Source organism: Colius striatus, chromosome 4, assembly GCF_028858725.1.
Source record: "Colius striatus isolate bColStr4 chromosome 4, bColStr4.1.hap1, whole genome shotgun sequence".
Classification (NCBI taxonomy): Eukaryota; Metazoa; Chordata; class Aves; order Coliiformes; family Coliidae; genus Colius; species Colius striatus.
Genome location: NC_084762.1, coordinates 45,211,889 through 45,356,067, shown reverse-complemented (window position 1 = coordinate 45,356,067; position 144,179 = coordinate 45,211,889). Strand labels below are relative to the sequence as shown.

At 41.6% G+C, this 144,179-nt stretch overlaps 2 protein-coding genes across 4 annotated transcripts in view; both read right to left on the bottom strand.

The window, feature by feature from the left end:
* ZBTB14 (zinc finger and BTB domain containing 14) overlaps positions 1–3,393 on the bottom strand; it is a 6,236-nt gene extending 2,843 nt beyond the window's left edge. The window contains exons 1-3 of one of the 2 annotated variants that reach the window (XM_061995130.1): positions 3,309–3,393; positions 679–762; positions 1–236 (exon numbers count right to left, since the gene is read on the bottom strand). The exon at positions 1–236 is cut by the window's left edge and continues 2,843 nt beyond it. In XM_061995130.1, the coding sequence (XP_061851114.1) occupies positions 1–236; positions 679–681 (239 nt within the window). In that variant the 5' untranslated portion in view covers positions 682–762; positions 3,309–3,393. Of the gene's footprint in view, positions 237–678; positions 763–2,841; positions 2,867–3,308 lie in introns of those variants that run through there. The other variant, XM_061995131.1, reaches the window with a different exon arrangement.
* A 27,711-nt stretch (positions 3,394–31,104) lies between these two features.
* Positions 31,105–130,358, bottom strand: EPB41L3 (erythrocyte membrane protein band 4.1 like 3). Of its 2 annotated transcripts, XM_061996103.1 has the most exons (27): positions 130,307–130,358; positions 99,184–99,383; positions 93,503–93,700; positions 72,260–72,364; positions 69,965–70,007; positions 66,420–66,495; positions 64,800–65,018; positions 64,435–64,522; positions 61,311–61,463; positions 59,159–59,256; positions 56,901–57,076; positions 54,472–54,692; positions 50,381–50,947; positions 46,216–46,269; positions 44,322–44,357; positions 44,089–44,154; positions 43,414–43,605; positions 40,018–40,092; positions 39,503–39,604; positions 38,029–38,757; positions 37,374–37,496; positions 36,477–36,863; positions 35,338–35,469; positions 34,814–34,912; positions 33,726–33,806; positions 33,345–33,461; positions 31,105–32,084 (listed from the first exon to the last, which is right to left on the bottom strand). In XM_061996103.1, exons 2-26 carry the CDS (start codon positions 99,370–99,372, stop codon positions 33,351–33,353), a joined length of 4,320 nt encoding a protein of 1,439 aa, XP_061852087.1. In that variant the 5' UTR covers positions 99,373–99,383; positions 130,307–130,358; the 3' UTR covers positions 31,105–32,084; positions 33,345–33,350. The 2 variants fall into 2 exon arrangements, with proteins under 2 accessions (XP_061852087.1, XP_061852088.1); XM_061996104.1 differs by lacking the exons at positions 37,374–37,496; positions 38,029–38,757; positions 39,503–39,604; ... (5 more) ...; positions 50,381–50,947; positions 130,307–130,358 and adding an exon at positions 127,911–127,947 and having other exon boundaries at positions 54,472–54,638.
* Between the last annotated feature and the right edge of the window lie 13,821 nt (positions 130,359–144,179).

The window sequence follows — 144,179 nt, the reverse complement described above, 5'->3', positions numbered from 1 at the left end:
AAATCTATTTCTATTACTGACGAACTATCAACTTCCAGTTTTTTGAAAAGCTTTTTGAAGTAAGTACTGCAGGCAGCAAGCACGCACCTATGGGCTCTGAATTTAACATCTTCAACCACAATAGCTATGTCACAAAATTCTCCTTCCAAACGTTGTTCATTTAACGTTTTCAAGAACACAGTTTTGTGATCATCATCATTATACTTAATGGTTTCAGACATACTGATGAAAAACTCCTGTAAAATAAGATGTGAAACTTTTGTAATTTATATCGACTAAGTCAGAAAACTCCAACAGCCAATGTCATCTACCCACTAAAAGAATTTCCCTATAATTTTTGTTTAATATGACCAGAAAAAGTTCAGATTATAAAGGCATTACTCATAAACTTTTTTTAAAATCGTGGCTCCGTAAAGGTCTTTCCCTAGGTTATGTACTTTACAGGACACATCATGATTCATAGAAGATATTTTTTTGTACCAGTACATTAATTTATTCAAGTATTTATTGATTCAGTTACCTAAAATTAAAAAAAAAATCCCCATGAAAAATCCCAGTAAACATATCAAGTAATTCTAAAAGCTAAAGGAAATGTTAATATTAAAAGCTACAGAAGAAGTACTCTAAAAGTGTCAGCATAACTATAGCTAAATGTGAAATATCAAATACAAGCCTTACCATGAACAATGCAGGAAATTTTCTGAACGAATGATTATTAAATATTTGACAGATGGTTAACCCTCACAATGGGCCACCTTCAGCCTGAAAGACAGGAGGATAACAACATTTTAAGAAATAATAAAATCCACTACAAAAATTGTTTTAAATTTGTGTGTTAAACACCGCATTATGAATTATTTAAAATTATACAAATGCATTGTTAAAATACCCAGTTGTTTTGACTGGTTCTACAAATGATTGCACAAATTGTTCTGATGGTGCTGCTGTCATAAATTGCATGTTTACTTTCCCCTGGCTGCTTCACTTTCTTGAGTCCACTTTCCTGCTACTTTGCACTGTATCTAAAAGTCTGATAAACCTCTACAAGAATCAATAGCATTAAACCAGCAACCAACTCATCAAAAAGGTGATCAGTCTTCTGCTGAATTAAGTGTGCTGAGCAAGCCTAGCAGATGGTCTGGTAAGCAGAGCAAGCATGCCAGAAGACAGCAGACTGGGTTGTGGGTGAGTGTGCAGATCCAAGGAGATAAATCCAAGGACACTAGATCTCCAAACAACAGAGATACTTGAACAGCAGACAGATAATATGGGTACAAGCTGCAACATAAGAGGTTCCAAAGAAATACAAGGAAAGACTTCTTCACTGTGAGGGTGATGAAGGACTGGAACAGGCTGCCCAGATGGGTTGTGGAGTCTCCTTCTCTGTGGATATTAAAAACCCACCTGAATGAGTTCCTGTGTGACCTGCTCTAAGTGGTCCTGCAGAGGGGTTGGACTAGATGACCTTTTGAGGTCCCTTCCAGCCCTTGAGATTCTGTGATAATGCAAATCGCGTAACTTAAATTATTCACTTCCAATCTCTCACAGGCATCTAATTGTGACAGAAGCAGGAAACATAGCAGAGATGAGGGAAACAATATTTGGTTCTTTACCAGGCACAGAGCTACTGGGAACTCCTTTCTTAAATTCTAGTTTGTCTTTGTCTATAAACTAAACAGAAGCGGATAGTAGGTATCCAACTGTCACTCTTGGCATTGGGTGTTTAATGTGATACATAAACACTCAGTTCCCTACAACAGGTCTGGTATCTCAGCATATAGCACCAGTGGCTACACAAGAAATGAGGAAGGCCAACATTCTTTTCTAAGTCTTAAATAACCAGATGTTAAGATAGCATGTTAGGAAGTGCATAAATAATGTGAAATACACACACACACAATACCCACCCCACCAAAACCAAAACTCCCAAGAAACACCACGCGTATTTTTCCAGGGCTATCTGGGACTACTGTCCCAGGAAAATGTATCAATCCAGCACTGAAGAGAGCAGGACAAACAACTATTTCCACAGGATCTGTTTAGGGTTCTCTGCAAACTGGGAAAAATGCTGCTTTCATTTTTAAGCAAACACCAAAACACCACTGCTAACAGTCTAGCAGCAATCCCATCCTGTTTTGTTAAACAATATGCAATTTTGCTGCAATTCTGTTGAGACCTACTAAGCAAGAACCAATTATAGATGTAATTGGAAGAAGAGAGTGTTGCTGAGTATGCAGGTGTGTGTAACTGACGAACGAAAAAAAGTTACCAGCCTGCCAGTGTTGCAGGGTCGGCATTTGACCAGAGTAACTCCAGCACTGAGTGCAGGGAGAAACTCACGTTGCCACTGAGTTACGTATTCTGCAAACTATGCCTACACACAGTCGTTACGCTGCCGTTACCACCACAGGAACAAGGAGACGTTATGTCTGGAGTTTTAACTGTCGGTGCAGCAGCCGCGGCCGCCACGCTGGGCGCCCCGCCACGTTAGCTCTCCCGGCTCTGAAGGCGCGCTGTCGCGGCGCTGGCTGCCGTGCCCGTGCCCGCAGAGGCAGCCAGGCGCACGCCCGCTCCATGCACCCGCCGGCGAGGACGCGGCGCGGGCGGGTTCCCGGCGGAGCCCGGCGCTGTCGGGCCGCCACGGGAACCCGCGCCGCCACCGCCGGGGGCCCGCGGCTGCCTGCGCGGCCCTGATGCCGGGAGACACCCCCCGGCCCGCGCTCCCGGCCCGCCGTCGTCAGGGGCGCCCGCGAGCAGCAGACGGCCTCTCTCCGGAGCGAGCCTGGCGCTTCCCCGGACCCGTGCCGCCTCACGGGGCTGCGCGGGGACGGCGCCCCTTACCCGCGCGCCCCAAAGGTTCTCGCGCGGCGCCCGCCCCGCCAGCGGCGGCGGCTGGGACAACGCCAGGTTCCCGCCGCCGGGCCGCGGCCGCGCGCCCCTTTGTTGCAGCCGCCGCCGCGCGGAGCCCGCGCGCCCCAACGTGCGCATCCGTCGCTGGACGCGTCCTCCGCCCTGCCCTCCTCCTCCTCCTCCTCCTCCTTCCCCCGCCCGCCCGCCCGCCGCGCGCGCAGGAGGCAGGCGCGCGACGGCGCCGAGCTGCTGACGGTGGCGGCGGGCGCGCCCGCGGCGCCTCCATCTCACCCAGCGCGAGCCGCCTGGGCAGGGAGGGCTGCTGGAGGCGACGGCGAGGGAGGGGGAAGGGGGGGGAGGAGGAGGCGGGAGGGGGGCGCGCGAGGGAGAGCGCGCGCGCGCAGCGCAGCGGCGGCCCTGCCGTTGGGGGAGGGCATGGGGAGAGGGCTCGCGCTTACCTGCCGCCCGCGCGCGCGCGCGGAACCGCACTTCCCGGGGAGCGCGGGGGGCTGCCGGTGCCGCCGCTGCCGGCGCGCGGGAGGGGGCCGGGGGGGGGGGGGGGAAGGGAGGGAGGGAGGGAGGAGGGGGAATTTGGGGAGGGGGGCTGGGGGGGGGTCTGCGCGCGTCTCTCCGGCCGTCGCCGCCGACTCCTGCACGAGCACCCAGTGCGCGCGCGCGCGCCGGGGGCGGGGGTACGTGCATGCGCGGTGCGGGCAGGGCGCGCCTGTGCCGGCGAGCGTGGAGGAGGGGAAGAGAGCTGGGGGAGCGCGCCGGCTCCATCGCCCCTTTTTAGGGAGGCCTTCGCGCGCCGGCAACATCCAGGCGGGAGAGGAGGGCGGCGGCGCGGCTCTCGGGAGCGACTTCTGCTGAACGGGCGAGCGAGCGGGAGGACGGGGAGCCGCTCCCGCCGCGCCGCGGGCACCCGCCCCGCCTGCGCCCGCGCCCGCGTGAGCGAGCCCGGCAGTGCCAGCTCCCTGCCGCCAGGCGGCGCAGGCGGCGAGCCAGCGCGGGCTCGGCCCCGAGCCGGATGCCGGCCGGGAGAAGGGAGGCGGGAGACCGCGGCCGTTGTGGGGTGGGGCCGCGCGCCGGGCAGGCGGCGCTGGCGCGCGGCGGCAGCTTTTAGGCGTTGCGGCGCTTTCGGGGCCCGCGACCGCGGTGTCGCGGCTGCCGCGCAGTCAGCGGTAGGGCCGCGGGCGGTGTGTCCTTTAAGCGGGATTTTTCAAAAGCAGATATTGGGCCGGTGCCGGTTTACGTCGGCGGAGCTGGCGTGCACGCGCTCGCTGTCGCCGTGGGGTGACTGCTGTGCCAGCGCGCGGGGTCCTGCTTAAAGGATGGGGAGGAGACGCGTTGCTGCCCCTCTACGTTTGTGCTGCCCTCTGCGTGTCACAGGGAGGGGAACGCGACTGCCGACCAAAATCGGTTGCAGGCGGTCACTCGTTTTCCGTGGTTTAGCGTAAAGAGAAATAACGCCATCTGTACAAAGAAAGAAAGAAAAACTGTTGTTGCACTACTCCTTTTCCGCCTCCCGTTTTTCTTTTCAAAACCAGTTTATGAGATTCTAGCCTGATGGCACAGCGTTCGCTGAAATAATCTGTGGATAAATAGAACTTTTGAAATGGTGTTGGTGGTGTAAAATGCAGCAGTTCTTCTAGAAAAGAAGAATCAATATAATAACTACTTATGTTGAACATTACAGCCATGTTAACCATGTTACTGGAATAGTGGAATCATCCTCTGGTAGAAACATAATGACTTTTGCCATCACGTTGATAATTTCTGCCCCTTCTTGAGTTCTTCTTTGTGATGTTTTTGTGTAATGTATTCATATATGTAGTGAATGGCTCTCCAGCTGGATCACTCTGTCTTTTATTAAAAGTTAACGAAAAGATTATTTTTTTCTGCCCACTTTTAGATATAATAAATTAAGTTTCTATTTTACCTAGGCAGTCAAAACTGCTAAGATTGTAGTAACATCAGTGACTTGCATTCAGAAGACATAACAAACTGTCTTAAATCTTGAAGTGTTCTAAACCCTGTACAAGAATTCCCTCCAGTGTGGAAGGAACTTCCTTTTTACTATTTTATGGCATACTGGTTCTTTCTTCAACAGGATCAGCCCACCAAATTAGGCCTCTTCGCTTTGTTGTGCGCTCTGTTTCTGCTCCATCTGCACAGCGCCTGGCACAGTATGGATATGTTTAATATCTCAGGCCACGTACCGCTGGCCATAGTGCAGCTAATCAGAATTAAACTCCTGGTGGAAAAAAAGTATGATGCTCTCCATTTTATTCTTCTGCTTTTCTGTGTTACAGGCTACTTCTGGATGGTTATTGCCTGTTTCAAATCTTATAATTAATAGCTCTCACTGAGATACTAAAATAGAGGAAGTGTGTGTTAAGTATCTGGACTAAATAACTAAGAATTCTGGAGAAGAAAAAATAAAGCATTGTTACTGTCTGTTTGTGGTGGGTTGACCCTGGCTGGGCAGCAAGTGCCCACCAAAGCTGCTCCATCACTCCTCACCTCAGCTGAACAGGGGAGAGATATAAAAAAGGGCTCATGGATTGAAATAAGGACAGGAAGATCACTCGGCAAATACTGTCATAGGCAAAACAGACTCAACTTGGGGAAAATTAAGTTATTACAAATCAAGTCAGAGTAAGGTAGTGAGAAATAAAATCTTAAACCAGATTCCCACACCCTTCCTTTCTTCCTGGGCTTAACTTAACCCCTGGTTTCTCTACTTCCTGCCCTCCAACAGCACAGGGGGATGGGAGATGGGGAATGGAGTTGTGATCAGTTCATCACACATTGCCTCTGCTACTACTTCTTTGTCAGGGAAGGACTTCTCACACTCTTCCCACAGGAAACTCCACAAATGTGAGTTCTTCCCATGGGCCACAGTTCTTCACAAAGTGCTCCAGTGTGTGTCCCTTCCATGGGATGCAGAGTTGTTCTCACATTCTCACTCCTCTCCATTTGCAGTTGCAGAGGGGTTTTTTTCCCCTTCTTAAATCTCTTGTTCCACAGGCACTGGTTCCACCACTGATGGACTCAGCCTTGGCCAACAGTGGATCCCTCTCGGAGCCTTCTGGCATTGGCTCTGTCAGACACAGGGGAAGCAGAGCAGCTTCTCACAGAAGCCACCCCTGTAGCCTCTCTTGCTACCAAAACCTTGCCAGGCAAGCCCCATGCACTACTGTCATATTTTTCATTACATGTAACATCCCAGGTATTTGCTGTGTTGTCTGTGCTGTTTAGTGAGTTTGCAGACTGAGAGAAAGACTTCCTCATTTCTGTGTGGAAGTGCTGGAACGCTGTAGGATTGTAAATGCTATAGATCATACTATAAAGCACATATAGTGAACAGCAGGAGTAAAAGCTGTTAAAATGTAGCAGTAGCAAGTTATAAAATTGCAGGTGCAGTTCAAGCAGGGTAGGCTTATTTAAACTGTTACATGTGAGAATTATGCATTTCCGGTGACTACTTTTGCTGAGTAATTGAAGTGAACAAGAAAAAGAAACCAGCGTCATGTGAGAATGCAAGTTTCTGAGGAAACCTGCTCATCTAAAGTGCACTTGTGAACATGTACCATATACACTTCCTGAACACCTTGTGCTGAAGTGTAAAAGAGAAGCCAACAAGTCATCTCAAGTGCTGGTGTGTGGAAAGTACAGGTAGGATCACTGCACATATAAAACTGAAGCATCATAACAGGTCTAAATCTGAGCGTGTTGCCTTAGGGTTTGGAAATAAAAGGTAAAAGTCACAGAAATTTCCACTGAAAAGACCAGGAATTGAAAAGATGTATTATTGAAGGTGAAGCATAAGAATAAGAAAACATGTCTCCACTAGTATGTCTATGGGTTAATACATGTAGTCATATCTGTTGCCAAAAGCAAATGTGTTTTTCAAATCTACTGGAAAGTTCTCTCTGCAGAAAAAGTGTATAACCAGGAGGAAAAATTGTCCTGATCATGTACCTGACTGAAACATTCTTCCTATGAAGCTAGCCTGTACTCAGCTAACATGAATTAACACTCAGACCTTGAAGTAGTTTTGCTGATTTCCTATTGGATGAACCAGACTGTGGATACTGTGGAACTGTTGAACTAACAGGCAGTTTCCAGACTGTTTGGATTGCAGGGATATCTGTAGAGGAAAAAGAGTCCTTTGTAGGATGGGCTTGTTTGTTTAGAAACTTGTGTTACAGGAGTGAAGAGTGACAAGTGCCACTTTCTCCAGCCCTGTGTGAGGCATGGGCGATGGCAGGCAGAAAAGGCTGAAGGTTTGCATCTAACAAGTTCTCAGTGGTGGTGTTTAAAAATGGAAATTGCTAGTGGGTTCTTGTGTGTTTGTGATGGTTAGGTTTATAAAGTCAATTACAAGTGATGATACAAATTTCACAATATTATGGCCAGTGTTGATGTATTCAAAATGTATCATGATCTCGCAGAGGCAATCCTCATACAAGGACATAGATTTTCCATGTTTGCCTTGCATGGATCAGATTTCACTGGACAGGCCAAGTGAGCAGAAGATAGTGAAGATACAAAACGTACAGTATTTGTGAAGGGGAATCATAGACCCTATTAGCATATTTCCCTGTGTCAGCAAGGACCATCTATAAGCCTCCTGAGAGTGTAAGTGAATGTGCTAGGACAGAGGAGGACAGTCAGGGAGCAGATGCGCCTTGCTGTGTATGCTTCCCATGGCAACCTGGCAAATTTCCCAGTAGAAATTTGCGTTTGAGTTAGTCATGAGTTTGCATCACTTACTCCTCTATTTTCAAGCATCCCCACAAAAGTGAGAAGAGTAAAAACAAGTGAGGAGTTCCACACGAACTGCTCCAGCATGGGGTCATCCCCTGGGAGAACAGTCCTTCAGGGACAGACTGCTCCAGCCTGGATCCCTCATGGGATCACAAGTCCTGACAGCAAACCTGCTCTGACATGGGCACCTCCCTCACGGACTCCCAGGTCCTGCCAGGAACTTGCTCCAGGATGAACTTCTTACAGAATCACAGCCTCCTTCAGGCATCCACCCACTCCGGCGTGGGCTCCTCCACGGGCTGTGAGTGGACCTCTGCTTTCCGGTGGCCTCCATCGACTGCAGGGGGGCAACCTACTTCATCATAGTCCTCACCACGTATCACAGGGGAGCTTTTTCAGTGCCTAAGCACCCTCCTCCCCCTCCTTCTCCATTGACTTTGGTGTCTGCGGAGGTGTTTTCACATTCTCACTCCCTGTTGCTGCTGCAGTTTAGCAACTGCACAACAACTTCTTCTTCTTCTCAAATATGTTATTCAGAGAGGCATTACCTCCATCACTAATTGGCCAGGCCTACCTCCATCACTAATTGGCCAGGCCTGGGTCAGGTGCAGGGTCCAGCTTAGAACTGTCTGTCCCTAACCCTGCGGGCTAAAGGGGAAGCTTCTGGCAACTCTTTGTGTAAAGAAGCCACCCCTGTAGCACCCTGCTACCAAAAACCTGGTCCAGGCAAAACCACTGCACATGTGAACACCAGTTCTCACTCTATGTGTGCACAAGGCACTCTCTATTCTTTTTGTTTCTAAGCAAAACAGGAAGGTCTAGCTGCAACTTGCATAATTTAACACATTTTATTACTATCCCTGTTGGATGGCCTTTGTTCCCTAGCCCCATTTCTGAGGTATATTTCTTCATGGTTTGGGGCTTGTACTCTGTTTCTGTACCGATTCTCTATTTCTTCCCTATATCCACACCATCCTGTCATTTTTTCTTTTTCTGTTACACTGTCAACAATTACCTTACTCTAGACCAAATTCCTGACTTGATGTGACATCCTTACTTGATTTGAACCATATGGACAGTAAGAAGGATGGATGCCACTTTCCAATGCCAGGTGCAAGAGGAATATCATGAAACTTCACTCTTCCATCCACAGCGGTCTATATGCTTCTTGTGTCATTATCTTTCTGCCTTAGTTGTGATCCTGTACACTGGGGCTGAAGCTAAGTAGTGCCAGAGGGGAAGGCTTTAGGGAGCAGCAATGTGTCCCGTCTTCCACAGCACCCAGTGGAAAGGGGACACCAGGCAGATGTGAAATGTCCTAGAGGAGAAAGAGCTATGTGTATTTGGATCTTTCATCCTAGGTTAAGAGGGTATCAAATGGACAAAAGCCTAAAACCACATATTCAGTCTTAACCTAGATATTTCTTGACTTTTAGGTGTGTAATAGATAGGAGGAACAAGACTTTTGCTAAGTTAGTATTCACAAGGTGAGAGCTGTTTCTGTGCTTGAGTCCCATTTGTATTGCAGACCTGCTGATGTTATGAACACACCCCTAAGAAACAATTGGTCCACAAAAGTACAACACCTTCCTCATGCCTGATCTATCAAAAAGGACAGATTTCTCATTCACAGGTGAAGTATATTTTTTTTTATTTTCAGAGCATATATATGATCTGGTCCTATAAGATTAGCACAGTGTTTAATTTTCAGCCATGCTTCATGTTCAAGGCAGAGTCTTTCAGTATGCAGTTAACAGAAGAGACTGCCATTCTGTGAATTATTTACATGATGTCCAGTTTGTTTGTGTAAGTAGGGCAGACAAATTTTTTTGGATGAATAATCTGCTTGTGTAAGAATGGACAGAGAAGAACAATTTAACTCTCCTTTGAGACGGAGTTTTGTTTACCAAGTTATCGTGGATCTTGTCATGGCAAAATAATTTTTATTCAAATGTGACTTTTTGGACATGGCATTTTCTGCATTGTCTGAAAGGACTCAACCTTGCCAAATGTAAACAGGCACTGTTAGCCATGATGTATTTATTTTGTCAAAAAGCCGAGCTTTTGTCTTGTGTCTGAATATTGGAAGCTACTCTTCATAATTATGGATAAGCTGTAATTGAAAAATCAGACATCTTACAGCTACAGCCTTCAGTCTCCAACCTCATTCTTTGTCAACCTCACATTTTGTTATTCCTGAAAGTCAGACGTTTATTGTTTACAGCAAGAATAACTCATTACATTCTCCACTGCTGTTTTTGTTATTTAATGCTCTACAAATAAACTAAAAGCAATGTCTATTTTGGTAATTTCACATCAGTCAGAGTATAACAGCAGAAGAAAACGGAGCCTTGTCCACAAAATGCTTGAAATTCTGTAGCTGAGACTGAATGACCTGGATTCTTGCTTTTATAAACCTCTCACAAAATGCCATCAATAGAGAGGAATAACCCACTCCTCCCCCGCCCCCCGCCCCCCCCCCCCCCCTTCCCCTGTAGACAGCTTGACTGCTTCCAGGTGATACAACTACTGCTGGTTGCAGGTGCTTAGTTGTGGACATTGTTCTAAGCAGTCGAGTGTGTTTCAACAGTCATGTACTTAAAGAGATGTAGAATGCTTCATACAATGAACAAATTGTGTGGCTTCATGCATTATTTTTAATTAAAAGTTAATTGAGCTTCCTGCACATTTGCTAATAACCATAAGCTTTCAGTTTTTAGTAAATTTTAGAATGGAGAGCATTTTGGCTGACTATTCTAGTTTGCATAGCCTTCATCAGTGTTTTCTCCCAAGGAGATCAGAAATATTTCAGCCAATTCACACCTGCATTTTTGATATTGGTATTGAATCTGAATATTTGTAGAAAGCATGGTAACAATTTTATGATAATGAAAGTAGAATTCAAAACTGAGCTCCTCTAACAGTGATGTCATTAAAGATCACTGGAAAACACATCACTTAAAAAAAACAGAGACGAACATTTGAACTGAGCCGAATCCAGGCTAGAGGCAAAAAAACCCTCAGTGCTTTGTCAGAACTGTTAAATATCATTGATTGTAACCTGTTCAAGAATAAGAAAGATTTAGATAATGGGAGAAGTGTTTGATTCATTTTGAGGGAATAAAAGGGCCTAGAAAACTCAAATAGTTATCCTGATGTCATACAAGATTAAGGAGTTAAGATTTGGCTGTTCAGCTTTGTCAGTCCCATGGACAAACACACAACCTTCCTTATCAGTCATTAAAAGTGCACAAAAGTATCCACTTTCCTCCCTGAACTGGCAGACTTTTGGTAGTACTAAAGGTGGCATTAACTGTCGTAGAGTCATAGAATGTTTGGAATGGTTGGAAGAGACCTTAAAGATCACTTAGCTCCAACCCCCCTGCCACGGGCAGGAACACCTTCTGCCAGACTGGGATGCTCAAAGCCCCATCCAGCCTGGCCTTGAACACTTCCAGGGATGGGGCATCCACAATATCTCTGAGCAATGTGTTCCAATGTCTTGCCACCCTCACAGTAAAGACTTTCTTTCTATTATCTAAGCCACATCTACCCTCTCTCAGTTTAAAGCCATTACCCCTTGTCCTATCCCCTTATGCCCTTCTGTCCTGGAGAAAGAATTAATTCTAATGGTTTGCAATATTTCTAATGTTTGTAATTCAAACTTACTTCATTCTATTTGCCTTCTAATGGCAAGGCATGCATAAAATAACAGCAAATATAAAAACAGAAATTGAAGTTCTCCTGGTGCTTACTCTTGCTTAGAACCTTTCCCTTTCAGAAGAACAAGCCTCACACATTGTGGTCAGGCAAGTCTGAGACACAGCTCATTTGCACCAACACTAAAGCTCTTTAAAATATCACTTGATATTTATGTTTTTGGCCACATGGTTGTACGAGCACTGCAGAAGATGGAGTCTTATCTGGCAGCCCCAAATGCTTCTCAAGCAGAGGAGAAACAGGAAGAGAAACAAAAGGGGAAAAACTAAGGTACAGATTGAAAATAATACAGAAGTAGGAAGGTGAAATCTAAGGTTGTACTGGCACGGGTCTGGTAAAGGCAGCAGTATCCATGAGGTCCCCTTGGCTTAGGCTAGTCCAAACATCCTTGCATCCAGGAACAGTGTTTCCACAATGGATCATGGTAAAGCATTTCCCTTACCACCTGCTTCTGCTTATTCTATTGGTGGCTGCAGGTTGTGTCGCTGGATGAATTTGGTTTTCTGTAATGTTTTGCAGAAGGGGATGTAACAGATATAAACCAAATCTCATCAGTCTGATAGGTCTGTACTTGTTACAAAGAAGCAGCATAATTTTGTCCTAAGAATATACATACATATATGCATATATCTATATACATACGCAAGGGTAAGCTGAGATAAGGAAGTGGTGTGCATAGTTTCAGTTGGTGGGCTTGTGACAGATATCAGTCTCTCATTTGCTATTGAAATACAGCACAGTTTTGGTTCCCATATTCTGAAAAGGATGCAAAGAAAAAACAGGGATTGGAAAAAGGTTCAACTTTATTTGGAGGGGTGCAGGAAGTCTCTTGCTGTCAGAGACTTTAAAAGCACAAGCTATTTATCTTCCTCAGCAAGAATGTATTAGAATGATTTCATTAAAGCAACTAAGATACTTAATGGAGAGAAAATACTGAGTGAATAAAGATATCTTTAGTCTAAGGACAAAAGACCTGGATTGCCCATAGCTGGAAGCTGAGACCATGAAAACATTCAGGTAGGCAATGAAGCGTGCATTTTTTAAACTAAGGGAGTGATTAACTGTTGGAACAAGCCAGCAAGGAAACTAATAGACTCTCCATCTCTTGAAATCTCCAAACGACAAAATGAATGGCTTTGAAAGTTATGCTTAGCCACGTGCTAGTTAATTGGCTCAAAGTAAAAGCAACAAGTGACACTGTAGCCTGTTTTATGTATGAGGTCGAATGAGATGGTTATCGTAGCTCTCTTTGGCTTGCCAGCCTATGAAATACTGCAGCTGCCAAAGGCCTACATTAAAGAAAAATAATGCTTTGAAGTTAAGCGCTCCAAGGGTAAAGGCAGCAGAATTAAGGTTACTCTAGTAATTTTTACTATGATCCTCTGTGCATTTACACTATGATGCACTTTTAACTGCCCAGCCACTCAGATTCTCCCCTCAACATGGGCCATTACCAAAGTTATAATCCCAAATTTTCAGAAATTACTCTTCTATTGCTTGATCTTAAGAAACAACTCCTTCATTACCTTTTTTATGTGGGTCAGCCCTTAGTGGGGGGTCCAATTAACAATTGTGTAAAGGACTGACAAAAAGCACTTTGTATCAATGTCAAGTTAATGAAAATGTGGGAAATCTGGATCTTCAAGGAGGAAAGATATCCCATTGGGACATTTGTCCTGCTTATTCTGAAAGGCAGCAAAGCTATGGAGAGAGCGTGATCTTGTCATATTAAGAACCAATATTCATAAATAGAGGTACAGGACATCGGTCAGAGCCCAGTTGAAGAATACAATGTATTTGTGCAGGGAGGATTTTCTTTCTCAGATTTATGTGTGTAACTTGAGATGTAGACAGATATCATGAGACTGTCATATGCATGTTAAGAAAAGGAATGAGACAAGGGAAATTTGCTGCCCAGCGGTTTGCTTGCATCAATTCTTATTACAGCCAGTGGGAAATTTGGTGCTCATAAAGGAAGTAGGTGTGAACCCATAATTTACAATCCAGTGTATAGATAGCTTATCAACTAATATGAATTTTTTAACACATCAGTTTGTATTTAGTAAAAAATACCAAGTTTTAATGGAGAAAAATGTATAGAGTTATGCAATTATCTTTTAAACCCATAATAAAAAATATCCCTTTCTATGGCTCTGTACATAACAAAGTATTTAGGAAACAGATTTACTATTTTAAAGTAAAAATAATGGTGTAAGTACTCTTTTTGGGGCAGAGGGTTTAAATGGATAATATTTTCAACCTTTGTTTCTTGGCAGTCTTTACAGGACATGAAAAATTTGTATGTTGGAGTGGATGGTCTTTTGAAGACCCTTCCAACCCTTAAGATTCTGTGATTCTGTGAAAGAAAAACCTAAACCTACATTTTGTTTATTTCTAGTGTGCCTCTGTTTTTTAGGCCCTTCCCAAAGGTCATCATTTCCAGAGATCTCATCCAATATCCACTAAAGTATCTGGAGTGGCTCCCATTGAGTTCCACAGAAGACAGAGTCAAGCTGTGTAAAGGGTAGGACTGAGCATATCCCATTGCCCTTCAGATGTAGTGGAGTTTTATGCTCATCAATCCAAAGCTATTACTGCAAATTATCGATTTGCTGTAAGATGGAAAAAAGCCTACCTCTCCATTTGGTTTGATGAGAAACTGGAAAAATAAAAATGTTCTGTTAGAATCAATATAAGTATCATTAATTCTTTTGTTTTCTCAGGTCTGGATTTTTCAAAACCTGAATTTTTTTACGTGACTACTTGTATTAACTGGATTGAAGCTACTTGTGTCCTCTGTGTTACTTGATGTGATCAAAGTTTGTGGAATAATACAATGACTATGCTGAATCCCATTAGATTTACTGTCTAAAATGGAAGCAATCCCCTGTCAACTAGTCTGGATCTCCTCCAGTGTTCATTATTAGTATATGCTTCATCCTTGCATCATATGGCTACTTGTCTTGCCTCAAAGAAATACGGTATGAATTGCTTGGTGGTTTTGGCTCCAGCCCTCCATTAAAGTTTACGGACTGCAAGAATTCCCAAATACTTTTCTTTTAAAATCACTACCATGTCAGAATTTTGGAGCTTGCTTTTAGTAATGTAGGATTAGTAATGTAGTTAGAAAGTATCTTCCTTCCCTCAATTATTAACAGGCATTAAAGAGTAACAGAAAAAGAAAAGTTGGGTGGGCTTTTTTTGTGATTAATTGGGAACTTCTCTGGGAATCAGAAAGCTGCATTCTGTCCTTGATTCTTCTCTAAGAGCTCATGATCTTGGTCACTTCACTCATTTCCTTCTCTTTCTTCCCTTAAGTTGTGCCCATTTTTATGCTTAGGTTATAAAGGATACCAGAAGAGGCATTGGCTCAAACTACATTGCCTTCCACACTGAAAAAAAATTCCTGTGATCATTTTTGGACTTTGTTGTGATATTTGAATATGAACAGAGAACTTGGTTGTGGGATTTTGTGGGTATAGAGAAATCCTTGCTAATGCTTAAGTATATATACTGTAGATAAGAGTGGTTTTCATCATCTCAGAAAGACTGAAAAAGCTTTACGTAAGATGAGAATTTAGTGACATCCTAATTGAAAACTGCAGGTAGGATAGCTAAGGGAAAATCGTTGTCAATCATGTTGTGTATACCAACCATTCCTCCTATAATCCCTTTGAACAATGTCCTGAATACATCCAAATTAAGAGTTCTGACTTCTAATCAAAAGCATATCAGAAAGGAGAAGGAGTGCCAGCCGGGGATAATTGATTTGAACCATGATCAATACTTCTTTTGTTGTACATTCTTCAACAAATTGCTTTGCTACAGTTTTCTGATTTGTTAAGAATCCAAAGATAAGTATATCAAAGTGATGATGTGCAGAACATACTGACTTAAGGTAACACAACTTAAGCATCTCACCCCTTTTCTCTCCCTTCAGTTTCTTCAATATCTTCCATAGGCTTGTTAAAGAAACCTCAATATTTGCTGGACTGCAAAGATACGCAGTTATGAGCAAATAATATTTGGTCAACAAAATTCTTTGCTGTCAGTATGGACCGTAGTGAGTGACAGGTATAACAGCGATTTCAAGGGATCATACTATCCAATAGCTTCCATTCCCCTCACTTTGTAGAGACCTATTCATTTTACTTTTATATGACTACATATGTGTCAATTCACTGAAGGACTACCAGAGTAAAATATTGCTAGTAAAGCAACTAGGGTTTTGTGGAGGTTTTTTGTTGGTTGGTTGGTTGTTTTGCCTATTGTTACCAGAGCTAGATCCAGAGCATTCAGCACTGCTTCTTTCCCCCCTCTCCCCAACTACTTTCCTATGAAGTCTAATGTCAAAAACCCTAATGCAGTGGCTTTCTGAAGCTCAGATCTACCTGTATTTTGCTCTTTACTTTATTAAGAGCACTATTCCACAGTGTTTCAGGGCACCCTGGTAGCTGTAGGTTGGTTTTGCTACCAGAAGCTTGAAAATATCACTGTAGCAAAATAATCTGACTTCGACCTCAGAGACAATATTTTAGATGCATCCAACTGATGTACAACAGTCCCCAGGGATAAGCTGTATCCTTTTGCTGGTAAACACAGTTATCAAAATGAGAAATGCAATGTCTACAACATAAAAAAGGTATAGTGCAACAGGTACAGCAAATGATTCAATTTTCAATTGGTCTGCTGCAGCAACAAGTTACAGCACTGCTGAGGGCTTCTTGCTGAGGCAGAAAACCTATGAATTTTCCAGATCTGAAGAAATTGCATAGAACTAAGCTGTAGCTGCAATGTGCTAGAATGATAACTGGCTGAGCTGTGCCACTACTCCTAGTGTGATGTTGCTGACGTTGGACTCAGTCTGAGAACAGTGTTGGTTGTCCATCAACAAGCTTGTCAAAATTTCTTCCAAAACAGACTGTTTTTACCAGCTGTTTGACTAAAGTTCTTTCAGCTGTTTGTGTCCCTGGTATATGTGTGTGTATATTTCAAACTGATACACTGATGTGTCAAATGCACGTGGGCTTTGCAGTCACAATCAGGTCCTTTGGTTCAGTACTGCACAAGTTGTATGAAATACAGGAAATATAATTTGCCATAAGTTAAAGGCTTGTGTGAATTATTAGTCCCATGGAAAGAAGCAGAAGTTACAATTATTTGGTTTGAACATTTTATGCTTTATAACCACAGTTCATTATGAGTCTTTTCCACAGAACACAAAAAATTTCCAGGAACTGTGAGTGCCAAATTACTTGGAGCAAGAGAGCACTGCTCAGACTCTGTAAGTACAAAGAGATTCATAACAATCATACCTTATGCTCATCCCGGACATCACTCATTCTGCTTTACCTGATGCAGTACTTTGGACTTAAATGCCCACCAACATCTCAGGCAAAGTTGTTAGTGGTACAACTACAGCCTGTGATGGTAATATAACAAGCTGTTTTGCTTTGGTATGTGCTATCATTTCAAAATAAGGCAGTTACATCAATCACTTACATCTGCAGCAGAATTTGCAGACTTACAGTCTGAATATTTGATGCATTGGCAACTAAACTAATCTATATATAGTGTTTAATCCAAATTTATTATTCATGGAATTCAAGGTGGATGGCTAAGTGTCACTCTCTGCTTTCTAGCTTCTTCACTTTTCTTTCCTATTTTATTTTGACACAAATGCTGAGAGATGATCTCAGAAATGTGGAAAAGCAATACATGCTGAAAAAGTACCTCTTTTTGTAAAACTCTAAAGGAGCTCCACAACTAAGTCACCAGTTATTCAACTGTGATACTGAAGAAGATACAGAGCATAAATAACACAAGATACTTACACAGGTCAGGAATTACAGCACCTTCTCTGTCCTGGTATTTGTATGTAACAAAGGTCAAAGGAGGAATGGAAGGGGAAGATAGAGGAGAACAATTTTCATAATTGCTCTGGCTACTGTCTGTCAAGTAGTTCAGTTTACAAAAAGCAATTCTTCCGGTCTGGATCATCCCTGAACGGTGGTCTCCTGAAGGTAAAGTCAATGGAAAGTCTACAGAGTGCTTTAAGAGAGGTTCCATCCCTTCTTAGGCTTTTCCACCTGAAGCATTATTTCTCACTAAATCAAATGCAACTGGCCATAGTGGATGTTCATACTCGTTCGGTGGAGATACATACAAATAAAGTAGGTGTGTGGTACACTGCAATTGCATATTGACTATCGTTCTCTGAGCTTATCAGAGTCAAAACACATGCTGGCCAGCACTGTCCATAATGGTAGCACTCACTGAAATGATAATCAGGGTTATTTATACACTTTTTTAGTTAGAGATAGTTTCTAACCACAGCAATTTCCAGATTTGCTCTGGTATTAATAAAGTATATGGTTAGTGACGTGTGTAAACCAAATTTCATTGTGTCAGCTTCATCTTCTTGTAATTATACGTTTCCATAGCTGATAAAATAACAAGAAGAAAGTTTCCCCATACATTTAAGCAACTCAAAGCGCTAGGATAATTCTCACTTCAGGTATGTCTGTATGAGGGAATGTGGTTGTTGTTAGACTGTCCTGTTAATTTCTCCCATCAGTGCCCATGAGACTATTCCTAGCGTGTGCTGAAAGCAGCTTATACCATATGATTGGTATCTTAAGAGTACAAGCCCTGATTTCAGAGAAGTCTTTGAAACAGACTTGGTGGAAGCAATAGTGAAATGACAAAAGATAGAAATACCACCTCTTATATTGATATAGGTTCTGATGTCATTCATTTCAGTAATAGAGGCCTCTCTTTTCAGGTACATGATGTCCATAAAGCATTTCAGAAACTATCATAAGTTCATTTTTATCCTGTGACGTTCTGTCATAGCCTTTGGCACTTGGCAGGGCATTTGTCAGGTGATGGACCACACAGAATCCACTCTTAGCTATGTTGTAACTCTCTCCAAAGCCAAATTTAGAGATGTGTAGCAGGTGTTTTTTGTTTGATCATTGTAAGATTGCCAAATATAAGTGTGCATTCTTCAAGATTCTAATTTGCTGACATAATTGTGATCCTGTTTCAGGAGAACCCAAGATAGCCTTTATTAGCCCACTAGCGTGGAAAGCTCAGATGCAGCTGAAAAGCAAACAGCTTGACAAGTTCATGCCACATTTTTCCTTTTTATTTTTCTTTAAATTTAACCAGTGACCATGCTCACAATATTTAAGTATTTCTTGCACCACACAAGTCAGGAACACCCGTTAAAACTTTGGATTGCTATGCTATTAGCCTGCTACACTGTTAACATTGTATGTTTGTGTGTTTTGCTGTAATAGTTACAAGATCAACAGGGTTATGTATGATCAACCCAGAGGCTAAATATATCATAACAGCATTAGATGTTACAGATTGCTTCAATTCAGCAATATTCTTTTGCAGTTCTCTAACATGCCATTACTATCTTTTCCTTATTTTGCAGGAGCAATTTAACCATGAATTCTGATCAGCCCATTCCCTGCTTTTCATGAAACATCCAGTATGTTGCTCACAGGAGTTTCTCATAAGCAATAACTCAAGGATGACTTTCCTCCTCAAAAGAGCAGTACTTCAGAGTGAGGATGTGACAACATTCCCTTTCCATTCTTATTTTCAAATAGTCTTGCCTCTTCTGACTTTCAGAGCATTTGATCTCACCTGACTTATTATCTCCTGGGTACTGGGACCCTGTAGGTCACTGTCTCTAATTTTTACTTACTGCTGTCTGTTTAATGTCTTTCTCCTCTTCTTAAGGCCTCTCATGCTCAGATGTCAGTCATCTCCTTGTTGACAGCCTACCTTAGGTACCTATTTCCTCATCCTCACCTCTGCTCAACTTACAAGCTTAGCTTAAAGCTATCCACAAGGATAATAACCCAATTTGTGTCTTCACTCTACGATCTTTGTCTCCTTTCCACCTTGGTACACTTCAGTTTCTTGTGTCATTGTCTCTCATCATCATGTCTTGTCACCAGTCCAGCCATCAAAATTCATGTCTTAATTTCTCTTAGTTTACCTTAGATATTCTCCCAGGCAATCTATTGTGGGACTATTTTGGATGCTTTTGGGAATCACCTATAAACACGCATAAAGTATTCCTCAAGCCCTACTTAAAATTTCCCCCTTCAAACTCTTGATAGCAGATAAGCCACGTGTGCTGGGATCCTTTATCCCTAAAACCCCTTTGTATTCACCTCTGCATGTTTATCGAGGTATCTCTTGCATTACTGTTTGACTGTAAGCTGTTTGGCGGATGAATCCACATTCATGTTCTGTAAGTGTGTTGTATCTTGCAAAATAGAGTCCTGATCCACAAATGGGGCTTGAAGACAATATGGTGAAGCAAACCATATACTATAATGATGATGAACCTCATTTGTTATTAGGTCCTCTCTTTATACTGTGTTTTGATATGAAGTCAGGAAACATCATGCCAGACATACAACTTCTGTTCAATACATTGGCTCCAACCTGGTGACAGGGTGAGGAAGTTAAAGATTGTGTATTTGTATTGTTTCTCATGAATGAAAAAATATTAACATGGTTAAAAGCATAAACACATGTACTTTATGAACTACCTTCACATGGTAAAATCAACTTCACCACTTGAGGCCCTCAAATATCTATGATCTTCACAGACCTTGGCTTTCACGTGAAATCTCTGTTGCAATCATAAGGCTGTTCTGATATTGTAGTTCAAGTGATTTGCTTTGGGTTACTGTCAGATATTAGATGGAAAAATCCCTTTAAAGGAATATTGGTCTTTTGAAATACAATTGTGAGGCAAAACCGTACTTTAAAGAAATATTACACAAGTAGTTTCATGAAAAATCCGGAGACCTATAGTTTTTAAAGGCAAGAAGCCCTTAATAGACATAATTATAGTTGCTGCTAACAGTGCAATGTATACATTCCGTATAAATTTTACCAAATACCCAAAATATTGTATCTTGAAGTTGGTGGACCTTGCAGAATCCTGTTTGTTGCCCAAATGAAACTCAACACAGCAGAATTCCTTTCTTCTTTTCTCATTCAGTTTCAAGTCAGGCTCCAAGTGTTTTTCATTAATAACACAAATAAATAAACATATAAACAAAGAAATAAACATCTCTTTCAAGTTCTGTTCAAAACTTTGTTTCTTACAGCACAAACACATAGTAAAACTCCAGTTCCAAATTACTTTTCCTGGTTTCAGTACAACCTGGTGTATATGCTATACATCTGTTGTATGCTATAGACTTCTTTTAAGGTTATATCCCTCGGACTCACTTGTTAAGGCTGGTTTGAATCCCAGAATTCGGGGCCTACAGTCTTCCTTTTCCAAACTAAATCTCTTTTTAGAGACAAATGTCTTTGTTTAGCTATGCAATATAAACAGATGCTGTATTTTCTTCTAGATCTGTCGTAACTCTTTCCTTGTCTGGCACTGTAGAAAGGAATATGCATTCTGTAATACTCACGAAATGCATTGCTGTGTCTTGATACAACATGTCCGTAGTGAGATTCCCTCACCACCTGCCCTGCATGTTTGAAGCCCTGCCTCCCAACTCCCACTGCTGTACTTAATTCATTTGTATTTGGAGTGGGACAAAGACACAGTAAATAATATCAAATCAAAATGACAGATTTTCCAACCAGCTGATAGGTCTTTGTCACAGGATACTTCTGCCTGCCTGTGATGAGACCACAGAGAACATATTGTATGGCCTGTAAGGCACATTTATCCACACTCTGATCTCCTGTGTTTACTCTTGCAGGACACAGATAACTCTCTGTCTGAATCACAGATTTTAGAGCTGTGTCCCCAAACTTTACCACCTCTGTTAAAAAAAACAAATCCATCCAAGCAGTTGAAGCCACTGAGTAGGTCCAAGACAGTGACACTGTTGTCATTCAAAGTGCAAATTTAATTGAATAAGTTTTTACTCTCTTTTGTTTGCATATCAGATCAAAATAGTAATTAACCAAGAAAACTGAGATCTAATCCTCATTGCTGAGCTTCCAGCAGTGCTGCACTTTGCTGTACCATTAGCAGCCATTCAAGTGTTGCAGAGAAATTATGACAGAGTCAACAAAAGCGATATCTAGAAAGAGAAATTGCTTCAGATTCAGTATTCTGGGAGACCTGAGAGCTGTCAATTGCCTCTCAAATGCATTTTAGGCTTAGAATAAGGTTTTTTAAAGTCTGAGCTGATAACTATGTAGTCATTTTATTTAAAATGCGATGTATAACAATAAAGAGAAGGAAGAAGCAAAGGTTGCTCTTACTATTTTGTTAGTTCTGGGATCTGCAAAAGCAAGACCCAGACAAACCATGCTGTTGAACAGCGTTAACATACCACATGGGCCTGTGGAGGAATCTACCCCTGGATGACACCAGGTAGGTATTGTGAACTGAATGGGCATCTCTTTGCAAGTGAAGCAAAATTACATTCAGACACATACAATATATTTGTGAGGTTGGCACCTCTCACTGCTGAACAGTGCCAATTCTCATTGTTCCTGAGAGTTTTAGAATTCATGAGTTGCTACAACTTTCTGGGGAAAGGTATTAACCTTTTTGCCTTTGCTGTGTTTGAGCTGGGCATATGCTTTTAAGTCACCTATATGTGAATTTGACAGCTGGCTGTTTCTGCACACCATGGGTATTTATAATGAAGAAAGAGTCTAGTTCTGCTTTCCATCCTACTATCTTTGTCTAATTTTTCCTCCCCTGGAGGTGAAATAGATGCAGAAGACAAGACTTAGACCTAACTATTGTCTCAAAAGATCAGTATTTCTCCCTCCAGGCAACAAAACACTTCTGGAGGCAGGAAGGACATGGAGAAGTTTTAATTGCTGATGCCAACACAGTACACATCAGTTTTGGCAAGTACTGTTTATTTTACTAATTGACACATAACAAATCTACTTGCCAGCATCGGTGAGTACATAGAGGTCTTCTTTGACCAAGGAAAAATTTTAAGATCAATATCATCAGTCAAGGATGTACAGCTGGAATCAGATCACTTTGTGGTCTTGGCAATAGCTGCTTAGAATGATTCCATGTAAGGATGGAGATATTATTAGTTTAGCATAGAAATTTGTGGTTTCTTGGCTATTGATGTAGGGGCACATGCTAATGAGCATATTCCTGTGTCATCAATCTAGACACCAGTTGACATTTGTGCTAATGACTCAGTTATCATCAGTAGCCTTGCTAAGATAGCAACTGGAGCTGTGCAGGCATTGGATTTAGACAGTCTTTCCCCCACCATCTCCCTTGTCTGTGTTAAAAATATCATCAAATAATAAGTTGTCAGTATCTAAAGATGTGACTAGAAATACGGTTTAGTACTATATACACTAAAAATGTGCTTTGGAAGTTAGCAACACTAATGGGGATAGCCTTTTCTATTCTTATCTCTGTTCATCAAGAATTTAAAGTAGTAGCCTGTGAAGCCGAAACAGACGTGTTTCAGAGGTGGATGGATATAACTCCATCACTATTTTTACTCTTATTTTGAGACAGCAACACTAGTGATTTATGACTGCAATGAGCACTAAGAGCACATCAAGCTATTTTTATAGGATTCATGCCAACAGAAGAGATATGTTATTTTATTACTCCTGCAGTACATTTTGTCTCATTTAGAATTTTACCAAGTGCCACTTAGACAAATAGGTTGTGTTCTCTCTACAGAAGTCCTGAATAAACACTGTAACTTATACCTTATTGTCCCAAAAACAAAAAGAATTTTACAAAACCCATTAATTAGCTATTATTAGCTCTGCACCACCCTGAAGTACCCCATATTGCAACACTGCTCCCTTCCTTTACTTGCGCTTATCTGGAGGTTTTATTTTTTTCAACATGATAGACCTTTACGAATGGCCACAGGATTTTTCTAACTCTCTGCCACCATTGTTTTTCATCTTCAAGAAGCCCAAAATTAATACTGTAGATACAGCACAGTTTGACATTGTAGCAAAGTCTTTTTACTGAGACTCAGTTTGATCCTGAAATATTATCACCTATCTTATCTTTCAGTGACATCATCTTCCTCAGGCTTACAAATAAGCTTATTTGTAAGCCTGAGGAAGCTCCATTATATACAGCAAAAGAACAGATTTGCCCATCATAACCTGTGAACAATACTGCTGCTATTGGAGGAATTTCATTAGTGCAGAGTTAGCTTTTTACTCACATCACTAGCATTTTTTTTAGTTTGTGTTAGCTAAATTAAGTTTCTGTAATAAAACCCTGGTTGCAAGTCAGTAGAGCAGTGTGCTCTGGCCTGCTACAGCACCAGGTGGCTTTTTCTAACACTGCAGGGTTAGTTGTTAGTAGATTAACCTACTTCACAAGAGAAACTGGAATCAGCTCTCCACAACGTACTTAAATTTGTGGCCAAACAAGGACATACAATGACAAAATTTGGGTAGAGAGCCAAGTAGTGTCACTGTTGTCCCAACATCCATTAGCCTTAATTGCCAGAGTGATTGAAGTAGTTGACAACACAGATGGAACATGCAGGGTGTCAGCCAACGTTTTTGTCATCTACAGGGCTCTGTCAGAGCTTTTGCTCTGCCTGGCTCTGTCCTGCTGTTCTTCCTTCTCCTAAAACCACGCAGAGTTACATGTGAGCACAGCATTAAATGCACTGAAGGAGAACTTAATGGCATGACTGAATAAATAACGCTGATGCATTACTTCAGTACCAATGCACTGACATATAATCAGTGAGCTGATACCTGACTTGTTCAGGCTGTGTCATGGCAGCCTGTCTCACATGGGTACTATCACTTCAGTGTGTTCCTAGCGTTTTTGGAAAGGTCATGTGTGTAAGAACAGGAGAATGCAGTCCCATTCCTCAGCCCTCACTCTGAGCAGATCAGACAGAAACTAGCTCCAGTTCAGAGGCTGTGCAATGCTAGGCCCTAGTGAAGATGCCCTTTTGGCTGAGGGCCTTCTTTATGGGCTGAAATAAAACCGACTGCTTATTCCAGAACAGTTTAGGTGTCAACTCAGCAATGCTACTTTTTTATTCTCATATAGTAATAAATACCACATTTTCTGGCATTGCTTCCATTTTGCCTTCACACAGGAGTTGGAATGTGGTGAGTGACAGAGCCACTTCTGCTAAATAGTGCTGCAGCTGTAAATACACACCAATTGATTGGGAAAGAAGCAATGCTAACTGTACTTTTAACAAATGAGATGGAAATATGGGCTGAGACTGCATTCATTGGGAAATGGCACTGAGGCAGTATAAAACTGGACTGGATGCACACCATGAGCTCTGAAGATTCCTACAGAAAAGGGGAGTTGAAAGAAGGGGATCGTGTTGCTAAACACGTGGTTGGAGAGTCAGAAGGACTTAACTGAGCAAAGAGAGGAAGACACATAGAAAAACAGGGTATGTGTCTACAAAGAGGACATAACATGGAGGATAACAATAACAGTACTGGTCCTGAGCCTGAAGAAGACAGAGATGCTGTGATAGTTGCGAGGAAAACCACGCTGCCCTGCAGAGTGGGAGAGAACAACTCTAGATACTGCTGACAACATGGTCCTGGATATGAAATTGGGGTGGTGGAGACCAGCATGGACATTTTTAGAATAAGAAAAACTAAAGACTTAGGAAATAAACCTGATATTGTGAAGAGAAAGATCCTTTGGCATGCAATTGTGAGGATGTTTTGAGGCAGTCAGAAGTCAAAGCAGGCAAGAAACTTCTGTATCTGTGAAAAGGGCAAGTCGAAGCTGAGGATGAAAAAAGACAGAAGTTGAGATAGTGATGAAAGTAATTATGCTTTTAAAATATGTTCTCCTTGGAAGTTATAAGCAGAAGCCCATGCAGAAAGAGGTAAAGACAAAGGCAATGCGTGTATTGTCTGCTTGGGGGCACTTATTTAAACACAAGAGTGTTGTTTAACATTGTTGAGAGATTAATATTTACTGTACTGAAGGAAAACTATCTATGGAATTCACATAATGCATGCTTTTCAGTGATGGGTCAGAAAGGGGAGCAGAGAAACTAGAAATGGAGTTTGAAAGGTCTGGAGGCAGACAACAACCCATCAAAGCTAATGGACCAAGAAACATGAAAGGACCAAGTGTCAGCGTGAAAGAAAATGGGCTGATGCTGAAAGAGATTAGATGATGGCTGAAGATGGAGAAAGAGGCTATAAATCAAAAAGAAATCAGAGTATTGCTTGATAAAATCAGTCACGGGAGACATCAGTGATAAGAATGAACCAAGGCTGACATTTGAAAAGAGATATGAAAGCAAAGAAATATGCACTTCAGGGTTGTATGTGTTGTTGTAGGGTTGAAATTGTTAAGGATGAGTGGGGAAGACTGCAGGACAGAGAGAAACAGCAAGACTTTAAAGTTAGGATAGGATGTAACAGCAGAATGAATGGAAAGACTGGCAGCAGATGCAGTCTTCTCAAAAGACAGGAGAAAAGTTAGAAAGAAGATGCAGCAAAGAGGAGCCTAATAGATCCAACACGGATGGGTTAAGTTGGAGTACAGGAAAGAAAGCAAGAGGGGACAAAGAGAATTGTAAATAACTGAAGTGGTGCGATAAGTTGCTATTACAGGCTGTTCACAGAAGCTTCCTTGTCACAGGACCACCTCATGCAGATATTCAAGACAGTCCTTTATTTCTCTGAAGGCAGGCCACACATTGCAGTGTTTTCATGTTACATATTCACTTTTATAGACTGATATGACATAAAAAGTATTTGCACTGACACACTGCATCTGACTGCAGGAAAAAAAAATGATCTCATGACACGTCAATCACCAGATGGCATTTAGAATGGAAAACCAAAATATACTTGTCTAATGCATATTCAAGGATGATTTCATAGAAATGATGTTAGAGTAAATAGTACTCTGTGGGAATGTGTGTGTGTATTTGTCCAGTATCTTGGTATTTAGCAGCAATAAGGGTGCCAGTATGTCTGAGAAACCACCTCGTAAATTCATCAACGAAGGATATCTGTACTAGCAGCACTCTTGATTTAAGGAACAACTGAGCATCATATTAGCTGGACTCTTCCTATGGAAGAGGCTTTGAAGGTTTATTAATAGTTTGGTCTTCTACTTTCAGATCTATTTCTTTCATTTTTTATTTTGTTGTATCATTTATGATATGTTCATCCCTGAGCCCTTTAATGTGCTTTATCTAATCTTCTATCTTTTACACTATAGTCACCCAAGATTATCCAGCAAAGAACAAATGCACAGTACTTAAGAGCAACACTTGCACTGTAAAGCAGGACTCATGTGGGAGCACACTGCTTTGGATTATAATTGAGGCCGCTCCAAAGCTCCACAGGTGTTGGGAGCTGTGTTTGGCAGTTCAGATTAGTTGATATCACGCCTGAGCTTTGGTTGTGTCAAGAAAAGTCATGGTACACCTTGCTGCAGAAGCACACAGCTAAGATACTGCTGGAAAATGGAAAAGAAATGTCAATTAAACCCTGGACAAAAGAAAACAAGAATGAAAGGTTATTTATGCTTTGAACTGGAGAAAACAGAGCTGGTAGACTGTGCAGATAAAAAGTCTAATGTCAGTATTTTTTTTTCCTCCTTTTTTTGTTTTCCCCTCTATGTCACCCTAGTCATTCTCAAAGACAGCACATTAATCCTACTTACAGTGAGCGATGGTCATTTCAGCTGCAAAAGTGAGGTCATTGATTTATGGAGGTTATAGCTGCCTTTGGGAGTGAGATGAAGGAAGAGTTGGCTGAGAATTTTTGTGTAATTTAAGCATACTGGTTCTCCTTTAAACAAGGATTTTCAAAATCCTGCTCCTAACAGTCTTTATAGCAGCCATTAGTTCTAGTGAGAAACTGCCCTGATGTTGAATGGGAGACAGAAAAAAAGGCTGGAGGAGGAATAAAATATAAACATGGCATAAAACAGGACAATTTACAGTATGAACAAGAGCTATTAGTAATTCCAAAGCAACAGGATAATCTGGTTTCAGTTAATGAATACAGGAATTTGTGGATAACATCTTTTATATAAAAACTAACAGAAATACGCCTCATTGCTTATTTAAACCTAAATCCCTATTTGAGACAGAACTAAAAGATGCATACTAGAAACAGTCTTTTTAAGTGCATGACCAAAATTTTATTGGGAAGACTAGTATTTCTTGGGAAGACTGTTCTGAGGCAACCTGGAACAACCCTGGACAACCTCTTTCCTGATGTGACATAAGACTATTGACAAAACACACTGCAAACTATCATTCGCAGTGACGTAGCTTTTGGAATCTATGGATTTAAGACAAGTGCTTCCTTTCCTCTGTCTTTAAAAAATATCCCACATGCAGCAGTTAAGCATTTCTCATAGTCATCTCACAGTCCATCCACAGTACCTCAAACCAGGACTGTATCTTGGGATCTACACAGGCCTTCAGGAGGTCCAGTTCAGCTCCTGTTGTCACAGAAAGCATTTCTTCATGTTGCTCCAGCCTCGGATCCTCTTTGAGAGGACTTTGGTCTTACTTCCCTCGATGGGGAATTTGTTTGCTGTCATTTCATTAACCCACAGAAATAGAAAACATCAACATTCAAAACTCACCTGGACGAGTTCCTGTGTGACCTACTCTAGGTGGTTCTGCTCTGACAGGGTGGTTGGACTAGACGATCTCTTGAGTTCCCTTCCAGCCCTTGAGATTCTGTGATTCTGTGAACATGGAAAGTCCTTAACTAGAGATGGTGAGTTTCAGGAGCAAAAGAAATTACAAAGACATCTTGAGAGATTAGGTCAGTAAAGTCAACTGAAGGAAGTTCACTGCCAACAGAAAACATTTGAAAACCAGTATCTGCTTCTTTACATAATGGAGATGAAGGGAAAGAAAAGAATCTAGCAATAATCTCATTAGCCAAGTGTTACTTTTTTATGTAATTCAGAGGATCTAAGAATTGGGAATGGGAAATTGCCCAATTAAGGATTTTCTTAACAGTTAACAACAGATCAATTTTCAAAACAGTGAACTGTAGTTTGGGACATACATACCTTGAAAAAGACCACTTTGCTTTGTAACAGCTGAAGTCAAATGGAAATGAAATTTCCTTGGTGTTAGTTTGAACTTTGTTCGAGATTTTTTTTTTGTGTAGAGTGTCTGACTTTATGGTAACTAGCAATATATGAATGATGCCAGCCAGTTTGACTGAACATGTGGTGGACTTAAAAGGATTTTTTTGGCAGTTAAGTGAATACAGTATGTGCTGCTGGTGTGCTAAACAAACATAGAATCATAAAATGGTAGGAGTTGGAAGGGACCTTTAGAGATCACCTAGTCCAACCCCCCTGCAGAAGCAGGTTCACCCATGAACAAGTATCTCAGCATTGCCTTGGGCATGTCACAGACTTTCAAAAGACTAGACTAGGAAAATTTGATTCCCAGCTCTGCAGAACTGGCACCATTATTGCTCCTGTATAAAAAATGGGAACACATTTCTTTATCTCACCCTTGATACTTGTGAAGAAGCAAGACGTAAAGGTGAAGTTTGTAAATGGATCTTGTGGTCTTAACTGACTGAAGTATTTTTGGTTAAGGCAAAGAATCTCCAGCAAGATCTACCAGGCCATTTGCCAAACTGAAGACAAGACTCAATGTCAAATATACTTGCCATGAAGAACTATTTATAAGCAACTGCAATTTCAGCAGATACAAATTGTACAGGTGACCCACATCATCTTACCAGCTGCCTGAATCTGCTCTGGGAAGAAATAAGGCTAAGCTGTTAAACCTTTGCTTTCATCTCCTACCTGAATTTAGAAAACCTTTTTTTTTTTCATATATATTTCATATATATTACTTGCCATTTGTGATGTATTAATTTATTCTTTCTCTATCTGCAATGGTCAGAACTGCTGTGATTGTTTGCTCTAGCTGTTCTTGCCTAGTGTGCAAAGCCCTTCCTGGCCATTCTGGTCCCCCACTTCTACGGTTGCAGAGCAGCCAGCTCTCACAGGACTGAAGCCATGACTCCAGCTGTAACAAGCAGCGCTGCCTCCTGTGCTGGTGTCTGCCTTGGCAATGGTGCCTTCAAGTAACACAATCTGTTGACAGTTTGTTTTCTAAGCTGTTTTATGTTGAAAAGCCAGGCAAAGACCAACAATAAATGAGAGAGACAGAGACAAAAGATATTTGGTAGAAACAGGCAGGTGTTCTTTATTTCATGTGGCACAGCATTAGGCAGACAACCCAATAAACAGTTTCTAACAAAAGCCAAAGCTATCACTTCCAGGAACCATCCCCCACACAAAGGTCTACTGCCGAAAGCGGCACTGAGGTGTCCTTGCCTGTCCATTCTCATCTCCTCACCGTTTGTATACACCTAGGCGGTATCTGAGCTGTGAGTGTCCTTTCCAAGGAGACTAATGTCCTGTGGTACAATAACTCTAGCCAGCGTACAGACTAAGCAGTGTCACCACCATACAATCTCCTCAAGCCATGCTAAAATACGCTAGCTCTGGAGAGAAGGCCGTGTGAGCCTTGTCTCTCTGAGGTAATATAATGCTGTTTCTTAGCTGACAACACGAGGGACACCTGAGGGAAGATCAATATGGCTTCAGAGTCTATTTTTAAACTCCTGATGCAGCAGTGAGAACCTGGCACGCCGTCTGCCCAGTCATCGGGTGAGCACCTCCTCGACCCCAGCTGCTGCCAGCAGCACTGGAGCTGAGCCCATCGTCACCGAGAGGGATGAGAAGACTGATGCCCTTGGACTAAGGAAGGGAGGAGGAGGAGAGGTCAATCACAGATCATGATGGAGCGACCGCGATCTGTGCGTTGGCCATTTGGCGAGAGGTAAGCAGTGACGGCGGCTACGGGAGTTACGTAGTTAGCACTCTGGGTTAAAGGCATGAAGAATGGCTGGGGAAAGGAAGACGCTGTGTAGACTAAGGGCAAAGCTTTAAAAGCCTTGAGATATTACTTTTAATTATTATCTACAGGTTATTCTCTCTATATATACTATTTTTCTTTCTAAATTAAGAAAATAAACATTTATTAACAAGTCACTGGGTCAATTCCTGCTCACCACTGAAGCCAAATCCATTGACTTCAATGTGAGGGAGCCCCGTGTAAACAACGAAGGTCAAATTTGGCCCTTTATGTCCTGAAAAGTCTGCTTGTACCCATCTCTTTCAATCCTGCAAGGAAATACAGAATGAAGGGTGAACTAATTGTTACAGATTTCTCTTGAACTACCAGGGGAGCGTCAACAAGATGAGGAAAAGGAGCAAGAAAACGAAACAGGTAAGTACTGCTTTTAAAGGGAATTTTTATCCATGTTTCAGAGCAAAATGTACAAAAAGAGAGTGGTTCTGGATCAAGTGTTACCGGCCTTTACTTTCTAAGCAACAACAGAATCCTTCATTGAGCTTCAGTGAAATGGTACACAGCCAGAGAAAACAGAAGAAACCAAATATCGCACGCCCAGAGGTGAACACTGTCATCTCTTTGGATGTTCTGCTAAGTCCAACTGTCTGCACACTGCAGCGTCAGCCACTGAAGACAAAACACATCTACTGCGCAGATGAGTAAAACCTGTGGTGCCTTACAAATGTAACATTTTGAAGTACTGAAAAACACTAGGTGCTTTTAGACACAGAACGATACGATTTCGGATGCATTTACCACTTTTATTTCACTATGCAGAAACATACATTCACCATGTGCTGTGATGCAGCTGACAGTGTAATGGATGCTATCCCTTCACGGGGTATTATAGCTGGACACTAACGAGTTTTCAGTGGACGTTCTGTACAGGTTAAGGCTTGACTCTGAACTAGACAGTAAATGCTGACCAGATTCTCAAACAGAGTTGATTTTGTTTGTGGGTTTTTTCCTCTGAGAATAAAAGGGAAATCAATAGAAAAACCATCATGGTTATTTCAGATTAATAATTTTCTAATGCTGCAAACTAAGTAAAATACAGATTTTTAAACTTTTTTTTTTCCCCTCCAAAATAACTACATATAATTTACAAGGTTAGGATCTGTGAAGGGTGACTGGAAGCTGACTCTGAACAATGCTGACAAAAATCGTTCAAGTTAATATACTAAAATCATTACTACCTCATAAGGTATTCAGTCAGGTATACAAAGCACACTTTGTAAGCATTTAAATACGCTGATAAGAGTAGAGATTCGTCATCATTTATCGGGCAGTAATAAAACGAGATGAAACAAACGTAAGATTCAAGTTGTTTACTGAATAAACCGTGTTATTGGCACATCTAATGTGTGGTAAAACAATATACACAGTACCTATACAGCTTCTAGCATTTGGGGGATAATCTTCATTTACAATATCAGTAAACAAAAGGCTGCCACCTAACAAGTTTTAATTTGTTTAGACTTTCATAAACTGTGAAAGGCATGAACTGTTTATGTGTTACATGAGATCACTGTTTATATTGTTTATGAACGTGCAGGTATAGCTGAAAACTTAGACATTTTAAGAAAATTAAAAATGCTGCTTTTCTGTAATTTTATCGTTGCTTCATGCAATATTGTTTAACTGCTGCTGATTCGGATTGCTTTCTATGGGAAAGTATCTCTGCCAGTTTCTTTATTAACGGTCAAGATCGATTCTTCAGTACTGAAATTTTCCATAGACAGATACAAGTCAGTCAGGTTGGAACTGAGACTCCGTCCAGGCTCTCGTATTCCTACTGGTGTGCATGTCTGGATTCATGTGCAATCCAAGTTATTCCTGCAGGAAAGAAAACTGAGTTAATGATTTGAAGCAACCGCTCTCTCCCTAAAGAGATTTTGTTAATTTGTTTGTGGAACAACGCTGCCTGAAAATGGCATTGTCCCAGTGCAAGCAACTTGACCCAAATCCAAAGTCCACCAATGCCAATGGAAAGAATTGGTGATATTGTTAGACTTCTAACAAGCCACGTTGCGTTGTCTCTAAAACAAGTAGCAGAATACCACACGCGTCACAGCTACTCACTCCTCGGTGACTGGTTCCATCTTCCAAATAAACAACAGATACTGAAATTCAGTTTTTTTTAGGATCTGTACATCCAAAAGCAGGAGAGCAAAAGAGCTTCAAAGGTGCTGTGTGTTACACTCTGTTACACACACTGAGTGCTAGGGAATATATATCGTTTTAAAAATAAAATGCTGCTATTGAATTAACAAATCAGGTAAGCAGCTTTTTTTTCCCCCTTCCCCTTGTGCATTCAGCATTCAAAGCAACTTGTGCAACGGTGCTGGCAGTAACGGCTTTGGCATGGCAGGTTAGTATGCATGACATGTTTCTGCACACAGAATAAATAAATAAGAGTAATATTAAAGACGTCTGTTTAGCCAGCCACAGTTGGAGAGCATGCCTTTACGGAAAGAAAGCTTGACATGAGAAAAGCTGCATTATCATCTCATCCTGATAAACAATGCTGCTTTAAAACATACAACATTCTTTCAAATACAAGGAAGCCAAGACATCCAGATACCAACACTAGTTCACTGGTTTGAAAGAAAAACTGAATGTTGGACCATATCTTTGCAAGTTAGGAATTAAAGCTTAACTTGTCACATATCTGCACAGGACATTTCAAAAGCAGCTGCAGGTTTTTCCCTTGGCATTTTTAAACAAAACACACTCCTTTAAGAACAAATTATTTTTGTTCTTAAATGACATAAAAGCAGACAACAGATTTTTTTTATTGCCTTTGGAATTATAAAACCAAGACTGCATCAAAGCATGAACAATGAGGACTTCCCAGAGAGCCAACAAAAGCAAACAAGTAGTTTCTCTTTCTCCAGCTGGCACCATTAAACGAAGAAAGATGTTCAGGGCTGAATGAAGTTTGCATTTAAATACCAAAACTGATAACCAGCACAAATGCAACTTACAAATGCCAGTGGGAGAAAGCAAAGAGTTAGAGGTGAGTTATGGTAGGAAAACAACATTCGCAACATGCCAGCCCAGTAAATGCCTAGGAAAATCGTCTAGTCCTCTTACCTGTGGTCAATCCTCCCCATCTTCTGGTGTGATTTCTGTCTCTTTATGTACCACTACTTTGGTCACTGACATGTCAGGGTGCTGCTCTTTGGCTTCTTTAATTGCCTGAGCCAGCGCCTATCCCAAGGAAACCACAGAAGGGCAAAAACAAAAAGGAGGTGGAACATGCATGATCAGTAGCAAGGTGGAGAGATTCATGAGATATTACACAATTTACAAATGAGGAAAATGACTAAAATATGAAATATACCACCACTGATTTAACTACTAATCTAGTTTAACTTAAGGTAGGCCGGTATGAACAGTATCTTTTAAAGCAATGTTTAGAAACACTCTCTTTGGCAGTCTTCAAGGTAGCTTTTAGCAGTTTACAGATCTTACCTGATCGTGATCAATATCTGCATCTCCTGTGATGACTATTCGCTTTTCAATTCGTGTCTCTGAGATGCCTCCTTTCACAGTCTAGACAGGAGGGACAAACGCATGTCAGTAACTTCCTTTAAAGAGTTTTAACTACTCACCTGGACAACCCCATCAGTGCAGGAACCCAGACTGTACTACCTCAAACAACATGCAGAGGAGACAACCCTGAACTGCAACCAGAGCAGTTCTGAAGTTGGTCTGCTCTGAATGGGGGGACAACAACCAGAGGTCCTTCCGACACAGATAATTTTATGATTCCAGTCCATCTGCATACATGTTTGTTTGTCAAAAATGACAGATACTTATGGTAAATTCATCCCACAATAAAAAGAACAGACATACAGACACAGCTCATACAAAGACCTAGTCAAGTCCATCTGCAGGCTTTGGAAGGACATACAGGTGATATGACCTTATTATAGTTCATCTACTCAAGGGCACATTTCACTGCACAGTCAGTAGGAAAGCTCTCATGGCACAAAGAGGGTTTCTGCTGAGGGAGGAACTGTTATTTAGATGCTATCTTGGAACTTGGAAGACCCAACACTGTCTGTGCAGTCACCAGCTCCCAGTGTGGCTGTGGGTAAATTCCTCAGGTATTACCCAGCCACATGACCATGACCTCTGAGTTGACTGAGCATCCTGTTACGGCTACATGATACAAATTTACTACATGCTCTCAACACTGTGCAGAGACTATAGCTCAGGACTCAAAAGGTAGTACAGATACATCAATGGAGCCTTGTGCTCGGGCAAACGATTCCTTCCAGGCTACTATATGATGACAACATGGCTGCACCACTTCCAGTTCCAGACAATACCTGCAGCTGACTCACATGTCTCTGCACAGCAAGGTTTTGTGCTTGAGCAGACATACCCAGAGGGTTCATGACTCTTGTCAAGTCCTTGGATGATGTGTTAATGAAACCAGTATAGCCAAAGACAGGTGAATGGAGACAGGTACACCAAACAGACAGGATTGTCTCCAGAAAGTCTAAGCACGTGTCCACATTTTAAAAAAGCTTCCCTGTTTTCCGAAGACTCACTTTGGTGATATGTGTAGTGGTTGTAGTGCTGGTGGTTTCAGATGTGATAGTTTGTGCACTCATCAGTACACCTGGTTCTGAGTCAGCACTGCAATCCACCTAAGGAACCAGAAGAGAAAAGGAGTCATCAAAAATATGCTCCTGAGCACAGAGAGGCAAGAACTTCTCTATTTCCACAGTTCTCATAAAGTGAGTATCTAATAGTAGGGAAGTAACTGCTATTAGGGTGATCATGTGTCAGTATTTCTTTCTGCATCTTGGTACTCTTCTTTGCTTTTGGAAAGACAGATGAGAAGCTGGCACTCTGAAATCTGTAGTTTCATCACTGTTCTCAAGAGGCCCTTACACCAGGACATTAGAGTCATCCTCAAATAAACTATTCTCACGTACATCCTTCCTGTCCTAATATTTAATACGTGAACAACTTAGAACAGTTTACATTAAGGCACTTAAAGAAGGGTGAAGAAACACATGTTCCTAAAGGGCATGTTGCATTAGACCCTGGCTTTTGTGGAACTTCTTACCTGAGAAGACTCATACGTAATGGTTTTTGTCTCTGTATGGACTACTGGCACTTCCTTTGTTGAAATTTCGAGGTTTTCCCCACCAGCAGAAACACTGCTGAAACTGATAGTCTCAGTCTTCACAACTGGTGACTGCGTGAACAACAACAACAAAAAGGAACTGGAACGTTTAGCAAAGCTGATGGATTTCTCAGAACATTTACTTTTCCTTGGGAAAATGAGGGCTAACAACTAAAAAGTGCTCTGCTTCTACCAAAAAAAGGAGAAAATTGTCTTCATTACAGTGGTACATACATATGCATATAACATTCACAACAATTAGCACTATCCTGGATTTCATGAAAACAAACTCCACAAAAGATCCAAACACTACATGAGGGAATGGGCACATCCTGAAACATAAGAAGCTCTCCCTGAACAACAGGGAAAACCTTTTCACTGTGACGGTGAGGGGGCACTGACACAGACTGTCCAGAGAGGTTGTGGAGTCCCTCTCCTTGGAGATATTTAAAAGTCATCTGGACATGGTCCTGGGCAACTCTGGTTGAGCAGATGACTTCTAGGTCTCTCCTAATCCCAACTATTCTAAGATTCTGTCATTTTCTTAAAATGACAAGAAAACAAATGCTGTCCAGGCTTAGAACAGAAGAGGACAAACAAAGTTTTTTTAACCTCCCTGCAGAACAGTTGTTGAAACTCTGGTAATGAGGCTAAGATAAGGAACCTAAGCTGGTTAAGACACAGTACACTCCTTTACAGTTGTATCAAGCCTGGAAAAAAACAATGTACCTTCTGTCTTTGAGGACATATTAACTTTGCCAAACTTAGCGGACTTTCCCAAAGAGAATGGCAGCTGCATTCTTTTCACCCATTGCATAAAATGCCACCCAATTAGGTATTTCTCTGTTGCATGGAAAGCACTTCTAGGTAAAACATGCATGGCATTTTGCCAATGCTGGAAATCTGCAACAAGCCTTGCAGGTGCCATGCAAGGAGGAAATAAGAGGAGAAACAAACTGCCTACTTTGAAGATGCAACCATTCAAGCTTGGTACACTTTAGTTTCCATGGCAAGAATTAGTGCCCTATTGCCTACATTCACCAATCAGCACAGACATGACTGATCTAATAATGAGTTACCTCAAAATGAGGTTTTCTTTCCAAAGACTCGGACAGGTGAACTGTTGTACTGTGTTCCTCCACTTGCTTAGCAGAAGTAGCAACAGCAGCAGCAACTCCTTCCTGTTTGGTTAGGGCTTTCCCAGCCTCCTCCCTTTTTGTCTCCTCAGTCCCAGCAGAGCCCTCCTTCCCTTTCAGGCCAGCAGCTACTGCCAACGCTGCCTCAGCCTGGGTATCCAGCCCAACTCTGGCCACTTTCGCAGGATCGCCGCTTGCGTGCACATCCATCCCATGTCTCTCTTCGATAACTACAGTCTCCCGTACAACCTTCGTCGTTTCCTGATGAGGCTGAACTGCTTGCTTCATTTCACTGGAAGTTATCTCCTGAGATGTCATTGTGTCTACTCTCTGCAGGGAAGGAGGAAAAAAGAAAAACTCCTTGGTGTCAGAAGCAGTTAACACTCCTAGCAATAGCTCCTCAGCTTAATGTACTGTGAACACAAATTAAAACGTGGGTGTTACATTTTGCCAATTTATTTCTCTCATGTTGCATGGATTTTTGTTCTCAGGACGTTATTGAAATAGCAGAAATGAAAAAAAAAAGCAAGAATTACAATTTTTAAAAGCAAAGAGAAACATCAAGTGTTTTTCTTGCCAACATTTTTGAGTGAGTTTTATAAAGGCAAAATACAGCACCCTGCAAAATGACCAAAATAAAGTGAAATGAGAGAAAATCTGCTTTCGCTTGTTTTTCTTTTTGGTGAAGTTTCTACTGTGGTGTACCATAACGAAGGAAAAGGCACACGGACACATGCATTAGTCATATGGATTCTGAGTTATGCATAAAAACAAGAAAAAAAAAGAAAAGCAAAAGCAATTGTCGTGCAGTCGTGTTGATGGAGGGAATCAAACAGCCACCTGAGCCCAGCTATGGGAAGTGGAAGTAACCCCTCCTATGAACTCGGTCGGTTTTCTGGCGGACTCTATTAAACTGAAGATATCTGAACCATCCAAGGTTTTTTCACTGGTGGACTGTTTAGTCTAAATAGACAAAGAAATGTAGAGTCATACACAGAAGAAAAGCAGACCCACATGCACAGGCACATTAATTGCCAAAACCGGAGGCAGAGACGGACGAAAGGGAGAGAAGGCTGCGGGGGCACAGGGAGGTTGGAAACAGGAAAAGAATGGGAAAATAAATCAGAGCAGATTTGTAATGGCTGTAGTAAGCAATAGTTACAAAGCATAGTTGCTAGCATTGGCGTTGTGCTGCTTCAAGCAAACCTTTCTTTTTTTTTCCTCCCTTTTAGTAAAAAGCCACAGCAGCAATACTACATTTCAGTAACGTGGATCTTTAAACAAACCAGAAAGGTTGAAAGCCTTAAATAATGTCTGCTTCAGATCATGGGACAGATTCAAAGTATGAAGGGTAAAAAATAAGCTGGGTTGGCTGCTGTCAACAAAAAAGCCAGGCAGCAAGAGAACCAAAAGGTAGGGTGGTGTGAGGGGATTGCCTAAAAGAAGTCATGCTTTAATCTTTAAACCGTGGCACGAAGTCAAAGCCACTCGTTACCACTACTTTTGACGCCGATGACTCGGTAACATAGTGAGCAGTAGCAATGGTAAATGGCCGTTCTCTGGAGTATCGCCACTCAGACAGGCTCTTATCTCTCCGGGCAAATGCCCCTGCTTTTGCAGCTTCACTGCCAAGGTGTTTTTCTGCTTTGCCAAGCTGCAAGCTTCCCAGTGTACCATGTAACTGCAAATCCTGGTCCATCTTTAGTGTCTTTTGCAAACTCTCCTCTTCGGGACTCTGCAACTGAGATTCTGCTTCTTTTATGGGTGTCAGAGAGTCGGACAGCTTTCTTTTCGTGCTCTGCATGTCGGATCCCCACCTGGCTTTTTCATCAGTGACAGGCTCGAGGATTTCAAACTCGGCCACTACTGGAATGATTTTCACAGATTCTCGCACTTCCCTCTCCATTTTTTGCAAAGCTTCTACTGAAGGCTGTACTGCTTTCTCGCCCTCTTTAGCTTTACTTGTCATGGTTACAATTTTCCCGGATACAGTATCATAGGACTTTCCTAGGGTGAACATTTTCTGCTTATTCTCCTCTTTGGATTGCATTTCACTTTCCAAGTCCTCAAAGCTCTGCGTCAGAATGGTACTGGATTTTAATAGCTCAGGTGGAAAGGCAGTTTTACTGCTCACAGTCACTATTTTGTATGCCAGATTTTTTTTCGATTCACCATCAACTATCTCAGAGGGTATTTTGTCTATAATAACCCAATCCTCAGTGCCCTATATTTGAGATATAAAAGCTAAATTAGAATATCTGAAGGTTTATCTGTACTTCAGGAGCACTAATGCATGAAGACTTTTAAGAAATCAACACTACGTCTTCTAAAAGCACATAATAACTTTTACTATTGTAGGTCTTAGAGTACTTATCAAACAAACAGAATCACCTTAGGCAAAGTATGATCTCTCTGCATATTCCCCTCCCCTTGGAGGCCCAGATAAAGTGGACACAAAAATTACTTTTGCCCCACTATTTCTGTATGAATTTGAAGTGGAATAGTGTTTTAGCACATCATTTAAAATGATGGCTGGAACCGTCCCGAGGTTAGAAATTGTACACCCCAATGGTTCACAATGCTACAGTCAAACACAAATTACAAAAAAACAGGGCAAATAAGCCCATCTGACCATTCCCCGGTTGTCACAAACACACTGATAATGAGGTTTTATAATACTGTGCATTTCGACGGAGCTGGAGTCTGCACTGATTTTCTCTGTTTTCATTAGAATAAGATCAACTCCCTTCAGGACTGTTTAAATTGAGCGGTACAACACAGTAAATGCCATACTCCTACAGATTCTGAATGGAACTTAAAGCAGCATCCTTTTTCCTCCTTACGCAAACAGGTTACACGATTTGCTTTGACTATGCCATCAGCATCCACTTATTTGACCGTAAGACCGCAACTTCTGCATTTAACTAAGCAAACGTAGAAGCTTAAAAAGTGAATGAATTAAAAATAACCTCTATGGATGATGGGATACTTTTCTGGATAATGATTTGATGAGAAGTAACCAAAGTGCCAGCAGATTCTCCTTCCTGCAGCTTCTTCTCTATCACACTTGGCTAATAGAAAAACCAATAAGAACACAAAGTTCACCATCACTCGGCATCATCTGAATTCACTCGAGAGAATAAAGGAAATTCATTCTAGTGACAAAAGTGCCCCGTTCACCGGAACGTTCTCAGTGAGGCTTATGCTGGAAATGCATGCACTACTGCAAACAACACCCACGAACAGCACCGTGCAAGTAGATTTCCAACTAGCAAAGAAATAAATCTCAATTAGGAAGCTGTAAGCTCGGGAGCAGACTATTTCTTCAGAATGTGGCCCCCAGATTACCTCTCCCTCTGGAAGTTATAAAACATTTAAAAAAAGAGAAAGGTGGGGCTTGGAAAGCAAAAAAAAAGGATAATAAAAGAGTAAATAATTGCAAGCCTATCTGACTGCATTTCAAAAAGGTATTATTTGTTTTTACCTGCAATTCAAGGAATGTAGTACCTCCCTTCTGCAAAAATATGAGTTTTTCTGATTTTTCTTTTTCTTCTTTGGTCTAATGTCAGGGGAATAAATGGTTTTAGTAAATGGAGGGTATAAATTCCACTGCACTTCACAATAGCTCATCATATTTCTCTACAAATTATTAATTGCATGGTAAATTGGGAAACAGAACTAAACAGAATTACTTTACAGCACCGAGTTTTCCAATAAGAAGTGTCTCTGTGATAAATGTAAAGTAGAGACGCAAGCATACCATTTGTGTAGCAGGAAAAATGGAGTAACATCTGGGTGTGAGTGCACTTGCATCATCATGTTATTTCATCTTACATTATTCATTAACTATGTCCGGTGCCAATTTACGTGGCTTCTATCAGCAGCCTAGAACCATTCCCTCTCCCCCCTTCACCCTGGACAAAGCTCTTTCCTGAGGCTGCAGCCTTCCCTGCTGAAGCAGGCAGAACGTGTGCCCTGCAAAGACTTCAGATCTGCCCTTCTCCTTACAGGTATAAGAGCCCTCAAAGTTGTTTTCCTACACACAGGAAGCATTGTGTTCAACTGTGTTCAATTCAGAGTGTGACACTGAAATCCTCCTCACTCTTGCCCCATCAATGCCTTCCCAGTGCTGAGAGAACAGTCAGTGTATCTCTGCAACTTGACCAATCGAGAAAGCTTTACATGTTGGTAAGACTCAATTTCCTAAGCCTTTTGAGCCCAGTCTCTGGGCTAGCCATCTTTTTAATTTGGCTAGTGCAAGCAAGCCTCTGGAGAGTAAATCCTGCAGCTACTGTATTTATTAGACATGCCAGTGGAAGTACTATGACTGTCATGATAAAAGGATACTGTTTTAAATATGCATACTCTATGTACTCGAGAAGAGAGGCAGATATATAAAGAAAGATTTAAAATTTGAAAGTGGAGGAAGGGAGAAATGGCTCATCTCCCTGACTGCCACATGCCTAACCTCTTCTACTCCTGAAGTACTGGTTTAATCCAATACAGGCCAGACTAAACATTCTCAAGGTGTCTGCGTTGTGGCTTTTATGTGCTGCAGCTATCTGGCCACATCACAGCAGATATTTAAAATGGTATTTTTCATACCTAAAGAAAAGCTAAGTATTTCCCCTATTATTGTAAGAAACCAACTGGTGACTAGATAGGCTTGAAGTCAAACTGACCAAATGCACACAGGTGCCAAATCCTCAAGGCACATGTTTTGAAAAGATATATTTTCCTTTCTATTCTTATGTTTTTATATTATAAGGAGCTACAGGTAACAGCTCTGAATACATTTTTAAGCAGATGTGCTAAATTAAACTTGTTTGAATAGAAGTGACCACGTAATGCATGCCCTATCCTGACTGTCTCCACATTTCTTAGTAGAGACTAAGGTGCTGATTTTGACCTAAGATGGATTTAATTTTTTCCTGAAGAACCCCTCTCACCAGGACACATGAACTGAAACCATTCTGCTTAGCGGGACCAAAAACGATGGACAGATGTTCCCTACAGCAGGGGACCCTTTGTGCAAGAGGTTACTTCAGAGTTAGGATCTGATAGCTCAAAATCCATTCAATTTTTTCCACAGAAATGCCTTCACTTGGGTTATACTCTGTGGGACAGCTGTAGTTTACTCAGATGCATGTAAGATATCATAACTAGACATTGCTTTTGAGCAGTTTTTTTTCTTGCAGGAAGACAAGAGATACCAGATAAGGGTAACTCTTGCCTTTTTCCTTTCCAAATGAATGGTTGAATTCAGATGTGCTTCATCAGGGTGAAGCCTACATAGCTGTAATGGTGCTGCTTTGCTACCACTTGTGCATTTTAATTAAAAATTGTTATTAATTTTCTAAAGTAATAAGGACATGAAATGAACGGGAGTGGGGGTGGTACAGGTTATAAGTTTGCTTCACCTGCACTCCTCTGATTCAGGCTCTGCTAGACAGCTGCTCCCTTTTTAACAGTTTCTTACATCTTTTATATATTATATTTATATATAACACGTTTCTATGTTCATTATATCTACAATTTAACTTTTAAGAAAGAAAACATGTATTTTCAACTACAACTGTACTAACATGGTTGTAGGATCTGTTATGATTCCTGAAGAAGACGGTAGGAGCAATATCAAGACAACTCAGTGCTCCCTCCAAACAGTAAGCTTTGGCCACACTGAGCTTCTGCAAAGGTAGTTTAATCTAACTCGATGACCACTCCCTAAAGCATGTCTGATGCTTGTATCAGCCACTGTTTCGATGCATATCGAAACTTTCTGTAAGAGAAGAAGCTGCCATTGTGCTATCTGCACATCTCGAGGGATTTCCTTACTCAGAGAGCCGTGGGTCTGCAAAACAATCTCTAAGGTGGCAAAGCAGAAGACTTTTGAATTACACTTTCCAGTCAATTTTTTATGACATCCTTACAACATTACACTGGTGTTGGTGGGGGGAGCAGAAGCAAATTTATGACCATTTATTGGCCTGTAATACTAAAAACAAAGAGTAACTATAAAGATGATTCCTGGGAGGCAGAAACAAGATATCTATTTGGAACACAATAGAAAACTTAACCTTCATGTGGATCACACCACCACATTCGCTTTTGGTCTGCTGGATTTATGCCAAGACTCTCTGCTTTTTTAGAAGATCTTATGGATTTTATGACCACGTGAATGTTACATTGTTACCTCTACATCTCCTTATCTACCCACAAACTACATAAAAGGCAGCTTTTAAATAGGCAAATCTCTTGGAAGCAGTACAAGACTGCACAGTGAGCAAGATTTTTTTGGGCATGCACACTGCATGAAAATGTACATACAAAGCAATCTGCATCAGGTTTACAAAACAGTATCCAGCAGACTGCAGCAACCATCAGTTCCCTATGGAGCTGGCCAAGCAAGTCTAATTATCATCATTATTTCTTCCACCTCTTCAAAGACTAAGAGAGTTCTACCCTTTGCCCTGTATTTTCCTGTCATGCTTGGTACTGTACTCCTATCTGTCCTGCTACACTGCTGCTCCCAACCAGTCACCATCAGTTAAGTTTTCTCTCCATCACCTTCACGGTTTCTTTCATGCATGGCTGGACTTCCTCAAGCTCATTGAACCTGTAGCGAAGCCTGTGTTCCACACCCTCAGAAAGACCCAATTCTGCCATGCGGCTTGCAGTGAATTTCATACTCCAAATGCATATACCAAAAAAAAGGTATCTGCTCTTCCTTGCATCTTTGCTCTAGAACCTGAGCCCTGAGAAAAGGCAGCACTTAAAAAGTGGTGAATGGTCTCTAACTACGGCCTCTGACTGGGTGAGAGCTATTACATATAAAAATGAGTAAACAAATATATAATGAAGCCTTTCAGCTCATGCTGACCTCTTCAGGCACTAGTGGTTCAATCATAGGAGCTTCCTCCTGCCTTGCTGCAAGCCGAACGGGAGATGTGGAAAGCCTCTTCTCCCACTCATTAGACACAGCCGTTTCTGTGGAGGTTTCCAAGAAGGTGCGTTTCAGCTCGCTTATATTGGTCTGATGTTTCATCAGATCTTCCTGTGTTTTGTCTAGGTCCTGGACAGTTTTAAAAGAATAGAGCAGTTTGTAATACATCCTAAAGCCAACCAAATTTTGAAGAGCCAAAACACACAACTTGGTTAGTAAAGTAGAAAGTAACATCTCAGGGAGCTGGGGAACACAGCACTGACACAACACTCTGTGAAAATGTGGCATTTTGAAAGATAACAGCATAGCATATCTCATACAAGTGAGTAGAAACGTACTCTTAAAGAGCTTGTCTGTATCGCTACAATTTACACCTGATAAAGAGGCTTCAAACAAACATATATATATATGCGCGTGGATGCACACACACATATGCACACGCGTATATCTATAGTACAAGTTAGAGGAGTCATCATAATCTGAGAAAGAAATATCTATTTAATTTATTAGCAGGTGGGAATACACAGTTCATGCATCATAGTGCGGATTCACAGTTTACCACTAAAACTAACACACATGTACGTACATGCACTGGTATATACCAATACCAACCTCTAACATAAGATTACTATGTTTGACATACACATTTTCACCCTGTATTCGCTTAATCAGACTATTCTGAAAGAAGTGAAAAAGAAAGGGAAAGGTAAGGGACACAGTATTGAAAGGATACAAAATGCTGTTTCTACACATTTCTTCACAGAGAACCAACAATAACATGCTGAGAGAGGTGAACACCTCCAACATTGATACTTGAGCAACATCTGGGCCTTTTGTTTCTGTACCTGTGCCTTTAGATCTCCATCCTCCTCTTGATCCGACTGGCAGCATGAGAAAGATTGGAAAACAACACCTTACCCACTTGTATGACCAAAGCCTTTACAGAAATTGGTGAGAGGAACACACTAGGTTAAAATCATGTTTTCTCTAAGTTAAGGGATTAAGGAGGGGTAGACACACTAGCTGACTTGGCATGGTTCTCTCAACTCAGAGCGAGCCTCCCCTTTCAAATCTGTTACTTGTGAGCGAAGGAGTATTAAACATCGCCCTTTTGTAAATATTGGTGCACTCCACATCCATAGATCTCTACTTTAGGGAGCAGCAGTTTGATCATCTAACCAAGACTGCAGCTTGTTTAGGACTGAATGGCAACAGCAAATTCTTTGGAAATCTGTAATCCCAGAACTGAAATCTCCTGGGCCGCAGGCAAAGCTTTGCATAAACTCACCACAGGTAAACAACCCGTAGCGCCTTCTACAGAATGAAGTACATTTTGTTTGCTTAAAACACTATTTACATAACCACAGTTCCTTTCTGTGTTTAGATAATTTTATTTCATATTTAGTTGATATATAATCTTTCAGGATCTATCTGCAATGGTGGTCTTCTGGAGTGGCAGATGCAGCACATTCACTTCAGCTCATGTGTTCAAAAGCAGTGCAATAACGACTGCCCAAGCAGGCCCGTTTCTGAGGGCTGACTTTTCAGATAGCAAGTACAACACCATGTTTTGAAAATCAAGTATCCCTAAGGAAAACTGAGGTTTGAAAATTCTTCTTTCCTAAAGTAAAGATGTCAGCTAGGGAGATTATCACACATTTCTGAGTAACAAACAACATTTAAAATATGTCATGGTTTTAACATTATGTTTTGCTTTCTGTAAGGCTCAAGGCCTGAAGCTATAGAAGTGCAGGACGCCCTTCAAAGCATTTTGTACTCCTGATGTGACTCAACAGACTTTATGTTGTTGTCCCATTCGGATTCTTTCAATTCTCATGCCGAAATTTTGTTGTTAATTTTTCATACAGTCCCAATTAGTTGAATGACCCACGGGAAGATTTGTCAATTACTTTGTGATTCAGTTCAAATCTATCCTATTTAAAGCCAAAGCTGAATTGTCCTGATGTATCATACAGAGAATTTTCCCTTGATGATAATTTTAACAGTCTGAAATATTAATGACTACAGTAGTATCTGTGGTAAGACTTTGTCTCCTACCAGATGTCAGACCAAATTCAGCTCATCTTTGCAGCTGCAACCATATTAATTATGAAAGCTTTATATGTACTTCACTGGAGACACATAGCATTGAATTTGCCTGCACAGTCTATATACCATGTTGTGGATATAAGGCTTCTCAGGGTAAAGAAAATGTAATTTTTTTACATTCCTTCCCTCAAAACAATACTGGGACTACTGGTGGCAATATGTGAAGATGACTCGTGAAATTACTTTCAAGAAAAACTGTAGATATTTATAATGTGAAAACACCTTCACCTGGAAAACCTGAAAGCTGCTTTTTACTGTCTTTTCCCTCACACAGGCTGCAGAGGCTTGCAAAAAAGCAAACAGGAAAACCCCAGGGCACCATCTGGTCAGCACAACCATCCCATCATGGTGGGTGGTGTTGGTATGGGTGCCACTGTTACCGCTCCTCGATGTGAATGATCAAGGGCCTCGCAGCTTCCAGCCAACACAGAAAGAAGAGGAACACATTGGGAGCACTGGAAACTCCATTCCTCGAGCAAAACTCTCCTGCTCACACATGCACACGCGCACAGAGGGGGATCCTGAACTGCCGTAGGAGTCATGTGGTTCAGCCCTTGTGCCCAGGGTCAGGAAGAGATGAGGCAAAATGCTCTCCCCCTGCCAAAACTGAGTGCCGGCGACTGTACAAACCTCGGTGGCAGTGGTCTCACCATCAGCCGCAGTATCCGTCTGCTCGCTGTCAGTCTATTTGGTTAGACAAGTAAGCGGGTCCCGAGAGAGGAAAGCAGGAATAAAGAATAAACCCAGCTCATCAGTACACATGGCTCACATGAGGAACTGCTAAATTCAACATCCCTGTGAACTGCATTAGCATTGCTTTTCAAACCACGCACAAGTCAAAGAAGCAAAATAAAAATGCTATATTAGTAAACAGAACAGACTCAGAGGAAGACTCGAGGCGTACTGTACATAGTATATGGCTTTACTGGAACAAATTTATTAGCCAAAACAAAACATTACTGGAAAATTGTTATTTGAATAGCAAATTTTTTTTTCCCTCTCAAGAAAGCCAGGTGGCTTTAAAAAAAAAGGGGGGAAAAAAAAAGGCTAATATTTGCTAAACAAACTTTTCCTCCCATAATGCTTATTAAAGAAAATTAATCTTCAGATTTTTGTTCTAGCCAATATGATAATTAACATTTTATTCCAGAGGGGGAAAAGATAATACAAAAAAGAAGAAAAGGCTACTTTAACAGTCACCTGACTTTCAGCCCCTCATTTGTACAGAAGTTGTTCTTGTCTCCGCATTTATACACCATGAGGCTGTCTGCATTACCAAGGAGTTCAAATAACCAAACCCCCAGCTCATCTACTGTCTGTCTGTCTGTGGAGTAATGGTAAGGCTCAGATCCCTCTCGGTTCCAATAAAGAGCAGCCGATATTGTTAACAACAGTAAAAAGAAAGAAAACTGACATCGAAAGAATAAAAAATACTTCTCATTCCATTTAAGAATATGGATGAAAGCAGAAGAAAAATAAAAGTAACTCCCTCTACCCAAAACAAACCACTTACTAGGTACAAGTGATAAAAATGAAACAAAGCACAGCATTGCACATACTGATCTATCCCTGCTTTGCTTGACACCATGAAGAACATTTTAGTGGAGAATGCAAGTGTCAAGATTTAATAAAGAGAGAGGGTCGAGTGTAGGTTCCTACAGGCTGAGAAGAGAGTTCAAATGGCTATTTTTTATTTTATGTAAGCTTATAGAAAATCTAGTAAGAAATGAAAGCGCTCCCCTACTGCCCCAGATTGCCACACCCAAGTTGTTTTAACATTGGTGAAAGCTCTGATTCTGTGGTCCTTAGATAAATCTAAAGCAACCCTGGCAGGTAAGTTAACACTGGGCCAATATGTATCATGCTAAAATCACATCAGTATGAAACAAGACCAAAAAAAATCAACCTACTGGTGGACGGAGTTATCAGTCTTAACTTTAAGTCTTCTATCTTCTCCCATTTTCTGACAACTCTGATGTTTCATAAAGTTGTTTTTTGGTATCTTTTCATGACTTTGTTTTTATCATTCCTTCCTTTGAGTAACTTTTATTGCTCATATGACAGAAAAACAAGCAGGTATTTTACAACACACATGCTAAATGCATGAATGTAAGTTACACATAATTTTTTAAGCAATAACTATCCACTAGATAGACCGCTTTTACTTTTAAATGTAACTCAATGCCAAAATCATCTACCTAGCCGGTCAAATTACTTTTACTGAAGTGTTAGAAAATTGCTTCTTGATTAGTGAGGGACCTCACATCTTTGTAACAGTATAAGCAATTGTAAAAATATGGCAATATAAAAATATCTATGCATGGTCACTCCTACTTCAAAAAAAAAAAACCAAACAAGAAAGAGGAATTAATGAATCCAGACGTCCAAAAGGAATTAAAGCATTTGTGTCAAGGCATTGTAACTCTTAAGTCTGCCACACAGGGTTCATTTAAGAACTTGAAATTGGAAACATCAGAGAAAAGTCAATTGAAACATTAGCTGCCAAGATACAAACACACAAGCTAGTGAAATCTAAGATGTGAAATTCTGACTGCACAAATTGCCTGCAGATGCACTGCTCAACAGAAAACAGAGCTCGACATGGTAAGAAGCTGGTTCAGGATACTGGCTTTAGCCTTCTACATCACTGTGTGTAGACTTTTGTGGATTAGGGGAGGGCAAGAAAAATGTTTTGGTTTCTATTACCGTAACAGCAATGAAATCCTAAATAAGGCATAAAATTTGCTTTATTGCAACACATGTGTCTGCTTAAGCCAATCTACAGCCATGGAGTTGAAGTCAGCATTACTGAGTTACTCGAAATAAAGATCTAGCATTATCGCAGAGCAAGGGATGGTAAATTAAGGCTGAGCAAGACGGATCTCCTCCAGAGTGGAGACTGAGAAAGGTTGGGCTCAACTCTGAGATGGGCTGTAGTGCAGCTGCTTGTGGGGCTCACGGGCAGGCAAGAGATCAAGCAGGAAGGGAATGCAGCTATGTCCTGAGATGCTGCAGCTGCACCTCCTCTAACTTGTGACTGTAATTGCTGTGATTTGTTTTGCCAATGTAATGCAGACATGCCCGAGTTTAAAACATATTCACTTTCATGCAATATTTTGAACAAGAAATACCCCCTGGATTAGGCACAAGTCTGTGTTGTCTGCCAGGAAGCACTGCCAGAGTAATCATCCTCATAAAAGAGCGACACTGAAAAGCCTATTTTATATGGTTTTATGCTCAATACTTCCTAACTTTGCAAACAAAAAGAAGTGCTGGTTTCTGAAAGAGGAACAGACCAATGCATTACGTAAATACTGCTTCATTATTGCCTCTGGTGCTGGCACTGTACTAATGTTGTTATTGCTATTAAATTAATCCATGTGCAGAGCTAATGCAAATTGAGATCTAAATGGCATCTCAAAATGAGGACACACAATGAGACAGAAATATTCTGGATGTCTTTTATCGGAAATTGCACATTATTATTTAGTTGTTAGCCATCACAGAGCCAAAAGGAACTACGGAAAATATTTTTGTAAGATAAATTGATGCAACTTCTGGCTTTCCATAGAAAGGAAATGAAATCCTGCACCCAGCCTTACAAAACCAACAGCAGCAGATTACACAAATGTTGAGATGTGCAAGCTGGTTTATTAAAGACAGTCACTGCTATGGCATTGACAAGTGGCCAAGACAGCTTTTTACAAATGGCCAACTGGTCTGCAATTAAATGATCTGGTTCTTTTTTTTTTTAAACATACAAAGAAAAACTACAATTTTTCATTTGCCGATGGAAGGGAAAAAGGAAAAATGAGGGAAAAATGAACTCATCATCTTATTCTGTCAAAGAATAACTAAGCACTATAAAAACTGAGACGCCAGTTACTCTGTTCCTTAAACAAGCAGATCCCTTTCCTTCATCTGGATGTATTATCTCACAGTGCTTCCCATAAGCACTGTGCACTTCTACTGCAGTTGGTTTATCTGCCTATGTCAACCCTGGTGGCTTGAGGCACAGGTTTTGGCAGTGCTAACTGAACCCTGCAAATGGCAAGGCAGCCCACATGGCATATTCTCCCAACAGCTGCAGAGCAGCTGTCCCAATCTGACCTCTCATTGATATGTTGGATTTAAGCACAGGAAAACAAATTAATCTGCCGCAGAGATGCGATCAAAGCTGAAAATCCAGGCTTCACTGGATGAGAAAGCCTTTTCTGGGCTCGGGCTGACAGCCTCTTGCAAAAAGCCTAGTCCACTTGAATTTTGAACATGCTGAACTTGGTGAGGGTGCCCCCCACTACTGGATAGCTAGTTATATAAATGTAATGTACATACATACGCATATAGATATGCATACATATGTCATTACGTAGCAAGTTACACTTAATAGCCATTATTTAGATAACTATTCTGACCCTAGTATAAAACTGACAGGGCAAAGAAAAAGGTCTCAGTGGGTTCAGATACAATACTTCAGAGCTGATAGGTGGCAATTTGATTAGTGCAAGTCACTTTGCATCAGCTGACACAGTTCAAACCAAGCCACTTCCACACAGTGTTGTGCCTAACCCTGGGCCCCAAGCTACACTCCCAACACAAGAAAAAACTAAGGAAGAAAAAAAAAGAAAATCAATCCCCAAACCAAAAAAGAAAACCAAACCCACCCCTTCTAATAGATCAGCACAGACAGAAATGAGGCTCTGAAAGTAGGACCACTATTGCAGCAATCTAACACTGGTTAGGACTGAAGCACTGAACACAAAAAAAAGAGTGTGTTCGATGCCGAGGTACACACCTCTTCCTCTGAACTGTCACTCAGGTCATTGGCAAGTGAGGCACTCAAGGAGGCCGCCTTGGGCTCCAGGTAGCAGAGGCACATAGCCAGAGGAAAGGAGAGAGTGAGGGCGTATGGCACTGAGAAAGAGGCAGAGAGCAGAAAGAAAAAAATGAAGAGGAAGCAAGGCACCAGGGAAGGGGAGCGGATGGGAAGGTAGTGCTGCACACTGGCAGGCAGGAGGTTGGTTTCGGAGAGGTTAGGGAGGGACAGGTAGCCATCGTCATCCAAGAGGGAGGGAAATGACTCCGGAAGTTGCAAGGAGAAGGAGAACAGCGTTCCGCCTTTGCCGGCTTTTTGCTTATAGCCGAAAGCCACATCTTGCTCGGCGGCACAAACTCGGCCCTTTCTGTCCGAATCTGCCTCTGAGTCGCTGCGCTTTGCAGTGCTCTCTTTGGGCGTCTCACAGCCCGAGGGCTTTGCACGAGCGTTCTCCTTGCACCTCCTGCGAAGCTTTGCTGAAGACACATGGGGGCAAGGCTGCGAGGACGGCGAGGGGTGGTGGGAGTCAGTGCCAAGCGAAGATGGCTGGGGACAGAGAAAGAGCAGCAAACGAGGCGCAAAAGCAAAAGGACAAAAAGAAAACTGTAATTAGTTAATTTTCTTCCGTGATTATAAATAAGAATATATATCAGATTATAAACAGTATTTTAACAGCACAGCTTTCCCCTGAGTTAAATGGTCTGTGTTCCCATGCCGCACACCACAGGTATTAGTGAATCAGGGTTACAGCTTACAAAAGGCAACTTCTTGGTTCAGCATTTGTCTACCCATCTGCAGTACAGGATTTACATAAAAACCTTTGCAGTCATATGTGCAGTTTCAGGTGTTGCCAGTCTCCATCTAATGTAAATCTGGCTTCAGATCAGAAGAAGCTTTCAAACATGAAGTACACGGAGAGCAATAAAGAAACGAGGAAATGAATTTCCAATACCAATGCTGCTTGTGACAGCGCTCCTGCAGTCACCAGCAGAACCACTGAGGGCCAGATGTTTCCCACCTATGCTTTTGCAGAATCACAGAATGGGTAGGGGTTGGACAACCTCAGCAGTAATAATTAAAACACCAAGATTTTTAAAACTCTATATGCTCGATTTCCTCCATTACAATATTATAACCAAAACTAAATAAAACACATTCCAGTTTGAGGGGGCATAAATCCATGCATCAGCTGTCACCAATGGAAAAAACTGTACTATCTGGATACCTACCCCAGCAGTCACCTCCTCAGCATGGCTTCTGTCACTGCCCCTGCTGGCCTCCTCCTGGCCATGCACCCTACCACTTCATCAGCACACAGAAAAAAAGCAGCGGAGGAGGGTTTTGGTGAGGCAGACCCTGTGCTCTCTCACTGGGGATCTGAAGAGGAGCTGACCAGAGAGAGGTCTGTGCCCCACACAGCCACATCTCCTCATAGTCAAAAAGTGACTCTTCACATATAGTGAAGAAGTAAAAATGAACCCAATGTTTTTCTTACAAATTTTACCACAACATAAAGACTAGAAGCTACCAACAAACAGGACTTGCTTTAGTGTGCCTTTTGTAGGGTATTCAACTAGTCTTTAAGGCCATTCAAGGACAAAAAATTAGCAGTAGGAAGAAGGTGATTCAGCAGGAGGGATGCCTATCACCTAACATGCTTCCTGTGGGCAGCCAAAACTGCTCTTTAGAAGGTCAACAACCACCATTGCCACTGAAATACCTTAATACAACACATGATGCTGACGGATTGAGACACTTCAGTCAAAGTCTACTAGGCACTCTTAGCTCAAGTGGGACACTGGGTCCATGACTAAATCCTAAGTGCCTGAGCTGTTCCATCCACCATGCACTTTCCCGAGGAGATATAAAAGGCATTCCCAAGAGTAAAATACTTCAAGGCCAAAACAGCATTTGCCTGTACTAGCTGGTACCAAATCCAAGCCAACAAGCAGGATCCAAGTTTTAGACACAGGCTCCATCAATTCTAGCTACTAAGCCTGCCTCTATCAGGTATATTAACGGTAGGAATGGCATCTAAGCCCAACACTTACATGCAAGAGCTCCTTCCTCTCCTCTTAATATTTTTCATCTCTCTCTTTTCTAACCAGAACAGTTAAAAAGACTATCTATCAGTTCAGGCAATCTGCATTTCTGAATTAGGCAACCAAAACCAAGCCCAACTGCAAGCCACTTACAAATGTCTTCTTTATGGGCTTAACGCTGTAAGTTCAAGTCAAGATTTAACGCTGATGGGCTCACAGGACTTTATGTGAGCTAAATACACTGAACTTTTCTTTAGATTCTAAAGGTTAAAAAAAAAGTAAATTTGTTCTTTGCTAATACAGACAATTCACTCACTGACATCTTTGCCGTGTTAGTATTTAGAATAAACACTGGTACTTAAATACATATGGATAAAACAAAGGAAAAATGTCTTAGTGGAAAAGCTGAAAACCTACCGATAAAATTTATATACCCTTACATGGGAATTTGATTTCAAACTTGTCCTGCGTTTCTTGAGATCCCATTCTCTTTCTCTGATGAATGGCAAAGCTATTGGCAGGTCCAGTAGAAGCAGGACTGAGATTTCTACAGGCTTACAGACCTGAAGCTGTATTAACAGAGGGTTTAAACTGAATCCATCTCTTGAGTCATGGGTAAAAGTCATTCAATTGTGTATAAGTACCATCAAAATATTCTACTAAAAATGTGTTTGACTGTTTCTAGTCATACATAAGGAAGAGATGATCTTTGAAATGTATTTATCTCTCCACTGACCTAAATTAATAAACATTTGGAACAAAATTAGAGTATTTCCTATGTATTTGATTGTCATTAATATTTCTGCACGTAATGGGAGATTTGAGAAGACCCCATTTAAATGTTACAGATTTTTTTTTTAATGCTACAACTTGAGCGCACACCTTTAAAAGAAAATATTTTCTCACCTGCAATTTTCAGTAATTCAGTTTGTTTCTGAGTTTTGGTACCTTAACTGTGACTCTTATTGAGGACTCAATCCTCTAGCTATGTAACTCATTGTGGTCTTATATCATAAGGCTAAAAAGTCAGGTCATTTGCATGCATGAGAGGTTTTGCAGGTCTAAATGTGAGCATCAAAGTTTTGCTTCATAAATAAAGAGGGTAAATCTTACTTGTTTAGCAAGTACATTCCATAGTACACTTTTTGAATTGATATCCTAGATTTATAGTTCATATATTGTTGTCTTCTTCTCGATGTAAAAGAAACAGAGGACATTTCACAACCAGTCTTTTCTGATTCACCTGATTTCTCTTAACTGTCAAGCCCTGAAATTCAGTATTTTCTCTGCAACCCTGTTTGATTTATCTCACCGTAATAACCCAGTAGATGTAACGAACAGTCGTGTGCGTATGTGTATGCAGTGGTGGTGGGACTGGAGACAGTGACAGATGAACTGAATTTATGTGATGAATCACTGAGCAGACAATCATCAACAAAAACAGTTTTCTTCAATGCAAAACTTCAAATGAGGAAAGCAAATGCTTTTGTAAGCCAAAAGAAAGTTTGGAATAGTATATTAACACCCTAAAGTTATTAGGGAAAAATGCTAATTGAAATACATGCAAGGAAATGGAGCGTTACGAGAAGTACATGAGAAAAATACAGTAGTTGAAAGCACAGAGCTACATAGAAAACCACAGAACTATTTTGTTGCCTTGCCAAAAAAATTCAAATCATGATGCCCATACTGAAGTCAAAATACGACTGAAAACCGAAGGAGCAAAATGTGCACTGCCAGGCTGTTTTCGGGTATTTCCTAAAGAGATCTTGAATGTTATGTAAAAAACACTCTGTTGACTGTTAAACACATTTCTAGAACCAGTTTGAGGCAGGAACTAACTTCTACAACATCATATAAAATGTGGAAGGACTGTGAAAATATCGATTTAAGACATGTATATACACGTACATGCTACCATGCATATTCTAGTTTCCTTTCACAGAGCTAGGTATGTCTTTCCTTCTCCCACTAATAACTCCACATTTCTAGGCAGGTTGGTTTAATACAAAAACCTCAAAACTCTACCTTGGTGTCATGGCGTGTTGCTGAGACTGGGGTGATTTCCTCTGCTCTCTTCTTTTTGCCCTCTTCGTCATCTTTCTCCTCTTCTGCCTTTTTCTCTGGAGTCACAGTGGTTATCAAGTTGGTCTGAGAGATGCCCTTTGTTGTGGCGTACTGGCCAGTACCAACCTCTGCAGCAGACACAGAATCCTTCATGTACATTTCATGGTTTTCATTCACTGATGCTAAAAGCAAATATTTAAAGAGGGAAAGTCTGAAATAGCTTTTGCTGAGAAGCTGCATAAAATTAAAAAGCTGGGTTAGTAAAACATTTGAGACACTGCTGAAAACACAACTATGTCATGTTTCAGGAAAAAGGAAGCATGTGCATACATTTAGAAAAAAAAAACCTGTTTACTTGAAATAAAGCTGGTAGCTTTTATATGCATAAACATAATTATAGAAGTGTATACACACATTACTGTAGCTAATGTGTGTATTACACAGTTGTTAAATATTAGCAAGGCATTAACAGTGCTACTGTAGTAAAACATCAAAAAAAGAGATGGATGCGTTGCCACAGTAACCAGGCAGGAAACATAAGGAGAATCAGCTATGACATCAGCCATGGGGGTGGAAAAGATTTTTTTTTTCCTCAGATCTGTCAGAATAATTCAGATGAAATGCATGCTATGGAATGTGGTGAGTTACAGGAAACAACAATATTGACGTAACACAGGCAAAATATCTGAGAATCAAGAAATGGGATCTTCATATTATTGAGTATTAAAGTCTGCCAGTTAAGTGAGCTCATTATTCTAAAAAAAGCTGGGAAGTGATGGCACTTGATTCAGCAGACCAAACCAGACTATTTCAGGATGCCATCAAGCTTAAACATAGAATGCTAGAATGGTAGGGGTTGGAAGGGATCTTTAGAGATCATCTAGTCCAATCCCCCTGCAGAAGCAGGTTCACCTAGATCAGGTCGCATAGGAACATGTCCAGGCGGGTCTTGAAGACCTCCAAGGAAGGAGACTCCACAACCCCTCTGGGCAGCCTGTGCCAGGGCTCCATCACCCTCACAGTGAAATAGTTTTTTCTTATGTTTAAGTGGAACTTTTTGTGTTCTAGCTTCATCCCATTACCCCTTGTCCTGTTGCTAGCTACTACAGAAGAAAGGGATGTCCCAACCTCCTGACACCCACCCTTTAGATATTTCATAGAATTTGTAAATATTAAATCATAAGCATTAATTAGTAAACATCTTTTCCATATTCTCTTATGCAAATTAAGGTCATAAAACCTTGTAGAATCTAACAAATACTGGGGAAATGTGTTTCAGATATCATGCCTCTTGGGAATGAGCTAAGGAGGCAGAAAGCAAAGGGAGTAGGGGGAGACATCTTGTTTAGATGTTACAAACAAAATAACATAGAAGGATCGTTTCTGCTTTGAGACACATGCACAGCAATCAGGTCAACAGTTGCTTGGTAACGGGTAAGAAGCACATCAGAATTAGAAGATTCCAAAACAATTAATGACAAGCAGCACCTTTAGGGGTGAAAAAGAAAGCTTATCACTTGTACTTTAAAATCAAAGCTTCTTCCCCTTCCTACCATCAGCTACAGTCCTTGCGATCAGTTTGTGATATGCTGCAGGAGAACTTCCCTTTTTCTTTTTACACTATAGCAATTCTGAATTTATTCTTTTTTTTTCCTACGAAAATAAACTACAAACTCTTTTTACTCAACAGCTGACAACAGTAACAGTTGATGAAGTAGCTGAAATTCTGAATCACACAGTGGTTTAATCTAAGGGAACAGCAGAACTGTGACCTCCACAAACCATGAAGAAAGAGAGGAGGAAGAAGGACGCACTATTAACCTGCATATCCAACTCTCCATCTCACGCCCTCAAAAGTAATGTATGGAAAAGGCCTGTCAGTGCTCATTCTGCTGGGACGCAAGATCATTGTAAGCAAGTGTTAGTGCTCAATCAAGGAACATAATTCATTTATGAACCATTATGTGTACTTAAATGAAAAGCTTACATAGGAAAAAAAAAGCCAAATTAAACCAAACCCCATAGTGTTACTCATGCAAGCTCTGAAAAAGCACTGAAGCCTGACTCGCTCAAGTAGGCAGGCCCAGGCTGGCAGGTCCAGCTGCCCAGTCCTTCCCCAAAGCAAGGAAATACTTTGCAGGTGTGAGGCCAAAGAGAGAGGTTCCATGAAGAGAGGGCTCCCAAGGACCTCCTCTCCAAGCAAATGCTGAAGTAGTATGTTTAGCACAGCATTTCTCTGCATCCTCCCCTACCACTGCAATGAACGTGCATGTACTCACAGCCTCCACTCAGCCGAAGTTCAAGATGAGCTGACAAGAGGTTTACACCTCATCTAAAGCAGTGACTGCCATGACGACAGCTTTTGACAAAGTCAACTGAGAGGACCTTACCCCCATCTAAGCTGCGAGACATCGTGTAACGTTTACTAGAGGACCGCTCAAAGTAAGGTGCAGGACGGTCTATGAGGGCGCTGGCTCTTCTTGTTTGGGCCTGTGTCCTGCCGCTGTAGCGAAACTTGGAGCCAAGCGTGAGGAACTTCTTTGGAGGTGCTTCTGGCAGCAGGAGCCTAAAACACACCAAGCAGTGCGCCAATTACTCTCCCTCCTCCAAAAATCAGTCTGCTACTTCTGCAGAGGAGAGAAGATGACTGTTGGGTATCACTCTCCATCATAAGCTGTGCCTCATGGGTCTGTGGCTAAAAGGGAATTAAAGGATGCTCCTCATACAGTCCAACAAAGCTGCTTAGCTAATGCCTTTGAAGAGCTGGGTTCTTCCAAACAAGACTCACTCAGTCCCTTCCTGCTGGAAAACCAGATTTCTTATTTTCTAATCACCAAACTAAAAATGAGGTGTTCTTTGTATCACAGACTCTGATCTGGGCTGAAACAGAGATATCCTTCAAATTTAACATACTGCTATGCTGAGGACAGTGTCAGAACAAATTTCCAGTGAATGCTGGACAGCATTCATTCACAGGAACGCAGGTATTTTCAGGTTAGAGCCTTCCTACTCTCTGTATTTTGGCCACGGGACTTTGATGAAGAAGCCTTTCTCCTGCTATGGAGTTTACGCTTTAGACAGGTGCCAAATTAAAAATCAGAAAACACACAAAACATACATACTCAGTTTCTTTTTAGATCTTTTGTTGCTAAGACTGCCATTTCATATGAATGTACAGACAGCCTAAACCAATAGTTTTAGGAAACAAGAAAAAATCTTTAGTCCTCCCAAACAGATTTGACAGTGGTTTTTAAGCACTGGATGCCTTTTAATGTCGCTAAAAATCTCACCCTTTTGAGCTTCCACTGTTCATAGATCATGGAATCATGGAATGGATGCGGTTGGAAGGGACCTATAAAGATCGCCTAGTCCAAGCCAGAAGTTCCCTGTCCCTCTTGAGCTGAGGAGCCCAGAACTGGACACGGGACTCCAGATGAGGCCTCACCAGGGCAGAGTAGAGGGGGAGAAGAACCTCCCTTGACCTGCTGGCCACACTCTTCTTGATGCATCCCAGGATGCCATTGGCCTTCTTGGACATGAGGGCACATTGCTGGCTCATGGTAAGTTTATTATCAACCAGGACTACCAGATCTCTCTCAGCAGAGCTGCTCTCCAGCAGGTCAACCCGCAGCCTGTACTGGTGCATGGGGTTATTCCTTCCCAGCAGCAGGACTCTGCACTTGTCCTCGTTGAACCTCATGAGGTTCCTCTCTGCCCAGCTCTCAAGCTGGTCGAGATCCCACTGAATGGCAGCACAGCCTTCTGGGGAATCAGCCAGTCCTCCCAGATTGGTGTCATCAGGGAACTTGCTGAGGGTACACTCTGCCCCCTCATCCAGGTCGTTGATGAAGATGTTGAACAAGACTGGCCCCAGAACCGATCCCTGTGGAACTCCACTGGCCACAGGCCTCCAACTCGATTCCGTGCCACTGATCACCACCCTCTGGGCTCTGTCATTCAGCCAGCTCTCGATCCACCTCACTGTCCACTCATCCAACCCATGCTGCCTGAGCTTTCTGATGAGGATGTTATAGGAGACGGTGTCAGTAGAGAAATACTGTTAAGTATTTCTCTGCTGACTGTTATCAGAACAATCCAGTTACAGTATTTATTCCATTGCCCCAAAACTCTCCTAAGGTCTTATTAGATGTGAAAGACACAGCTGTAAAACTTCTCAGTAACATAAAAATGACAGCTATGAATTGTGTATTGTGGGTTACCAAAAAATACACCATGGACTACTGTCTGTAGTTTTGTGTGTAATTAAATATTTTTTTTTTATCTCTTACCACATCTCCCAGTAACTTTCCACATGAGTTGTTCTTGCTGTACCAGCTTATCTGCAGAAGTGCAGTAGAGCCCTTTGCTTCTTTAACTACAGCAGCTTATATTATTATGGCACAGATAAAGCAAAATGATTAATTGGGACCATATGGTGGTTTTAAACATTCAGCATCTATCTGAAATAACATGAATAATTTGGGTGGAACACTTCAAATTCTGAAGCAGCAATAACCTTTCCTTGTTGTCTCAAAGATACCACGTGTTCAAAAAGAAAATTTGATTTGAAAGGTTTTGTCTCTGCTGACAGAATAGGTCTTTTCTGCTGTGTTTTACATCACACCTTTAGGAAAAGAAATACACATACCTGAAAAATGTATGGTGCTCAACACACACTTTCCATAAGCGCTTTGCAGCACGATGATTTGGCAATTTAAACCCAATAGTGCTTTCAAACTGCTCAAACTGGGTAGGAAAAGAGAAAAAGTATGTATTTGATGCTGTGCATCTATTGTTAGACAGTGTTCAGAGGTTCATTTCCTTCATCTATATCATCTCATATCAAGTGTGAACTTGGATGCTCACGTATACAATGACATATATACATATTCTACAGACTACTGTCTGGGGAGAAAACTGTGAGTCATAATCAAAGGCAACCTTTGAGGATTGTTTTTTGGGGGAAATCCAGATAATGAGTAAGAGTCTTTTGATTGCGACAGCGATGTTTTATATCCAATTGCAACAAGGAGATCAGTTAAGACTTGGAAGGCTTCTGAGAAAAACACCATTTAAGTGTTTCAAGCCTGTTGTTTTAACTTCAACAGTTTAAACAACAGTGGGAAGCCTGATAATAGCCTGGAGGGTACCAACAGTCCTCAGCGACTGCTTGGGTCTCACACAGCCTTAGATTAAGGAGATTTACAGTGAAAGAACTATAGTTAGTAAATCGTAGTGGTTTTAGCTAATTTATCTCCTGGGGAGGATGAGGAAGAGATAGGTAATTGCAGAGAGTCAGCTGGGGGTACTGAGAGTCCTTTCTAGGTCATGCTGCTAATTTATATATTTCAGATGTAAAAGCTGTGCCAGCTGCAACCGCCGTAACATGCTGATGGCTACACGCAAATAGCTGAGTAGGTGCAATAGTGCTGGTGGGACTGCAGAAAGGTACGCAGAGGGACACTTGTAAGGAAGTTTGGATCCCTACGTGGAGCTGACAGAGAGAAACAATCCAGGAAACAGCAAAAAAATAAAGACAATATAAGCGACACATGGAATGGTGGCCCACATTATCATCAAATGTCATTTGGAAAGAGTCTGCATTGATTACTTTTTGTAAGGAACTATGACCTGGTCAGAGGACGTGACATACCAAGACCAGCAGCACTCAATAGCTGTTCTGTGGTGGAGAGCTTGAGTGCAGCCGTTGGGAACATGAGTGGCTACTAGGGCTTTTTTTAATCAAACTCAAGACTGGGAAGCTCGTTACTAAAACTGTGTCTTCTGAGAGGCAGGAGATGTAGTTTGTGGATTTTGGTTCAAGACTTCAAGGCTCAGGCCCTGAGGTCACTGAGGGGTCCCATCAGATTTTCCAGGTTACTTATGAAGTTGGTACAGGAGACATTGGCTCAAGACTCACAACTGCCATACTGCATTAAGGGAGAAATGCCAGTTCTCACCCAGGTGATTTCTGTCCTGCCATACAGCTCCTCCCTGTAAAACGGATATAGGTTTTTCATCTATCACAGACAAATTACTGTTATGGCACCTAAAATGGAGACACTCTTTTGCCTGTGATAATCCCGTATGTCTCTGGGGATTTTTCCTAAGAATTATCATCTCACTTGTGGGTTAGGTGCATGCTCAACCCATGAGGTAGGTACTTGCTTTGCACTCATCTGTGCCACGAGAGGGCACTCACTGCATGAAATTTCGCACCACCTCTCCAGCGCCGGAAGGCGAGCTCCTGTAGGGCTGGGACAGCTCACGTTGGGGGGTGTGTGTGTGTTTGTGTGTGTGTGTGTGGCCACCAAAAACATCAAATGACGGGGGGAGCTTGACTCTGTTTTTATCAGTTTCCAGATTTCTGCTTTGACTGCAAATGTCAAATGTCTGATATGCCTATACAATTTGGTACGGCTCGTCTACATCTCTTAGTGGGTATGACAAATAGATGCTAACTTAATATACATCACGATGATGGATAACAAGCACTCCGTGAACAAGCAATATGTTACTTAAATTCCCCAAGTACTTAGATGAGTTTTTTATGTGCAGATGGCCATGTTTATTCTTTATTTCAGTTCATGGTTGTAAACAGAAAAAACAGCAAAGATGATTTTACCTGTATTTTTAAATAGAGTATTTACCTAATCTTTCCCAAGAAAATCAGCACAAATTAAAAAATATAAATGGAGAGGAATGTTAAAAGCTTGTAAGGCATGACAAACCAACAGATCAATGAGAACACAGGTATTTTTAAAAGGTTCATTCACGAAACAGTGTCAGGATGCCCTTACCTCCCCTGGTCGGATTTTGATGTAGAAGTTGTTCCTCTTGTAGGAAATTTTCAGAACCTTTGGCCAGGCAAACCTATTTATTCTGAGTCTGTCTCGATATATTAAGAGGCCGCTTGCACAAACTCCTAGCATGATTTCCACTCCTTCAGAATCCTGAAAAGCAAGCAATGCACTTGGTTGAATATTTCTCTCCTTGCATCCTACAGCACTATAAATTCTTGTCTACTGTGTTTCTATCTGAACTACATCTTTTTAATGCATCAGCTGTAGTGACCTGGTTTCTGTGAGCTACTCTACTCATTGACTGCATTCATGTAAGTAATAGTAAGGTTGGGCAGGGTGAGAGAAACTGAGTGTTGTGAATGCTTCCTTATACTTTAAAAAGGCTCCAAAAGGAGGGAGGAAATTTTAGATGTTATTGAAAGAATGATATTAACCACGTAACAAAATTTTATTAGCAGAATACAAGAGTGTTATTAGCATAAATACCAGATTGAAAGTAAGTAGGATAGCATACAAATTTACTTCTCCTGGCGATCTGTCATCAACATGACTAAGCCTTGTGAATCTTTAGGTAGATTTTTATTTTGCAGTTTGCTCATATAGCTGTAGGTAAGTATTTTTAAGAAAGAAGTATACATCTCTCTTTCCTTCAGAAGCCTTCAAATAGTCTAAAACCAATCTTCACTGTTTGCTAAAAGTGACAAAAGTCTGAAAACATGAAGCTATGAAGATGTTACCCTATGATAATTAAATGAACTCTTTTCTTTTCCTCTGGTTTTCCTGACAAATCATCTTTTAGGATGTAGTAAAAAACTGATTACGTTTTATGATGAATACAAAGGTATACATAGTTAGTCATGGTGAAAAGGCTACGGCACAGCTTAAAATTAGTGTCAGCTGCTGCAGAAGAGACAAAGCTAATTTTTTCAGTGGACTCCAGTTTCACAGCTTCCTAAGGCAAGAGTAACACCTAAATACAGTGAAGACATTCTAAAAAAAGGAAAGTGCCATTGCCAATAATCCCACTGCCTGGTGAATGCCTGAAACGCATGCGTGCTCACATACGGCACAGAGCTGCAGGTGCAAGGGGCTCCCTTTTATACGCTTTCTCAGCTCTGCTGCAGAGGTGGGAACGGGGGAAGATGATACTTCTCCACAAATTTTGGAGTCCATTCAAGGCTTCTGTTTCTTGTCAGTGTCAGAGACTGCTTTTCAATGTGACACTATCAGTGTAAAATGAAAGGTGAATTAAAAAAATTGGCTTTTTTTCAGGAGTTATGTGGTTGCATGAAATAGAAAACTGTTAGCTGTAACGTCCAAGGCATGAGATGCTGAGCTGCACATCCCTGCAGCTCTGCATACAAAACAGGAGCTTTATCAAGAGTGGTGATGGCCCAGAGGACAAATCTGTCTATTTGAACACATCTTTTATCATAGCCTTGTGTTGGATAATTGAGAACTAGTTCTAACAGCAGCTGGTGAGTCCAGCATCTGTTGAATACCTAAGATACTGGCACAGCCTTAATGAATTGACATTTACATAGAGACATCTGCCATGGTGTGACTTCAAAAAGGCATCCAGAGATACTTGTCCCTAGCCTGATACCATCAGATCTCACTGGCAGACCTAATTAAGACTAAACGTTACTTCTCACACAGCGTCTACTTTCCCCACCTTCAGCTCAGTTTCCAAACCACAGACAGACCCAATTCAGTTACTGTTGCAGCCTTTGAAATTAAGAACACTTTAGAAGGATACTGTCTACCAACTTCTCTTGCTCTGAGTCCTTCCATATGAAAAACAGAAGAGTAAAATTGAACATTAACACTTTTTACGAAGAAAAAACCAAAAAGGCTATCTCAGGATACCCTGTCTTAAATTTCACAGCCTTTCTCCAATATTCTGAAAAAAATACTTGGACCTTAATGCTATGCTGTATTACATTTTCTGCAGCAAAACCTGCTAATGTATTTAGAACAGGAACTCCCTTTGTCGCTGTTCTGCAGATTTCTTTGTGCAGACAAAGGATGTTGGAAAAAAGCTACTGAGCTTTTTCAGCATTCACCAATCCATTACTATCTCTGCTCCAAATGTGCCTCAAGATTTTGTGCCTATCTGCAAGACACAGGGAAGGCAGCAGCATGCCTCCTGGTAGAGTGATGCCCATTGAGCCATTCCCAGATTTTTCATTTTCTGTGGAGGCAATTAACAGAAGACAAAAGATTTCCTTGAATTCAGTAACATACATGCACAGCTCTTATGGAATGCCCCAGGGATGTGGTTTCAAGATCTGAGCTGCAAATTTATCTTGGTTCTTGAAAGGATCTGCTGCAGCACAGGAACAAGCTCACAATAATTTGACCTTTACAGAAAACACAGCACTCTCCATTGCTCAGGATTCTTTGTTCAGCACTCATTTGCCAAGGATACTTACAAAGATGCTAAAATCCATTAGCCTTACAAATGTGAAGGAAAAAAAAAGCAGTTATTTATTTGGAAAAAGAAACACCAAAACCCCTAAAACAGACCAATAATGCAAGGCTGGTAGGTGGCTCTCCCAAGCCACAATAAGAACGATCATGTTTTATTCATAACTTAACCTGAACATGATTAGAGAAACTACTTCATCATGAGAGAATGTTTCCACAAGAATTACTGCCCTTCCAGTCAACTGCAATGACCACATTCAGAAGAGAGACAAGCTGCTGTCTCCCCATTACCATCAATCTGATTAGGTTTCCAGCATGGCTAAATAATTGGTTGAAAGTTCTCTGCAGTGTTAGAAATGACCTGCCTATCTAGTTAAGATACCACAGTTGGCCTTATTACATTGGAAAATGCTGCTGAATGAAATGACAATTGATCACTCTCTGGACAGCTTCTAATAGCCTTTGTCATTACTCTGTCCATTAAATATTTTCCCAAAGGATTTGGATGTTTAATCAGCATGAAAGGTTGATGTGCAGCATCTTTGTATCTACAGGCTACATTATGTTAGTTGCAATATATATTTATGCTTATTACATGACTCATCTTTCCTTACTACATCAGGGAGTCCATGCAGACCAAAGTACTAGGCAACAGGAGAAAGATGACTGATGAAAGAGCTAGAGTACATACCTTGGCATGATGGAGATCTACTCCATACATTGATAGTTTTTTGGCATTCTCCAGGAAATGCATCTCAGCCTCTGCAGGTGTCATTCCCCTGAGGAAAAGCAACCAATTCTAGCATCAACGTTAACAAAACAGAATCTGAAATAAAATTCAGCATCTGGAAAATATTTTCAGCCTGGCAGAAGCACTGCCACACCTCTTAGGTAACCACGTGCCTACCAGAGGCAAAGCTCTGGTGCAGACCCTGTAATCCTTCATGCTGCAAAGCTCTTCTCCAAGCAAAGGCACAGAGAGGAGTTTTGTCCAAAAAATATTCTTTTTATGCACACTGCAGCCGATTTTAATAACTCCTGCTGCCCTCCGCCTACCTGTGGCTCTTGTGCAGCTCGATCACTTTATCCTCCAGCTCTTTTGTGTGATTCGGTGCAAAGCGGAACTCGCTGATGTAGTCGCTGCCATACTCGTCGGGGTCATAGTCACCGAGTTCCGACTGCACGGTGTAGGAGCCCAGCAGGGCCAGTGTGACGAATGAACAGGGCAACCGACCTGACACGATGTCATCTCTCAGCTGCAAGCAGAGGTAGTACCTGCAACGGAGCACCGAGGTGGCTCACAACTCCCTCAAAGGAGCACTGCACAAGCACCCCAGTGCAAGAGGCCTGGGCTCCTCTGCTAACTTACAGGCAACTCTGGAGCCCTAAGTTTATCAGGAGTTAACAAGGGAAACAATAAAAGAAACCAAAGGAGCCTATCCATGCCTAACTTACAGATAGCAATGCTTCATTTATCTTTAGAAAGCAGCATGGAGATCTCTTAGTTAAATAGGTTATTATGTCTTTTAGTGATCCAGATGGAGAATTATGCATTAAACACACCAGGTTTCTATCATATATACTAAGATGTATAGTTACCTAATAATTCTTTTCCTTAAAAAGAAAAAATAATTAAGAACCCCAAATACTGTTCATTAAAGGGTAATCGAACTCCAAGCTGTTAAAGAAACATAGTTTGTCTGTAGTAAACTGCTGAGCTTTTAAACAGCAAATGCTATTAAAAACTACAGTAATAAGCAGTGCAAGGGATCACTAGATAGAAGAAAAAATTAAAAAAAAAAAAAGTGAAGAGTGGTAGCTTGATGGTGAAGCTACAGAGTTCCCAGGGAGATTTGAGAGGAATAAGAGGAATAAAGCAATCTTTTCTTTTGGAAGATGTCTGCTGAAGTGTGACCTGCTGGCACACAGTCTTTCTGCATGGTGCCTAGCACAGAGGACCTCTGATTTAGGCCAAAGGCTTCACGTTACCTTTAAAGCAACAAGTAATCCTCAAAGCAAGGAAGGGTAAAAATATACGCAGGTTGCAAAACGTGTAACAGGGAAGGGAATGGTTTGCTGATGGTACAAAACTCATCATGGCTCAGAATCTTCCTGCCTTATACCAAGGAGGAAACCAGATGAGGGGAATTTTTTTTCAGTTGTGGTTGCAATCTGAGTAGAAAATCAGAGAGTGAAAGTGGAGATGTCAGAGCTTAGTGATTTGCACAGAAGTGAGCAGCCATTCATTACCATCATATTCTCTATACCGTGCACATCAATTGCCTACCTTGTTCAAATATAAAATGTACATGCATGCTTATTCTCACACCACCTTTTTCTTTTCACAGTTACGATTTTACTTACAATAACAACTTGTTACCACTGGCAAAAAAGGGTGTTGGGCATCTTTGTGAAAACAAAAATCAACTATAAAGAATATATACTGGAAAAGCTGGAGTTTAGGCTTAAATTATATGAAAAGTGTTCTTAACTCAGAGGACAGACACTGTTCCCAGTGTCTTCTCCGCCAAAGCACTGCATATTTTCCATAAGCTCATAAAGAGAAAGGAAGCCAATGGGAATACAAACACTCCTTTTCTTGGATAATTAGAGTATAAGTGCTACTACAAGCAGCTTTTAAGTCCCTTCTAGAAAGGTATTCAATGTTTTAAGCACCTGGTAATATCTTCAGAGAGCTGGGCAGGGTCCGGAGGGTAGAATTTGACATTAAATGCAAACTGCCAAGCACCACCTGGAAAACAACACAGATTGACTGAAACTACACTGGTAGTGTAAATGGAGATTCTCATGTTGTTTTATTACCAGCAGACTTAAAAATATCCCAGTCAAGCAATTCATAAGAACAAGAATCAGTATCTTTCTCCCATACATCGTTCCGAAGATGCTACTTTTCCCCCTCACAATTACAGTATTAGATCAGATTTTAAATCTCTCTTCTTATTTAGAAATGTTTCTACAGAAGGGAGGACCCTAAGGGAGCAGTAATTTATTACTATTACTAAGAACAATGTTTCCTGGAATTAACCATCTGAAAATACAGCCTATACAAGCTTCAAAAACCAGTAACCCAAGACATAGAGGCACTGGAAACACCGCAAGCGAGAATATGAACAGGCTCTGGAGCAGGGTGCTGTGCTGAGGTCTGGTTGCACAAACAACTACAGCATCCTCTCACAGTGCTGCCTCAGCACATAGCTCCTGTCTCCAGCAGGCATAAACTATTGTGCAGACAAAATTACAAGGACAAACATAGAGAGCATGACTGAAAAACTGTACAGGGCACTGGGGAATCCTTCTTTAGTTATTTCACTAAGTTTAGGTGACCCATGGGATTGACACTGGTTTGCATCACCACAGTTTCTAAAAATTTTTTGAGGCTTTAGGTTTAAATGTTGTAAGGAAAGAAAATAAAGACTAAAAAAAGGAAAAGTTGAACATAATATGTAAATACAAGAGCTATTCTGACAAAAAAAAGGATGGGTTATACTAGCACAGATCTCAAATACAAATAAAAAGCAGTAACACAACTCCAAACCATAGCGCTCTCACAATGCAACACAGTGGCTTTTCAAGTAATAAGAACTTTCAACGGGGCTTCTATTGTGGGATATACCTCTTATATGTATGTCTGCCACAGAAATTACAGTATTTCTGTAGCCAGGAAATCAAAGCCGAAGTAATGACACCTCTGTTTTCCAAGATGTGCTGACATCAAAGTATAAATTCAACTAGAAATAAACAGATTTTTCTTGAAAAGTCTCTACTGGCCTTGTCATGAGGAACTGCTTGTGACCACTGTGAAAAACAGAACTCTTCCTTACAAACCCGACAGGGAAGGGCCTTCCCACGATTTGCAATTCAAGGGGACCATGTGCCTAGGTACCTCCTGAAGAGCATTTGGTTTGAAGGTGTATCTGGTGTGCTCTCTGGTAAGACACCTTATCTGCTGGACAGGTCTGCTTGCCTGGAAATACTGTATGGTTGTCCTAAGTCAGTGTTTTGGAGTATTTATTTAAAGACAACCTTGAAGTTTCATCCCATTCAAAGTCCCGTCCACTTTGGTTTATCCACACACCCGAGAAGTGCAAGAAGACTTTCGACATTTACCATCAGTATTTCAGCTCTTGGTGAGACTTTTGGGCTCCCTGACAATAGGAATTTTTCCTCTCTCTTGGGCCATAAAAGCTGGTGGAAGGAAGGTATGGTTGGCAGAGAGGATGGGGCACAGTCCCACCAGTAAGTGGATCATCGCTGAGGTGACACCTGGCCCCGCAACAGAAGGAAGGGACCACGGCCCAGAAATCTATTCCTCTGGCACACACAAAATGAATCTAACCTATGATGTAGCCTATCAGACAGCAGGGACGGTTAAGACACCAGAGTAAGAGGCCTCCACCTTCACTTGCAGCAGTTTAAATAAAACCTAACTCTGCAAGTTAGTGGGTTAACTAAGGGGGTAAGAACCAGGGGCTACACACACAGCAGCAGTCTGATTTCTCAAACCACTGGGATGAAATTCCTGTAGTCTGCAGCAGAATCACAGATACCTGAGTGCTGTACAACTCAACCAGCATTTAGCAGGATTTTCTATATATATGTTTTGGAAAGTGTCACGACTAATAGCCCCACTTTTCCACCGTTGTCCTGTTCTAAACTTCTGAGGTGAATTGTACAGTGCAAACAAATCATTGCTGTCATCTTCTGCAAATACAACTGTCCCCTGCATCAAGTCCATGATGAGACTCTTCTGCTCTGGTTAATCTCTTGCTGTCACAACCTTTCACTGTCTATCTCATGGCTCTGGCACATACTAAATGCATTCCAAATCAGTGGTGTGGAGCTGAGCTGCTTTACTTGCACTGACCACCAGCGTAACCTGACTCACAGCACCTTCCTTTTCAGATCCATCTTCTCAAGAGATTAAATAACAAGGCATATTTTCATTATTTTTCATTGCAGATCATTTGCTTTCAATGAGAATACCACTAGTGGAAATACTGCTCACAGGAAGTGAGGAGTTTTCCAGCCACCATAAATTAACCCGTTGACTCTTGGAGAAGGAAGTGATTCATTTGCCAGGCGTGACCCAACAAATGTGAACTACCAGATGTATTTGATTGTGAAAGCTTAAATGCTAAAAGAAATAATTTACAAAACATGCAAGGAAAAAAACTACTGAGCCTTCCCTGCCCAAAGATGTCACAGACAAAAAGATTTTATAATTTTAGAAAGGGGAGGAGGGGAAAGAAGGTAGGTCAAATTATGAGCCTGGCAAGATAGGTTTTCCTTCAAGAGGTTTTTAAATTCCTAATGTAGAAAATGGCTAAATTTAACAACTGAACTTTTTAAAATATTAATGTGAAGGAGAAAATTGACTGGTTCTCTGTGAACTGAACGGTCATTCTAGGAGCAAATTTCAAGCTTTTGAAATGCAGGAAGGAAAGGTATTTTAGCTAGAGTGCTATATTTGTATCAGCGAAGTATTTCAGTATGGGTCACAAGCAGTGACGGTGGATATGATATAAATACCAGTAATGGAAAGAAATAATTTATATATGTGGCCTAGTCCCTAAGGTTACGTTGGTTAATGTCAAACTTCACGTTTTTACATCTCTGCAAATGTCAAGTTGTTTTCAGCAATGCAAGTTCATACGCTATGAGCCTCAGTAACGCCTGCACTCATTATGGAGTAAAACACCTAAAAGGTGCAAGTAAAACCTTTGCCACAGACTTGGGAAAGGATGAAAAAGATGACTGTAAAACAGGCTTTGTCATACTGGAGGGAGGATAGAGAAGAGGACATGGCCCTGTCCTGTCTGTCCCCTCCCGCTGTGGGCAACAGGGCTGGGATGAGGGGCTGCAGAGAGGGGGATGCTGAACCCTTAGTGCAAGGGGGACGCTGGTGGGATGGGCCCTGGGACCCAAGAGTTGCGAATTACCCTGGCCGTTTAGGAAGAATTGTGGAACATCAGAGGGGCTGTGCAGTGACCAGTGCCTGTGACACTACACTTGAGGGTGCTGTAGAGCCTTCTCTGCCTCTGGCATCCCTGCTTGGCACCACAGGGCCTGGTGCCTTCACAAAGACCAAAAGCAGTTTAGAAAAAAAGACTTTTTTGTGTGGATTTTTTGGGTCTGGATACATTAGAATGAAAGTTTTCCAGATCCCTCTGAAATAAACTCACAAAGGATAATGAACTTACTTCGGATCTGCTTCTTGATTTCCTTGGCAGGGTCCAACCAATTCTGCAAAGAAAATGTTTCCTTTTTTCAATTTGAGTCAGAAAACACAATCAACATTATTTTTTAAAACACTGCTATGAGTCAAAGCTATAACATGTGAAAGTCTGCTACCCCTTGGAGCAGCAGTAGTCAGGGATAATACTAACTTTCAGGATGCATTCCTGGGTAGAAGCAGGCTTTTTAATCAACCTTCCCAAACACTGAGAGACTGAATGGTTTGAAGTAAAAAATAATAAAATAGAAATTAGTAAAATAAATCACTGATTTTTTTTTCTCTAGAGTACCTTCTGGGGAAATTAAGTTTCTACAAGCTTGTTAAGTGGGCCTTTTTTGGTTTGTTTGGCTCTTATGCACTAATCCTGGAAGGGCTGAAAAACCTTGCTAGAGGATAAGTAAGCATGGTATAGGGTGCTGCCCCATTTGCAACCCACTGTGGGCATGAGGGGCTCCTTGGGGGCAGAGGGAGCATGAGGGGAAGCCAGAGGCAGCATCGGGGCTGCTCCCATCCACAGCATGATGAGCCTGGGAACTACACATGCCCAAACCTCTGTGGAAGAGGCAGAGAATTACCAAAGGCACTGTGTTGCTAACTTTGTGGGTGCCAAGGAGCAGATGAAGGAGATGTATAGCGGCTTGGAATTTCCTAGTGCTGCCTTGTCCTCTTAACAGAATCAAATTAGTATTTAAAATGCATCACACAGTCCAGAATAAAGTTTATTTCCCCTAGGAAACTTTCCCCTTCTCCAAAGAAAGATAAACAAATGTATCAGAGAAAAAAAAAACCTACAGAAATACCAAACCAGCAAAACACACAATCCCCCACAACAAAAACAATCAGTTTGCAGCTGTCCAAACCTGGTCTGTGATGTAAAACATGAGCCTGAAGAGCTCCAGCTATCACTGAGCACTAAAGTACACTATGCACCAGAAATTAAAGATACATCCGGATTTCTATTTTCAAAGATGGCATGTGATGTGGGCACATGTATTGTCTGGCTGGAAGTTATCTGGCAAAGGATGGAGGTGAAATGCTAAGTACTCAGACATAAAAAATAGGCATATTATTGATCAATAAAGGTGCTGGCAGGCTGTTATTCATTTAAATGTTTAGCTCTGTAAAGTAACTGGTGATCTACGAATGTTTAGTACTCCTCTTTCCAGTGCAGGAAAGCACATCTATCTGGAAATGCACTTAAACATCTGCCTAACTTTACCACAACTCAAAACCAAGCAAATGCTCAAGTGTTGTCTTGTACTTGCACCTCTACTTAGCCGCTTTTCTGAATTAGAGACAAAATCCTCACATTCAGAAGTCTATAAAGGAAGGGGTAAAGACTAACAAAAAGACTGATTTATTTTGTATCACATAGAACTGAAAGAAAGGGAAGTCTAGAAAATACAACTGTTCCTCTCACAAGATAAACATCTAAAGAAATACTAATTGCCCTAGCTCCTTCAGGAAAGACCTTGCAGGCCACGCAAAACACACAATACCTTCACCTGGAGCTCTGCTGGGCTACTGTGCATAATAACTCTTAATAAGTTTTGTTACTGGTTTCTTGCAAAACATTTATCCTAATATGGCAAAATCACACAGCATATTTTAAATTATCCCTTGTTACTCTTTCATTATGTCATGTCCAAGCTAGTATTTTTATACATATATATATTGATAGATAAACAGATACAATCTGCACATTAGGTTATCTTGGACAATGATAATGCACAGCTTATTTAATACCACAGTTGAGACGCAGACAAGCAGAACGTGATTCACTACTGCTATCAACTGCTTCTAAAGCCTACTGTCTCTAGACAAATCAACAACAACATCAAGATAAAGCAAGCCAAGACTTAAAACCTTACTTTATCTTAGCAGTTAGCACGAGCACTCCATCAACACCTGCCTATCTGTATTCCAACCTCAGTATTATTGAGCCATCCTTCAGTATCATATGTTTAGTAGTGTATCTATGAATGCAAATCTGACCTTCATCCACGTCAGTAATGAAATAAATCGCACTAGAATAAGAACCGGCTATATGATTAACTTCTTTCATGTTATAAATAGCCAGTGAAGAGGGAAGCCAAGGAAGCACAGGGCATGCTCTCAAGTAGAGTTACAAAAAACAGTAAGTCAAGCTATTCTAGGTAACTTGGCAAGAAAAACAAAGACTGTGTACAACTCTCTGGGGGGTGTCTTGGGGAGCTCTGATGTCCCCATGCCAAAGGCCAGTTACAGTTTTGCAGGTTACCTTTTGGTTTTCTGTGTCTCTGTATGTTAGCCCAAAGTAGTCTTTTTCCAAAAGGTTCAGATGTTCACACACTTTGTCAAATAGCACTTGACCTCTGGAACGTTTCTGTGGGAAACAAACAGGAAAAAGAAAAATTAATCATGATTCCAAAATGAAGCAATACAAATATTAAAAACCACATTTTCTGTTTAATCTTTAAACTGACAACCTCAAAATGATTTAACTCAATTCATACATCTTTCAAGTTTCAATGTCTTCTGTCCTTCAGAAATTGTAACTTCAAATGCATGCCGAGGTTGTACCTCAGCAAACCAGAGCATTCTTTGTATTGCAACAGTAGTAAAAAAAAAAAGTAGTACAAAATATTTCCAGTCATGGACTATCAGAGCTGTGACTGGGAGGAGGGCCACTGAGAAAAAATCAAATGTGGAAATCTTTCTTGCTTTGGTAAGAATGTAGGCTGATTTCAGGATCCGTTTTTTTTTTGTCTAATGCATAGAGAAACATCGTAACACCATCTGCTGAAAGCACTGAAAGAGCCCACTACCTCTGAGAACACAGCTGGGAAAGAAAGCAGCTCTCCAGCATCTCACTAATATTCTTTATTGCTAATATGTTACATGAAAAGATCTAATCAAGAAGATCTGTTATTGCTAACAGTCAGAGCCCTTAGTAGAAGCTTCGTGGTATCTCTTGTATTGTTCAGTAAAAATTCAGGTCATCCATGTCCAAAAACCAAACGCAGAAAGAAACATCCTCTTTATAAGCTACATGAGTCAATTTTGATGTACATTAATTATAATAAACAACTCATTATTTGGGCCACTCTTTCACCGCTGCCGGCTTTCATAAATGCAACTCAGCTGAAATAAAAAAATCTCCCCAATTTATTTCTAATATACACATAGATAAATATGTTAGTTGATGTCAGCACCACATAGCACCACATTCACCTTGTCTGTAGCACACATATGACTTGAAGCAGACTGGAAATACCCTACTTTCTTCAAACACGACACAGGAGGCTGACAGAAAAGAGGAGAGAACATCATCTCCAAATTTATGTGCCTGAACTGACAGAGCTGTGCTCGGACCACGCTGCCAACCCTGCAGCCTTGGCCCAGGGAGTAGATATTTCACAATCCAAGATGACATAGCTATGCCAACAAACCCATGGAGCCTAACACTGGTCTCAAACTATTTTAGAAGTAGTAAGGAAGCCAAGAGAAAAGAAGAAGAAAAAAAAAAAGACCAGAACTGAGGGTTGCTGCCTAACACCCTGTGAAAACATTACATGAGATGATGGAGGGAATTGTGTGGCATAAACCTTCAATCTTCATTGAAGTTGGTATTTCTACTAGGGCTCTGATGGTACATTAGAAAGGAAGCAGACAAACATTCTCAACATTTTTATCGATGGGGAAACTGAAGAGTATCTAACAGTTGCAAGACAAACAACTGTTCTCCAGCTGAGAAAAGAGAAGGCACAGAAATGCACTGCAAGTGTACTGCTGTAACTTCAGTTACAGTGTCTTCCAGTATAATTTGAGCAAACAGTTCTAGGACCTTGTTCTGCTTGTCACGTGCTTTCCACTCTGCAGTAGGAACCATAAATATACCCCAACTGCTTTATAATGTCAAAAAAATGTTTAGTTAATTCTTCATGCTCAAAACTTGGAAGCAGATAAGAGGTTCGTGGATTTATACTTGATGCTCCATGGAGAGGATCTGGCAGATAAAAAAGATCTAACTACTGGTGAGCTGAAAGAAACCAATTTAGATCCTTCAAGCCAAAAGTCACATTTCTACTGTAAGCAGCACTGTTAAGTTTTGCCAAATTTCCTGCTTTTCTACTAGATAGCAAACCAAGCAGTTATACTAATGAAGAGAAATAAGTAGGTTTGCTTTTGAGGATACCTGCTTTGAGAAACACTATACCTGCATCACTGCACCCTCTATACGTACTTGAATTGTGACACTTCAATGTCCTCTTCTGAGCCACACAAGGCCAACAGAAGAGCTGTTTTATGTGGCCAATCCATGCAACTGCCACCAAACTCAGCTTTGAGAAAGACTAGCTAGTAGCTGCAAAGAATGGTGCTTTAACAGGGAATCGTAGGAACCTCTTTGTGTGGGGTAGTGCTGTAATAAAATCCAACCAAGCAAAACGAAAGCCCACTTGCTCAGGATGTCTTGTTTGGCTACATGTTCCAGGAAAGTGAGAATAAATATGGAATAATTTGCATGGCTCATTTTTCCTCCAGGACAAAACATATCCTCCTGCTCCTCTACAAAGATGCTCAAGTTGCAGTCAATCATCTTCCACAAAATTCCTGTTGCATCAGGATATGGGAAACCCCTGCCAGAGCTCTGAGAGGATGTCGTAAATACCACATATAACTGATGGCCCTTTCCAGTTAGGGTCCTCTATTCACCAAATACGAGGTGTGAATTGCTGTTGATTGAGGAGAAGCCCTACCAGGGCCAATTTCCTTCTCACTGTGCACAGAAAGGCCCTTCAGCGTCTAAAACATCAGTGCACTGAAACACGGAGAGGGGAAGCTACTCCATAAATCCATAGGAAATTAAGAGGTTTAGTTAGTAATATATAATTAACCAGAGAGACCTCCTATGCACTTGTTAATTGCTTTCATTTTACAGTGTGCACAAATAAGTATGCCAGATAAGGCATGGGTATCATGGCTTCAGCAGGGAGAGAATGGGAGGAGGACAGAAAGGTTAAGTTACAAATTCATGCAGCTCCTCAACCCACCTTAAACCTTCGCTTTCCATCATTTTGTGGTGACAGCTCTAAAGTGATGAAAGACTGACAGTTTGCTGGCTACTGTGGATCACAAGTTAATGCCAAAAATGTCAACCAATTCTCAGCAGTCCAAAAAAGGTGGATAAAAAAAAGATTAAAAAAAAAAATAGACCTCATGCTATAAAATACTGGCCCTGTAAATGAAGAGTTTTTCTGAAAGGTAAAAATATTGCCAAGAGTCTCCTCCAGAAATATGTTTAGCTATTTTTCAGGCATGAATGGGACGAAGTGAAATGTGCAGATGTGTAAAAAGATTTATTTTGTTTAAGCTTTGGGAAATCAAGACAACAGAATGAAAGGAAAACATACACTGAGCAGTATAAATGAGTACAAAAGTCTGGAAGCAAAAAGTTTATGTTTTTCACAGCCTCCTCCCTGCAGCTCTATAAAGACCAAGGCTCTCATTTGGAGTTGGAAAGGGAATAAACAGCATCCTGGTCAAGCTTCTAGTGAAAGGAGCCAGCAGCAGTGAACTTGGCAAGCCTGCACCCACCAGCAATTCCCACATTCAAGGGAGAAGAGAAGCAGCTTTCCTCCCCAGCTTCTCCTTGGTTTCAGAGCTGAGCTCTTCCCTCCACAGGAGGCTGAAGGCCACAAAACGCTACCCCATCCCCTAATTAGCTTCTGCAGAAACAGTCCATGCTCAAATCTCTCCATGTCAGCTTCTTCAGCCCATAACCCTCCATCATATCCTTATCGCCTTAGAAGATCATTAGCTCAAGATAACATGTATTTCACCAAGAGTGAGGAGCTCAAAAATGAAACAATTCCATTTTAGCTCTGTCTGGATAACAAGATTATTACAAAGTCAATTATTCTCCTTGGCAAACATTTGGGTACAATTTCTGCTATTTCTTAATGCAGAAAAGCAATGAGAAAGTTTTCCTTTATTACAACCAAGTCCATAAGCTGTAACGTACTTACGATTAATGGATTTTTCACTAAAGTGAAAAAACACAAGCCTTTGTTATAGATACATTATCATTTCAGCCACAAGATATGTACTCCACATGAATAAAACCACAGAATCTAAGACTGGCTGAGGCTGGTGGGCACCTCTGGAGACTGCCTAGCCCAGTCCCCTCACTCAAGCAGGATCACCTGGATTTTGAGTATCTTCAAGGATGAAGATTCCACAGCCTGTGTGGGCAACCCGTGACAGTGTTTGACCACTGTCACAGTGTTGTGGTTTAGGCCCAGTCAGGAATAACAAACCGCTATCAGCCGCTGCTCACTCCTCCCCCTTGTGACAGGACAAGGAAGAGAAATGTAACTGAGGGCCTCTGGAGCTCAGTAAGGACAGGGAGCGCTCACTTGCCACTTACAGTCTCAGGCAAAACAGACAAGACTACTGGACTTCAGGAATAAAACATAAGTTTAATCCACCACCAACCAAGACCACAAAACCCAGAAAATAACACAAGAGTGGGACAATGACGAAGGGTACTGACCAGCCCTTTAAGACCACCTTTCCCCTCACCCCTCCCCTCTTCCCAGGATCTGGGCCCTGATCCTGGTGCCTTTACCTCTTCCCCCCCTACTTCCCTGAACAGCTCAGGGGACAGGGAATGGGGGTTTCAGTCAGTCCTTTCCCAATTGTTTCAGCATGGGTACTCTCCTCAAGGCAGGTGGGCCCCTCGCTGATCGTCCCTGCTCCAGTGAGGGGTCCCTCACAGACCGGGCAGCCCTGCACAAGCCGCTCCAGCATGCATTCATCCTGAGGGCTGCAGCTCCCTTCTGCCTCTCGTGTGGCTCTGCGGCCCGCAGGCTCTCCAGCATGGCCGGCACCATGGCCACCTCCTCACACAGTCTCTGCCTGTCCAGAGACATTCACCTTCTGTGGCGTGGAGTCCTCCTGGAGCTGCTGGTAGCTTTCAGTCCTGCCATTGCCTTCTATACGTTCCAAGAGCACAGCTTGCATTCTTGCCACAGCCTACAGGAGGATCTCTGGTCTAGAGCTCCTCCTCCCTTCCTCTAACTGACTGTGGGGTCAGCATGGTCAACTCCACCTTGCATCACCCTTACAACTCCTCTGCTGCAGATTTCTCTTTCTAAATAGTGATGGCAGAGGCACCAGATTGGCCCAGCTGCGCTGGAGATTGGTCCACCTCAGAGCTGGGGGAAGTTTTGAGAACTGCTAACTGGGACCAGCACCACAGCTCCTTCCCCTGTTACCAAGTAAAGAGGAGAATCACAAAATCTTAAGGGTTGGAAGGGACCTCGAAAGATTACCTAGTCCAAGCCCCCTGCCAGAGCATGACCACCTAGAGTAGATCACACAGGAACTCATCCAGGTGGGTTCTGAATGTCTCCAGAAAAGGAGACTCAGCATCTGGGCTCATCTCTCAGAAATGTCTTCTTCAAGTTGCTGTGGCTCCCAGTTTGGAAATCCCACCCTGCAGAGCATTCTGGCATCTACCTTGGTGATGCAGCCTGAGACTCTCTTACACAATGCACTCTCAGCCTGAACAACACACCTCTGCTTGCTGGGTAACCTCCAACCTATTTAACCAACCACCTTTCCTACCTTTCTTCCAGCAGAGGCACCTGTTCTGAGGACATGCCACCCCTTGGGCTTCTTCTGGAGTGAATCCAACCCTTTGACAGATTTCTCCCTGGATGGGCAAATGCCACACTGGAACTGGTACCTCAGCATGACCAAGGAATCTCTGTTCTCAGAGGGTTTCAAGGCATTGTCCAAGCAATAGCACAGCTGGCCTGATTCAGTGCTGGCTATTCCCCTGTTCAAATCAGGGGCCTCCATAGTCCCTTCCACCCAGTAGAGTCATGATATTGGGCTCCCGTGTGCACCTCCACAGGTGTTAAGGGGTTAATCACCATATACTTGATTAAAGTGTACAGTGTTAGACTACTCTCATAGTTTATTTTTACTCACAAGCAGATTACCTTCCTCTCACTGGCAGGGTACAAGGATGAGGAGCTGAAGAGCAGAAAACAGTCCTCTCAGCTTCCTAGCAATGAAAGCTATTGCAACCTGCAAAGTGTCGCATTTTGGAGAGGTTCTATTTTTGCATCAGATGCTGCAGTCTCATGTGGATGAAAAATGCTGAGCAAGGGCTGTCTGCAGCACATTAAAAGAGATCACATTCAGACTAAGTTTACAGGCAAGAGAAAACCCAAAGAGGAAAGAGTCCTACAGCCAAACACCTATAATGGGATTCATTTTTGCCACCAATAACCATCATCTCTGCTGCTCAGCAACTGTGAGGTCAGAGCAACCCAATGAATTGAAACTTCACCTCCCTTTCTGTTCAGTCAAGGAATACAGCAAGGCAAACAAATAGCTGCAGACCAGGATTTTAAATGGAAAGGGTCTGTATGTATCTTTCAGCATGAGTACATTTGCGAACATGACACTGCGACTTTCCTCAGAAAAGCTGTCAAGCTGCCAATAAGCAATGTCACACTGGTACTAGCCTGGTGTTAAACTCTGTACAATTACTGTAATAACTCTAGTTGGGCACGATTGCTGGAAGAAGGACAAACAGATTAGTATCATGAAATCCCAGTAGGAATAATTGGACTTTAACTGAGGTTAGGTTATCTGGTTCACATTCCTAATTAGCATTTGCACTTCCAATGGATCTTAACAGTGCACTGTATAAAGGTTGGTTCTAGCCTTGCATGTTGTAATGTATTTTGGCATGTGGCTATAACCTCTTCCTTTCCTGCCATTCTTTCTGATGGGGAAGTTATTAGCTAATTTTTTATTTGCAATGTGCATGATGATTTTATTTACCTGCAAAAATAGTCATTACTTACAATCCAAACTGATCAAGTGTATGCAAGCTTCCAAGATCCTGTTTTCTAGAGGAGGGATCAAAACTTCACATATATGTCACAATTTAATATGAACAAGCAAATATGTGCATAATTTAATGCACAAACATATACCCATTTATAAATGAATGTTCAGTGTGGTTCCAAATACAGAGGAGCTGGTGACCACATCACAGTGCTGCTTCATCTACGAAGAATCAAGAGGTCCTGAACTCACAGAGTCATGGGAATTCACAGTCTGTGAATTGAATAAAAATCTACTTACTATGACATTTACTGTGCTTTTTCTGAAAGAGTTTGAGCTGCTCAAGATACAAAGGCCAGAAAAAAATCCAAAGAGGGAGAACACGGTTTTTGAACAAATCTTAATTAGAAGATGAAAAAGAAAAAAGCAGAAAGGTTGTTTTTCCCAAGGAAGATAAATGAAAGAAGTCATTCCAAGTAAAATTAACTTCTTTTCACTTCTACATATTTGTAATTTGCATTTTCAAAGGATTTGCTTTTGTGCTGTTTACACTTTCTACAGTTTCTCTCCATGTGGAAAAGAAGATGAAGGAGAAAGGTGACAGAAAAGAAATCCTGAATTTCTTTGACTCTATCCTAATCTCAACTTCAGTCCCCAGCATGAAGCTAAGTAGCGAGCAACCAGGAAGAACAGGACAGAGGATCTTTCTTGGAGTGTTAATTCACAGAAAATCAGCAAGTTTTCTCTGGTTTACTGACGTACATCTTACAGATAACATGTCTAACTTGCAGGATAAGAGCTTTTAAAAGCATAACATGACTTAACCATTGACATTTAGGCCCCAACATCCCCTGTTGTGCATAATGAAAAGAGTATTGGCAGCATCAACATTTACCTCATCTGAAAGATCAGTGTGGTGACAGTGATGTTCTAGGCATCATACAAAGCATTTTAAGGGAAGTCACTTCTACTACAAAACAAAAACTTTGCTGAAGTTACTGGTACAACGTTGTACACCAAAGACAGCAGTAAGGTCTACAGTGACAAAGTCTATGGGGCTGGAAAGGATCCACCTGAAGGTGTCGAGGGAGCTGGAAGAACTGCTTGCCAAGCCACTCTTCATCATCTACCAGCAGTCCTGTCTCACTGGAGAGATCTCAGTGGCCTGGAGGATGACAAATGTGACATCCATCTACAAAAATGGCCAGAAGGAAGATCCAGGGAACTATACGCTCAATCTGACCTTGGTGTCAGGGAAGGTTATGGAACAGATCATCCTGAGCACCATTGTGAGGCACACACAAGACAATTAGGTGATCAGGCCCAGTCAGTATGGCTTTATGAAAAGTGGGTGCTGCTTGATCAATCTGATTTCCTACTATGAAAAGATGACTTCCTCAGTGGATGAGGGAAAGGCTGAGGATATGGTCTTCCCGGACTTTAGTAAAGCCTTTGATGCTTTCTTCTAGAGAAACTGATTGCTCGCGGCTTAGATGGACGTATGCTTTGCTGGGTAAAAAATGGCTGGATATCTAAGCCCAGAGAGTGGTAGTGGATGGAGTTAAATCCAGTTGGTGGCCAGTCACCAGTGGTGTCCCCCAGGGGTCAGTGTTGGGCCTTGTTCTGTGTAACATCAATGATCTGGATGAGGGGATCAAGTGTACCCTCACTAAATTTGCTAACACCAAACTGGGCGGTTGTGTGGATCTGCTTGAGGGCAGGAAGGCTCTTCGGAAGGACCTGGATAGGCTGGATCAGTAGGCCAAGTGCAGTTGCATGAAGTTCAACAAGGCCAAGTGCTGGGCCCTGCACTTGAGCCACAACAACCCCATCCAATGCTAATAGGTTTGGGGCAGAGAGGCTGGAAAGCTGCCTGGAGGGAAAGGATCTGGGGGTGCTGGTCAACAGTCAGCTGAATGTGAGCCAGCAGTGTGCCCACATGGCAAGAAGACCAATTGCATCCTGGCTTGTATCAGAAATACAGTAACCAGAAGGACCAGGGAAATGATGATGCTGCTATATTGTATATTTAATGTGAATATATTTTATATAAGAAAACGCTTTTCCTGAAAGCTGCACGCCAACACAAACTTTCCAAATGTTCTATTTCTATATTAACTTTTTTTTTACGTGTGAAGCTGTATGTACATCCCAGTAGGTGACTAATATATTCTAACAGCTTGAAATAATTTATTATTTAATTAAAAAGAATATTTTACCTATCTCAGCTTTTTAATTTAGAACCCTATCCCATACTGCTCTGCACGCATAAATGAACAGCACATAAGAAAACTTAGAGGAGACTAGACAATATTTGGAGATACAGTTATTACAGTGCTGACTGATCATTTTCTCCCTGCTCCCCCCCCCAAAAACAATGGTAGTACTCTAATGTATCAGTTTCTTGATATTTATTGTAATATGGCACATTGAAATGTATTACCATTTCTATAAATAACCTTTTCTGATACAGAAGTATTTAATGCAAGTGTTTAGTTAAATATGTAACACTGCCTATGCTAACATTGCACACCTGAAGCAAATGTCAACAATATTGTATAACATGACATACTTTTTATCAGGGGTAACCTTCTGTAATGTCGTTTGAGCTTGCAATCCTAAAAAGCCACCACTAATCTAAAAAAACCCCAAGGAACTGCTAAATCCCAGTAAGAAGATTGGTGACCTAGTCCCAATTCTGGCATGAAGCCACATTAGGGTTTTTTACCTTCTACACCATCAGCAGAGATCAGACCAGCACTGGCATCATACAAGCTCTAAGCGTAACAACAGAAGTGCTTACACTGTTTGAATGCTGAAGAAAAAAGTGAGTACTTTGTCTGTGGCAATGCAAAGCAGCCAAAGGAGGCAACTGAGAAATAATAAATACCTTAGAGCACATCTGTACACATAGAAGCGTAACGGCCACGTTTGCCTCTGCACAACGGCCACAGAAATACCTGTCAAATGTGATGGTTATCACACGCTTGGGCGTTCTAAGTGCATCAACTGAATTCATACAGTAAAAATTAAGATCTGGTAACAGCTTACAAGCATTACTTTCTGATAAAGAAAAAAAAACCCAAACCAGTGGATACTACTTCTCAAAGAGTAGTACAGTTTTCATCACCTTTATGACTAGTCTCACACATTTGCTAAATCCTGACATAACACAGTAAATGGCATTCCACAATTTTGAGGGCTTTTCCACAGAGAAAGTACCCTCCTCACTTAGCATTTTTAAGAACACAGACTGTTTGGGCTTGGATTTTAATGCATCCTGATTGCCCTACTACCTCCTGTCAGACACTCTGTGGTAACTCAGGTAAGCCTCTTGGGATTCAGTATAGCAGTTGAAGTTTTCCAGTGGGGGTTATAAACATAAATATGTTCCTTATTCTACCTATACTTGGCTGAACTCAGCAAACACTCATCTCTCCTGTGTAACTGCTAACTACTCACAAGTCTAGCACCAACACAGCAAGGGGAACCAACCATTGCCTGTACCATAAATAGTTACTGGCATATATAAGCAAAAATCGACCATAAACATTTTGTTTATTTTCAGCTGAAAGAAGCTCTGCTGCCAACATAGTCCGATTTACAGAGTAATCTGGCCATATGAATTTAAGAGCCACAGAGCTCTCTCTGACCTACATTGCCAGGATGTGGAAAGAATAAATAAATCACACAGAAACACTAGCACAGAAAGATGCTCTTGAGGCTGGAGAGGCAGCACAATGATCAAGCTTTTAGATTTGAGATACCTTAAGACAGTATTACACCATCAATACTGAGGTTGTCAAGAAAAGTAATGTAGCCTGTTACAAAGCTACATCCAAGCTTAACCTACTTCAGATCAAAACCATTTCTGCCAGACCAAGATAAACCATGAGAGACAGACCTTGCTGCCTATCAAAGCTCTGTTTTGCAAGCAGGTATTTCCTCAGTACCCAGTCCCATCTCTGATATTTTATTCACTGTTCCAACAGACAGGGATAAGAAGACATCAAAGCAACCCAGTGGATGCTCCATGGAGCTCAGATGAAAAGAAAAAAATATCACCCATACTAGGTGTCACGATTTTATATGACAGGTAGTATTTTTAAGGGATGATAATAAAGCAAATATCTACTTGCTTTGGGTTTAGAAACAGCAACATGGTGACAGGACCTATAAAACGGAAGCATCTAGCAATTCAGACAGCTCAGCTGGGAGCTGGAGCAGGTAACAGGCACTTGACTAACATGGAAACAGGACAAGAAACATGATAAAATGCAGGAAGGATTGGCAGAAGTGTGACTGGGCAGTGACATGAAGATCAGTTTCTGTGGGAGGATGGGCACAGGGGAGATGGGGGAATAGACACATTGACCAAAAATAGCAGTAGGCTTTAAAATCTGTGCATTCATTTGAGGAAAGGAAAATAATAAGCAAAGCCCTTCATCAACTGTTTGTGATTTGTATTCCAGTAGTGCTTAAAAATATGTGTGAAATTGGGATGCTGGCTGTACCAGGCACCTCTGTAAGCAGCGGGCTCTTCTGGGGTGGGGACTGCTCCAGGTGATGAGCCTGGAGAAGACAAACGTGGAGGGACTGACACAGCCTCACCCCGGTGAGGCCACCAAGCAAGGACATTGGCAAGAACAGAGTAACTGGAGCCAACAGACCTCATCTGTGGGTAAAAGATCAGCCCTTTCAGGGCTCTTGCAAACAGATTAACCAGCAAAGAGCCTTGCAATACCTGACTTTGAGTGTGCATGACCAGAACACTTTTTAAAACTTCACCAGATGAAGAACAAGCTCCTGTTGCCTGGCTTGTGTCCAGCTGGTGGAGGTAACATTTCACTAGGAAGTTTTCAGCTAGTCATTTATTCCCTAGAAGACACAGTTTCAGGGCAGCTGAAACTATCTGACAATATAGGTTGACCCTTTCAATAGTTTTTAGCATTATGAAAATGGCTGGTGTCTGCAAAGCACAAAAAAGAAAATTTTTGTCTGCAAAATCAATCATTTTACTGCCCAAATAATTTTCATAAACCATTAACAAAAATAAAGATTTAGGAGAACTAGACAAAGAAACTGGGAGAGGACATGTACACTGTTGGGTTTGGAGGTTTTTTTTTTTTGTCACTTTAGACTTTTTTCACTTATTTTGATGGTGACCACATCCTCTGCTGTGAGAAAAGGTGGAATTTTGAAGCCCAACCCACTATTTACACCGTACAATGTCTGAAGGACTGACTTGGTTTTAATTTTTGGTTCTCCTTCAGTCAGTAAAATACTTGCATATTAACTGGAGAAAACAAGAGACCTCATCTGTCTAATTGTTTGTTTTCCTACCAAGGTTATAAGAGAACTTCTCCCTAAATAGCAGGCAGCTCAGCTGTTCCCAGCTGCGAGAAGCTGCAGGGAAGCTGAGCTTCTCCCATCGAGGACAAAATGCTCCAGCCCTACAAGTGTCACACACACCAACATCCTCCCTTCTTATTGCAGCATTTCCAAAAGGTTTGGCTCCACCTGAAGATTTCTTTAGCTTCAGTGAATTAATAATATTAATTTTTGGCATCATCACTGATACCATCACTAAAAAGGAGCCCAAACATTCTTAGTTTTGTTTCAGTTACCAACCTGAAGCAAAACATCTTTTTCTGCCCAGCCTCACAGTTGATTATTAAGAGCTGGCCAATATCAGTATTGATTTCCAGGCCGTTATGCTTCATGAAGCAACATGTATTTTAAGTCATATAAAGGTGCCTATACTATTTGGAAAAAGCAAGCCAGAAGAGTCGCCTATCAACTCAATTCATCTGGAACACATTCAGGAAATATTCACACTCCTGCTGACATGTGTCAAGTAACATAGATCTTAACTGAATCCCTTGGCTGATCTAAGTCCGTCCTAATTAGCAGGTCAGGGGACAGAAGGCACACTGTGCAACAACAATGATGCATCTCAACCTAGCCACGTTTACTGAAACATGTCCTAGAGAGGAACACAAATCTAAACCAAAGTTTTTACTATTAAATTTATGAAAATGCAAGCAACAAGTAGGTCAAAAGGAAAAGACTTATTAAAAAAAAAAAATCCCTCTTGCATTCAGTAATCAGTTTCATGTGTAAAGCCATTTGTAAAAGACTGTGTGGAATTCATCGAACAATTAAAACGTGCAGGGGGCAACTGAAACTGTATCCTTCAGAATACAGAGTGAATCTTATTACAGCAGTTTCTTTCCTGACCTTAAAGCCTACCTTAAAATGGATGAGAAATTCAATGTTATTAAGCTCCCTGTGAAAAAGTGTCACATAGATTCAGGCTGAGATGGCTCCTGGGGAACAGTTTGCTTGGATACTGTGCAGGGAGGGGGACAATGGGGCCATGCACTCCCCATCACTATGCAGAAACACTGAAGGGTGAAAAGGAACCTCCTAAGGTTCAATAAGGGAAACTTCAGACTCCTACACCTCAGGAGGAACAACTCCATGCACCAGTACAGGCTGGGGATTGGCTGGAGAGCAGCTCTGCAGAGAGAGACCTGGGAGTCCTGGTTGATAATAAACTGAACATAAGCCAGTAATGTGCCCTCGTGGCCAAGAAGGTCAACGGCATCCTGGGATGCATCAAGAAAAGTGTAGCCAGGAGAACAAGGGAGGTTCTGCTTCCCCTCTACTCTGTCCTGGTGAGGCCTCATCTGGAGTTCTGTGTCCAGTTCTGGGTTCTCCAGCTCAAGAGGGACAGGGAATTTCTAGAGATAGTCCAGCATAGGGCTATCAAGATGATCAGGGGAATGGAACGTCTTTCTTACAAGGGAACGCTACGAGAACCAGGGCTGTTTATCCTGGAGAAAACAAGATTGAGAGGGGATCTTATCAATACTTATAAACACCTAAAGGGTGGGTATCAAGAGGATGGGGCCAGTCTTTTTTCTGTAGTGCCCAGTGATATGACAAGGTGTAACAGACACAAGCTGTAACATATTGAGATCTACTTAAACATGAGGAAAAACTTCTTTCCTGTGAGGATGAGGGAGCACTGGAGTAGGCTGCCCAGAGAGGTTGTGGAGTCTTTTTCTCTGAAGGTTTCCAAACACACCTCGACACATTCCTGTCGAACCTTACTGAGACGAACTTACTTTAGCAGGGTTGTTGGACAAGATCATCTTTAGAGGTCCTTTCCAACATCTACCATTCTGTGATCTTGTTAAGATTTTTTTTCCTTGAGAGGTAGGTTTGGGAGCCAGGAAAAGAAACATATGCAGCAACAAAGTCAGCCACCACTCTCTTTCAATTCTGACAGTAGTAGCAAAACAGAAATAAGTCTTCCTCTCTATGCTTCAAAGCCTGTCCTATGACCATCTTTAATAACTTATTTTTTAAGGAAGCACCCATGTGCACTCACTTTTCTACAGGAAAAAGCAAAAATCACATGAAACACAACACAATGTGCCCATTTTGCCTTCAGAAAGGTTTCAGCCCATACTTGCTCAGGGCATAAGGAGACTTGTTCGCTCCAGTCTGTCCACATTATAAACCTTGCTTTCAAATGTACTTCTGGCACTTCGAGCGTACTATGCTGAAGTCACCTCAGGACACAGCAAAACCCACTGCTAAGAAAATGAGGTCTCCATTGAGGTGTTACTAGACACTTTGTCATCACAAAGGCATAGCAGACACTAGAGCATAGAATCACAGAATGGTAGGTGTTGCAAGGGAACTCTAGAGATCATCTAGTCCAATCCCTCTGCTCAAGCAGGTCCATCTCAATTGGGTCACACAGGAATGTGTCCAGAGAAGAAGACTCCACATTCTCCCTGGGCAGCCTGTGCCAGGGCTCCCTCACCCTCACAGTTAAAGTTTTTCCTTAAGTGGAACTTCTTGTGTTCCAGCTTTTGCCCATTACCCCAATGTCCTAACACTGGACACTACAGAAAAAAAGTGTCACCCCATTGTCTTGACATACACCTTTCAAATACTTGTAAGTATTAATGATGTCCTCTCTCAGTCTCTTCTTCTCCAGGCTGAAGAGTCACAGGTCCTGCAGCCCTTCCTGCAGCGCCAGTCCCCTGATCATCTTGGTGGCCCTTTATTGGACTGCCTCTAGAAATACTCTGTCTCTCTTGAGCTGGGGAGCCCAGAACTGGACACAGGCCTCCAGATGAGGCCTCACCAGAGCAGAGGAGAGGGGGAGTAGAACCTCACTTGACCTGCTGGCCACACTTGATGCATCCCAGGATGCCACTGGCCTTCTTGGCCACGAGGCACGTTGCTGGCTCATGATTAGTTTCTTATCAACCAGCACTCCCAGGTCTCTCTCTGCAGAGCTGCTGTCCAGTAGGTCAATCCCCAGCCTGTACTGGTGCATGAGGTTGTTCCTCTCCAGCAGCAGGACTCTGCACTTGTCCTTGTTGAATCTCATGAGGTTCCTCTCTGCTCAACTCTCAAGCCGGTCGAGATCCCACTGAATGTTAGTACAGCCTTCTGGGGAATTAACCAGTCCTCCCAGTTTGGTATCATCAGTCAACTTGCTGAGGGTACACTCTGTCCCCTCATCCAGGTCACTGATGAAGATGTTGAACAAGACTGGCCCCAGAACCCATTCCTGTGGAACTCCACTGGCCACAGGCCTCCAACTCGATTCTCGATTCATTGATCATCACCCTTTGGGCTCTGTCATTCAGCCAGTTCTTGATCCACCTCATCATCCATTCATCCAAGCCATACTGCCTGAGCTTTATAGCGAGGATGTAATGGGACACAGTATCAAACGTCTTGCTGAAATCAAGGTAGATGACTACCACAGCTCTCCTCTCATATAGCCAGCCAGTTAGACTCTCATAGAAGGCTGTCAGGTCAGTTCCCTTAATGAATCTGTGTTGAGTCCGCCTGATAACTATCTTTTCCTTCATGTGTTTTGAGATGGCATCCAGGATAAGTTGTTCCATTACCTTTCCATCGATGGAGGTGAGGCCGACCAGCCTGTAGTTTCCTGTGTCCTCCTTGCCTTTTTTGGAGTGACACTGGCCTTCCTGCAGGCCTCAGGCACCTCACTTGTACTCCATGACTGTTAAAAAATTATGGAGAGCAACTTGGCAATAACAGCAGCAGCTCCCTCAGCACTCACGAGTGCGTCTCATCTGGTCTCATATATTTATGGGTGTTAAGCATGCCTAATAGGTCTCTAACCAAATCCTCATCCACCAAGGGAAAGTCTTCCATTCCCAGCCTATTCTATTATCCTTCAGGGACTGGGCTTCCCCAAGGGCTGGCCTTGGTAGTGAAGACTCAGGCAAAGAAGGCATTCAGTAGTTCTGCCTTCTCTGCACCCTCTGTCACCAGACACCCTCCTTGTTCATCAGCAGGTTCACATTCCTTCTAATCTTCCTTTTGCCGTTGATGTATTTGAAAAAGCTCTTCTTGCTCTCCTTTACTTCCTTTGCCAGGTTTAATTCCAAAAGGGCTTTGGCCTTCCTGGTTTTGTTCCTGCATACTCTAGCAATGTTCCTATACTCTTCCCAAGCAATCAGGTCCTTTTTCCATCTTACATAGATTTCTTTCTCGATTAGTTCCAGCAGGTTTTTTTCCCTCCATGTAGGCTTCTTGCCTCCTTTTCTTGATTTTCTACCTGTGGGGACACACTGATCCTGGGCTTGGAGTAATTGGTGCTTGAACACTGACCAGCTTTCTTGGGCACTCCTATCATCTAGAATCCCATCCCATGAGATTCTTTTAAGCCTCTTGAAGAGGTTAAAGGCAGCTCACCTGAAGTCCAGGGTCACACAACCCAGCTTAGTTTCCTGCTTTTTCCACACAGATCTTGACCTTCATCTCATTGCCACTGCGTCGAGGTTGCCTCCACTCTTCACATCCTCAACCAGATCTTCTTTATTTGTTAGCATGGGACACCCAATTACTGCCCATGTCCCTGCAGCAGCTTGACTGAGAAAACTGGATGAATAAAACAACCACCACCAGTGTAATTTTTACCAGTTTCCTGCTACCTCAGAAAACTCCACATCCCATCAAGGCAAGCAGACACCAGTAATGCTTTCTGAGACATCAGCTTTCCACATGTCCTGCAGTCTATCTGAATACTATGAAAACTCACTCTTGTTTGATGTAGGGCTGCAGAGACGCCACAGACGGGCTGCCATGGAAACATTTGTTTTCATTTACTTGTGTTCTGTATGATAAGAAAGTCTGAGTTGTAGAGGAATGAAGAAAATATAAATCACCAATGGGCTGAGACGGCTGAGTCTTTGAAAACAAAATCTAATTATTTTACCATTTCTTTAGACATATTATGTTACAGCTTCTTGATCTCACTCTGCGATTAGTAACATGTATTTGTTTAGAGCGAAATGATGAAGGCAAATTCCAACCCGTTCCAGGATGACACTTTAATGACAGCTGGCTCCATGTGTACCTTTTAATTAAAATGCAGTAGTCTAGATAACAGAAAATTGAGATGTGGCAGACAGAGGAGGGAAATAAATCCTAGAAATAGCACAGTGTACTACAGCATTTTAAAAACCCTACCTAAAGTGGGAAGAATACAGAAATAAGTTACTCTTACTTGTTTTCTTGTATCTTAGGAAAAAACTGAGCTACTGAATTCCCTTCACTCTTTTTTAAGGTTATCTGAATTCAACTTGTATTCTTGAATCTTGACTGATCTTCACTTCTTCAAACCAACAAATGCAAAATATAGGTCTAGCTTACTTGACCCTCTTTGCAGGGCCCCAGCTTTTGACAAACAGTATTTATGATCCTGATGCTGGCTGAGAGAATGTAATGAAGAGCACAAGGGGAACCACTTCCATCAGGAGTGGACATCACTGCTCAGCATCCCTTTGAGTGGACTGTGTTGACTCCTGTGACTGAGCACCCATCAGAAACCTCCAGTTTCTTCGTGACACGGGGAGAACCACATAGCTACCCTGAGGCTGTTTTTCTTTGGTATGAGTATAAGGGACACTGTTAGCATACAGCAAATACTTCTGCTCCCAAAGTTATTAGATGGCCCTCTCAATTTTAAAACAGCTCTGTTGAATAAGCCCACTGCCACCATCTGTAGGCTTCCAGATGAGAGTGGCAATGGGGGTACAGTCTCTGATGCTTCTGGTTTACAGCTTTGGAGAAGGATGGGTTACCTACTTAATTTGGCTTTCACTTGTAATATCTTACTGCATGAAAGACTTTCTGGGTCAGACAGATACAGCACACAAGCAGTAACAGGCCTCAGGAGAAAGCTTTTACCTGTCATTTGCTTAAGATCCTTTTACCAAATTCGTACCTCGTTAGATGAACCACTGTTAACCTCAGCTTTTAGGCTACCTCCACTACATTTTCCCCTTACATATACTTCATAAAATATTAAGAACTCCTGGTGTCACAAATGTAAATTACTGAAGTCTTAAAATACTGGACATAAGAGAGACTGAAAGACATAGCAGAAGGCAGTGAAGACTCTTAGTGTTACATATGGAATAAGAAAGAGAGGCTTCTGAAAGAAAGGATACTGAAGGGATAACGGATTAATGAAACCTGCCTCAGAAGCACCTCAATCTGTGACTATGTGCAATTTCAGCTGTCAGGTAATTAAAAGGATGAACACATAATTGATGTTGGTTGTGCTCTACTTGAGAGCAATAAGCTCCTTTAAATGGTATTAATATTTAACATATATAAAAGCATTTGTCATTTGCAAAACACTCAATGAAGTAACTGATGGATTCTGTAATGATTCCCAACTCCCAGGCTAGGGAATGCAACTCCAGACGGATAAATATCTGGCCTGCATGCAAACCAAGATTCACTGACAGAGCTATTATTCTAGATCAGAATTAGATTCCTAAATCTATGGTCTCTTTAGATCACATTGCTTTGTAGCCTTCAGTGGTAGAAGAATGACACAGAGCTGAAAGACAGGAGCTGACAATACAGGATGACATTTCTGACTCAGTGCGTCAATTGTCATGGCCCTACCCTGGGCCACCGTCCACACAGAAAGATGCAGTGAAGTGAGTTAAACACAAGGAACAGAAATACTAAATATTTGATTGCCATATGTTGTCTGTCTCTCTCCCCTGTCTTTTAAGGAATTAGTTTTGGGGAATTGGCTGAAATCAATAATTTGTTAGGTCTTCTTTTTTATACATAGGCATTTTTTTTGTCTCCCTAGTGTCAGGAGATGCAGAAAGTTCACCTGTAGGTGATCCTTAAAATATGACAGCATTTTTCTGAAATGTAACAGATTGTTTCTTACGCTGCAGTGCTGAGCCTCTGTGAAAACAGCCACTGAACTTTGTTACTATGCAAAATTAGTGTAGCAGAATTTCACCTTCAGTCCCCTACATTGTTTCCAGATATGTCTCCTGAGACAGCCATAGTCTCCCTGCCCTACCAACTCCCTTTGCAAATACATTTTCTTCCCTGCAAAAAAAACCACAGTGAAAGTTTCTCTTGGCTGGACACAACATCCTTTTGCTATAGCTGAACTTCATGTCCATGGAAAGTGGACTGTCCTGGGGAATCACCAAGTGCTCCTACAGACCGGAATGTGCTGTGCCAGAGAGGTACTTGCATTTGCATCAATATACCCAGTATGCTGACAATACATCCTAAGAAGGACGCAAAGTCTGGATCATTCATTTAAGGTACATTAATACATGTCTTGTTCCAGTTGCACTTGTTCCCTGAAATATTTGTGCCTTCTAAACTGCTTCCTGAAATATTTCTGCCACCTAATTAACTTCTCTTTTAATGTAGCCAATGGTCTGCTCATAATAATAGCTGTCATTTGAGAAGCTCTATTCTCATCAATATTACATTCTGCCTAGGAAGTCTAACGATCTTAGAAGCAGTGATTCCTGATGACAGTCGATACAACTTCAAAACAATTCAGCAGTGTTAAGTAGAAAAATGCATACAAAATTCATATTGGACAATATTCTAGAGCTAGTCAGAACTTGCAAAGCAGAGAAATCTGACAAGCAACAAAACATGATGGTTTCTATATGCTAGCAATTTGATACTTCAACTGCATCAGAGTATAAATTTATTAAAAAATGAAACTTCCTAGAAGAAAGGGGCGGGGGGTTGTTGCCTAACTGGAAGTCTAACAAAACAAATCTCCCCTTCTGCTTCATCTTATATTCTTATAAAGCTCAGTCTGCTAGACAAGATTTCCATAGAAATCCTGTTTTCTAAAATTTGCTCAACTGTAATCCAAAAAGTGACTCACATTTTATAACCAAGTGGTAAGAGTTGAAACAAGTTTGACTCTTTCCTTCAAAACCAGTATTAGTCATTCTTCCAGCTTAAATGGTTCACATGCTATTCTTGACAGACAGAACTGGGACTGCAGGTCAAGAAATGACAGTTTAATAGTCACAATATATGTGACCAGATAGCTATTGCTAGCCTGAAGGAAAGAACACAGAACTTGGCCAGTGAAACTAAAAGATACTCTAAGTTGCTGTAAGTGTAGCGAAATCACAGCTCCTGTGTTAGCATTGAAAAATTTGGCCCAAACTGTAAAGCTGTGGTTACATAAAAATCATACAGTTCTTCTTCACCTGCCACTCTCAAAGCTCTTTAAACATGAGCAGCTGGAGGATGCAAGGGCTGAGTGCAATCTCATTTTTAAGACATCAGGATATGGCTCCCAGTCAGATACTCCTTTCCTCCCCCTTCTCTCCTTTGTGTTCCTGCAGGTTCCCATTTCTAGTCTTTAGACTATCCTATCTCTACCTTTCTATTCTGCTGTCCTCCCCAGGCAGCTTTTCTTCTCTGCAACACCCTGTGGTTGCCTGAAGGAGCCCTCCAACACACGTCCTTCTCCTCCTAGCTGCTGCTTATGGTCTCCTGACCAAAAGCAGGCTCAGGACGTGCTAATCATGTCACCCTGGTGACATGGCTGGAAAGGCTGAATGGAGAAATAAGTCCACTCTGAGATGCTGAATTCACACATGCCCACTATGAGCTGCTGAATTTGCTCATGCTCTGCTTCTCCACAGCCTTCTTGGAGTTGAAGGCACAGACCCATTTCTAAGTGCAGCAAAGACCATCCATCCCAAAGTCCTTGCAGGAAAGGTAAGTTTCCTTAGAGAAAACCACCAGCAATTTCCTGCCAGTAATGGTCAGACATGGTTATGATTCACAGACACGGTGGAGAAGCACATCAAGCTCACCACTCTCACGCTTATTTGCTCCTGACATTTCCTCCTACCTCCCCTGGGTGCCTCTCATGCCCCAACTCATCTCAACATGGTCAGAATTATTGTTTGGACAGTGATTCAATGGGAGTCCCAACTCAGCAAAGTACCAAGGAAAAGAAAAGCCCTATGGGATCAAATCCTTCTGTTAACAGGCTTTGTTGCTCCTAATTAATTTTCTGCATTCTGTTGTGGCATATGCTGACATAAAATTAATTCAGAGTCTCTGTCTGTCCCAGAGACTGCTCATGATCCGTCACCCAGTTCAAATCTGTGCAATACCTTCAACTTCCAGAGAAAAAACATCAAGCATCTCTGCACTTGGCATTGGCAAAACACTAGGCCATTCATTCCTTTGCTTAAATTGGGGATCTAATTGAAACTGTTTTCCTCCAGACAGGATAAAAAAAAAAAAAAAAAGACAAAAAGCAATTCACCTCTACTTCACATGCATACTCTGATCCATCCAGGAGAGTCACTTTGCACTGCATATTTTTTGGCTTCTTGACAATTTTCAGAGGAGACTTGGAAAGCTTGCTAGATGATGATTTTTGAGAGAGCTTGTCGTCCTCTAGCTGCTGGTATTCCAGCTGTTTTGCACTCGCAGCTGCAAACTCCTGCTCTTTTTCTGTGGCCTATAAGGAGAAAGAAGGATACATTTCGAAGTGAGATATATCAATCACACCATGCAATACATGATGCACCCTGCACCCGGGCATCTATGCAAGTCTAGTGTTGGTCTTGTATGAAAAAGGTCCTGATGCAAAAGAGTCATCTTTATCTATTGAAAAGACTGCATGTATTGCACAATATTCCTCACAGGCTTCTCTCCTCGCTCCAAAAGATACCTATGGAAGAGTGGCATACATGAAAATACTTTAGGTGTCTTTTTTTTCCATAGGTACAAAATCCTTCTTGGACTTCTTTGATCAATTTGTTTGGTCTGTTGGAAGTGCTGAATAATTGGTAAACATTATGATGAAGAGATATTTCTACAGTTTGTTGATATTATTTATATGTTTTTTACTTCTTAAATCATACGATGCTTCACAGAATCTCAGAATCTTAAGGGTTGGAAGGGATCTCTAAAGATCACTTAGTCCAATCCCCCTCTCAGATCAGGATGACCTAGAGTAGTTGACACAGGAACTTGTCCAGGTGGGTTTTGAACGTCTCCAGAGGAGACTCACTACAACGCATCTGAGCAGCCTGTTCCAGTGCTCTGTCACCCTCACAGTGAGGAAGTTTTATCTTGCTTTTCTTTGGAACTTCTTATGTTTCGGTTTGTACCTGTTGCCTCTTGTCCATGGTCTCATACAGAATAGGAGAAGACCATCAGGTTTGCACTAATTTTGCTGTCAGTGAGAAAACAGTCCCCCGAATGAGGGTACGGATCCTCCTGTGACAGTGTGAATTCAGAGAGGGATGCTGATGTGCCTGGCAGAAAGATTCCCCAAGTATCTGAGCAAAGGGTTAAACAAACAGGATGGAAGTGAGCGGGCAAACAACTTTTATGTGCAGCTGTCTGGCTAATGGATGATAAGTACAGGATGAGAGGCTGAATTTTGCTCTTTGCAGATGCCTCATAAGTATCTCAAGCTGGTGAGAAGTAGGAGCTATCTGAATGACATACCACAGCGAAAAGGGGCACAAAGAAACAATCACGATTACTTTTGCTTGGGTTTATCTGAGGGTCAGACCATTTGAAAAGTTACCATGATGCAGCACAGCTCATGGTCCTCTCCATGGCACTAGATGAAAGCCAGATGAGCTCTACAGCATTTCATCCTTCCTAGCAACAGCACTGTGCTGCAGTCATTAACTTTCTCATCAGTTATGCTCCTGATAGTCTCCAAACAAAACCTCACCAAGAGCGCAGTGATACCTAAGGCTAAAGTTTAAATAAAATCAAGGTCACAACTTTCTGTTATCTCACTACAAGGAAAAAAAAAACAAAACAAAACTCAGTAATCTAACTGTTTTGGCTCTGAATGATTTCAGTGTAATTTGCAACAAGCACTGCTGGAAATACATCGTAAATTAATCCAAGTCTGTTTTCATTCATTGTCTATAAAAAAACCTTCATGAGAATGGAGTAAATCCATTCAAAGGCTTTAATCTGCTTTGAGACCACAGCCTTGCATCATATAACCAGCAACAACAGTGTACTGCTAAATTACAGGGAACTTTTCCCCATGAGATTTCATACAAACAATCCACAAGCTTCTCCTCTGCCTTTGGGTAAATGGGGGAAAGAGGAATTTGCAATCAGTTCTGATACCAACAGTGACAGTTCCCACCACAGCCCCAGCGAACTGCAAAGAGACAACTGCAAAGACGTGAGAAAAGATCCATGCTCCTCTTCTCCCTGTGAGACACGACATAGCAAAGGTCCCTGGGCAGGAAGATCACAAGAAAGCAGGACTAAAAAGATAAAAAAGCAATACAAAATCTGCTTTCAAAATCTTCCTAATCCCCTGAGCCATAGATGTTCTTCCCCAGTTGCAGCCCAGTGCCAGCTGGCTCTTCCCTCAGTGTAGCTCCAGCACTGGAGGACTTTCTCCTTCCAGCACTTAGACACCAGCTCTGTGTCTGGATGTCAAGGTTCTCACTTGCCTTGAAGGCTGGCGGGAGATGAAGGCACAGTGTATGTCAGCAGATTAGCTGTTCGCTGAGCATTTAACGCTCACAGTAGCTGTGACAAAGCGGAAGAGTCCCCCCAGGCTCACAGTAAGGCTTGAGGCCAGTTACCCCTCTATCACAACCACAAGTTTGCAAGTGGTCCAACCTACTGCACTGAGAGAAAAAGACGACTGATGCTATCTCCTCCTAGGGCCTCTGTGAAGAGCTGTGCTGCTACTGATAGGCAGAGGGACTCTTTGATGATTCCTGTATGTTTTCTTAAAGAAATCTGCCAGGGAAGGTGCACATGGGTAGATGGCAAAAGTAGTAGAAATATATTGTCATTGACAGTGGCTCACTGGATTTCACATGAGTTAACAGACAAAGAATAAACAAAAAAAACCACCCCAGATGTGTGGAATTAGTCTTTTTAAAGAAAACAAGCAAGCTGCCTGAGAGAAAAGCCCACAAGAACAAGGACACCCAGCAGCCATTTAAATTTTAGTACCATCTTCATCCTACAAACAAATTCTGTGATTCCTTATTTTTGTTCACATGAAGACACTTGGTAACTCAAGATTACTGAAGACATTTGCTTATTTATTTTTGTCAAATATGGTATTGAGTTTATTTTGTTTGTTGAGGTTCCTGTCTACCTTAAGATCAGGGGAATTGTCTAGATTAAAACCATACAAAAGATTTTATCTCATTTGTCTATAGAACAAAACATGCCAAGAACTATTAGAGAAGATCCTCCAAACTATGCTGACATGTTCAGGCACTGAGGTACTTTCAGGTTGTATTAAGCCACTTCTCCCTAAAGCAGCATGACATCTTGCTATCTAGGGAAAAAAAAAAAGCCAGTAAAAAAACCCCCTGTTGTCAGTGAATTATTTTGAACTCTGCAACCATAGTTGCACTTTCTCCTACATTCTTCCCCAAAATATCTCTGTGCTGTGTTTCTGCAGTATTTTCAGTGTCATAGACTCAATTCTAGTGCAGTACAAGTTGCTTCAGGATTTGGGGTTTTTGAACATAAGCTGTCTCATCTCTATCTATGCTACTGTACCTTACACTATGATGCTGTATGTTGAATCCCTTCTGAAGGTATATTCCTCTCACAAAGCAAGCCTTTGGAGCTACAGGATTGAGCAGTAATGATCTTTGACACTTCACAGCTTCTCACTGGGGTATGAAGTGATATTACCAAGCTTGCACAACACATGAATCCCATCTACTTATGATAGTTGCTCAGAAATGTCAGCGCCCAACCCATGAGATACTTTCTTGCTCATTTTCAGTGAGATAGGAAGGCGGGAAGATAGTAAGACTCCATTAATATATTTGATAGAAAGGACTCATTTCTGTAGGAACTGCTAATCTCAACATGGAGATGTCTTTTTGTCTTCATTAAAATGTTCTTTTTTATGTGTACAGGATGACACAAAAAGTCGTATCATGGATCAGTAACTTAAAATTTTTCTTCCCATACAAACAATAGCAAAACTCATCAACTTCCTCACTGCGATTACAGACGTCGAGAGAGAGAGATGGATACCCATTACTTGCACAACTTTTGCCTTTTAATGACACCATTGCCAAAAGCTCTCTCTCTTAGTGTTGCATTTAAGTGGTTCTTTCCTGTGATACAGACACTTAAGCCACTATGAACTACCCTGGGCAAACTACTGCAGGTGAATTTGCAGTCAGCTTACAACAGGGACATTGAATCAAAGTGGTGAACTCAATGGGTGATCTTTGGGAAAGGAAGGGATCATGCAGCACTTGAGTGTATCTCAGGTCTCCAAGCTCACTCCTCCAGAAAGACAGATGAACAGGTTTGGTGCCTAAAGGGTTGGGGTTTTTTTTGTGATTATTTAGTCATTTGGTTTGGGTTTTTTTGTAAGAGAAAAAGGAACTTGGGGGAGAAATATTAGTGAAGACATCTGGAAGAACAGAATTAGTAACACTTATGCCTAGGACTGATAGAATTGCAGTTTAAATTAACGACTGTTTTGTGCAGCACCTTTCTCTTTTGGACAAGCAGCCCTGCCCCTTTTCCAGAAACTACATGCAATTTCTGATCTATTTCAGAGACTAGAATAGTCCCAACACACTTCACTGCTTACAGCAAGAGCAGAGAGGACTTTGGTGGGTGTGGAGTGAGGCTGATCAAGGGCTATCAATGGTAAAACCAATTAGCAATCAACAACAACAACAAAACAGTTCTTCTAATGTTCAACAGCTATAAATACCAGAAATCTTTCCCTTCCATGTGTACCCTTTGAAATCAGAGTCATAGAATGGCCGAGTTGGAAAGGACCTAAACATCATCTAGTTACAACCCCCTGGCCATGAGCAAGGATGCCTTTCACTAAATCAAGTTCCTCAAAACCCCATCGAACCTGGCTTCAACTCTTACATTATATTAGAAGTCAGTCATAAGACATATATTTTCATTTGGTCCCAGAAACATTTGATGTCCTAAGCATTTAGGTAATGCACCCCTGAAGAAGGGAAATATAAAAATACCCTGTATCTGAAATTGCTTATACCCCCATTTTTTCCCCAGTGAGTCTGTGATACAGCTCTGGGGACAAAAGCTTAAAACTCAAGACCACAACCAGCCCCAAACAGGTCCTACAGGAGCACCTGATCTGATTTTAAGTAGTGTCTCACATCTGCTGGTTTCACCAGCACTGTCTCCCAATAAGGTAAAATAACATGATTCCACTTCAAACAAATAGGCATTTTTTAAAGGGTGGAGGATAGAAGGAGTTAGACTGACTTATTCCACTCTTCAGAGGTGAAAGCAATCAGATGGGGATTATAACCTTACAAAGCTAAGGGATATGATTTGGAGGTACCACATTAATTGTGTGTCACTTACCCAAGAACAATGCCAGTTAATCCTATTAACTGGAAATTATTAAGAGGAAAAAGAAAGCAGCTTCTGCAAATCTAATAAGTGCAACAATGAGCCAAATGGAAAAGCATGTGATAGCTCTTCTGAAACCTATTACATGAAAAGTTAAAGTAATTATAATGCAGTCATTTCAGAACTCTGAGAAGCTTAAATGACCACAGATTCTTCATGACTCATACATCAGACAAGCAAGCATGAAAACAGATTTTAGCAGGTGCTGAAGAAACAAACTCTGAAAACATTTTCAGCTTCTTAAAAGTCAGCACTATTTGCTATCTACTACAAATGCAAGACCAAAGATGTTTCCTGTTTATTAGTAAGACTGCCCTTAAACATAAGTACTGGAAGCAGTAAGACTTAATATGAATTTCAAAGCATTCTGTGTGAGAACTAGTATTTTTCAAACGTGAAAGACCAACTTGCAGTCAAGATCCACAGTACCACAGCAAACAGCCTTCCATATGTACCTGAATATGCATTTCCACTTGTAACACGCCAGGCTTGTTAACTCCCAGAAGTAGTGAGTGGGCAGGTAGTTAGCTGCTTGCATGGGTGCATAGGCCCCCTTACCTGCTCCTTTTTCACCGGCGTGCTGTGGGCTGCCACAGCTGAGAACTGCTCGAGTGCGCTTTGATTCTCTTCGCTTGGCTGCTGCTGGTCCTGTGGCTGGATCCCTGTTGCCCCTTGCTGTGTGGGGCTCTCCTGCTGATCCTGCTCTTTATCCTTGGACTCAGAGTCTGATCCCGATTCTGTAGTCATGGTTGGTTATTCTGTAAAACAAGGTGAGCAGACCTACTGAGTATCATCTTACAGCTGTGAATTTGTAGGCTCGGCTTATAAAATGGAGAAACACCAGGCCAAGTTCTAGTCCTAATATGCCTGGCCTTAAAAACTAAAGTTGGTGTTACTGGCCTAATGTGGATACCTAGGACCCAGTCTAAACACATCTCTACCCTGAGGAAGTCTACGAGCCATAAAAATTTACTCTATGTTGTAATACACAGACATGACAGAAATTAAATAGAAGTTACACAAGACATAATTCCTAAAAGGAGAGCAATACATTGAGAAAGGGTCATTTCACTGAGAGCCCCAAACCCAACACAATTCACTGCAATTTGGGTTTGTAAACCATGTGGTAAGTTTTGAAAACATTAAATCTATTGTTCTTTACATTTGAGGCAATAGGGCTTGAACTCCTCAACACCTGCACTCCCATTTGGAAATGGACTCAAGTACTTTTTAAGGCTTCCAAGGCAACATATATGCTAGAAACATTTGAAGTGGGCCCCATCATCATCAGTGTAAATGTACAACTGTCCTTAAACCTAGTTCTATCCTTCCTGCTTGAATTTCACCCACACTTTCATCATTCCTTTTTAAGTGCTAGAGCATCCAAAAGAAACGGGAAATACTTCCACTAAATCATTCTTTTAGATTTAAAATAAGTGATATGACTTTCCTTGAAATTTGAAAAGGCTGTTTGAACTTTGTATAGTAAAAAAACAAAATGAAAGTATTAGCAATATTCATTCAAAATCTTAACTCCTTCAATTAGATAAGTTTCATTAAAAAATGTGTGGCTGGCACCCAATTCTCAAGTTAAACGGAAGCAAACCCCAACTTTAAAAAATACTGTGATTGTGTATCAAAACAAGGATTTGAAAGAGCAGACTCTATGCCAGCTCTGCAAATAGTCTGCTCTTATGTTTGCTACCCATATGCTGTTAGTCCTCGTGGTCTTATGCTTGAGCCTTTTGCTTCTAAGCAACTCATTTGAGTCTGCTGCAATCTATTTCTGCTCATTATAAGACTATGATTTCTTTTACCTGGTAACCATGGCTACTGTGTAATTATAAGCAGTTCCACAGAATGAATATACATCTGCTAATTCATCTACCAGGAAGTCAGTATCAACTCTTAACATGCACTACAATGTTTACTAGTAGAAATAGGTTTTATAAAAGATCACCAAAAAAGTACAGGCTTTTTTTTTTTAATGTAAATGTTTAATGAGCCACATTGCATGACAGAAAATCTTTTAAATTAAGCCAATTACTATTTTGAAACTCATTTATTCCGCACTCTCAAGGCTAAGTCCTCCAGTGAGTACATGTCTCTGCAAAGCTAGCAAGTGCCCTGCATTCAGCCTCTGCTCGGTTCTTACACTGAGTGTGAGGACGGGGGGGTGCATGTTCCTACTTCCTCCATGTCAAGGCAGCACAAGAGAGAAGCAGAATTAGAAACTACGTATGGCAGATTTATGCTTCAGGCCACATTTTCAAAGCACTAACATGTGATACACTTGTTTAGGAATACAACATACATTTCTACACTCAAACTGGCACAGTTATATCAAAAACATCCTTATTTTAAAATGTATTGTTCAACAAATTGTCTTTAGCATCTACATAAAGAAATAATTAACTCATGTCTTTTAAAATGTGACAGTCAATAAGGCAGTCATCTAATCTGACATCAGTAAAAACAGGCATTTTGGAGAGCAATTCAGCTGACCTAGTTTAGAGGCCTGCTTTAAGCCGAGATAAGTCACATCCTAGTACTGCTTCGTCCAACTCACTGTGAAGGAAGCCTGAACAAGATCCTCTGATGTAGAACAAAACAACCCATCCTCCATTTCCAATTCTGTTAAGTCACTCCTTTTTTGTACACTTAAAAAAAATTAAATAGCAGAACAATTTTAATCTCTCAAAGAGTTTTGCCCACCTGTCTGAAGAACATCAAATAAACTGTTGTTCATCTGATGTTATTAAGGTTGCCTTGTTTAAAGCACCCAGGTCTCCACAAACTTCAGTTCCCCCCCTAGTCTCTAACCACCTATAGGAACTATCATACTTACTCTTTATAAACAGTCACCCCAAGTGTCTTGAGGCATTATCTATATAGGATCAGACTGTCAGTTGATTGAATCAAAAGTCTGTCCTGCTTTAGCTATCACAACTGTGTCTCTGGAAGCTTACTTCTGCATCTTCTGCATAGTTTCTTTCCTACCTGGCTGCTCATGAGTAGGGAAACAAAGCCATTTAAATTAGCCCTCAAAACCACAATTTCATATAGCATGAGATGAAAACAAGTTTTACTTTTCTTGTCAGTTATTATTTTGCATCACAAGGAACAACAAACGTGGTTCTTAACTTCTTCTGGGACATTCTTGAATGAAGCAGAGCCTTACAGTAAATACTGTGAGTTACTCTCAGGGACTGTTTCTCTCTCCAGTTATACAAGTCTTCACTTGCTCTAAGAGTGCTTTGTTAAAAAACTTTCTGTGTGTTATCAAATCTTTTAGCATAAGCAATTCCCTGGAGACAATATTCCTGTCATTAGTCAGACAGCAGATGGATTTAATTAACCCAAGGATACCCATTTCCAAATGTCTTCTTTATTTCCCTATGCATACAAACATGTTTAATAACAAATACAGAGAACAACACACTACTGACTTTACACTTTTACCTTATATATATAAACAAAAGCAAACACATTTTTAATCTAACTTCTTCTAAACTCCTTTAGATGATTTTGTTGTTAAAATTTACCTCTTTCTATCTAGTGCAGGTTGAAAATACTTAAATTACAAGCCAGAAAACAACATTCCTCTCTCAGTGCAAACCAACAGTTTGTTTTGCCCTCCTCAGCACACAGACACTTCTCCAAATGAACTTGGAAACCATTTTAATTTTTATAAATGGTGCAATAATCCTCCTAGGAAGAGGTAGTTGTACTTATTGCAAGAAAATTATTGCAATCTTTGGAAATGAATGACATAAATATTACTGCACTGTTGTATGCTGAAAAACAAATAGAAAATCTAATAGGGTTTAAATACCTGTCAAATACATATAATTGGCCGAGAATTTATTTAACTCTGCTTGGCTGTATATGAAAATTATGTTTTCTAATGTGAATTTCAGTACAGGAAGAAATAAATATTGAAGTTCCTTAAACTTTTTCTGTTGGCAGCACAATCCTTGTTATCAAATTCCGCTTTCCATCAAACAGAAAACAAATTAATGAAGAGAAACTAAGGGCACTACTTTATACAAATAAAGTAACACTATGCAAGGCAGGTGTGCTCTCGGATTGCTAAGTTTTGACTTATAACAACATTCAAAGATTCCAAAAGATTAGCTGAGTCCAAACTTAGCACAGATGCTGCTAATACTATACAGTCTAAGGCTAAAGTCAATTTGGCTACAGAATTAAATAAAAGTAAAATCGAGTCTTTTGATTAAAAGACAAGAAAAAGAAAGCTGTGAACTAGCTTATTTTAATTGACTACTTAAAATTTTAGTTCAAAATCTATGTACTTTCAGCGGCATAAAGTTCTAGAAGAATAGTGTTTGAGAGTACTGCAGAGAATAACTAAGGAAATATAAAAATTATATATTCTATCAGGGTATTAAAAACAACTTCAAAAAACTACAGGACACGTTTTAAAGTATTTTTATTAGCTCAAATCACAGAAATATTTTCATATCATTACACTATACAAAGTAAGGACCTCACACATGAATTGTAAAACCTGCAAACTACTCCTGCAAAATGTCCACATCCTAAAACTTTCCAAAACACCTGGTCCTTGTTCCTATAGCTACCAACATATTGCAGCTTGGGAGATGCCATTTCCACTACCAGTTACTTGCTATGGACTTAAAAGCACATTAATTTCCTTTTAGGGGAACCAAAATCACGTTGTCCTTTATTAAGAATTCTCTGAGCAGGCAAAATCCAGGCTATGTCACCTAGTCCCCTCCAGAAGTGATAGTCACAACATACTGCATATATTCAAACATTCAACAAGTTACTTGACTCCTTGTCTCCTGTTCTGTGAGCATAGACCTTCTTGGTGGGTAGCATCTACTGAACAATAAAATTCACAGCTAACTGACAGTAAAGTCCACTGCTTAATTAATCCATCAGTCATCAATAAACCTTTATTTATATAAAAGTACATGCTGGTCAAAATATCTGCTATATTAAGCAAATGGAAATCACATTACATACAAAAATGTAAATTAATTCCAAATAAATTATGATGCAATGACATAACAAAATTGAACCAAGTATAATTAAATAAATTATATGTAGCCACTATTTCCTGTAACACACAGATTAATGTGCATTTAAATGCTTCTTTGATCTAATTAATTCTCTTTGTGGAAACTTCTCCTTTAATTACAGTAATTTCTGAAGATTGTTACAAATCACTGCAAAAGTCCAAATTTGGAAGTTACGTAACAAAATAATGATTCCATACTTCAAAAATAATGTTCTGCATAACGAGAGACATAGTTATCCAATAACGATGAGATGCAGATGAGAAGAGCATATGGAGAACAATATTGCTGCTATAAGCAGTAACAGAAACGTCAATATATGTTTCAAGAAAAAGGATACATGCCAGAACGCCAACTTCTAAGCTTGAAATATAAACTGTTTTCATCAAACTGCTTGAAGTCTCAGCTTACTTCATTCTAGTTGGGTTCATTTTTTGTTGGTTCTCTTAAACTAGGGTGAATTTTGCCCTCATGTGCAGGAGGTATGTAAGCCACAAAAGCCTGGCTGTACTTCACCATGAGTTAAGATCGTCTTTTTCTTCATCTATTCCCACCCTCTGCAGTTGGCAGCAACCAAAGGCTTTACAGAAAAGGCATCTCCCTGGTGTTAAGGTTTCCCCAGTGGACACAAACAAACCAAAAAGCTACTGCAGAGATGTGGTCTGAATGAACACTGTTGGGAAACAACCCCAAAAAGAGCAACTAGATCTCCCCTCCCAACAGCATGCTCCTGTCATCTCCCTTGTGCCAAATTACTGATGTAATTTGGGAGTGGCCTCCCCAGCATGAGCAAGGGATAGCAGCACCTTCTTTCACTTATCAGTGATCACCCTGTCTAATACAGCTGAGAGGCTTCAGATGACTGAACATATCTGGTAGCACAAGCCACATGCACAAGCACAGGTGCAGGAAAGACGCTTCAACAGAGGACAGGAAGGTGTTAATAATAATTTTTAAAGGCCATTTGAAGGTGTTGCTACACACAACATGAATTAAGATATTTGTTTGGTCTTCTAGGAAGGTGCATGACACAAATTTCTTTAAAGCTGTTTGATGAATGTGAAAGAAGGAAAAATGGAGACAACATTTGAGGAAGGAGTTATGTAGTCTGGACAAAACAGATTACAACAGAGACATCTTTCAGAAGGGATGAAAGGCAATGGTAGACTTGAACTACTGGTAAGGACCCAAAACTCCCCTGCTTCAAGCACAAACGCACCTCTCTGTCTCCACTAGCCAAAGAAATTGCAGTTGTTTTTGGAGAGACTATCCTCAGCCTAGCAAGGATGGTGACAGGAAACATCAGGAGCTTTTAAATGACTGGTGTCATGGTTTAATCCTAGACAGCAACTGTGCATTGCACAGTGCTCATCCCAACCCTCGGTGTGATGGAGAGGAGAATCAGGGAAAAAAATGTAAAACTTGTGGGCTAAGTTAATAATTAAAGTAAAATAAAACATAACAATCATAATTATATACTGAAACAATAATTGTAATGAAAAGGAATAAGAGGAAGAGAGAGATCAAATCCAAGGAAAATTTAAAAAAAATCCTAAACCAATCAAACAAAAAAAACCCCACATGATGGTCAATCCAATTGCTCACCACCTACTCACGGGTGCCTGAGCAGTGATCCACCCCTTCCTACCAACTCCCTCCTCCCAGTTTATATACTGGACACAACATTCTATGGCAAGGAATATCCTTTGGCTATTCCAAGCTGGAGTTGACTACAAGTTGGAGTCAGCTGTCGCGGCTGTGTCTCCTCACAACGTCTTGTGCAGTCCCAGCACACTTGCTGGTGGGGTGAGGTGAGAGACAGAAAAGGCCTTGACTCTGGAAGCACTACTCAGCAGTAATGAAAACATTCCTGTGTTATCAACATTGTTTTCAGCATAAATCCAAAACATAGCCCTGTACCAGCTACTAGGAAGAAGATTAACTATCCCAGACGAAACCAGGACATGGAGGGGTGGGGAGGAATTTATGGAAAAGGGATTGTACACCAAAACACAATCAAGGACACATGACTCAGGGATGAACATAAAAGTGTAACATCAACATAAAAAAAGAAATGATGACTAGGATGCAAAACAACTTACAATCAGAAAGATGTGGCAAACAATAAAAAGATGGTTGATGAACTACATTTACATGTAATTACATTACATGGAAAATCAGGCCTGTTACCAAACACAGGAAAGGTTGAATTACTCAGCCTCACTTCACAGCAGCTAACTGGGACCAGAGACTTGGGGCATTTCTCCCCTAACATGCAAGATGTACAAGCACAGGCTGGACGGCATAAGGGAAGAACAGAGCAAACACATCAGTATGCAGGTATCAGGAACCCCTGGAAATATCCCTGCTTGGGGAACTACCAGCAACCATCGCTAAAGCAGTAACCACCACCTTGCAGATGCCAAAAAGGCCAGATAAAATCTAAAAGAAATTAAAAGATCTAACACAGCACCTGACCTTACAAAGAGAAGTGAGGATTGAAAAGCAATAAATTACAGGGTACTTCTAATATCAGAGAAGTTACTGGAGCACAGTGCTAAAGGATTTCTAATCCTGTAAAAACAATGACATTAGAAAAAAACCTCAACAGTCAACATGAATGTATCAAAAAGTCATGTCAAACTAGTATAACGTTTCACTCTGAAAAGGCATCTGTCCCAGCTGATAAAAAGAAAGTGGTACAGGCGACAGAACCTATCTTTAGAAAGGCTTTTAAAACAGCCCCATATGACTCTTTCATGAGCGAACCACAGACACAGTTTAAATGATTAAAAGGAAAAAAAAAGTGTCCAAGTGATAAAACCAATCTAAATCCTAGCCTACAAACAGTTATCAGCAGCACAATGACAACCCGTGAGAACTTTGAGGGATCACAGCTCTTTGAGCGTAGGTGAAGAGAGATTGCCCGATTGTGCTCAGCGTCACACCAGAGAGGCTGCAGCATGCTGCTGGCATCCTCAACAGACTTAAAAGAAAAGCAGTCTGACAGAAAACCTCATCTACACTGTATATTAATACATTTGTGTAAGGGTAATGGCAACAGGAGTGAGTACGTCAGAAGTGGAAAATGATGGGGAAGCTGTGGGTTAGGCAGCAGGAATGAAGCAGCGTGAGGGTCTGAAGTCATGCGTTAAGTAAGACAAAATTTCAGTCTGGGCCATGATGCTGGAGCTGTTCTGCCTTCTACAGCACCAGGAAGAAGTATACAGTCTATTGCACTTCCATTTGAAATTCCTTTTTGTTTTGAAAAATATACATTAGAGAGTGTCAAGAAGAGGAAACGGAGAATTCAGAAGACTCAGAAGATTCAGAAAATGTGACCAGTGGAAAAAGGAGCTGAATTTGTTTACCTCAGGCAAAGGAATTGTGAGAGGAGCCTGCAGCACATACAAGCTTCTTCCATACAGAATGTAATCCAACACTGGCCAAGAGTGGAGCAACAACTCAGTTGGCATCAAGTGGGATTTAGAGTAGACAGTATATCAACTTCAATGACAGTCAAGCTGAGGTTATCTTATAGCTGTGTGGAGTTATCACTGGAGACTTATATACAGATAAACAGAAGCAACAAAATTCTCTGTTTGCAATTTTTTATAAAGCATGTGTGATAAAACCCTACTTGGTTTTGCTGCCCCTTCCACTTGGGTTGGTAACTCTGAATTTACAAAATTCACATATTTGCTTCTGCTTCAGAGCATCTGAATGCACAGGATAACTTTTTTTATTTCCTGTTTACCTTTCATTTCTATGATTCAGTGAAATTATCCACACCTGTTTCACTCTCTTGATGTGTGGCTTCTCACAGCAATAAAATGCAGAATCACTGCAACTTCTGTTTCCTCTCCTGCACACAAGGCTTATGAAGAGTATGGCTGACCAGGTTCCCTGAAGACACCAGATCAGCTTTTGAAGGTCGTATCACCTAGAGCACCCCAAGGCTATCCTAATTACTAAACAGGACAAGAAAAATCAGGCCACCATAACCCACTTTGGCTGGGTTTTTCCTGCCCTCCTGATTCAAGTAGTTTTCCCCATGGGCAAGCATGGATTTCCCAGAGGAAGAAGGGAACTACATTGTCACACCAAGCTCTCTGTATAACTGCCTGTTGAACTCTTCCCTACACCCATATCAGGGGCTCATTCTGTTGCCCTCATTTCCCAGTGCCAGGACTCACCCACCAGCTCCAAAAGCAAAATTGTGGCCACTGCCCACCAGTCATGCTGCTCCCATCTGGAAGAGACCACATACACAAGCTGGCAAACACACATCTTCCTGAGAGTGCTGGGTGTAGCTATGACAGTGCACAGTGATCGAACTCAAGCCCAACAGCTATTTTATTCATCAAAAAATCCCAAACAAACAGATGAACCACCAACACAAGGAAAGAACTCCCAACAAATTGAAAGGTAAAAGGTGGATTCCCAAGAAAAACAAGAAACAGACTTCAGCAAAGCGTCCACTCACCGGAAAGCTTTAATCCACACAAATTATGTAATTGCAGGAAGATAAGAAGTAGCAGAAATAATACACAAATAACTCAATAAATAAATATGCCAAGAAATAATTGGAAATTATGGGGGGCAGGGGGGGCAGATGTAAGGATGAGGAGAAAGAAAACAGTACAGTAACAGTAATAGAGACAACAGAAGCATCCCACAGATGATGGTTATGGGAGGATTGTGTAGAACCCCCCCCCCCCCCCAAACTTCATCCTTTCCTTACTTCAGTAAAAAAAAACAAACAAAAAGGTAAAAGAAATCAGAGCAAAACTGCTTATAGCACTGTGATTACAACTTATTGGTAAGTATTTCGTTCAGTAACTAAAAAGGCAAGAAAGAGCCCTCAATGGCATACCTTGATTTCCTGTAGACGAGGTTACATTTACACGAGGCTTTGACCTTTCTGAATTGCTCTAGAGCCAAACAATCACGTGGGGTCCCCTGTGCATCATTCGCTATTTAGAAGTTTTATTTAATGCTAGAGAGACTGTGTGCTTCAGGCATCAGATCGTTAAAGTTCATATTCTCTTATGTTGAGAAGAAAATCTGATCAACTTGAAGTTTTTTTAAAAACAGTTGCATGAGATGCTGACACATGGCAGGTATGCTACATGATCACACTACCCTCAGGCCAAAATAACACCTGTGAACAATATTTTCTGTTTCATACCCTACCTAAATAGTCTGTGCTCCAATGCTCCCAAGCTAGTAACCTGCCTAACTTCACAAAAACAAGGGAATCAGACAGGCTTCTCCTCCAAGGGCTTCCTGCTCCCTTGCAGCAAACATTTAACTTTCCAGTTCAGATGATGTAACAGCCTACAAAGCAAAACAAAAAAAAATGACAAATTCTAATTTAAAATATAAATGTGGCTTTTCTGATTTCCTGAACACATTACTAGCCATAATTCACCCAAGAAATTAAGTTGGTTTTGGCTTTATTTTACTGAGTGGTACTTGACAAAGTCACAAAGGACTGCTCCCTGATGAATTAAACACTCCGCAGCCTATTACTTGTAAAAGCACTGTAATATTACAATTTTTCTTGTTTTTACAGTGAATGGATTCTTTTACCCCATTATTACTTTTTTTCCCTTGTTTTTAATATTTTTGTAGCCTTTTCTCCGGTTTAGTGAGGTTCAGAGAAGGAAAAGAGGAAGCATTTGGGTCAGGGAAGATGGATGTTTTGAAGTCAGCTCACTAATCCTCTTCCATCCAGCCACTACTACTTCCATCCCAGCAAGATGCATGTCACTGGTGTTGACAAGAGCAGTGCTCCTAGTCCTCAGCCCCAGCACTGGCCCACAGATACTGCTGCCCTGAAGCATGCTTAGCTTCAGCAGGCCACAATGTTTTCCATAAACCTGTCCAGAACTGAGCCTTTACATTTTTTTTTTCTTCTTAGAGGCAGCCATCTGACGAGTCATGCAAAACAGGGCACTCAAGCCATGGCTTCCCACACAGCATCCCAGACCAGTGTCCATTCTCCATCATGTGGGGAGCTGCAAATTCTCTTGAAAGCTGAATTAAAAGTAACTGGGAAAACTTCAAACTCAAGCAGACATGAAAGGAAGTAAGAAGTCACAGGTAGTAAAAAAAAAACCTCACCTAGAGAAGACACCCCTGAATCATAAGACCTCAGAATCCTAGTCCAATAAAGCAGCTCTATGTGAGACAATTGATCACACTGAAGCCCTGGGCTAAAAGAACTTCTATTTAATCTTCCTTCTCTCCAATGATACTAATTTTACATCGTTTTTCAACTTTTGAAGGCATTAAACATGTCTGATGTAGCAAGGCTACATGATGAGGCATCACAGCATGTTTAGTTGTAATAGCTTTTTGTTTTTCTGAAATGGATTATTCACTTCCTACTTAGACATTAATCTCCTGGGCTCTCACGTCAGTTTTGAACGTAAAACACACCCTGCAATATGAAGTAACAGACTTTCCAGTTTGGAGCACTGCATCAGAAAACCATTGAGTCCCCAGAGAAATTAAAATCTAGTGACTCCTAAAAACCAAACCCGAGGCATCAGACAACTAGTTTTTTTATACTTTAACTTTTATGGGATCCCCCATGCTCCCCAGAGCTTTTATTACCTTCTACAGATTACAGAAATATTGTTCATTTCATGCAAGCAGCTAGCCCACGACACTCCTGCTACAGGTTGTATCCTCAATCCAAAATCATCCTCCCAGTCCTATGCAGAGGACCATGTCTCCATCAACCAGGAGAAACAGCCAGCTCTGAAGATGCAGTTCAACACGTGCCCCCAAAATCCAAGCACACATAGTAGCAGTTGGACCTGACACCTCAAAACCACAGGCTGTTAGATAATGTGCTGGATGCAAGCCAAGACCTACAGATGGTGCAGGAGTAGGGCCTTCTAGGCACGTATCAGAGTGTAAACACACAGATGACAAGAATATTTACGGCAGATCGAGGCATCTACAGAGTAGAGCAATCTCACTTAAACCAGTAGAGCAAGAGGGATTCTCTCTCAGCTTCAGTTACATTTTGGTTATGTGGTTTAGGGCCATTTTAGTTACTGTTTTCAAAGCATGTGAAGTTTGTGCACATGTTGTCTCAATGTATACTAGTTAAGTCCTGAGGGTCCTTCACATGATGAGCTCCACAGGAATTATGAGCAAGCTTTCAGTATCCCCACATAAGACCACAATAAAGTCATAACCTTTCACCATTTGTGAAGCTACGCTAAACTATGAGGATTTGAAGGCCAGAATCTAATACAGCCAGACAAAGCAAATATCTTTCCTTAAAGAGAGTCTGACCCTTTTCACCTATTAAAGTTTGAAATGCTATACATACAGCTATATAGTAACTGCATTCTATATTCCAGACCCAGCATTATACTGGATTATGCTGTCTCTGAAGAGGGATGTCACTGGATCTGGCAACTCCTCCTTGATGTTATGACTACCTTGGACTTAAGACACATAGAAGTGACGGCAGCTCAGAGAGGACAGAAGGGGTTGAGGCAATGAGGACAGCCAGGTGGCTTGAAATGCCCTCATCACAAGAAAGCTGTCAGAAAAAAAATGAAGGAAGAAAGGAGGAGGAAAAGAATAAGAAAGTAGAAAGTGCCAGTGATGCAGTTCCACCACAAAAATAATAAAGAAGAAATGGACAAACCCCTGCAGCAGAAGTTCTCTGCAGACACTGGGGAGTAAAAAAAGAAACTAAGACTTGTAAATCACTCTAGGTTACTCAACAGGAATAGGTATGTAAAAGAATATGTCTTTTCTGTATCAAATCAATAATTTGAAAGTAGAAGTGAAAGTAACTAAGCCAGATGCTGCTATTTCCTAACTCAGGAATGAGTAGCATCCTTCCCCACATGCTTTTCCTTATACATAACTCTACTAAATGTTTGATGGTGTGTTTTTAAGGATACAAACCACTAATTTTGTAGCTATTTAATACTTTATCTACTTCAATTTAAGGGAGAATCCTACAATTCAGAACTAAAGTGGAAGACTTTGATATCAGACCCTGTTCAGTGTGCTGAGTTTCAAACTTGTCTCGTGTGCTAACCAGGAAAGTTCCCAAATGAGTGAAACAGGTCCATAAATGGTGGCTTTCTCCACCCTTCCTCTTGAAGTTGACTCAGTGCAAGACTCTCTGAGCATGCAACAAAGGACCACTGTGCATTGTACCTATTGCACCTATTTTTCACCAATCCACTCCTTTGAGTACCCTTCAGATCACAGTGTAAAATTGAACTTATTCATACTCTACATTACATGGTAGTGTGGGGAGGGAAGAAAAAATTTACTGTTTTGCTCCTTACGGTAAAGATTTGACCAAAAAAGCATTTAGAATTTCAAAGTTTAACTTACAAACAATTCTGATATCTTAGCATTCAATTCAAGCTTCTCAGGAGCTAACAAATACACAGAAAATAAAAACAATTACTCCCTACATCACAAGTTGTGTTTCAACAACCAAAAATTTCTTCTATCAGTTATGGTTAAAGCTAGATAAATGACCGAGCTGCATTTCACCTCTCCTTCCCCTCTTCTATTCACTCTGTCTGTTTTCTGTAGGGACAGAAATCTCTATGCCAATATTCACATACCCATTACATCTGAACTAAAAAATGAATGAAGTAATCCACCCCCTCCCTGAATGTCATGAATGCCCATGGGGAAGCAGTACACTTGCAGCTGGGGTCCAACCCACTCTGTTTTGCATCGTCTTCACTATATGTATGTGTTCCACCACAGCTGGGGCCCCAGAAACCTTACCCTTTTTTTAAAAAGGTTTGCAGAGTAGCAACTAATCATTCCTCCAGCTCCAGAACATTAATTATGCCTACAGCAGCAGCCACCAAACATTTTTTTTTGAGAGATACACTCACTCGAGTATGCCAAAAGCACCACCAGCAAAACAAGCATGTCAAGATACGTACCCACTATTAATTAGGGGGCTCATGGTTTCAGTGTCTTGCATACTGACATAAGTGCTTCACGGTCCCCTTCCCAGGTCCTCTTGTTTAAATGGTACCTGGTATATATTTATGTCACCTGCTACTAAAAATCCTATGACGATGAAGTTTTCATGTTCCCCAGAGGCCGCTTATTCCATTGATTCCTTTGTCTCACTGTTTAGGAAAATGTTTCCAAATGTCTGACCTAATTCTTCCTACTTGAAATGTAGGCACACTCCTCCTCACCCTGACGACAGTGGATGTGCAACATGGCTCTGCAGCTTGCAAGCAACCGCCGTTCACCCCTCACACCACTCTCTGCCTTTCCTTGCAAGGCCTATTTTTTGTTCTCTCTCCGGCTCATTTCCCTCTCCTCTGTTCTCTTTCCCATCAGTCCAACTCTTTCCTGAGCAGCAGCATCCAAAACTTACTTTCAGCTGAACATCAACTGTGCTCCCTGGTGCTGAACAGATTGCAAGAATAGCTTTACATCCAAAAACGATACTTCTCTTTATCTTCCTGGTAGTGAAGAGTTCAGTATTTTCACCACAGCTTTGATCCGTTTAAAGTCCCACATTGTGTTTTCCAAACTCCTGCCTAAAGAGCTCCTGAGTGGAAGAAAACTATCTTAACTATATTATATTCAGTAAAATGTAAGGAAGAAAAAAATCCATCTATATTAGGTAGATACTATTTCATTGTTTTAAAATTTTGTATTTTAGAAGTTCCTTTTCTTGTGATGAGTATAATTTAAACAGGTAAAATATTTGCTAACATCTGAGATCTAGCTTCAGTGCACGTGATTAGAACAACTGTGGCTCTCTGTATCTGAATTACATTCAAGTCATGATACTCATTTATTAAAATATTAGGGAGCATAAATTGGAAATATTTCCAATTTCACCTAGAGTTTCCATCTGCTGCTGAAATACCCACTCCAGAAACAGCAACTTCAGTCCCCAGCAGATGTTAGAGGCAATTTGTATGAGTCGACCCCTCAGCATGTTCTCTGTAGTGGTTTCACAGGAGCTGAGATGATCTTCCAAAAACCACAAGAACTTGACATTCTCATCCACTTTCAAGAGCCTCAGGGCCATTAAGGTGATCTGAGTGGCAGTGTTGTAACTTATTAATAAATTGGGAGCAAGCTCACATCTGCTAGGACAGAAAAGTCTAGTCTACTCCATTTTATGGTCTCTAGTTGAGTCAAGCACATTAAAATATGTATTACCTCTGTCTACCTGTCACTTCTTGTAACATGCTTAGGTGAACCCATGGCTGCAAGCCAGAACTCAAACTGTTTCAACACAAGCAGTGCTTTTGGGGAAAAGTTATTCACAATGGAAGTGTCAGGTCCCTTTTGGTATACTGGCAAATGTTTGCCTCAATCCTTACTGAATCAAAAGTTAAATGGTGAGGAAAGACTGCAATTTTGGTTAATTTGGGTATTTTCATACACTACTGAGATGAACTACATGCTATGCCTCGCCAATCAAAAAACAAAAGACTAATTGAGGCCGATTCCTTTAACCTATGTTTTAAGAACAGTTTTGATACTGCTTTCTTAAGAGAGAACAAAACTCCAACCTATGTTGCACCACTCAGAGGAACATATAGTCTTCCTGTCCCTGGTACTGACAGTAGACGTGCCATGAGGACACAACACCAAGGAATGGGCTGACAGGCCAATATAGGATACTAGACAATGGCTGGCATTCAGATGACTGAAGGCTTGCAGAGAAGCTAGTTCAAGCTGGCTTAAGCAAATGCAAGTGTTGACTTGGATATTTAGGAGTTCTTAAGAAGAAAAGCAGCTTGCAATATTTCAGGGCGGGGTTCTGAGACTTTTTTTATCTAATCCATTAGTACTAAATAAGACCAGAAATATGGCAGGGTCCTTTGTGTCCAGAACTGCATCTAAGCCTCAGAATTACAGCTGGAATTAATGGGTCTTCCAAGTTGGAGAAAAAAAGAATCAACTTGGGAAAAAAAACAATAAACCAAAACAACCTTGAAAACCCCAGCAGCCTGCAGACTGAGCAAGTTAAGGATTTCTTCTCTTGCTCACACATACACACTCACACACAAGCATACAAGCATACAATAAAGGGCACAACTCCCCAAACAAATGAACTTAAAGCTCTCTCTTTTTCACCCTAATTGTAATCTTCCATGGTCTTGTAAAAGCATACTGTATTCAGGAAGATGAGAGCTCTTTTTATTTCTTATTATTTCATCTGCAGTTCAGCATGTTGCTTGACCTACACTGACACAAGCAAGTAAAACAGATTCAAGTATACAGTTTCACCACCCCTAAAGCGAGACATTTTATTAGGGTTTTTTCTTTTCTCTTTCCCTCCACTCACACTTCAGAGGAGAGGAAATGCCTGCTGTGAATTCTCGTCCAGCACTTTAAATACCACATGAAGTGCTTTCTTTCCATTGCCAGAGAGCTTCGCAAGGACTGTAAGCCCTCCAAGACACAGATGTAAATACCTTTGTCCTTCCCCTGAGAGAGAGAAGCAGTTGGGCCAGCGAGGGAGCCAGCAGCCCCTGCATGTCACAACACTCACCCAGCACTGAGTACTGCCCCAGTCCCTCCTGCCCACACGCACACAATCAAGAACAGGAAATGCCATCAGCAGGATAACCAGCCTCTTTACTCCACCATCAACCAGTTCCAGTTGTAATCAAAATCAGTAAGTACCCAAAAGCTACCAATTTTCATGACATGATCACTTTTCAAGCAGCTGGCTGTACTACTCTATATACTGCAGCCATACGCTCATTATGGCTGGTCATATTGAATTATGTGCAGAAAGGCTAAATTATTACCTTTTTGCACCAACCTTGCTGTTTTAACACCCAGAAGTCTCACACAAGATAGTTTTGTAGTAGACACATTTTTTGAGCTCTAGAAGCTTTTAACTGCCAAGAAAGGTCACGTACAGCTATAAATTTATGAAATGTATTATAAATAACACTACATGTTCAAATTAGCATCATTTTACAGGGAAGACGATCCCTATAGTTTATTCCTTTAATACTCCAGCCACAGCAGTCTGTAAGGAACAGATGTATTACTGCAGATGAATAAAAGGCAGTATTAAAACTCAGATTTAAGAGAGATAAATCCATACTTCTCCATATATGCTATTAGTCTTCAACAGAAGAATAGAAACTTCACCAAATCACTACTATACATCTGTTTTAAACACTCTTCAAAAACAAAGAGTTGGATTTTTGGTTAATTTTTGTGGGGGGAGGCGGGCGAAGATAGTTACTTTTGGGTGTTTGGGGTTGTTTGGTTTGGTTGTAGAGTTTTTTGCTTGTTTGGTTGGTTTAGTTTGTTGTTTTTTGTTTTTCCAAAAGATGTCTCATGTTATCACTGTCATCTCGGAGGATGACCTCTGGTTCCTGCAGTATGTTAGAAAGCAGATTCATTAAGTCATATATGCACCTAGGAAGGCTAAGTCTGATGCACAGCCCTTTCAACTTCTCCACACTCAAAACTTATATAGTGAAAAATCTGTGCCATAGAAGAGGAAAGGAAGGAAGGAAGGAAGGAAGGAAGGAAGGAAGGAAGGAAGGAAGGAAGGAAGGAAGGAAGGAAGGAAGGAAGGAAGGAAGGAAGGAAGGAAGGAAGGAAGGAAGGAAGGAAGGAAGGAAGGAAGGAAGGAAGGAAGGAAGGAAGGAAGGAAGGAAGGAAGGAAGGAAGGAAGGAAGGAAGGAAGGAAGGAAGGAAGGTTATCTTCAGACCAGATTGACTATGCTTGAATGAAAAAACCTAAATTCAGTCCTGAGAAAAACGGCAGGAAGGGAAGACTGATTCAGCATTAACACTGTATTGGCTGTAACTGTCCTAGCAATTTGCATCATTACTATCTCGGCAGACACAGAACTATTTCCCAATCTATACAATTTTAAAGGCAAAAGGATCTGGAATTTTCTCTCAAAGTATCATTGTGGGTTTGCAACGTGAGCTACAACATACTCAGTGGTATGAGTTTTGTGACTTGTTTTAATCTGCAGGTCTTGTCAGGCTCGGGTAGCGTGCTGCTAGGTGCTGCTAGCCAACAATGAACACAAGCTCATCCATGCTGAGGGCTCAGGAACAAAGGTAGGAATTTTTCCACCCTCCACACACATCTCTACGTGTGTGTGAGTTGTTAAAATGATGTCATACAAACCTGGTTCATGTGTCAATTAATGAATGACCTGGAGTTTTTCAATGTTCAAAGCCAGCATATGTTTGGCCCTACACTTTATTTATGTCTTATATGTAACTTTGCCTCCTTGAAGCCTACAGCAAATAGCTGTCATTAACATTCATCCTTTCTGCTAACACTTTCCTTAATCTCTAACTGACTTTCCAGCCTATAATTAAACTTTCCAGCTGCCATGCTCAGAGATAGCACCAATATCCATTATTTGTTTCTATAAAGTCCCTAAAAAGTTCTTTTTCCATTTTCCAAGACCATGGGCTAGGACTAAAACCTTTTACATTTACAGTTTTTAGGCTAAAAAAACCTGCCATTCGCTTACGAACAGTCCTACCTTTTAGAAGAGAAATTAAATGACCATAATTAAACTAATGCATTTTTATAGAGTGCAAAGAGCTTAAGAAGTGACGGATAAATGCCACACATGCTTCCACATTTTGCATGGAAAATACACTGGGAAAAGCTGTAAAGCTGCCATTACTTACAAGCTGTTCAATCCAAGCCCAAGTTTAAACAGCACCTCTGAGATGAAAGAATTAAGATTTGAAGACTTTCCGAATAAATGTAACGAAAGACCAAATGTCTTACTTTAGATTGCAAAGGTAAACTGGGGTCGGCACTTCCACCTTCAAAACCTCTTTTTCACACTTACATAAATGATGTAGGGATACATCATTTGAATGGTAGGGATAGTTGGCAACATTTTCATCTGATGCTATTGTTACAGTGTTCAAGATGATGGTATTTTATGAGAAAATTAGCGGCTTCACAGTTGAAACAGTTGAAGGGAGAAGATCTCTGATGCAAACACTGTATTTTTTTGGTAACCCGATGTTAACACAACCCTGAGGAAGTTGAACAGAGATGTTTGGAGCAACATAAAACACTGCCATGAGCTTCAGGAGAACGATGATCCACAACAGACCCAGGACAAGAAAACCCCACCATGCAGCCACAAACTCTCATTACTTTTGTGAGTCCAAATATCTTGGACATTTGCTGAGCCTCCAAGTCCACAAATCTCCCCCATCCCAAACCTGAAAGCTAGATAACCACACATAGCATCTTCACTCCCAGAACTCTGCCACTCCAAACCAGGAGCTGGCATCTCCAAATATTATGTTACAGAGTAGGGCAACATTTGCTCAACCACCAAAGTGCTATCGTTGCAAAGATCACGTAGGTTCCATTCATAATATGACTGAGAGGCATCCACCAGCAGCAACAACAGCTCACCAGCCCGTAGGACTTGCCTTGCCTGCTGAGGAAGACAAAGGGATGTTCGGGGTCAGTCACCCCCATGTCTCCTCTTAACATGTTTAGGAGTCACAGCATGCTTTGGCTTTGCCTTCTGCCTCATTTGTCAAGAGATAAATTGAGTGCTTAGATTCAGACTTCACATTTCTGAGACAGCAGGTTGGCCTCATAGGGAATGAAGGCTGCGGCCTTGCTGAAAGTTATCTGCTTTTTAAACAAAGCGAGGGCACCTTCAGGAAACAAACACATTTGTTTTCAATTTTAGTCCACTGGCTGAGGATGGCAATTGAACATTAAGGTTTCAGTGCTGCAAAATACTTCAATAACTGCACAGGATTTAGCAGCTACTGTAAGGTTATTTTTGGTAGGCTACCAGAAGATTAATCGTTTGGGTTTTGTCAAGTCTAAAAGCATTGCTGCTCAAAGAAGATATTATACCAGATGGGTGCAAAAATTCAAAGTTTGGACAGCTTATTTCTAGCAGCAAGGCAAGAAAAGTCGTAATTCGAAGGGGAAATTAATATGCTTTAACTAAAGATGAAACTTCCCTCCCTCCTCACATTAAACTTATCCTTTTAAAGGTGAATTTTTTTAAGAGTGCACATGGTACGTTTAAGCTTCAACTATGAATGCCTTGAAAGGTTGGGAGCACATGAAAATGGTGGTTCATTGAAAAATGTTCATCAGTTTTAATCACAGGATAACTCTGCAAGAGGTGTGACTGATGCAATTTAAATTTTCACCTGACAAATTGAATTATTAATTTCTGAAGCACCTACAACAATGGATCAAGCAGAATAGTCAGTCAGTTACCAGCCCCAGAAGCTACTACAGAACATCCTTGAGATGGCAAAGCAGCATTTGTTAGCACCCTGGGGTGAAGCACTTCTCCTTGCATGTGCTGCAGCCAGGAGGGTCTGGGACCTCCGTCCTTGCCCCGACTGCTACCTCCTAACTTCAGTTTTCTAAAGCAGGAGAGGACCTTGGGCAGTGCCACCTGTAGAAATACTTAATAAATGTGGTTTGCAAGGAAGGCAACAGAGAAACAAAGTTGAGGGCTTTATCCGTGCCTGGAAAGAGCAGTTCATTCTGTACTGGCAGTTCCGGTAGGAAGGACCAAAGTACTTGAGGAGTTTTTCAATGAAGCCTGAATAAAAGCCTCAGTCACTATTTCCCTAGGTAAGGTAATAAATACTCCAAGGTCCCACTAAGCTTTAAAGGAGTTCCCTTTTTTCTAAAAGTACACTTGTCATGATGCTTTGCCACCCCAATTCTGGAAGATACAGAGTTGTCATCTTAACTGATGTTAAACATTACCCTTAGGTATTCATTTTTTATCTAACACTACTGATGAATACTTTTCTTTATTACATGTCTAACCAGGGTTTAGAAAGAAATAAAATTCTAAAAATTTCCACAGAATTACTTTAAATGGCACTTCCAGATACCACAATTTCAGGATACTAGGTTAGAGTAAGTTATACAGCATCTTAAAATGTAGGCCAAATTCGACCATAAAATGGGATTCCTTGCTTTAGATTCTCAAGATGTTGAGCTTAAATGCACCACTAGTCAACGAGTAACTTCTGCTCAGCCTGCTTCTCAAACTAGCATGTTTTTAAATAGGAAACAATCCGATCCACCATGTAAACACTTATTCAGACTCTTGTTAATGTTTGTTCTATCCCTTCCAAATTTCTGGATGGTTTCTTTGAGGTTCAGCAGCCAACATTTAATTAAAAAATATTTAACCACTAGTGTTTTTTAAACAACAGCATGTATGCAGAAATAATTGCTTATCACATCTACTTTACAAAATCAAAATACAGCCAGTGGAAACCAGACACAAAACATTCACCTTCAGCTGAACTGGTTTTGTTTAGACAATGAACAGATATTGCATTTCCTTGACCTAAACCTTGATTTGATTGCTAAGTCCTATCCTGCAGCAATTTTTCTTCTTACAACATCATCCCAGGCACCAAGGAAGCAGACTCGCAGTTCTGTGGGTTAGGAACAATAGCCCTGGCATGCCTTAGAAAAACCCAAAAGATATCGAAGCATTTGTAGTAAACTACATCCTACTATCTTTATAACATGATGGTTTGTTGCTGCATCATCTCTTCTATGCCAGCATTTTAAAACTAAAACGTCAAGATTTCTTACAAACCTATGGAGATACTAAACATTTGTATTGCTTTCTACATGCTGGTTAGAAGAAGGAAGCATAAATATACTTATTGTATTCTACAAAGCAACATCACAGGATCAGAAGGTTACGGGGGCATCTTCTTTCATACCAGCTACATTGCTTTTAGAAAGAAGAACCACTAACAAGAATTAGAAAGGGGTGCTTCAGATGATGGAAAATGCTAGACACAGGCAAAGAGAAAATAAAGTGCAGTAACTGAACTGCTACTGGGGTGAAGTGAGGCGATTCACAAGGGATGGGGAAAACACAATGATTATGTGCTTCATATAGTAGGTGAAAACATAGGTCAAAACAAACTTGTACCTGAAGAGGGACAGAGTCTACAGCCAGAGAGTTTACTTTAATAAAGACACTCCTGTAAGAGAAGCTGCTGGGATCCTCCTGGACAGTGCAATGAAGAAAGTACAACTGCCTCGACTCCATGGGTAACCCCAAAACCACACTATTTGCCCTGTACCGGCAAGAGACATTTTATGTCTGTTCTTATAGAACAGCAGTGGGAAACTAGTAAAAATTTCAGAAGGAACTTCTTATTCTTCAGCTCTTCATCCTTAATTCAATCACTGTCCCCTGGGGCTGAAAAAAGGACTGTCTTTACTGCTCTGCATTACATGTTAGTAGAGAAGTTGCAAAGTACAATATTAATGGTTTATACATGATGTGAGGGCTAGAAAAATATTTTTGCGTTCACATAATGAAGAGCAAGTTAAGAAATCTGTGTCACACTGCTAGCAAATGAGAATAAAACACTTTCACATGCTTTAAATGTGAAATTCTGGATGTCTTGGTTTGGCTTTGCAAGAATTGTGGTCAATGGGTATAGATTAGAAAAAATAACCTCAATGCCAATACCTTGAAGAGAAAGGCAGGCTTTTTGAGTAACTTTAGTTATATCAGCATTTCACCATCACAATAATCAATTGTATGACACATTTAATTATGTGCAAACACAAGTAGGTACCTGGTTTACACAGCCAGAAAGTCTAGCTGAATATATTTAAAAATATTGACAAAGATGGTGGGTGCTATCTTTTCTTGGACAACCAGTGGGGCAGAAGTATTGTCTGTTGTCTCCTCTAACCCACAACAAGCCCAAGGGGAATCCCAAGATCAGAATAAACCAAACAAAACAACCATTATCTCATTCTTTAGGTTGCCGTTAAATAGGGTGGCATAAGAAACAATTGTGGGTGGCGGCTATTTTTTTTTACTTTGTTTCAAGATCAACTCTTCTACAGTCCATCAGCATATAGTTACAGTCTACATACAGGACTAGTGGCATTGAGGGTAGGACAGAACACAGAATGTAAACCAGTGTCAATACCAGATCTAAATTGGTGTAGAGCCTGTCCACAATCTCTGTTTGTTGCACTTTGCATGCTATCGCTGCAAATAAGTGATCAAACTCTGACAGTGTGCTGGCACAGTATTAAAGGACCCTCCTAATTGCCATGCCTGAAATACCAGCTCTAAGTCTGCTAAGAGAAAGCTTGCAAAACACTTTAATAAATCATAGAAATCAGAGATGGAAATTAGGTCATCTTGCCTGTGCCTCCTATCTGCACCATGAGTTTGCTACTCATACAGTGCTGCTGAGTGCTCTGTCTCGGCAACTCCTAAATGATTCAAATGATGAGGTTTCTCCCAATTCCCCACGCAGGCAGTTGCACAGCCTAGTGAACCTCACCATCCATATACTTCCCACCTACCAGCCTTGTCCTCTTGACCCCAATTTTGCCTCTGTCCATTTTGTTCTGCTCCTATTTATATCTCCTTCTGAATCCCCCAAAATCTGCTCTTGATGCTAACTCAACCAACACCTGGCAAAAATTGTTGCTCAGGAAACGTTCTTTTGCCTCTGCTGTAATCCCACTGTAGTGCGCTGCTATTTTTAGGAGAAAAAGCGAGGTGGAAAGAAAATGAAAAGCTGCCAGCTCCAGCTGTAGAAGAATAATGCATCAGTATGTGGAAACTACATTACACTGTTTCCCTTTAAGCACATATAATTAACCAAAACTTTCAGTCTTCTGAAATGATCCAAAAGAGAAAGCTTGAAGAAACGTCAAAGATAAATTCCATCGTCTCACTTCACCTTTCAAGCCTGCAGCTGGGCCTCTCCTTCCAGGCCTGCTCTCAAGATTCTGCTTTGTTACATTTGCTACATGGTTTTATGGAGCACAGGTGAGGTGCCTGAGAACTAGAGAAAAGTCAATGTCACTCCAGTCTTCAAAAAAGGCAAGAAGGGGGAGACAGGAAACTACAGGCCGGTCAGCCTCACCTCCATCCCTGAAAAGGTGATGGAATAACTCATCCTGGATGCCATCTCAAAACACATGAAGGAAAAGATGGTTATCAGGGGGAATCAACATGGATTCACCAAGGGGAAATCCTGCTTGACCAACCTGATAGGCTTCTCTGAGAGTCTAACTGCCTTGGCTAGATGAGGGGAGAGCAGCAGATGTCATCTGCCTTGACTTCAGCAAGGTTTTTGACACTGTCTCCCATAACATCCTCATCAGAAAGCTCAAGCACTGTGGCTTGGAGGAGTGGACAGTGACATGGATCGAGACCTGGCTGAATGACAGAGCCCAGAGAGTGGTGATCAATGGAACTGAGTCAAGTTGGAGGCCTGTGGCCAGTGGAGTTCCACAGGGATAGGTTCTGGGGCCAGTCGTGTTCAATACCTTCATCAATGACCCGGGTGACGGAACAGAGTGTACCCTCAGCAAGTTCCCTGATGACGCCAAACTGGGAGGACTGGCTGATTCCCCAGAAGGCTGTGCTGCCATTCAATGGGATCTCGATCGGCTTGAGAGTTGGGCAGAGAGGAACCTCATGAGGTTCAACAAGGACAAGTGCAGAGTCCTGCATCTGAGGAGGAACAACCCCATGCACCAGTACAGGTTGGGGATTGACCTGCTGGAGAGCAGCTCTGTGGAGAGGGACCTGGGAGTTCTAGTGGACAGCAAACTAACCATGAGCCAGCATTATGCCCTTGTGGCCAAGACCACCAATGGCATCCCATGGTGCACCAAGAAGAGTGTGGGCAGTAGGTCAAGAGAGGTTCTTCTCCCCCTCTACTCTGCTCTGGTGAGGCCTCATCGGGAGTCTTGTGTCAAGTTCTGAGTTCACTAGCTCAAAAGGGACAGGGAACTGCTGGAGAGAGCCCAGTGCAGGGTCACCAAGATGATCAGGGGACTGGAACATCTTTCTTGTGAGGAAGAGCTGTGGGACCTGGGACTGTTCAGCTTGGAGAAGACTGAGAGAGGATCTTATTAACACAAGTATTTAAAAGATGTATGTCAAGAGAATGGGGCAAACTTTTTTTCTGTCATCTCAAGTGACATAAACTGTAACACAAAATATTCCACTAAAAAAAAAGGATTTTACTGTAAGGGTGAGGGAGCCCTGGCACACACTGCCCAGAGAGGGTGTGGGGGCTTCTTGTCTTTTAGTTTTCAGAACCCACTTGTACACGTTCCTGTGACCTGATCGAGATGAATCTGCTTTAGCAGGGGGTTGGACTAGATTATCTCTAGAAGTCCCTTCCAACCCCGACCATTCTGTTTGATTCTGTGTGATTCTGTGTTTGACAAGCAAGACACACAGTTAAACCAGCCTCATACCATCCTAAGATGATCAACTAAGAAGTCTGATTACAATATGAGGCAACTGTGCCTTGTGCAAGTCCCTCAAGTGGAAGTGAGATCTGTGTTTTACTCCTGCTTTTAAACAAGGTGATGTAGGGACATCCAAAAATGCAGCTGCCTATCATCCTCCCTAACCTTCCCAGCCAAGGCTGGTGTCAGATAACCCATGCATGCACAGCGCTCTGTGCAACTCCCCCTGGACTACCAAGATCATCTGGCTAAACCAAAATGACCCTCCTTTCCTGAAAGCACAGAATCTTAAGCATTAGAAGGGACTTCAAAAGATCACACTTTTATATCTCACCCACCGTCTTTACCTTTATCAAAGCTCATATTTACTGATTTGCAAGGTTAAGAACCACTACTAGACACAAATCAGAGGTACTAAGTTTCTTGCTGCAACTAATTTCCTTAGGTTAAGTGGCAATAATTCTCTCTCTATAGATGTATATGTCCGAATACTGACTCCAGTGCAGTTGTGAATGACCTGCAGCCATCACACTATGCTGGGGAGCAGATGGGCTGAACACTGCCTGCCTCAACGCTTGCTCTGCAACAGCAACAATTTAATTGAAAGAAAACTGCAACAAATTCAATGGACCTGGTGAAGTAATCATCTCCAAGGTCCTTTGAGAGATTACAGTTTCCTGACCTAAGCCACAACTTGGTAGGGTCAGATTTTGATACCTCTATCTAAACCAAATCAAGATTTGCGTCACAAACAGGCTCTCTGATTTCTGTGGGAAGACTGGCAGATAAAGATACTCCCCAACGTGAGCCAGGGTGCAAGAACAGGTCTCTCAGTTAGCATAAACATATGTTTCCTAGATCTGGAAGAGCATTTTTTTCTCCTCTTCACAGCCTGTTTGCATTTGTTGGCTTATTAAACAAGGGTTTATTTGTAGCCAACATGTCCTAGGAAACCAGGTGGTGTTACACATAATTGCCCTTAGATTCATAAGGAGTAAACAAGGTCACCACCACCATGGACTCCTGCTCCCCTGCCACAAGCGATGTCACACTGCCCAGCTGCTGAGCGCAGTGTCCTCCGACCACTGGGGAAAGGCTGATGGTGCACCCCAGCATGTGGCTGCCTCCCAGGATTTACTCATGTCCCCTGCTCCTCTAGTGAGGTAGGGAGCTGAGCCACCGCAGGGGATGAAGCTCTGAGGAGAAGGAATGCAAATGATAAATCCCAAATCGGGAGGAAGGGGAAGAGTAACAGGTACTTGGCCACCTTGCTGTGTGATAGGAAGGATGGATGGTGTAAGAAGCTCCTGATGCAACAGAGACTCTGTCAAGGAGCCCAACGAGGCACTCAGCCAGTGACCACAAGCAGAGGATGGGGACATGCAGTGAGATGGACAGGCAGGAGCCTGGCTAGGGGAGCAGGACACAACTAAAGAGAAGAACAACAGGTGCAAGCATGCTGACATGGGCCAGAGGAGGGTGTTTTACCTTCCTCCCTCCCATGAACATCCCATCATCCATCAACAGAGATCCAACCAAGAACTTGCCAGGGTCAGCTGTTCCCATATATATTCCCTTGCCTGCTACCTGCATGTCATCTGTGATCAAACCCCAGCCCTTGTTTCAGGAAAAAGGCTGCAGTAAAAGACAAGCAATAGACACATGCTACATCTCAGTAGTTCAGATTTTAACATACTCCAAAATCGAAACCATCAATCATTCTCCATTCCACACACGTGCCTCCTTCTCCCACCTCAAACTCATTAAGAGTGCTATGACTTTTCCTTTCTACCACATTTGTCAGCAAATATACGTTTCATACTAATACACACATAACCATGTATCCAAAACTGTATCCTGCTTTTCTCTTTGCACACCCCCACCTTTCCTGAAATATTTTTGTTATATGCACATATGCTTTTCATTTATTCTATCCCTTTACCCCCTACACATACTCCAAGCCCTCAGTTTCCACATTCTTCTTTAACCCTCTAAAGACTTTCCTCAGTGGGATCAAACATCTGGTGGGTGATCCTCATGCAGATTTCAGAACAGCTTTTGTTTCTCAGCTTGCCAACAGATCAGTTTTGATAGGTAGTGAAAACACTGAAAGGGATTCTCTGTCTGTGGCACACAAAGTATTTTCAAGATCTATAAAGGAAAGGGTAAACATTGAAGTAGTCTGTGTAAAAAGGGTTGGTTTTCCCTTTTTTTACTCCCGCATACTTTAAAAATTTTTATATATGTATTACCCTTTCAGATACTGTGTCACATAGGATGAAAATGGATTTGTGACTTAGAAGATTATTATAATTTCCTTTTTGTTTTTATCTGCTTTATTCAAGAATAACCAGCACTGCTGATACAGTCAAAGACCAAGTAAAAAAGTAAAGATTTTCTTTTCCTCCAGAGATTAAAAAGATGACAATTACTCAAATTGCATGATATCAGTTACTCAGGAAGGGTGCAGGAGATACTGAGCTTGCTGCCTATACAGCACATTGTCTCAGATTAACTAAGTTATCCCAAATACTGACCCATTTCTGCTTTTCCACAGATATTTAGTCCTTGGCGATCCTCCTGACTTTCCTCTGCACCAATGCTTATGGTGATAACAATTGAAAATGGCAGGGGCAGGAGCAAAGGGCCCCTCTGATTGCTCTTACTGAAGTCAAGAAAAGTGCTTACACTCCTGTTCTCTCATACCTGAGCTGTTCATTTTATGAACTGGAGAGGTTTCCAAAGAAAACAAGTGTTTCGCTTTAAGGGGTTCTAGCCAGCTAACACAAGAAAAGGTGCTATGCATCCATGTACACATTTAGGCTTGGATCATTCCACAACCATCAGAAATGACTAATACCAGAGATCAAAATTAAATAAAAATGATAAGAGAAAAATGTGTAATAAAACTAGCTAACCCATCATCCTTTCAGTAGTTCATCTCTTTTAAAGGCTCCCCTTACAGTACTAATTCAAACCGCTTAGTTTAGATGCTTATCGACATCTAGTTCTAGGTAACACTCTTTTACATACTCTGTAACTTCTATACCAAGTAAGAAGTAACCTTCAGGATCCTTTGGAATAAACACATTGTAAGCTTAGTTGACAGCAATCGTATTTTTACACATTTATTTTCACTTGATTAGAGGGAAACTATGTCTGAACAAAACACTCTGAAAATTCAAATTCTATAGTCATATTTCCAGTTTAAAAATATGATGAAAAAGATCCTAAAACACAGTACCTCAAGGACATGCTGCACACAGGAAAAAGCACATTCCTGCAGACTCAAGAAACAGTCCTCCTTGCACAGATCAATCCTTTGTTTTCAAAGTCCAGCATACACTGAATGTACAGAGCTTCTCACCCCAGGATGTAATTCAATGTGATAAAGTCACAGAGTTATTAATTCTTTCACGTTGAAAATACTATAGCTCAATAGATAAAGCAGATATTTCATCTCCTGAGAAACAAGTATTCTCTTATAACTGCTTATAAATGGTGTGATGTTTTTTCCGAGACAACGAGGAGTCATTTACTGGTATATGAGATTTCCATGAAACAAGTCTGAATGTCACCCATTGTGAATAACACATTTAACACATTTCAAGAACTTTCTGTTAACTCAAGATCATGCCTGAAATACAAAGGAGTGACATCTTACACATTTAAAAAAATAACCATGCCCAGCCCCCAATGAGTTCACAGCAATTGCACCAAACAAATCTAACAAATAAAGGTGAGCACACTACCGAGAGTCAAACCTAAGACCAGTGCTGACATTACCAACAAATACCACCCCAGCCTTCAAAGTAAAACCTGTGAACTGTTATTTTTTTTTCCATTAAAGAGCAAATGTTCATCAGGTTTCCACTAGAAGAAAAAAGATCTCACCCTGATTAATTTAAAAATTACGTAAGTTGTAGCATCACCTTCACTTGTTCCTTCTCAGAAGAGAGAACAGAATTCCAATTATAATTAGACCTCCCCAGTCTTGCTGCAGCTCCCCGGCAGACTGACAGAGCCCTACCCTGAAAGGAGGAGATGCTGCCACACCCTGCTGCCCCCGCCCCCCCCGCCGCTCCCCTTCTCCTCCTCCCCTTCCTCCTCCCGAAGGCGAAACCTGCCCACCGCAGAAACAGGCTTCCATCCCATGAAGCTCCTGACGCGCATCCAACTGCCTCCTGGTCACATGGGGCTGCCTTTGGGGAGAAAAGGCCATCAGCTGCATCATCAGGAGAGGGATGCAACTGTACGCAATTTGTCTGGGGAGGCAAATTGCCCGGGCTGTATGGGTCTGACTAAATAAAACCAATGTATTTGTAATGCTTCTCGATATGTTTCATGTTCTCTACTGCAGCGAGCAGGTCTGCAGCCTGCTGACAACTTGAGAAGCCTTCCTGCTCAAGCAATAAACTTCCAGCAGCTCTCACTCTAATGCAGTGTTCTTGGGCTCTCTTCTCCCCTGATTGCCATGCAGGTCTCATTCTCACGTTAGAGCTGAAACTTTCCAACCCAAGGAGACCAGTATAGCAGTATTCACCTATACTCTGTTACGCATGTACAAACACTGGTGCAGCAACGCTCCTGAAATTTAACCACATCAGTGATGCAGCATGATGATCTTGACCTTTTTTAACACTCTGTATGAAACGACTGCTGTCCATAGAATAGAGGAAAAGCATGCAAGGATCACATCTGAACAAGATTTGCTGGTCAAAAACTTACATTTTTTGCCTATGTTCTCATTTTCTATGAGGTTTAGTTATACTTCTTTTCTTTATAAAAATCTTTCTGCTTTCTATAGACACTGACAAATGCTGACAATACCCAAAGCAAAATGGAAAAGAGGCCGTTCAGCTCACCTGTCTGTAAAAAGACAGATGCACGTGGGACACACCTAACCCAGAGCTTTTTTTTTTTTTTTGCCAAGTAGGCCTCTGACTTGCAATTATTTTGAAAGAAAAAAACTTCAAACACTGTACATACTTTCCCTTTGACTTGCAAGCAATGTGCATGTTGAGTTGCAAATATACTTTCCATCCCTGCCTCAAACAGAAGCACACTGGCAACTGGCATTCAGAGCAACAATAACCTTTACACCTTCCTCCTTAAGTACAAAAGAAAAAAAAAATAAATTATGAAACTGCAAGGCCAGAATACTTTACCGCTTGCAATAACTACAAGAATGGAAGTTTTCCAGGTTCTCAGTATATCTGATAAAGTTTCATCTCTGAATGAAAACTACGGACACCTGAAAAGCCAAGATACTCTTTTCCACCCCCCCTCCGCAGCCCCTCTCCGGTCGCCCAAGGGCGAGGGGCCGCCGCCGGGATGCAGGAGGATGGGACCCGCACCGCCTCCCCGCCGGCCACGCCCTCGCGCTCCCTATTTCCCCACAGACCTGGCCGAGCACCGCAACTTCCACGCCGCGCTGCGCGGGGATACGCGGGGAGGGGGACGCGGCAGCGGCAGCGCCCGGGACGCCGCTCCAGCGCACCTGGGAGCCCGCGCCGAGCAGCGATTCCTTCGCGGCGGGCCCCGGCTGCGCGGGGCGGAGCGTCCCCGGCCCAGAGGCTCCCAACCCCACACAGCAGCGGGGCCCCCGCTGTCGGCCAGGACCGCGGGGCGGGGACCGGCGCGGCGCTGCCACTGCAGCGGTCCGGGACTGCGATGTGCTCCCACTGTAACCACACCCACCGCATTGCAGAAGCCACGGCCGGGACACACACACGCACACACACGCCACAGCCCCCCCCCCCGCCAGCCCCGGCCGCCGAGGGAGAGGAGGGGCCGCGGGGGGAGTGAAGGCGGCTCCCCCTGCACCGCCGGGCCGCTGCGCTTCGCAGGTGAGCGGAACACCGGAGGTACGGCGGGGCAGAGACCCGAAGGGACGCAGACACCTTCCCCCATCCCCCGCCATGCCTCTTGTGCCTACAGAAGTTTCCCACAGAAATGCGTATCGCCCTAAAAAAAAAAAAAATGAAAATGGCAACCCGTCCGCTCTGTCAGAGCTGCGGCGGGTCCCCCCGCCAGGCCGCAGCGAGCCCCACCGCCGCGCAGCCCTCGCCACCCTCCCCCCTCTGGAGGAGGCACCGCTCGCCGCCTCTACCGGCGTCCCCGCGGCACATGCCGCCTCCCCCCGGCCTCCTCCACGGCTCCTAACTTAAAAATGGCTCCTAGGAATGAGGTTTATATATAGAGATACGTATATAGTTTTTTACGTGGTGGGGATTGCAATCTCCTCGCGCCCTCGCAGGCGTATCCTCCGCTTCCCCTCGCGGGCAGGACACCGCACGCCCCGGGGGCGGGAGCGGCGGGAAGGTACCTTGGCGGCAGCGGCGGGAGCGCCCGGCAGCGGCTCCGGGGAGCGGGGCTGCTCCCGGCGGCGGCCACGCGTCAGCAGCAGCAGCGCAGCCCGGCTCTGCCCAGAGCGAGCCTCCGCCGCCGCCAGCAAATCAGGGCTGCAGAAGCTGCTCCGGCGAGAGGGAGGGAAAAAGGAAAGGGAGAAAGGGGGTGGGGGTGGAAGCCCACGCCACGGAGGATGGGAAGCGCAGGATGCCGGCAGCGGTCGGGAGCCAGTCCCTACATTCCCGCCTGCTGCCGCGGTGCGTGCGGGAGGGCACTGAGGGCTGCGCCCCGGGAACACAGCAGTGAGGGCGCCCCCCGCCCGGCACCGGGATCCCCACCTGCGTCCGGAGGGATCCGGCCGGATTTTGGCTCAGCTAACTGAATTCTTCTGTTTACACTGATGAGTTTATTAGCTGCTGCAGTTGCAGCCAAACCCTAGCGATGGAGAGACTCCGTGTGAAGTTCAAAGCGTGAAGCTGGGTGCTGGCACGGTCTGGCTTTGATTGACACCTGGAGTTTTCAGTCAGGGGTGATGGTACGTACCACCTTTTTCAACGGTAATTTCGAGTGACAAGCTACAAAATCCGGACCCTATTTCACTCAACAGTATAACTGAAATGGGGAAAAATAAAGTCTTGCCATACATCAGCTCCCGATCCAGAAAGGGTAACGTAAAACTGAAATTGACTTTTGAGTTTTCACTGCAATACAGATCACAACATGCCACATGTCAGAAAGCATCTTGAATTTCCTAGACCCTACAAGAAGCCATTTGGGAGGGGATAATCCTACTTGCACCATTTCCTTTGGGTAAATACATAGCTCCTCTTAGAGCACGTAACTGAGCTGTACACTAACTATAGGCATACCAGCACGTGCTGGATTTGAGACTATGCCGCACAGAGGCATCACTCATTTGCTTCTCTGGGAGACCAGCACCAGCTGAGCTTGCTCTTTTCCAGGGGAAGAACTGGCCATAGGAAGGGTAGCAATGGCTGGCTCTGGGAGAGCCACAGACTGACACGCTCTCATGCTGCACCTTCAATCTTGTTGCAACACAATGGCAGAAGTAGGCTTATTCCCTCTACGGACAGAGCATTTTGAGACTTTCTCCGAAACTGTAAGATCTGAATTATATTCAGACCTCTGATACAAATCAGGGAGGGAAAGAAACCATCTCCTTTAATTAGCAGCATCTCTGGGGGATTTAAGAAGGGAAAGAGGTTTAGACAGTATGCAGCAGACATACTATTTCTCAGATCTGCAAAACTGTGCTGCTCTGTATTTAATAGCAAGACACACACACAATCCCCCTTCATCTGCTATTGCAGAAGTGCTATTTAGCAGATCTGGCACACTATATCACGCATAAGAAAGGGACAGACTTCAAAAGGAAAATGCGTGCCATCAACTAACAGAGAGCATACCTATAGTCATGCAGTTGAAATAAAAAGATTTGTACACTCTTCTCACCAGGATCTCTGGAAGCCATCACAAATCACAAGGGAATGGTCTTGACAGCTCAGATGCACATTACAGTTAACAAGGTTTGATTTGGAAAAAAACAGGACTGAGTTGGTTTGAATCAAACTGAGTCTCGAAAGCAAGCTAGGAAACTAAATAAGTATTATTTGAAAAAAAAATACAAGCTTTACCAGCTGAACCTTTTGCAGCTCTTGTACTGTCCATTACAGAGGAAGGTGTTGACACTGCTTTTAAGCATAGACACACCACTGGAGCATTAGCATTTCTCATCAACACACGTCCTCCTTGAGCAGTACTGCACGTAGATTTGCCCCACAGTTACAATATACTCTGTGATTGCTTTTTGTGGATATACTGCATATATAATAGCATCTTTCATCCATGGATCTAGAATGCTTTCAGCACATTGATTTAACCTCAAAACACTGAGTGCTATTAACAGGCTGTTCCCACAAGCAGGAAATCTTTGCAGCAGATATGAGACAGCTGGTACCTCTGGGCTACCAGCATGGGCCTAAGTTTCAGAGTTCTCAACACTCCTAGTATTTTTTTCTTTCGTTCTCAAATGTTACTTTCTAATTCCAAAGTGGGTTAGTTCGCCACCTTGCCCTGACTTCTGTTAGATGGGAACTCCACGGAAATTTAAGTTTCCACGAATCAGCAGTTTTTACTTATTAAATAAACTCCGCTCTTCCAGTGATTTATAGCAAGCCTGAATCCATACACTTCTCCCACAGATAGGAAACTAATCCCTCCACACTTCACTGGACCTATTCCAGTGTCCATTTGCCCAAAAAGAAGCTTAGACAAGAAGTCCCAGCAGCACTAGAAGGAACTGATCTCCTGCCTTGCTGTGAGACAATAGTTTTATTTTTCCTATTTTCTCACCGTTCTTGAGATGGTACTTCAGACCTGGATGTCAGGACCAATGACTTCAGTGGCCCTACTTGAGTTTCTGTTCACATCAGGCTTGGTGCAGCTCCAAAGAAGACCTTTCCGTCCTCCATGGAACATCCCCCAACGGCAGGTAGACATACAGCCCCCTACTGCTTGCCACAGGGAAGTTTTCTCAACTCCTGCATTCTGCCCATTTAAAAACAGCACCAGCTTTGGCAGGACGCTACGCACTCACAGTTGTCCTAAGTGCAGAGTCTGAACCCCTCACGTTCTGCTGCTCTAGACACAAGCTCCCTGCGTGTCACTGCTGACATACCATCTCCTCTCCACTTTCGTAACTGTAGAAAACCTCTTCCAGACTGCTCCTGCCAGGTCATCCCCTTTCCTCTTCCCACATCCAGCATGCCCCATTCTTCAACCCAACTCAGACGCTTCTCCCCCTCCCTCTCTCCATTTACCACCACACGTCTCAGGCAGAGGCCTCCCAACTCTGTATTCTTCCTGTGCCTGCCAAAGCAGTATCCATCCCTTTGTGTCATATACCTTTCCTGCATTTTATCCAGAACAGGATACTCCATTTCCTACCCGTGCAAGAAGCTAGATGTTCATCCAAATTGCATCTGTGCTGTTCTGGAAACCAGGCTGCTTCCAGCACTCCATCCTTTGGGGAGGAAGGCACTTAGCTATTGAGTTGTCAGGACCAAACTGTAGGGGCAGCAGTCAAAGTCCCTTATGAGATCAATGCTAAGCTAGTGAAACGGGTAAAACAGACAGCAAGTTCTGCCGTCCACTCCCTTTTCTATCCATCCATCACTTTCAGTTTTCAGGTTTCTCTCCTTTGGTGAACACATGCAAGTTGCTTGGGAAAGCCCTGCTAAGCGAGAGAGGGTGCAAAGTTGTTCTTGGCATGAAAAGCCAGGGAAGAAAAAAGGCAAAGACAACCTCTGACAGGAAGCAGGTAAATTAGAAGTGGGGGAGAGAAAGGTGCCAATACATGCACCCCCCCCTTCCCCATGGGGTACCAGTCAGAGGAGGGTGTCCCTAAGGAAAATGGGCCCATGCAGAATATTTGGCCACAACAAAAGCTTTTTTTTTTTTTTCTTTAATAGGACAGGGGAGTGGGGAGACACGCGGTCTCTGCCAGGAAAGGATGAATAGGCAACCCTGGAAGAGCAGGGACAAGGATTATTGCCCAGTCCTGGGAACTGCTGCCGAAAACATTCTTGTGATTCCCTAATTGATTGGACACGGCATTCAAAATAGCGCATTACAGAAAAGTGAGACACAGAAATGCCATCAAACTCGGCAAAAGGCCGTCTCAAGCCCAGCCAACGATGAATTAGCTGGGTACAGCACTTCAAAAAAAATGGTAAGGACCATAAAAGTAGCAGCATCGTTACAGCATTATTAAGAAGATATTTCTTAGCAGACAGGAGCTTGGCACTATCTGTCTAGACGGGTAGATGGGTTTGGTGCCGGACCGAGTTGAATTTTTTTTTTGTATTTTTATTACCGTATACACTTCCATTTATTAAAAGCAAACTGTTCTGCCCATGACTCATCCAACTTAGCTTTCTGCATGGCAAGGAAACAAAATTCTCATAATTAAGAGCAATCACTGTGACACAGCAGATGAAGGTAAAACTTAGAAATCAGACCAAATATTCTCTTTCTGTTTTCCCTCACTGCAAATGTAATGCCCACAGACCTCTGGTTGGCCAATATTACGGCTGCCTTCAAATATGTAAGCAGTAAACCTTCAGGTGAGATATCTCATACTGCAACTCAGACATAGCAGGTCAGATTTACTCTTAACACTCATTTATTGACCTCAGCGCAAGGATTTACTTAGTCTGTCGTTTGAAGCAAGTCTCACTCTGCCAATTGGTGCCAAATCCACTCCATTTTAAGACCACTGAAGAAACAACCAGTAAATTTGGCCTCAGTGCTTCTGCAACCGAAATCTTGCCTACAGAAAACTTACTGCAATTAATTCAGCAATGCTCTTTGCCACTTTCATATTTGTAGCTACTTTCTGAGAGCATTAACTGGATTATCAAGCAATACTGCCTGCTGCAGTTCTCCAGCCCCATTATGAACCAAAGGTAAACAAGTTTTATAGGTCTTAAGATGCTTTGAAAGGTACCTGAGGCTGTGCCCAAAACAGACAAGAATTAGTTTTCAGATACAGTAATAAACTGAAGCATTTTATCTCAGTTGAGGTTTTAATTTTAAATTCATTTTATTTGTGCATAATCATTAATATGGTTTAACTATACTCTGATTTAATATATGCTGGTTATAGGAAACAGAAAATACAGAAGATATGCAACATGCAGTTAGCACAAATTTAATTTAAGTAAGGTTCCTGAACAGGCTAACAATGAGTGAGGCAAGGACAACTCTCATTTTCTATCAGCAGCCTTAGGACTGAGACCTTCCTTGGTGGCAACCGCTTCAAGCAAAGTCAACACAGACCACTGTCATGTACTGAGATGCTTCTGCTGAGTCCATCTATTTCACTCCATGAAATTCTGTCATCTTGTCCACATTCCCACAGTGCATGCTGGTTTGCCCTACTTGAGGAGTATTAAACAGGAAAGTAGATGCCTTCTTTCCCTCTCTTCCGTGTCATTAAACCCAGTCTTGCATTTTAGTTAAAAGGTATCTTCAGCTCTTTTATGTCTTCTTTTCATAAAGCATCTAATTCAGAGGAGGATTTAAGCAGTTTACCTTAAGCATAAACTAAAGTCTCATTGACACAAAGAAGAATCCATACTTATATTTAAGTACCATCAAAAATAGAAGTGTCATTTTGAATCATAACTACTTTGTACAAATCTCTTTTTAAGATAGCTCTTCCTCATGACACCTATAATAAAACACTCGCAGTGACCAGGTTAACAGGCACAGCCCCCAGCAGCTTTATATCATTTGTCTTCATAAGCAGCAAGATTTCCTAGGGACAGAAAGCACTTTAATGAGCGTTTACATAGCACCCACCACAGCTCACCTCTCATCTTAATGAAGGTTAATAGCAATTAAGGGAAGCATGAGTAGCTTCCTATTTAAGGCACAATGAATAACTATGCTTATCATACGACTAAATGTTATTAATCCTGCTCGAGAATGAACACATTTATCCTATATCTGTACTGTCTTATAGTTATGCATGCCAAGTTTTCACAGTTTTTTTTCTCTTTATTTTATTTCCAAGGAGTCCTTAGAAAGAAAACATTTTGACCTGGCACATCTAAAGAAGAATTTTAGGTTCCTTGGTTATCTTGCCTGTCAAATCTAACAAATACGCTTATTAAAAAAGAAAACCACACAAGAAAGCAAATCCCCTAAATATACAGTGCAATTTCTCCATCTCTAGGTAGAAAAAGTGCACATTTATTCCCAGTGCACTGCCTCCTCTTGCTCTTACTTCTTTTCTTGTACAATATTTTAACAGCCATCAGACGTGGCTACTCTTCACAAACCACGGATTATGTTTAATCTGTGTACCAACTGTGTCTGGCTGTTCCAAGCCCACCAGACAGATGTAGCCCTTGCTCCTCACAGCCTACCCCCAGCCCACAGTCTATCATGCTTTCCCAGACAGTTTAAGGGTCCACATTACCAACATAACAAGAGTCTCCATCTTTCCCCCCGTTCCCTGGCTGGTCCTTACCACCTCTGACTTGCTCCCACCACCAAGTCACTACAAGCATTTAGTAAGGTTGTGGGAAGAAGTAGGCAAATCCACTCGAGTTAAAAAGGGAAGAGAGACAATAAATCTGACCAATTCCTTACCACAATTCCCCATGAGATCTAATCAATATGAGACAGAGGCCGGGGTGGTGGTGCGACATGAGCAGTGGGGATGATGGCAGTCACATCACTGCCTCTTTTGGCAGCCAAGCCAGCTTATGCTGGCATCAGACTGTGGTGTTGGCCACCAGCCTTTATTTATGTCAGAGACTGCTCAAAATTACATCTCTAACCTTCAGCCCCTGCCTGACTAGGCTCCCAGGGACCAGTCCACCTCCAGCTAACAGACAGCCTCTGCACACAGATAGGAGCTATTCCACCTTAAATTTGTAGCTGCTCAGATGTTTTCAAAATGCATTACGTTTTAAAAATATGTTCTAAATCACTGTTTAAGTCTCACTTTCAGCAGATGGGATACTGCCAGTAAAACTAGGTTGAAAAGATTAAGGAGAAACCCATTCCTTTGCTCTACATCAACAGCCTGCTCTCACTGCAACTCACTCTTACTGACAGTACTTACAGAAGAAAACTTAACCAAACAAATTTCACTCACCCAAATGACAAGTGATATATATATTTGTCCCCTAGGAGCTGAAAAATATCCAAGTAAGACACCTCGGCCTCTCACCCATCTGAAAAGATTTGCAAATAAGAAGGAGTATCATGAACAGCCTCTCACGGTGCTAATGTTTAATTTGCCACACATCCCCTGAACCAGTAATTTTAGGATCAGGTTTGCTCAGTCATCACTGGGCTGCTCCCAGTCAGCCTGTGTGCAATCATCTGTCCGGCTGCTCCTGGAAACACACACGCACAGCCCCAAGTTGCCAAGCAACATCCTCGACGCCTTAAGCATTGGGCCAACTTGCCTGCTTTAAAAAAAGTTAGCTGTAAAAAAAGGATGATAGGAAAGCACAAGCTTACATAAGGACCTTACAGAGGTGCTCTGCCTCTTTTCCAGAAAATTTCTGGGGGCACAGTTTGTTCTTAATAGTAAAATAAATGTAGTAATTCCTGTCATTGCCTCCAACAACACAAAAAAAAAGGAAACAATTTGTGTGCTGAAGTTCCTAAGGTTTAAATTAAAATCTAAACAAAAGATTTCAGTGAAAAAAAATTTTCTGGGTAACAAATTGTAAATGCCTTCTCATCTCTTACCCAAATCAAGAAACATACAAACATTGATTCAGCATATCTGAGGGACACTACAGTGCCACTGATCACAGTTAAAAGTAAGCGTATCTCAGTGTTTACAAATCAAATACAAAAATCATGTATTTACATAAAGCCTGTTAAGGAGATCCAGACTTTTCTCCCCCACATTTTAACTCATTTAGCTCAAACATCAAGTTACATATTTCCAAAGTCCTCTTCAATGCATCAATCAGAGCAGTTGAACGCCCCACACTTTTCAAGGTTTTCATGCTAGCTTCTCTACCAAACAAGCAGAAAAAGTGGGACTGGAATTGCTGTTGCAAGACAAAAATCACTTTAGTAGTATCAGGGCTTACCAACAGCACCAGCCCTCAGTTTCCTAACCTGACTGCAGCATCCCGATGAGACCACAGTGACTGATTGCAGCAGTTTGTGTTTCGTATCAACTCATGAATCTGTTTAGTAAAAAATGTGCAACTGCCATTGCACCTATTAACATGTACCATGGATTATCATTGCTCTTAAAAGTAACCAGAGCTCATGGCATCTGGAATTTCACCAATGCTTGAGGTGCCAAACAGGTATAGTAAGGCTGTAAAACAAGTATTTTCACTTTAAGACTTTGTTTTCTCCTGATAAGGCACATAACTGCAGAAATAAAAAAAGCCACAAACCTTCTCAAAGGAAAAATACGGTGGCATTGATAAGAAGTAATGCATTTACAGAATTTGCAGCACACAGTTGTTTCATTTGCAATTGCAAGAAAATTCTATTATTCAATTAGTTTGGAACAAAATGTCGCAAAACTGTTCAATTCTGACTTGGCTATTGAATCAATTTCTGGAGATTTGGGCCACTTTATTGCTTTTCATACAGCAGCTAATCTGTAGTATAAGAGTTATTTTAAGTAGAAGAAAGGAATTAAAAATAAGCAAGGCAAATAAATGAACTCATAAAACAGCCTTCAGAGGGTTCAGATGACTTCAATGAGTCGCTCCTGTATTTCATATTTGGGGCAGAAAAGTTGGAAAGGGGAAAATTAAGTATGGGACAGGTTGTGTACCTAAGATTTTACTACTGTTCCTTGTCCTCTACACTCCTATCCTTGCTACCACCAAGCTCAGTGCTCTGAATACCCTTTAGACATTTCTGCCAGGCGAGAGAGAGCATATGCAGTAGCTATATGCACGCTGACAGGCAGAACTGCACATGCTGATTGTCTATCACAACATACGTTTTGATTAGTCAAACAGGCTACCTGCCCGCTATGGCTACACAGGACATTTAACAGCTGAGCTCATGCCAAAGCAAAATGTTTCCCTTTGAGAGGCAAGGTTTGTCTCTAGACTCTTACAGACCACCATGGCTGTATCACCACCACTGCTCTTTACTTCTCTTACCACTACATGGGGTGGATTTCCATGTGCATCATCAAAGACGCTATAGCAGCATCTCATGGTATCGAGCCTCCATGTCTTTCCCCTCTCCACCCACCTTCTGCTTTGCATTAAGCAAAGTCCTGCTTTATTTTCCTTTAGGGGCAGGGATTCTGCCACTCTTTGAAGGAACCTGAAAGTGATTATACAGATGAATGATGAAACCTGAACTCTTGCTCTCATGTTCCACCCAAGTGAAAAGGCAGGAGATACAGCAGGTTAATTGTTGGAGCCTTGAGTTTCCACCACAACTGTGGCAGCGCAAGAGTGGCAAAACCCTTCAGACTGCAAGACTGTTTTTGTGTATTATTCTTAACGGAGCTTCAAAAAAAAAAAAAAAGTGTTTTTATGTAATCTGTAAGTCAGGTTTTGTTTCTATTTTTTTTCCTCCCATTTTTACTGAGCAATTAATATTTTAAAAAAAACCAAAACATCTTATAATGAACATTTCTCAGAATAACACAAGAAATCTAACCATTGAAATAAATAGATTTTTTACACTCCACAGTTCTCATGAAATCAAATACTCTGACAATGTCCACTATTATGATTAAAGTAAGGACTCCCCACTGATTAACTTACAAAGTGTTTTTTGGGTTTTTTTTTCCTGTAGTTGGCTGGGATCTTGAAATGCACATGAATGGTAAGGTTTCTTGCAAATGCTGCATCATCAGTGTAGATGTTTTATTAAAGCATCTCTAATGCTAAAATTATGTTCCTCATTATCAATTTTGTTTAGACTAATAATCACTTTGCAGCTTCCCAGACATCACATTACGTGGTGTGTCTAAAGTTTCTACAGAATTCATCAGTCAGTGAACTTAGAGCGGTGCAACATTCACCAGGCAATAACAGCATCTGAAAAACTTGCAATAAAACTTCAGTTATAGTGTGTTACATACACGCAAACTGAGCTACTATGGTAAGATTACATAGTATGTTACACATCTTATTATCCTGTATTTTAGCATCTTTATACCTTTAGTTTCTATACTGGGAGCCCAGCAACTGATCTTAAACATTTCTTGCTACCTTTTCTTAGTGTCTGAAACTTAGCAAACACTGTCATTGTGTAAGGCTGGTGTAGTAAAAGCCAAGTCAAGTTGATGGATGACTTGAAATCAAAAGCAGAGTGATGGCTACTTGGAGAAGCTAGGATGCAAAGCAGGAGGACAAGAATTCATGGTATCTTGTTCAAACTTCACAAATTTGCAGTGTAAACATTTTGATGTAAAATACAGATGAGGTAACTCTCTCTCTAAAAGAAATACGGTGGGTTTTTTGCTTGGCTAAACAAAAATTTCAAAATACATTGACCTGTACCATATTAACTGAAAGAAGAAAATAATTACCAAAGATACTCCATTCAAAGTTTGTCTACAGAATTCACATTCCACATCATGAAAATCTTAGTTATATGAACTATCTGAAAACAATCAACACTTCCAGAAAGGAAAAAAAAAGACTTTGTTTTTCCTTATTTACAAAGGATAAAGACACTGATGAAAAATAAGAAAATATTTGAAAGAGTGGTTGTTTACAAAGTGTTAAACTTACTAAGTTAAGGATAAGGAATGTTTTGGATAGAATTTCCTTAGACCCTAGAAAGTAGTTATAGCTAGAGTGGGAATTCATCACCTCTCCAACAGCAATGCTCAACAAGTGGGCTGGAGAGATGAAGAAAATAGACAGTGTCCTGAGTACCTCAACAAACGCCCGGACAGAACATGCAATGATACCAGAATCACACTGCAGGAAGCCTATATTTTAAGTGTTGGGATGCAGTCAACTTGGTCATGAAGGACCAATAACAAATCTGACCTGAGAAATCTAGGTTCTGTGGAACAGATCAACTGCAAATACATACTAGCAGAATAAACTAAAACCTGCCTGAATTTCTTAGCAGGGAAAGCATTTTGAAAGTAATGTAGCAATAATGTAATTTCCAAATGTTCCCTTCCCCAAATTTCCAATGCTCTTATGCCTGTTTCTGTAACAGGTTCTCTTTATATACATGTACCTTGGGAAACAAAAACTACTAGGTCTTTCCGAGAGTTTCAGTGCTTCCTCTCACCCATATCATTCCATCTCCTTGTTTTGCTTAAACCTCACAGCTTCAAAGAGCAATAAAGTAACTTGTGGAAGGCAAGCACAGTGTTGTAGCAGTCCATCAGTAAAATAAGAAGATTAAACATGGAAAGGAGAGGTGGTATGAATCATGCTAAGACATGTGACATTTCTTAACTTACAGAAAAACAAACTTAAAAAAGAAATTTAGTTAAAATATTACTTTATAAGTCAGATCCCCACAGTGGACAACCAGTATAAACTATTTGAACCTGCTCTTATCTAGCCTTCTTATATCTCTGCAGAATGTAGTTTTCTTTACTTTTTGTAGTGTTCACTGTCTGCAATAAAGTTTACTTTCTAACATAAAAGAAACTCAAACTAACTATGTGCATAAGAACAGGGGGAAAAAAAAGTAATCATAACATTTTGTCCAAGTGCTCATCATTACACTGAGACTATGCCAGACAATTTTAACATTTGTTTTCTAGTAAATGATTTTCACAGATGCCATCCTCAAGTTATTATAAGCAATAGAAGGAGTTCCATGACCAGTGGCAGATCAAGTAGTTTGCTTGAAGAAGCAGGTTTAAAATCCAATTTTAAAGCTCCACTGAACCTTGGCAAAAGGAAGGGAGAAGCAGGCAGAAGCAGCCCCCCCTCTTTCCATACCCATTTCCTAATGCATATTCTGCTCTCAGGCATCGTCCAATAATTATATTGGATTTCACAACACCACATCCCTGTCTGAACAGTTGTGTTGTTTATAAAACTAAGAATTAAAATAGCATTATGTAACACGCAAATTAACACCTTATCTGCCTTTTCACACATAGGTTACTCATTGAAAGGCCTTGACACTTTCTTTTCCAAGGAAGCCATTGAAAAGCAAAAGAGACTTTCCAAACCTCTGTATGAAAATCTTATTATTCAACAGGAGTCAGAAACAGACTAACAGGAGTCCTGGGCAGTACAGCAAAGATAAAAAAAAAAAAACCTCAAACAAGGCAACAAACCTAAAACACCCTTATAGCTATGCTATCTGCCACAGTAGTTTTGCATAAGAAAACTTGATATTCCCCCCTGCAACAGACAGGTCTAATCTCAGATCAGTCAGGGAAATCCTAGACCACTGAAAAGAATGGGAAAACTCAACAGTTTAATGGGGTAAGAGTGTCCCTGCCCTGTGCAGTCTGATACTCCTGATGATTGAGCAGTTGGCCCAACAAATTCAACAGAAATACAGTGTCAAAGAGAAATTGTGCATTGGCAGACCTTCCATTTCACAAACCACAGAAATATGATTTTAATAGATGTATAAATTTGTATAAATTGTAGTACACATTGTATAAATGTATACTACAGGAAACTGAATTCTGACTCCATCCCTTTATGTTTTACCCAATAGTAGTAACAGTCTAATCAAAGTAGTTTTAAAATACCTCTGGTTTGTGGGTTTTTTTAGTACATGAAAGAGTATACTCAAGAGAAACAGTTACATTATGCTTAGTAATGTGCTAATTATTACAAAATACATACTCATCCCAAACATATTCTAGCATATGATTACATTCCATTTAAAAATTCAACTCCAAACACAGCCAATATTTGAAAATTACACACACTTACATGGTAAAGACAGTAGTTGTGTTTAATATAGTTAGTCTAGGTGGACCTGCTTCTGCAGGGCAGTTGGACTAGATTATCTCTAAAGGTTCCTTCCAACCCTACCATTCTATGATTCCATGAACTTATGTCTGCAAGTTGATTTTGCGTGCAGCTTTTGGCATCAGATCCAGTATACCCCCATTTTCCCCTAGCAGCACACAAAGGTCAGCTGCTTTTAACACCGGAAATTTAGTGAAACAGCTTGGTTTGTTATTGCATTTAAAATGGTTTTAGTCAGGGCAGCTCACAGCTAAATGGCAGGCAGAACAAGAAAATTCAATTAAATAGCTCTGAGGCAAAAAGGAGACGAGTGTATTAAGAAAATCTATATGGTAATTTAAATAGGTGCTTACAAGAGCACAACCAGGCCATAACACAATCCTGTCTTTCCCATGTTTTTCTCTAACTATGAGAATATTCTTAAACAGGCTGCTCCACAACTGGATCTTACCACGACATATAGCCAGAGTTTTCACTGAACCTGACACATCAATCATTTCTGACAGAGGAGATCTTGCAAGATGCACAGTCTGGAGTTTTCCTCTCTCTTGAGCTTAATTTTTGTCCCATGCCCTAGAAAGGTGGCTCAGAGAGTACCATCTCCACAGGGCAGCAATGGTGGATAATGTTAGAAAGGCGGTTTGCGTTAAGAGCTGCCACTGGCCCCTAAGTGAAGGCCCCTATAGCTCCAGGGTTGCTCTGCCAGGAGTTTGAGAAATGAGTCTGCAAGTTACTCAGGCCATTAAAACCACTGCCCACAGTCACAGATTCAAACAGATAGCCAAATAATTTGGTTTTGGATCACCACAAGGCACTGTTCCACAGTCCTGTACCTGGGGAGGAACAATCCCATGCACCACTACAGGCTGGGGATGATCTGTTGGAGAGCAGCTCTCTGGAGAGGGGCCTGGGAGTTCTGGTGGACAGCAAACTAACCATGAGCCAGCAACATGCCCTTGTGCTAAGACTATCAACAGCATCCCGTGGTGCACCAAGAAGAGTGTGGCCAGCAGGTCAAGGGAGGTTCTCCTCCCCTTATACTCTGCCCTGGTGAGGCCTCATCTAGAGTACTGTGTCCAGTTCTGGGCTCCCCAGTTCAAGAGGCTGGGAACATCTGGAGAGTCCAGTGGAGGAATACCAAGATGATCAGGGGACTGGAGCATCTTTCTTATGCGGAAAGCTGCGGGAACTGGGGCTGTTTAGCTTATAAATAGCTAAAGGGTGGGGGTTGAGAGGATGGGGTGAGTTGCAACTAATTAATCAAATTCTTTCCATTCATTTTTGTTTGTGGAACCACATGTATCTCCCAACTGCAAAATATTGTGTAGCTAAGGAAAAAAAATCAAACCCATTTTAGTCCCACCACATACTAAGCAGTCCTACACA

Bases quoted from the DNA above. Each gene is read 5' to 3' on its own strand.
- EPB41L3 (XM_061996103.1), bottom strand. From the start codon at position 99,372: ATGACTACAGAATCGGGATCAGACTCTGAGTCCAAGGATAAAGAGCAG. The intron at 57,077-59,158 runs GTATGTGTATTT...GGTGTGTTTTAG, and splicing joins GAGCACCATACATTTTTCAG to GCTCCTGCTGCCAGAAGCAC. The intron at 37,497-38,028 runs GTAACGAGTGGC...TTGTCTATTTAG, and splicing joins CATCGGCGTCAAAAGTAGTG to ACTAAACAGTCCACCAGTGA.